The sequence below is a fragment of the Equus przewalskii genome, chromosome 2 (assembly GCF_037783145.1).
Source record: "Equus przewalskii isolate Varuska chromosome 2, EquPr2, whole genome shotgun sequence".
Taxonomy (NCBI): Eukaryota; Metazoa; Chordata; class Mammalia; order Perissodactyla; family Equidae; genus Equus; species Equus przewalskii.
Window position 1 is genome coordinate 25,550,244 of NC_091832.1, and position 139,503 is coordinate 25,689,746.

At 56.0% G+C, this 139,503-nt stretch overlaps 2 protein-coding genes and 2 long non-coding RNA genes across 10 annotated transcripts; 2 read left to right on the top strand and 2 right to left on the bottom strand.

The window, feature by feature from the left end:
* Window positions 1-9,535: 9,535 nt before the first annotated feature.
* LOC139079726 (uncharacterized) lies at window positions 9,536-10,894 on the bottom strand. Its single transcript, XR_011533615.1, has 2 exons — window positions 10,757-10,894; window positions 9,536-9,769 (listed from the first exon to the last, which is right to left on the bottom strand). It is a non-coding gene; the product is annotated as an uncharacterized lncRNA (long non-coding RNA).
* Window positions 10,895-21,208: 10,314 nt separating this feature from the next.
* Window positions 21,209-45,636, top strand: LAPTM5 (lysosomal protein transmembrane 5). The gene is made up of 8 exons (XM_008534465.2): window positions 21,209-21,818; window positions 36,500-36,593; window positions 37,231-37,307; window positions 38,861-38,992; window positions 39,696-39,818; window positions 40,993-41,088; window positions 42,914-43,006; window positions 44,234-45,636. The coding sequence occupies exons 1-8, from the start codon at window positions 21,738-21,740 to the stop codon at window positions 44,321-44,323; spliced, it is 786 nt and encodes a 261-aa protein (XP_008532687.1). The 5' UTR covers window positions 21,209-21,737; the 3' UTR covers window positions 44,324-45,636.
* Window positions 45,637-50,521: 4,885 nt separating this feature from the next.
* On the bottom strand, window positions 50,522-53,961 carry LOC139079734 (uncharacterized). 7 transcript variants are annotated; one of them, XR_011533622.1, is made up of 6 exons: window positions 53,656-53,961; window positions 52,627-52,791; window positions 52,371-52,521; window positions 51,827-51,977; window positions 51,587-51,644; window positions 50,522-51,053 (listed from the first exon to the last, which is right to left on the bottom strand). It is a non-coding gene; the product is annotated as an uncharacterized lncRNA (long non-coding RNA). The 7 variants fall into 7 exon arrangements; XR_011533624.1 differs by having other exon boundaries at window positions 50,522-50,718; window positions 52,627-52,900; window positions 53,656-53,845; XR_011533618.1 differs by having other exon boundaries at window positions 52,627-52,900; window positions 53,656-53,845.
* Window positions 53,962-56,447: 2,486 nt separating this feature from the next.
* Window positions 56,448-66,182, top strand: MATN1 (matrilin 1). The gene is made up of 8 exons (XM_070596594.1): window positions 56,448-56,760; window positions 58,566-58,912; window positions 61,118-61,340; window positions 62,425-62,550; window positions 63,019-63,435; window positions 64,017-64,169; window positions 64,929-65,009; window positions 65,670-66,182. The coding sequence occupies exons 1-8, from the start codon at window positions 56,670-56,672 to the stop codon at window positions 65,717-65,719; spliced, it is 1,488 nt and encodes a 495-aa protein (XP_070452695.1). The 5' UTR covers window positions 56,448-56,669; the 3' UTR covers window positions 65,720-66,182.
* The last annotated feature ends 73,321 nt before the right edge of the window (window positions 66,183-139,503 follow it).

A 139,503-nucleotide genomic window follows, 5' to 3' on the forward strand; every position in this document is an offset into this window, starting at 1 on the left:
CCATTCTAAGCCCCTTCCAACTCGGACATCTCCACAGCTGTGAGTCCATGACTCGGGGTGTCCCCTGCCCAGGAGCAGCTTTCAACACGACCTCGGGGCCCCCTGCCCAGGAAGGTGCCCAGGACAGTGGTCCTCCCTCCCTCTGTCCGGAGCCGGAGGCGCTTGGTTCGCGGGTGCGGCGCGCCCCCTGGTGGCTGCTCTTTAACACTGCGCCGTCCAGGCCCGGGCCCCCGTTCTCCCTGCTCTGCGGCGCCTGGCAGGTCGGGGTTGGGGGAAGCAGCTTTCTTTCCTTTTCTGGGGGATGAACGGAGGGGTGGGGTTGCTATAGTTCCTGGGAAACTTTTTGTCCCCAAAATGTAATCCTGCCACAAACATCCCAACCTCAGAGAAACCAAGGTGCTGGCTGGGATTTTTATTGTTTCTGGGGAGCTGATGTGGGTACCTTGTCTCTGTAGGGTGAGTGGGTCGTCCCCACGTTTGGGATGAGGAGACTGCGTCTCATCGGCCTGGGTGATCAGGTCCCTGCTGTCCCACCCCATCCTGGGACAAGGCGGGGACTCTGGCCTCCCAGGCTGGCCTCCCAGTGTTCCCTCTGCTGGGATCCTCTTCCCTTCTTTGCAGGAATGCCCATCCTTCGGGTCTCAGCTCGACTGCCCTTTTATTTATTTATTTTTACATAACATACAGTTTACCGTTTTAACCATTTTGAAGTGCACGGTTCAGTGGCGTTAAGTACTTTCACATTGTCGTGCAGCCACAGCCACTATCCGTCTCCAGAACTGCTCCATCTTCCCAAACTCGAACTCTGTGCCCATAAGACAGTAATGCCCCATGCCCTCCTCCTCCCAGCCCCTGGCAACCACTATTTTACTTTCTGTCTCTGTGAATTTGCCTATTCTGGGTGCCTCGGGTAAGCTGAATCCTACAATATTTGTACGTTTGTAACTGGCTTATTTCACTTAGCATGATGTCTTCGAGGTTCGTCCATGGTGTAGCATGTGTCAGGATTTCCTGCCTTTTTAAGGCTGAATAATATTCCGTTGTGTGTCTATACTGCATTTGTTCTTTTTAAAGATTGGCACCTAGGCTAACAACTGTTGCCAATCTTCTTTTTTTTTTTTCTACTTTATCTCCCCAAACGCCCCCTGTACACAGTTGTATATCTTAGTTGCAGGTCCTTCTAGTTGTGGGATGTGGGACGCTGCCTCAACGTGGCCTGACGAGTGGTGCCATGTTCGCGCCCTGGATCCGAACCCTGGGCCGCCGCAGCGGAGCGCGCAAACTTAACCACTCGGCCACGGAGCCGGCTCCTATACTGCATTTTGTTTGTCCATTCATCCGTTGATGGACACTTGGGTTGCCTACACCTGTTGGCTGTTGTGAGTAATACTGCTGTGAACCTGGGTGCACAGATGTCTGTTTGAGTGCGAGCTTTTGGTTCTTTTGGGCATATACTCAGAAGCGGAATTGCTGGATCATGTGGTGATTCTAAGTTTGACTTTCTGAGGAATCGCCACGCCATTTTCTGCAGTGGCCGCACCGTTTTACCTTTCCATCAGCAATGTCCGAGAGTTCTAATTTCTCCATATCCTCGTCATCACTTGTTATTTTCTTTTTTTTTTTTTTTTGACAGTAGCTATCCTAATGGGTGGGAAGTGGAATCTTGGTGTGGTTTTGATTTGCATTTCTCTAATGATTAGTGATGCTGAGCATTTTTTCACGTACTTATTGGTCTTTTATTTTTAAACGCTTATTTTCCCCGACCAGCAGCTGGAGCATCATCTGAGAACTTGTTAGAAATGCAAAGTTTTAGATCCCATCAGGGTCGACTGAATTGGAAACTCAGGGCCTGAGGCTTGGCAATCTGGGTAGCCAATACTCTGGGTAATTCTGATACAAACTCAAGTTTGGGAACCACCGGTCTCTGTGTTGTGCTGGGCACTTTGCAGAATTATTTTATTTATGGCACTATTCTTATCTGCACTTGGCAGATGAGAAAACCAGGGCTCAGAGAGGTGGAGTCCCTAGCCTAAGTCACAAAGAGTGTGAGCTCCTAACCTGCCCATGTGGTCCCTTCTCCGGGATTTACCGGGAGCCTGGGACCGGGTTCTCTGTATGACCAGCAGGGGGGGCCCTTGACCTAGGATCCAGAGTGTAGGCTTGGGGGAGTGGGGAGGGCAGAGCTCGGGAGCCCCTGGAAGCTGGGCGGGACTCTCAGGGCTCACCCCGCAATCAGTCTCACACCACTTACCCGCCCCTAGCTCTCAGCTCCTGCCTGCAAACAACCCTGGGGCAGGGACTCGGGGCAGCCTGGCTGAAGTTTGAGAGGTCCCATTAACAAGCTGTGTGATCTGGGGCGTGTTGCTCAACCACTTTGAGCCTCAGTTTCCCCATCTCTAAAACGGGCTTACCACCCCGCTTTGAGGATCCGTTGAGAACATGGAAGTCCCTTCATGTCCGAGGCATTTTGGCTTCCTGGAAGGTTAAGATGAACCATGCTCTATTTGGGGGAATGGAAAAGTGAGCGTTTACTAAGGTGCTAAGTATGTGCTGGTGCTCTCGATGTGACACTTTATTTTCTGCCAACATAGTGAAATCAGGAATGTTATCCCCATTTTACAGATGAGGCAACTGGACTCAGAGAAGAGAAGTGAGTTGCTCAGAGCTCCCACGGCCAGGAAGCAGCAGAGCTGGAGCTCACACGCTGGTTCTCTCTTCTTCCAGGCAGCCGTCCCAACACAGGGCGAATGTGCCGTCCAGGAGGGACAGGCCAGGCGGGGAGGCCTCCATCCGTCCTCCCTCCCTCCTGCACTCTGCGTCCAGGCTGCTGCCTGCGGCTCCCCACCATGAGCTCTGCCCCTGTGGGCAGATCCCTCCATGCTCCAGGCTAGACTTGTGTCCCCTCAAAATCCCTATGTTGAGACCTAACCTCCAAGTATTGGTGTGAGAAGCTGGGGCCTTTGGAATGGGTTTAGTGTCCTTATAAAAGGGACCCCAGAGAGCTCCCTCGCCATCCTGCCTTGTGATGATGTGCGAGAAGTCGGCTGTCTGTGGACCGGGAAGTGGACCCTCACAGACGCTGAGCCTGCCGATGCCGTGGTCTCGGACTTCTAGCCGCCAGAGCTGTGAGAATTAAATTTCCGTTGCTTTGTAAGCCTCGGTTTTCTTGTTGTGTGATAGAGACAAGCCATGGATGGTTCGGGATTTTCAGCTGCTCCCAGGATGGGAGGTGCAGGGATGCAGCTGGTCATGGGGATGGTCTCAGGGTCTCTTGGTTTCCAGGCTGCCCCTCCGTCTCGTGTGGCTCTGCCTGTCCCTAGGTGGGTGGTGGCCTCACTTTCTCTTCTGCAGACAGGCTTCCTCCATGTGGCCATGAGGACAGTAGGGCGGGGCCACAGGCAGCCTGGGTTATGTCTTCACAGCCTAGCCACCCCAGGTAGAGTGTCTCTACCGGCATCTCAGTATAAAACCCCAGGGTGAGAGTCTGATTGGCTGGTCTATTCCTGGGCCAATCACTGTGGCCAACTGGAGGTGTGACATTCCAATTGGCCAGATCTGGGTCACATATCCACCCTTGTGGTTGGGGAGAGGGTCCTGACCCCTTGGGGTGGGGTCAAGGCAATCAGAAACAGCTAACACACCACACTTAGCATGTGCCAGCGCTGCTCTAAGCCCCTTTAATGCACAGATTCATTTAACTCTCACCACATGACCCCATTTTACAGGCAAAGGAACCAAGGCAGCGAGGCGCACGGCTGGTGCACGGTGGAGCTGGGGTTTGAACTTAGTCTGGTTCCTGAGCTCGTGTGGAAGGGTGACTGTAAAGGCCATAGAGATGTCAGAGGCAGAGGGAAGGGCCATTTGACAGACAAAAGCTGTCTGTGTCCCTTCTGCCACCTTTGACGGCACAGAAGGCACCCAGACCTGGGCTTGGCACACAATGGGCCTTTTGGGATGGCAGTGCCCCTTCCATTTCCTTGGAAAATCAGGGCAGATCAGCTTCATTGCCAAGGAACCAGGTTGGTGAGCCCACTTGAAAGGTCCCTGGCTGTAGCCCCAGCCTGAGCAGCTCGGAGGACCACTGCTCCCCTGCTGGGAAAACTGGAGGAGGCCATTCGGTCCCTCCCCCTGCATCCCCTGCCCCCCTGGACAGAGGTCTCTCTCTCTCAGTGCAGAGGGAGCCCGGGGAGAGGGCCTGGGGTCGGGGGAGAGTCTGGAGTCTGAGGGCACCATGCTCCTCGGGCATCGCCCCCCTCCTGGGCATCGCCCCCCTCCTGGGCATCGCCCTCCTTCCCTCTGTTATCCTTGGAGCCTGTGGGTCACTGGCCCACGAGGGCCAGGGGTGGGTCTCTGCTGAGCACACAAACACCAGCCCACCATCCAGTGGCCGATGAACAAGGGGAGCCCTCAGCAGAGCTCGATAAGCTTTCCAAAAACAAGACTGGGCCCCTGGGATGCTGCGTGCCTCCCTCCTGCTGGAAGCTGCTAATTTATGCTAATGAGATGCATGAAAACCCCAAGTCCCCAGCCGGTCCAGGGCGACAGGGAGGATCCAGCTGACCAAGCAGAGAATGAAGGGGACCTGTGTTCCCCAGGCTCCCGGGTCTGGGTCCTGGCCCTTACCTGGGCCCCTGGAGCGGCCCCAGTTCTCCTGACCCCTGCCCTGCTGGACCAGAGAGGCCAGGCCTTATCCTGGTGCCAGAGGCCCTGGGGAAGGGGAAGGGGATGGGAGCTCTGGGGCACGTAGGCTGCCTGGCTGGGAAAGGGCCAGGTCCCTGACAGGCATTATCTCATTGACTACCCTCCCACCTCCCGACATACACATAGGAGTCACTATGGCCCTGAGGATGTGGAGGCCGGGAGGGGTTTAGTGGCTAGTCCAGAAATGTAAGCAGTTGGTGACAACTCTGGTCTCAGGCAACCTGGGACAGGGTTCCTGGATTGGGCAGCGAATATGGCGTGGCCTGGAGCAAGCTGCTTACCCTCTGCACCTCAGGCCCCTCATCTGTCAAATGTCAAATGGGGAGGATGCTGCTGTGGGGGTGGGAGCTCAGCAGACTCAGCTGTGACCATCAGCAAATCCTGCAGCTGAGTGGGAGCCGCTCCACCTGTCTGACTCAGAAGCCAAGCTCGTCCAGAGGGCCCAGGCTCTTTCCCCCCTGAGGAGTCTGGGGACAAGAAAAATCCCAAGGCCCACACCATTTCCATCGGAGGCCCCACCTCGTGTTATATGCCAAGTGCAGGGGCAGCTGGGGGCCCTGGGGCCAGATCTCGGCTCCTCTGGCCCCTGGGCAGCAGCCTTGGGTCGTGCAAGGGGCACGCGGTTCAGGATCAGGGATGTGGGCTCAAGTCCTGGTCTTGACTTCCTGGAGGTCACAGCTAGGCTGTGAAGACATAACCCAGGCTGCCTGTGGCCCTGGCCTCCTGGTCTCATGGCCACATGGAGGAAGTCTGTCTGCAGAAGAGAAAGTGAGGCCACCACCCACCTAGGGACAGGCAGAGCCACACGAGACGGAGGGGCAGCCTGGAAACCAAGAGACCCTGAGACCATCCCCATGACCAGCTGCATCCCTGCACCTCCCATCCTGGGAGCAAGTGGAAATCATGAACCATCCATGGCTTCTCTCTATAGCACAACAAGAAAACTGAGGCTTATAAAGCAACTGGTCTGCCACGGTGTGACCCGAGGGTGGGCTTCTTGCTGTGAGATGAGGTCTGCAGTCGAGCGCCCCAGGGTCTGTGCTGTTTCTGCTGCCGGAAGTGTTCTGCTCCCTCCTCACCGTTCAGGGCACACGCTGCGTCCACGAGGCCCTGGCTGCTCCCACCAGGCTGAGATGCCATCTCTTGGACCTTAGCTGCTGCCCTCCTCCTGCTCACTTAGCCACCCTCTCCCGCCCCAGTGCTCACCCACTCGCTCCGGTGCCCTCCTCAGTGTTGTCTGCACTGAGCACCGTGCCCAACACCCGCAAGGTCAGGACAAACCTCACTTCTGCCCTTATGGTTTTCTCTGGTCTCAGTTTCCCCATCTGTACAATGCTGGGAGGGGTCATCTGAGGAGCTGTCAGCTGGGTCTTACTTTTCTGGGCATACCATGACCTCTGGCTGGTGAGGGACCCCAGAGGCAGGGGGACGGCTTCCTTGGCCTTCCAGCGATCAGCTGATATTCTGAGTGGCCCATCTGGAGGCCTGGACCTCGCAGCTGTGAAGAATTAATTTAACTTTTCCATGGAGGCCTTGGCTCCCAGCCCCGGCCACGTGAGTTATTTTGGGACACCCTGGTCGGTGCTCTCTGCCCTCGTCCAAATAAACGGGCCCCAACCAGCGAAGCCTGGAAATCCCCACCCACCCTCATTTCTGGCCCTGCTGGGTTGTGTGGCCAGTCAGTGGCCGAAATCTGGCATATTCTCTGGATTCCCTAAGCCTGGGCTTGGTGGAATATGCACAGATCTGAAAACGTCCTGACCTATTCACGGCATTGTGGTCTCTGCACTGGGCAAGGGCATCCTTCAGTGAAGAAAAATAAAAGTAAAAATAAAATAAACATAAACAATCCCAGTGGCAGCCCACAGAGTGTGGCGGGGCGTGCAACACAGCCCGAGACCAGGAAGAGAACCATTTTCCTGTCAGCTGATCACAAACACACAGGCGGCCCATGGGACCGGGCAAAACAACTCTAATTTTTCCACTGAGCGCGTCAGCCCTGACAAAGTTGGCTACGGTTCAGAGTCCAGGTGTCCTGGGGCCCCTCTCCCTGTTTCCCATCCCTTTATCTCCCCAACCAGGGCCTCATGCCCTGCTGCTGGCTCCCTGTGGGGTCCTGCCCAGAGACAGGTGTTCCCAGCTCCCCTGGGAGGGCCAGAGAAAGTCCCACTGTCCTCCTCGGGGCAGCCAGGGGTCCTTGCAAATCTTCTATCTCAGCATCCACAAGACAGGGCTTTTTCAGGGCTTAGGGGGCGTCTCTCACATCAGACAGCTTGGATGCTTCCCAGGGCTAAAAGATGCCCCCAGCCTGGCCCCAGCAGTGAAATGGGGAAGGAACAGGGCTCACGGGGGCCGGACCTCTGCTTTCTTCTGTTAGGGCAGCAGCAGCCTGCACTTATGGAGCAGTTCTGGTGTGCCTGGCATGGTGCCAAGGAGTCTACATTCTGCTTTAATGCCCATAACAACCCTGCGGGGAGATTCTATTCCGGGGTGTGCTGGTAAGCAGGCTCTCTGAAAAAGCAAAACAAAACAAACCACAACAATTCTTGCTGACTAGCAGTATTTGCCAATTACTGTGTGTAAATACTTCCACGTGGCCCACAGGTTGCTGGACAGAGAGTCAGGAATGCGCGTGCGCAGGCGGCCTCGGGCCCACGGGAGTGGCTCCGAGTGTGCGGCTGGTTCTCTGTGTCCCGTTCACTGGGGGCGGGTACCATCCCCACCGGCAAACGGGTGCGTGAGGCGAGCAGCTTTCTCTCTCTGTTCTGCACTGACCTTCATTTCTACTCTATGCTTTCGCCCTGTTAGTGGTGGAATTAGCATCATCTCATCATTCTTGGTCCCTCAGTCCCTACCCCTGGGTTGTCTAATGTCTGAGGATTTAGGCAGCCCTGGGATGCTGGTGGGGAGGGGCACATTAGACCCCAATATTGTCATCTCCCAGCCTCCCCCACCTTGTCCCTGTTCTTGTCTCATCCTTGCAGGGCACTGCCGAGTCCTTCCTCACTCCTGATTACAACGTCCCTTCAGAGCACCAGCACCCTGGGGCCACGTTGGTGCCATGCCTGTGCCACCGTGGGAGCAGGGGAGGCATTCCATTCTACCTGCCCCTCTGAGGGGGGAGCTCTCGGGTTGCCCGCCACAGGGCAGGGCTCTGGCCGCTGCATCTGCCCACAGAAGGGCCATGTCCCCGGCTGCTGTGCCGGGTGGGAACTCTGCTCTCACCGCATCCCGGGGCCCTCCCTCTGTCTTGGGTCTCCAGAGCCATCTGGAGAAGTGTCACTCCAGTGGGGGCTCAGGGAGGCCCAGCCTCACAGCTCTCTCCACGGCTCTTGCATGCCCCCTCCTGCGGCTCTGGAATCTTCCTGGTCTCGAGGGCAGCGAGGACTTCTCTGGTTCGTCACGTGGGCTTCCACATATTCATTCTCTGGCAGAGTCTGGACTTCTGAGACTCAAAAGCCAGTGGATTTGACTCCTCTGATGTCCGCATTCTTCTCTGTCGTTCCTTAGAGAGCAGCATGCCCAGCTTCCCTGAGCCGGGGGCAGGGAGGCGGGAGGGGGAAAGGACATGGGAAATTCTGGGAACGGAGGTATTGGCGAATCTTTCAACCTGTGATCCTACCATGTGCTAAGAAGGAAACAAGTGCGGAGGGGTCAAGTGACCTGACCCCCGGTCGTCTAGCAGGTCAGAGCCCGAACTGGATGAACCCAAGTCCCTAGCCCCATAGAAAGCCACTATCCAGAGGATGGGAGGGTTGTCCCCTTGGACCAGATGGGGGATGGAGGCCTAGAGAGGAGAAAAACTTATCTAAGTGGATGCACAAATCGAGGCAGAGAGAAGACTGGAACTCAGGGCTCCAGTCTCTGTCTGGTGTTGGCCCCACGGGACCAGGTGCCGCCCAGAGTCCCCGGGAGGCCTCAGAAAGCCTGAGGAGGAAGGAGAGAAACAAGAAGGGAGCTGCTAGTGCCTGGCTGCCCCCCTCGCCATGAGACCTCAGGCTGGGCCGTGCCCTCTCTGAAGGTCCATTGCTCATCTCATTTGCTGGAGGTGCTGTGAAAGGAGAAGAGATGAGGAGGCGGAGGAGCGGGCCCCCTTCAAGGCAGCCTGTTTCTCCTCCAGGCCTCTTCTGGGCACCGTGGCTCAGAACTTAGATTCCTGAAGCCCCCTCACCCCCTCTGTTATTTTCTAACGGTCTCAGACGTACACAGCAAAGTCGCAAGAACAGTATGGAAAACTGTTTTGCCCTTGACCATCGGAGAGTAAGTTGCTGCCAGGGTGACCCAGTTTCCTGGATATTTTAGTGTCTGTTTCCTACCACGAGGGACATTCTCTCCCACAAACACAATCCCTGACGTTGACACATCTCTAGGGCAATCCTCAAGCTCCATCGAGGGCCGAGCGTTGGCCCGGGAACGCCCTTGCACTGAGCTGTCCCGTCCCTCTAGTCACCTTCAGCCTGGAACGGTGAGTTCCTCACTTCCTCCTCCCTTCTCAACTTTCACACGCTTGACACTGTTGAAGATTGCAGGCCGGCTGCTTCGTAGCGTGTTCCTCATTTTGGCTTTGTTTCCTCTTGATTAGGTTCAAGTTGGGCATCTTTAGCCGAACTCTCACAGAAGTGATGCTGGGTTCTAGCTGCATCCCACGGGTGTCCCTCGCTCTGGATTTGCTCCAGGGCTGATGAAGTCTCCTGGATCCCTGACGGGGGTCCCGCTGCAGCCTCAAGTGACTCCTCTCCTCTTTGTAATGAAAAAGCATTTTGCCAGGAGATACCCTGAGACGATGGGAATAGCTCGTTCCTCATCAAAGTTTTAATTCATTTGTTCACGCCAGTATGGACTTATGGTTTTCTGTTTTATTTAGTGGGTGATGACGTGTTACTATCATCCTTAACTTGATGCTCAAAACGGGCTGGAGGGTGCCCCTCATGCTGGGCCTTGTGTCCCCGAGGATGCCTCATGATTCTTTGAGAACTTCCTTACTTTCTGGCACAAAAAGACGTTCTGGGCTTATCTTATTCTGTCCCTGGTCCCAAGCGTGGAATCAGCCATTTCTTCAAGAAAGGACCTAATTTTAAGTTTTTCATGTGATTCCCAAAGGAGATAGAGCATACAGTCATTGTCTCGTGTGTGTTAGACGTGTGTTAAAAGAGTTTATTTATGAAACACAACATTAAAAAAAAACCAACCCAGACGTCTTGGAACCGTGTTTGGGAAGTTCTTATTTTTGAAAAGTGCACTAGAAGCTTTAAAAGCCTGGGGGTCATGGGATTGTGCTTGAGCGTCTTGTGGTTTCTGCCTTGCCCCCCCAGCCTGGGGGTGCATGTCCTCCGTCTGGCCCCCCCACTGCTGCCTTGGCCAGCACAGCTGAAGCCCAGAGGGGCGCAGGCGGGGCTGGGGTCCCGCCAGAGCAAACACAGCCCCTGCGCATGCAGGGCCAAAGGAAACAGCCCTGGGTCAATATTAGCCCGCACCAAGGAGGCCCCTGGAATGTGCAGTTTGTCCCCTGTGGCCTCTGGGAGGGAGAGTGGACTTGGAGCTCACAGGATCCCTCCATGACGTTGGTCCAACCTCCTTCTGTGGGATGGGGAAACTGAGGCCCGGAGGGGGCAGGGACTAGTCTTGGGCCACAGTGTGAGTGGCGGGCTGGCCATCAGGACGCTCATTGGTGTTCTCCATTCTTTCCTCGGGGTGTTTCCACTTTTCCCCCTCTGGCTTCTGGTTAGGTCAGCGAGCACTGGACTGGGAGTCAGGAATCCTGGATTCCTGCCGGTTCTGCTGTGACACTCCGGGGATGTTACTGCCTGGCTCTGGCCTCCTTCTCCTTTATCTCTAAGATCCCGTCTCCCTGCCAGCCATGTGCACTGACCTCCAGGGGTTCTGCCCCGGAACTCGGATCCTCAAACTCAAAAGCTGTTTGGGGCCGGGGAGGAGAAGGTAAATGTGCGATGCAAGCTGTTGAGAGGTGACAGGGAGAGGGGAGGACCCCTGAGAGCAGGAAAGCGCGTGCCCTAGGGAAGGCGTTCAAAGCAAAACAACAACAAGATCAACCTACCGTGTGGCCACAGGAAGTCCCGGCGAGCGCGTTTGCAGGCTCTGCTGACTGTTTTCACAGTAGCTAGCAGGAGGCAGAAAGAGAGGCCACCTGCTCGCTCCTGATCGAGCTGTCTCTCACATGTGACCCCGCGGAGAGGAGGCAGGGCTGGGGCTGCAGCATCCAGGCCCAGGGGTTGCCCTGTGGGCTGTAGTCTCAGTGTGCACTGAGATGCGGCCCTGAGAAGCAGGGAGTGGACCCAGCCAGGCCTGGGGCTCATGTGGTCCCCCTTCTGCCTTTGTGCTGGGCGGGGGAGGGTTGATCTCAGCTCCAGCTGCCACGACGTGCATGCCACCCACGCACCTGCCGCCTTATCTGTGGGCCTTCGGCCTCCTATCTCCCAGCTCCACCTGCTTCCCGCACCCACCCTCCTACCATGGAGGAGAGTCACTGACTGCCAACCCCTGTCCACACCCTGACCCAGGCTCCCCAACCCCCTTCAGCCCTCAAGGAAGCCGAGAACCAGCTTCTGCTCATCCCAGGCCAGCATTTGAGTCCCAGCTCTGCCACGTCCTGGCTGTAGGATTCTGGGCAACTTACTCAGCCTCTCAAAGTCTCTGTTTTCTCATCTGTGAAATGGTAACCTGGTCCCACTGGATCACGGGGCTGTCATGGAGATTGAACCAGGTAAGGAAAGAGAGTGTGGAATAAAGCAGGGGCTCAGGACACACCCCTCCTCTCATCCTCAGCTCCCAGACTGCATCAGAGACTCCCGTCTCAGCACATCAGAGCCTGGCTGGAGGCCCGCCTTCTTCTGGAAGTCTTCCTTGATTGCCACAACCCAGGCTGAACTCCGACCTCCAGACTCAAAGAGTAAATAGCTCAGCAGCTTTGCGCTGGGCTGCGGTGGGCAGGAAAGGGCCTCGGTGGGCATCTGGGCGGCTTCTCATTCAGAAGCTTAGGAAAGAGAAGGGACGGGGCCAAGCCCACAGAGTGACCGAGGGACAGAGCCGGATCTTGAAGCCCATACTGGTCCTCCTTCTGCAGTCTCCCTGCTCCTCTTGCTTAACATCCTTCCAAGCTGTAGAATCACTGAGTATCCATGAGGAAAGGCGCTCTTATTTGATGAATGGGTAAACTGAGGCACAGGAGAGTAAGTCGGGACACCAAACAAATTATACAGAAGCAGCTTCCAGTTCTGTGCTCTTTCTAGCACGACCCCTGGCCTTCTGTGGACTGCACTCTTCCTTTTCCAGGAACCCAGGTGGCCAGTGGCAGACATTTACAGACACTGACTCTGTGCCCAGCCCCACCCTGGCCTGATTGAGCCTTCACTCCAGATTAACACACCGACAGGGTGAAGAGACAGCATAGTCAGGACCTGGAAAATGGTAGAACTCAGGATACACAAGTAACTCAGAAGAAGGAATGATATAGAAACAACAGCATAAAAGTTCTGGAAGAAAACATGATGGATTATTTTTATAATCAGACATTTTAACAGATACTATCACTTAAAATATCAAGAAATTCAAGTATCCTCTAAAAATGATGAAAAGAACCCATAAGGAAATAAAAGATAAACTGTGCAAAAATATTTATAACTTACATCACTGGCAAAAGCTTCCTTTATATATAAAGAGCATCTTCAAATCAATAAGATATAGATCACCAAGCAACGGAAAAAATGGGCAGAAGCTCTGGACAGTGTATAGGAAAGGAAACACAAATGGTTTTTAAACACATGAGAATATTCTTAACCTAACTTACAAAATGGATTGAACTGCATGCAATGCAAGCCATTTTTCATCTTTCATATTGGTAAAGATCACAAAGTTTGATAACTCACTGTGTTGGTGAGGATGTGGGAAACAGGCAGTGTTTTACGTTGCAGGTGGGAGTGTATGTTCGTAAAACCTCTGTGAAAGGCAAGTTGTCAATATTGATCAAAATTGGCATGCTTGTACCCTTTAATCTGGTGATCCCACTGTCGGGAATTTATCTTACACATGTACTCAAACACCTGAAAATGATGCATATACCAGGATCTCTATTGCTGTAGTGTTTGTAATTACGAAAGATTGGAGACTGTCTAATCCATTGGTTGGAGTTGATTTTGTTATGAGGTAGCCACTCAAGGAGTACTATGCAGCCATGATAAACAGTGGGAATGCTCTTTATGTACATAAATGGAGCGAGTTCCAAATGGATCGTTCATGGGGGAACACATGGCACAGGATGTGTGTAACGTATGTTACCATTTTTTAATAAGGATACGAATATGGACGTGCTTGTGTACATGTAGAAACCTCTGGAAGGAAACACCAGAAAACAGGTACTCGTGTTTCCCCTGGGGAGGGTGATGGGGTAGCTGTTGGACAGGCGTGGGATGGATACTTACTTTTCACTTTGTATCCTTTTGTATATTTGTGCTTCGTCATCTATTCAAAAATCAGCTTTAGGGGCCGGTCCCGTGGCCGAGAGGTTAAGTCCTCGCGCTCCGCTTCGGTGGCCCAGGGTTTCGCCAGTTCGGATCCTGGGTGCGGACATGGCACCGCTCATCAGGCCATGCTGAGGCGGCGTCCCGCATGCCACAACCAGAGGTGCTCACAGCTAGAATAGACAACTATGTACTGGGGGGCTTTGGGGAGAAGAAGAAGAGAAAAAAAAAAAGATTGGCAACAGATGTTAGCTCAGGTGCTGATCTTGAAAAGAAAACAGTCAGCTTTAGAATGTGGATGGCGAGGGCGCTTACCCAGAAGGAGAGGAGCTGTGGGGTCGTCTCAGACGTCGCTAAGGGGGAAGTGAGGAGGTGGAGGAGGCAGCAAGATTTGCCCCCTGGACACGCCCCAACCTTTCTTCTCCGTCCCGAGCAGCATCGGGAGGTCCCATGCCGTGGTGGAAAGTCAAGAGGCTCTCAAGCCTGAACCCCAGTTCTAAACAGACTCCCAGCAAACCAATTCACTGCTGGGATCCTCAGCTTCTTAGTCTGTGAAATGGGGACAAGAACAGGCTCCTTCAGAGTTAAAATGAGACGACACATGTGAAAGGCCAACCCTGTCTGTGCTCTATAATGCTGCCCCTTCAGCATCACCATCCCCTCTGGTCCCTGGGAACCCCCTGGGGGCAGGGCCCAGCCCCCTCCCTGCCCTCCCCTCCCCAGGCAGGAGCTCACGGCTGGTGGCTTAGCAAAGCAGTGAGGGGTGGGGTGGAAAATGTCAACATCAGATTAGCCCCGGTGGGAAGTCGCACACTTCTCCAACCACAAACGCCCCCACATTTCCCTCCAGCATAGGGGGGTTTTGGGGACATGGTGGGGGCTGAGGCTGGTGACACCAGGCACAGCTTCGGGCCTTACACTCCCAAGGCCTCTTGGCCAAGGTGTTCTTGGGGGGTGGAGAGTACCCCTGCAGGGGCTCTGGGCCTCCTGGCTGCCCCCCTGGGCGGGACCCGGAAGGGCTCTGCCTCCGGGAAGGTCTTGGCTTCAGCGGGGCGCCGCGGACCTAGTGGCAGCCCCAGCTTAGCGGCTGTCGAGGAGTGGGTCCTGCAGGCCATAGGGAGCCACCGAAAGTTCTGGAGCCAGACAGGGCTTGTTCGGAATCAGCCGTTAGGAGTATAGTTGGCAGGGAGAAAGGTGACGGATCGAGGCCTCAGAGGCCACCTGTCCGGTCCAACATCCTCATCTCTATCTCAATCCTCATAGTAATTCTGCAAGAAAGGCCAACCTATTGTTATCCCCATTTTACAGATGAGAAAACCGAGAGAGTCGGTGACAGTGGCCCTGGGTCACACAGCCGAGCAGGGGCAAAGGGGGGGTGGGAACCCAGGTTTGTCCCCTCTGGGGTCTGCGGACTTCCCCTGCGCCTGATACCTCTCTAGCGAGGGGCCAGCTACTTTTAGATCACCGGCGTCATCTCGATTATGCCTTTTACTAAGAGGTGGTATTGTCACCCGTCCCTGTGACGCTCTTACTAATGTCGTGACTATTATTGGCCTCTGCCCTTCCCAGCTGGGTTTTGGCTGGAATCATCAGGCTGTGCCCTGTGCCCCCAGTCTTGCTCCACCTCGAGGCAGCCCTGACCTGCCGGGGCCTTGGTGTCGTTCACTGCTCCATCCCCAGGCCTAGCACAGGCCGCAGCATGTGGTAGGTATACAATAAATGCTGTTCAATGAACAAACGAACCATAGAGTCACCTGTCAGATGAGCACATCCACAATGTCCCCCTGGGGGCGGACATGGGAACAGACCCAGGTTCCCCTGAACGTGAGGCCGGCGTGGCGGGGCCGCAGGGTCTGAGCTTGTGCGTCTTATTGGGGGCATCCTTGCAAGCACAGCGCTGGACCCGAGGACCCCTGGGCAGAGTCTGTGGGGGGCAGATGGCTTTCGAGTCACACGGGTCCTAGATAATTTCCTCGTTTGTCCAGTGTTTTTAATTGTTGAAGTACATACATATTCATCTCGATTCTGCCTTTTGCTAAAAGGTGGTGATGTTACTTGTGACTGTGATGTTATTACTATCTATCTATCTATCTATCTATATATATGTCCTTATTGATTCTGAATTGGCGCCCAGACCCCCTGCCATTCAGACACTTGTAGGAGGACAGAGGGCCCTGAGGCTCAGTTCTGACAGCAGATCCAGCCCTTCCAGCCTCTGGGCCAAAGAAACACATTCCCTGCTTGGAGGGCATGGGGGCTGGGCCCGGGCAGCCCCCGGAGGCTGCTCAGCCAGGGCTTCCTTCTTCTGCCCCCAGCCTCTCTGCGCAGCGAATCCAGCGGCAGGCGGGGGTGGCTGGGCCCCGGCGGCGGGCATGAGAAAGGCAGAAGGATTTGGGAGGTGAGGGGGACACTGAATCCACAGGGCTTGGTGACCAGGAGGAGAGAGGGATCCTGGGCCATGGGGAGGCTGGGGGGGAGTGGTGGTCCACACCCAGATGGCTCGGTGTGAGGTGCACTGGTCCAAGGTGGATGCAGGCGGGGTGCCTGTGTGTCAGGGGGGTGCTGAGTCTCAGCGGCTGACCTGGGCAGGGGGTTGGCAGCAGCTGGGCTACCCAGAGCAGGGACAGTGGCCCCGGGACGTGGCAGAGGTGGCTGCAGACTACAGCCTGGCCGCCTCATGGCCCTGCTTCCCAACCTGTCCAGGGCCACACCCGGTGCTGGCAAAGGGGAGGCCTCGGCCACAATTGGGCTTCTCAGCCCACGGCCGGCCCCAGACAGATCTTTCGGCAGTGGCTGGAGATTTACTGGCGCCGCTGAAAGGGTTGCAGTCAGCAGCCCTGGGCTGGCTGACTGGGGACCCTCGGCTGTTTACCCCTCGCCAAGGAATTTGAGGGAAACGGCCCAGGCGGGCTGGAGGGTGTCCGGGCGCTGGTGCTGTTGTTAAGAACCTGCCTGGTACAACCTGCCTGGCTGGTCCCAGGGCCATGGTGGGCCAGGCCTCAGAGAGTATGGCTTTTGACCCCTCCCCGGTGTCACAGACAGGGAAACAGAGGTTAGAGGGGGGAAGTGATCATCCCAAAGTCCCACAGCAAGTCTGTTCTCCAGTTAGGACGAGAAGCCAGGCTCGTGGATGCAGTGCAAAGCAACTGAGAATTATCACTTGCCGAAATGACCTTGTTGATGTGTGTCCCTTTTTTACTGTCTCCCCACTAGAATGTTCACCCCATGAGAGCATGGACCTTGTCTGTTTTGCTCACTGCTGCAGCCCAAGCACCTAACACAAGCCTCCTGTTGAATGGATGAATGAAGTCAGAAGACGTGCGTAGAGTTTCTTTTTCTCACATTACAAGACATCTAGAGGAAGGGGGGTTCAGAGCTGGTACAGAGGCTTCATGGTGCCATCAGGGCCCCAGGCTCTTTCTCTCTCTCCCCTCCAGTATTCTTAGGGTATGGTTTTTGTCCTCGTGCTTGCAAAATGGCTGCTGTTCTTCCGGGCATTGTGTCTGCATTCCTGGCAGGAATAGTGGGGTTAGGATAACGGGGAGAAGGCCTGTGCTTATGTGGTCTGGCCCTTTTTAATCAGGATAGCCATCAGTTTCCTAGAAGTCCCTTCATAGTGCACTGGCCGGAACCATAAAGGGCAGTTCTCCACCTTTCCTTTTTTTGAACCTCTTCCAGGGACTTGGCCCTTAGGAGGGTTTCTCGCTTTCGTTGTTTGCTTGTTGTTGTTTTTATTTGATTAAGTAAAAATCCCCTATCTGGGGAAATGCCCCAGTGAGATCATTCTGACTGCGGCGTTAACAGCAGGTGCACTGCCTAGCCGCCAGCTTTCCAGGGACCTGGATCCGCGAGGTTCTTTCCAAGGGCGGCGTGAAGAGCTGGGAGGAGGGAGGTGCAGCGGGAGACTGAGACTTCCCAGGGATGACCCCCTAGTCCTTGCAGCAGCCCTGAACGCAGCATGGCAATGCCCACTCGCTAGCTGCCGAGTGAGGCAGAGGCTGGGTGGAGACCAGAGCTGGGAGGGGAGTGAGGTTCCCAGCTCCGGGTCAGTGCTCTGCTCCCCACAGATGGCACCAGCTGCATCTGCAGTCCGAGACGCTGAACTTTGGGGAACGCCCAGAGCTGATATGCAGTCAGAGGGCACTGGCACAACTCTACCTGCCCACGGGACTGACCGACTGGTCCCTGGAAGGCCTGCTGTCCCCAAGCCCGGGCCTGTGGGCTGTCTTTGCCAGGATGACCCTCTGAGCTCAAGGCCTGGCTCCCCTCTGCAGGACAGGGGAGTAGGGGGGGGTGCCTGAGGTGGCACGTGCAGGTCCCCGTCCCAGGCAAGCACGCTGGGCTGGGGGCAGGAGGAGGAAAGAAGCGCTGTGCTGTCTCCTATATTCGAGACCACTGGCCTTGGCCCTGCAGGTCCCGGCTCCAAATCCCCGAAGTGGGAGGGAGGTGGTGAGGGCACCCAGGGGGAGCTGCAGACCAGTGGTCTGGCAGGAAGCTTGACCCTTGGCCTGGGCGAGCTGCAGAGGGCACTCAGGGGCCCTCCCAGGGAGGAGAGACCCAGAGCCACCCTTGGCTGCCACAACTCTCATGCTTCCCAAGCGGCTGTCCTTACGCAGGACCTGCATTCTGGTTCTGCTGCAGACCTACTGTGTGTCCTGCGGCAGGCCGCTGCCCCCTCGGGCCTGCCAGGCGCGGATCAGCTCCTCTTTGCTGCCTTCCTCTCCGGACTGGGCCTGGGGAGTCTCAGACGAGCTAGGAGCCGGGAAAGGGCCTAGCTAAGGACAGAGATAATCATAGCAACAATCACAATCAAAGTACCTCCCACGATTGAGTTGCTACTCGGAGCCAGACACTCCTAAGAGCTTTTCCCGGGTTAATTGAAAGGACACTGGACTCTCCAACTCTTTGTTTGAATACGAAACCTGGCAGAGTCGCGGGTTTTATTTTTACCTCCAGGCACGTGGGTGAAGAGGGAAGTTCCAATCGCGTCCTCCCAGCTTAACAAAGAAAACTCAGAGAGACTCTGCCTTTGAGGAAACAGAGAGGTCTATCTAAATGTTAATACAACGCAGCAGCGAATTATTAAGTAAGACGAACAGCCAGAATTACAGATTCAAGATGACTTTCCAGGCTGTGGGAATCGCCCCTGAAGTCAGGGAGCAGGGAAGATGACTTTGTCGAAGGAACACTGAGGGGGACAGGTTCATAAGCAGGTCGTCTCCATCTTGCTGTGACCGTGGACGTGTGGACCATTTCCTCCTCTTTGTCTTAAGGAATTCAAAAGATCTGAAGTTTTCAAGGGTTCCACTAAGTGACAAAGTGAGTTTAAAATGTGTTCTGCTCAAAGCTTGCCATTTGTAACAGAAAGGGGCAGAAGAGGAGAAAGGGGCATTAGCATGTGCGTTTTCTTATTTAATCCTCACAAACAATGAGATGGGTGTTGTCAGTATCCTGACCCTAAGCAGGAGGAGCCTGAAGCTCAGAGAGGTCCATGACTTGCCCAAGATCGCACAGCAAGGAAGTCCAGGGTAGCTTCTGTGAAGTATGCTTGGGCTCCAGTGTCAGAGAGACCCAGGTTCCACTGTGGCCTGTGCTGAGGAGCTGGATGAGTTTCCTGTCGCTGCTGTGACAAATGACCATCAACTCAGTAACATACAATGACACAAATTTATGATCTTATAGTGCTGGAGGTCAGAAGTCCAAAATGGGTTTCTCTGGGCTAAAATCAAGGTGTCAGCAGGGCTGCATTCCTTTTGCACGGGGGAAATCTGTCCCCTGCCCCTTCTGGCTTCTAGAAGCCGCCTGCAGTCCTTGGCTTGTGGCCCCTTCCTCCATCCTCAGAGCCAGCAGGTTAGCATCTTCCAGTCTTTGTCTGACTCTGATATTCCTGCCTCCCTCTTTCACGTATGGGGACCCTTTTGATTACATTGGGCCCAGGCGGATAATCCAAATTAATCTCAAGATCCTTAACTTAACCATACCTGCAGAGTCCCTTTGCCATTTTTGGTAACATATATTCTCGGGTTCCAGGGATCAGGATGGGGGTATCTTTGCGGGGGGAACCTTTAGTCTGCCTACCCCAGTGGCTTTGGCCAAGGAGCCTGGCATTTGGGATAACAGCCACCCCTTCCTCAGGAGGTTTGGAGGGGATGAACATAAAGAGGATCAAGCTTCCAGCCCAGAGGGAGTGACGGAGGCCTCAGCAAGGGACCAGCATGTGCTGGAGACTGGCGGCCCAGCGAGGAACACATGATCCATCGTAACGCCCGTGCTTCCCACTGGGAGACAGTACCTGGGAGATGCCACTTGCCCAGGAGGGGGCTGCCCCTGGAGGTCACTGGTCCCTCCTGGGGATGTGGCCCAGGACTCAGCATCAGGCAGACCAGGGTTCACATCCCAGCTCTGCCTCCTCCCAGCAGCCTGAGTGGGACCAAGAAGGGAGGAAACCAACAGACACGTTGACACGTGACCTCGTTTCATGTTTACCAAGGTGGAGCCTCTGCCTCTGTCTTGCACATGTGGAAACAATAGCTCAGAGACATCAAGTGCCTTCTCTGAAATCACACAGCTACTGTGGGATTTCCCACTCACCAGGATTCTCAAACTGGTGGTGCCCACACCACTCTGGCCGTTTGCCACATCTGTCTGCCTCCTGGCCTGTGGCTGCCTTGATATTTTTCTTTAAATCTACTTATTGCTTTTTTATTTAAATGTTTTTAAATGAGACTTTATATAATTCCCACAAATGGAAAATCACAGAATTCATGGGCTAGTTATGTATGTTTTTATAATGCACATTAAAATGAATTTATCATCATAAAAATGGAAAGTGTTCACCCGTGCACCATGGAAAACGATTTCACACGCCAGTGGTGGGTTTCAGCCTCCTCTTTGGAAGCTGTCTCCACTCCGGCTTTGGTTTCACCCATCAGAATGTTATTAATGGCTGTCATTTACTGTGGGATTACATTTCCAAATGGCTTCCTAGCACAGTTAAATCCAGACTCCCCAGCATGGCCTCAGAGCCCTCCTGGCCCCTGCTTTCCTCATCATCAGCCACTCTGGTCCTGCTGCTCTGGGGCAAAGTGGACTTTTCTTGCTGTGGGGCGACCCAGCCAGAAGGTGCCAGGATTTGAACCCAGGCCGTGAGCCTTGGAGCCCAAACACTGAACTACCACACTGTACCACCTTTTCATGACGTCTGGTCTCAGCAAGGCCTGTGATCAAAAATAAACAGGCCTGGAAGTGAAGGAGGAAAGAGATTGGCTGGGTTGCTCAGGAGCCCCAAGCTTGCAGAACCCCCTTGGTTCATTGGCAAACAGAGAAAGTTCTGATTAAGTCCACCAGTCTAGTTTTGTGGGTCCAAGAGAGCAACTCCTGCCACGGGGGAGGAGCGTAGAGCCCTTTTATAACCTTGCCTGGGGCAGAAATGATGGGCAGCTGTAGTGGCCAATCCTAACTCCAAGATCTCACGTGAGGGCAGGACTTCAGCTGTGTTCTCCATTGCAAGTGAGCTCAGCATCTGTACAGAGCAGACTTCCCATGGGGATTTTGCAGGTGTCTCCTGTTCTCTTCTTTGATTACCATATGGATGATTTATCATCTGAGAAGGGAGCATAGATCCCAGTGCACCTTGCTTAATAGTCACGGTTTATTAATTCCAACTTTCCCCAAGAGTGAAAAAAATCAGGGGAAAAAATCCCTGATTGCATGTGAGCATCAGGGGGCCTTGAGGCCCACAAAGGTTGACTGAGAGTTTCCCAGCATGCTGTGAGGCATTAATGACCCGGCCATGGGACGAGCCAAGCCCAGGGCCTGACACATGGTTGATGGATTTGCTTAGTAATTATTCTTCTGTCCTGCTTTGGACAGAGCTCAGGAAGAGCATGCCTCTCTGAGGCTGGCAGTAGAGGGAAGAGAACACTGGCTCTGAGGGGGTGGCTTCTAGAACCAGTCAGCCTTGGTTCAAGTCCTCATTCCTCCACGGGCTAGCTGTGGGACCTTGAACAAATCACTTCCCCTCTCTGTGCCCCAGTTTCTTCAGCTGTAAAATGGGGATAATAATAGTATCTTCTTCAAAGGGTTGAGGTGAGGATTAAAGGATTAATCCAGCAGCATGCTTAGAACATGCAAGAAATATGAGACAAAGCTATTCTTGCAGGGGCAGACCTGAGTTTGAATCCTGCCACCAGCACTAACTGCTGTGTGATCTTGGGTGAATGTCTTGATCTCTCTGGACCTCTGTTTCTCTAACTGGAAATGGGTCTGGTAACAGTTGCTGCTTCCAAGGGTGGCAGCAAGCATCCAGGAAGGACAGCGAATGGACAGTGCTGACGGCGCCAGGGTCTGCACTCCCCAGGGAAGCCCCTCCTGGGCGTGTGCTCGGAGGCAGGCCAGTGGCCCTTCCCAGCTGCCCCGCCCCAGTTGTGACAATCTTGCCTCTGCCTGTGTGAAGGGGCAGGAAGGAAGTGAGGAGAGCAGCCGGCAGCTTCCCCTTTTCTGTCCTGCTCCGGGCGCTGGCTCCTTCCCCCTCAGTGCCTCGGAGGAGGGGACGGCAACACCATGGCCCCCAGCAGCGTCCGCCAGACCTGCTGCTGCTTCAACGTCCGCATTGCCACCACCGCCCTGGCCATCTACCATGTGGTGAGTGCAGGCAGGCGCAGGGAGACGGGGGTGTGTGTGTGAGGGGGTGGAAGAGGGTCCCTGATCCGCTGAACCCCCTCCAACGGGAGCACGCTGCTCACCGCCTCTCCGTGGGACCCTGGACAAATCCTTTCCCCGCTCTGGGCCTCAGTGGCCAATCTGTCAAACGGGGGAAGGGGCCTGCAGCGGCCCGGAGCAGAGCAGCGGCGGGAGCGGGGTCTTCGTCCCGAGTGGATGGGACTCGCGTTCGCTCTGAGGCTCAGTTTCTGCCTCCGGGAAATGGACAGAATAGCAGCCACAAGGGCACCGGGTGCGAACGGAACAGAGCTGGGAAAGCGCATCGGGAGCCGGGATCTCGGGAGAAAGGTGGGCTGCGATCTTGCCAGGATATGGGGTCAGGCCTCAGGCGCAGCTTTCACTCCTCCCGTGGGGCTCGGGCTGCTGCAGGGGACAGAGGCGGGACTGTCCCTTCTGTGCCTCCAGCGGGGAGGGAGAGGGCTGAGTCCTCTGAGCTTCCACTTGGGCCAACCACTGCCTTCTCCCCACCAAAGCAAACTGGAGGCCTTGTGCTCAGAAGTGGGGTGACTCGCCCGCCCGAGCTCCCATGGGGCGGCCTGCGGAGGAGGGAGCCTGCAGCTCCCCTTCGGAGGGTGGTGTGGGTGCACAGCCTTCGTCTCCTGTTACTCACAGGCAACTGTGGGCAAGTCATAGCCCCCAGGGCCAGAGGCTGCTCCCATCTCAGTGGCTGAGGGCTGGGACCTCTGCTCCGTCCTGTCCAGATCCATCCCCCCGCCCCACATCCCCGAGCCACACCCAGCTCCCCTTGACCCAGGCGCCTTCCTCCTGGGTGACTCAGGGCCTGTGGTTAGCAGTTCTCTTATGAGCCTGGAAGGGCTTCCTCAAATTCAGCCTAAACGCGGCCTGCTGCGGTGGGCTACTGTCAACTGCTCAGACCTGGCTGCATCTGTTTCCTGCCACAGGCAGAGCGGGCAGGGCTGCGGCAAGAGTCCAGCTTTCCCTTCGGAGGGGCGGCGCTCTTCAGTGGCCAGTGCGTAGCCTCTGGATCCAGACTCCTGTGTGCAAATTCTGGCCTTGCCACTTCCTAGCTGTGCAGCCTCGGGCCACTTACTTATCCTCTCTGAACCTCAGTTTCCTCATCTGAAAAATGGGCTTGAGAATCATAATACTTCTCTGATGGGGCTGTTGTGAGGACCAAGGGAGTTGATCCCTACGAGGCCGTGCCTGACACGTGGTTGAGGGCTTTGTTATCGGTAGCGCCTCAGACCTGGAGCCTGCTGCCAGCACACCTGGAGTCAAGCTGTCAGACCCCAGGACGCTGATTTGGGGGGTGCACTCAGAGGCTGCACCTGCCAATGCAAGATGGATCCTGAGACGAGCAAATGGCAGCTTGGCTGCCCCACACAAGTCCTCAGGGCGTCTCCAGGCTCTGAGATTGTGCTGTGTTCTCCGAAGGACAGTGTGGTCCCTGTGGGAAGCGGGGGCCCAGCTCTGCCACTAACTGGCTGTGTGGCCTTAGACAAGCTTCTCTCTTGGGCCTCAGTTTCCCCTTTATAAAATGAGGGGTGAGGGGGATACGGACTGGCTCAGAGGCCTCAAACTGCCATGCCTCCAGGGGCCACACAGGTCATGTGAGTGAGTGGGGGGGCCGGTGGACCTGCAGGCACCTGGGGAGCCTGCGCTGGGTCCCCTCTGGCAACTGCTCTCTTTCTGCTGACTGTTGTCATGAAGGAAGGTGGCTGTGGGCGCTGCTCCACTGTTCAGAGAAGCAGGAAACTCAGGTTTTCACGCCACATCTTCTGATATCTTCATGTTGGTGACGGATTCACGGTAGAGAAGAAAGCCTTGTGCAGGCGTGGCTGAGTCGGTCTGCAGGCTGTCTGGGCCCGGGTCTGCCCTGCAAACCTCCGACTTGGTGACTCTTGAGGTTTCTTCTTGATCGCGCCATCTGAGGCCCTCTCTCGTACGTGGTTAAGTGACGTCAGTGCCCGCCCACAGAGCTGGAGAATGTGCGAGCAAGACCAGGGAAGTCTTCTTGGAGGTGGTGCCCCTGGCAGCGTTTAGGCGTGGGGTGTACGGATGGGGAGGAAGAGATGTGCAATGGTGTGGAGGCTGAAGGACAGTGGCTTGTGCAGGGGGCGCTACAGGGACCAGCCTGGCGCCTGCAGGTTGGGGAGCAGGGGGTGGTGGGGCTTGGAGAGGTAACCTCAAGAGTCTGGACCCCCACCATACTGCACTAGTGGCACTTCGGGCTGGAGAATTCTTTGCTGTGGGGACCGAACTACACATTGTAGGATGTGTAGCCACCTCCCTGGCCGCTGCCTACAAGGTGCCAGTAGCACCCAGCCGTTGGGACAAGCAAAAATACCTCCAAACATTGCCAAATGTCCCCTGGGGAGCAAAATCGCTCCTAGTTGAGAACCACTGCCTATAATGGGAGCCATGGCATGTCCTAGAGCAGGAGAAGGTGTGAGAACAGAGGAGAAGCCTGGAAGCTGGAGGCCTGGCCCAGGCAGTCATCTCTGGGCTGGCGTCCTCGCCTGATTCCCGGGGTGGACCATTCTCCTGCCCCCTCTGGGAGAAACCTCTGCTCTTTCCCAGAAAGGGCAGGGGCTGGGGGCTTTCCTGGGGCCCAGCAATCGGGTGGCAGGTGTGCTGTCAGGGCCTCCAACATCTGGATGAAAAAGAGAAGCTGCTGTCCAGATGTGTTGATCACTCAAATTGGCCGTCATCTGGAGCCAGTCATGGGTGACAGCCCTGCACACTGAGAGCTATTTGTGGACTTGGCTCCTCTAGGGAGGGTTAAATCGGGCCCTTGATGTCCCGAGACAGTGCCTACTGAGCCACCAGGGGCGTTATTACGGGAGGAGCCTCCTGCGTCCAATGGGGGAAGCTGGGTTCTCGGCTTCTGGCTGGAGAGCCTGCCTCAGGATGTCACTGGGTTTGGGTAGAAGATTTTCTGGGTTGAGGGTGCTTTCTTACCCAAACTTGCACCCAGACGGGAGTCAGAGAACTTTCTCAAAGTGGCCTCTTTGGTCCTGGCCTGTCTGGCAATGCAAAGCCCATCCTAAGTCAATGGCAGTGGGTGGGGACCCCTAGAAGACCCTTTGGCCCAGAAACCTCTCTGGCCCTGACATCTCCACTCCAAAGTGCCTGGAACCCTATAGAAACGCCTCATCTGATGACAAGCTTACAATTCTGTGATTTCAGCTACGAGCAACAGGATGCAGCGAAACAAGGCCAGGAGGAAGTGAGGCCGATGCCAGCCGTGGCTGTCTCTGGGTTACAGGATTGTGAAAGCTCTGACTTGTCCGACTTTTCTGGATTCTCCGTATTTGGTACAGGGAGCACGTAGTACTTTTTAAAGTAAACTTTTTATTTTAGGACGGTTTTGGATTTACAGAAAAATGGCGAACATAGTCCAGAGTTCCTTTCTCCCCCACACCTGGTGTTCCTGTTGTTAACATCTTACGTTAGCGTGACACAGTTGTCACAACGCATGAGTCGCTGATGATACATGATTATTAACCGCGGTCTGTACTTTATTTGGATTTCCTCAGCTTTCCCTAATGCCCTTTTTCTGTTCCAGGATCCCACGTTACATTTGGTTGTCCTGCCTCCCGTTCCTCATGGCTGGGACGGTAGCTCAGACTTTCCGTGTTTTGGATGACCTTGGTAGTTTTGAGAGTACTGGCGATGCGTTTTGTGGCACATTCTTTTTTTTTTTTTTTTTTTTTTTTTTTTAAAGATTTTATTTTTTCCTTTTTCTCCCCAAAGCCCCCCGGTACATAGTTGTATATTCTTCGATGTGGGTCCTTCTAGTTGTGGCATGTGGGATGCTGCCTCAGCGTGGTTTGATGAGCAGTGTCATGTCCGCGCCCAGGATTCGAACCAACGAAACACTGGGCCGCCTGCAGCGGAGCGCGCGAACTTAACCGCTCGGCCACGGGGCCAGCCCCTGTGGCACATTCTTTAGACAGGGCTCGTCTGCTGGTTTTCTCGTGGTTGGACTCGGGGAACGTGTTTGGGAGGGAGAGTGCAGGGGTGAAGTGCCCCACTCAGGGCATCGTATCAGGCGTATGCACAGCCCACATGTCCTGTCCCTCTTGATGTTGACCTGGAGGCCCCGGCTGAGGTTGTGTGTGCCAGGTTTCTCCTGAAACGTCCCTCTCTTCCTCACGGTCCTTTTGGCAGGAAGTCACTCTGCACAGCCCACCCCTGAGCGGTGGGGAGCTGTGCTCGCCTCCTCGAGGGCAGAGGAGCGATGTAAGCAACATGGGATCCCTCACGGGAGGCTTGTCTGCTCTCCTCCTTTATTACACACAGAAGGGACTGACTGATTGGCAGGGACTCACGGATGTTTATTTCGTACTCTGCCTTCTAAGCCAAAGCTCCTTGATTGGGTTGCTCCAATGCACTACTTTTTAAACTGGAAACAGAAAAGCAGTAAAGCGGCCTCTGTTACGTCAAGGCGTCTCTCGAGAATGCAGATACGTCCTCAGCCTGTCTTTATTTCACACGCCCAGCCCCAGGCTGGGACGCAGGCCCACGCCTTCCTGGCCTCTGCCCTCCCGGGGTTCCAGTCTGCCGAGGAAAAGCTGTGATGACGTCTTTGATGGATGACGGGCTTCATAGCTGAAAGGACAGATCTCTGCTCGGCTCAATGCTCTTATTAATGATGAGAAAAAAGAGGTTCAAGAGGGTCCTCGACTTACTCCACGCCACATAGGGAGGTGGGGTGGGGGCTTGCTCCAGGCCTCCGCTACTGGCACACAGGTGTGTAGACTGAGCCAGTGAGTGAATAAGTGAATTCCTTACCTGGCCCAAGTCTGTCTGGGAGGCCCTTCCTTCACTCAGTCTTCATTTCTTCTTTATCATCCAGCACATAGGAAGCTTCCTCCTCCAGGAAGCCCTCCTGATTTGTCCTCCTCAGATCCCAGGGACTCCCCTCACTGCTCCGCTTTGGGATGGAAAAGATCCCAGGCCTGTCTCCTTCACTCACTGGTGATGTGACCTTGAGCAGGCAGGTACCTTTCCTGGGTGGACCTCAGTTTCCCCATCTGTTGAATGGCGCCAGTGGTCCCTGTCTCAAGGGTGATTGTTTCAAGGTATTGAGGTGACATGGCCGCACTGGAGTTGGGGGTGGCAGGCGAGTGCCTAGAGGGGGAGCAGACCGCAGAGACCACTCCCCGTTTGAAAGCTCATATCTTTGGGGTCTAAAAATAGGCCCCATCTGCCAGTGGGAAAGCCCCGGAGGCGAGTCTGTTAGAGCCTCCACCTTCACGCCTGGTGCCCCCGTGTGGCGCAGAGAGGCCTGCCTGGTGCTCTTCCTGGAGGGGCAGGGAGGCTGCTGGGTAGGGTGGGGGTCGTTGTTGGAACAGAGTTGGGCTCCTCAGCTCTGGGGTGTGTGCCCCACTCACCAGCTGATAAAACGTTGAGGCCCACACAGCACCCCCGGGCTGATGGGGGTGGCATGAGAGCCTTCTAGGGGCGAGGTTGGGCTCTGCTGTCCCAGGCCTGGTGGGCCGAGCGACGGTGGTCAGTCGTCCATGTCAGGTGTGCCAGGACAAGCCGGACCACAGGCTGGACCTCATCCCCTCCCTGCATCTTTGTTCTCAGGCCCAAGAGAAAGGAAGGAAGGGGCTTCTGGCACTGGGAGGTGGGTGGTGGTCCCCGTTGTTGGGGGCCACCTTGATTGGAGGGGCTGGGGCCGTGCTCAGATGGGGCCTCGTGGCTGGAGGGCAGAGGCAGGGTGGGCCTGAGCCCCCCAGGAAGTTAGGTTTTTATTTTGAGCCCAGGGCAGCGGCCTGGAACCAGGACTTTACTCTGAGCTCACTGTGAGGCCTGCATTGTTCTCCCAGGGGACCCCACCCTGCTGCGGGAACGGGGAGGGGATGGCACAGAACCCCCGATGGGGCAGGAAGCTGAGCAAAGAGCTGTGCAGGGCAAGGGCGCTGGCTCCCTGCCCTTCGAGTCCTCGGCCCTGCTCTGGGGCCCAGCACCCCAGGCCAAGGTACCTCCCCTTCTCCCCCAGCCTCAGTTTCCTCCTCTGTCAAATGGGAGTCAATGAGCCTGACCTGCAGGAGACTTGAAGGAAACCAGGTGGGAGATGCACCTGGCAGCTAGTAAGCACCCCACAAATGGCAGCCTCCACTGGAGCCCCTGCTTGACAGAAGAGGAAACTGAGGCTCAGCGAGCCTGAGCAACCTTGCCGCCTGTGCTAAAGAACAATAGCCCAGGTGGCCCGCTGGCCCGGGGCCCCGCAGCTGCAGACCGTGACTGGGGAAGGGCCACGCTGGGGTGGGGGTCAGCTGTAATATCCGGGAAGCCCTGTTCTTAGAAACACGGAGCCCGCATGTACAGACGCAGTCTCGATTTCACCTGAGAAATGGGGAGAAAATGAGAATGTTAACAGCCTGCCTCACGAGGCAGGGGTGCGGGTGAAGGGATGGGCGTGTTGGCTGGGGGCCCGGCCTCTCCTGAAGCCTCAGGAGGAACAGCGCTGCTTACTCTCACGTGGGGGCCTCTGCTCCAAAGGTTAATAGGGAAGTGATGGTTGATGGGGGCAGTTTGCGGGATGCACAGTGCTTCCCCAGATACTCAGGAAGTGGAGGATGGTGGGGGGGCTTGGGCCGAGCCCAGAGGCTGACTCTGAGACCCCAGATTCGGCCCCTAAAGGGAGACTTGATGACCCCCCCTACTCCGCAAGAATGGCAGAGGCCGCTGGGATTTGCTGGGCCAGGAATTTCCCCTTTGGCGCCTGCCCCCGCGGGGGAAGCCTCGCCATTCTGCCTTCTTCCATAGGGGCTGGTCTGGAAGGGCAGAGGGCAGAGGGTGGCAGGGAGGGCCTGGCCAGGCTGCCACACGCAGGCAAAGGCAGAGGAGGCCCAAGCTGGCTGCTCCCCACGCAGTGCTCCCCTTCCTACGCTGCAGGGTGGTAACTTTGAGGAGCTCTCTGCGCTCTCTGTGGGCTCCTGGCCTGTACGCCATCTGTCCCTTCTGCCTGGAGCATTCCTTGTCCCGTCTCTGCCAGCCCCCCAGGCACCACCCCTGTAAAACCATGTCTTTCCTGATTTCTCCTCCATCCCTCCACCAGCCCAGCTGCATGGTGGCTACCATTTCCTCGGGGCTCATTGTGTGCCCAGCACAGATGACCCGAGGTCACAATTCACAAGAGAAACCTCTTGCAGTTCCCTGAATGCGTCTCCTCCACTTTTGCTTTTTCTCATGCTGTTCCCTCGGCCTGGAACACCTTTCCCACTGCCCTTTGGGAGAAATCTTCTTTAAGACTTCCCGCCTCTCAGAAGACTTTCTGGAGCCCCGTGCTCCTGGACCCTGAGTTCCCAGTGGCCCCGTTCCAGGACGGTTCCCCACCCCAACTGCTGGGACCCTGTGGATTGTGTCCTCTGGCCCGGACGCTCACCCAGGGCTTGGCCCGGCCTCACTCATCTTTGTAGTCCCCAGGGTCTGACACATAGCGGGTGCCGGCCAATCTCTTTTATCTGAGTTTTGTGAACGTTTATTGCTGTATAACTCACATATCATAAGTGCACATCTTGAATGGTTATGGAGTGAACACAGCCGTGTAATCTCCACGCAGATTAAGACATAGGGCAGGACCAGCACCCGAGGCCCCTGGATCCTGCCCCACTGGCCTTGTCCAGCACAGGTGGTTCTGGAACAACAGAGGGGTGAGGTCACGCCCAGCATGCCCTTTTGCATCTGGCTTCTTTCTCTCAACGTTACGTTTGTGAGCTTCATCCGTGTTGCTCTGTGTGGCCAGCTCACTGTCCCCTTGCTGCGTCGTGTTTGGCTGCATGTCACACCGTATTTGCCTGTCCTGCTGCGAGAGGACATTAGGGTTGTTTCGGCTTGGAGGCTGTCACAAATCGAGGGGCCGTGGCCAGGGCACCTGCAGTTTGGGGTCCCCACACAAGCACTTCTGGTTGGTTCATCTTTCTGCATCTTCATCTTCAGGAGCTACCCCGTCCCTTCAGCTCCTCCTCGAAGCTGCCCTCCTGGTGGGTGGGTCCTTCTCTCTGTTCTACGGACAAGGAAACTGAGGCACAGAGGAGTAAAGTGGCCAGGCGGAGGGGACAGTTAGGAGCCCGAGGGCATGGGGAAGGGAGAAGGGACAGCAGAGCAGCAGCCTGGGGAGAAGCAGGCTCTCGGGGAGGGGAGGGAGCATGGCTGGGGCTCGGGGACGGGGCCTGGCAGTGGGATCGGGGCTGGCTGGGGAGGTGGTTGGGCAGATAGCTCTGTGGGGATAAGGGCCCCCACCCGGTGGCCCCCTGATAAGTCAGACAGGAAGCAGGAGGTGGGGGTGGGGGAGGGCGCTTCCTCTTGATGCTGACGCATCTGGTTCTCCGGCCCGTCCTCATCCCAGACAGCCGCAGGGGCCCAAGGAGCACAGGCGGGCCGGAGGGGTTTCCGGGACTGAGCTCCAGGGAGACAGTGATAATAATAACAATAATAATAATGGCCTAAGTGTGCAGGAGCCCCTGGGTGGCAGGACACGGGGTGAGGGCGAGCAGCCCTGAGAGGGGAGGGGGACAGGAAGGCTGTGCACTTGGGACCCATTCTGCAAACTGCGTTATCTGTTAGGGACAAGCCCGGGCCTGGCTCCTTGTGCAACCTCAGCCAAGTCACGCCCAGGCCCCTGCTCTCCTCATATCTAAGTGGGGGAACAGTCCTGACCTCGCCAACCTGTCAGGAGGAGCAGACCAAGTTAACGGGTGGGAAAGTGCGCGCCAGTCAGCTGGTGCAGTGCAGGTGCTTGCTGAGGGTTGGGTCTCTTCGCAGATTTTACCCCCTGAAGTCTTGGTGGGGGGGATCTCTGCCTGCCTGCTTCTGAGAGGGTGGGTCTTGAGCTCCTAGGAGCCCCCAGGAGTTCTGAGAGAGTGGTCCCAGCTTCCTGGGTGGGGAACTGGTGTTTGAACCCCAGAATGGGGGGGTCTGGTGTCACCATCAGCATCTCCCCGATCTTCATCACCATCTTCATACGGTGATGTCACCACCATCACCAACATCAGCAGCAGCATCGTGGCCATATGATCATTGCAGTTAATTACCACTTCCCAGCATGCCTGCTGGTGTCACCTCCCTCACCACCCGCCTGCCGCATCCACATCCTCTGTTATCACTGCACGCATGATCGTAACTGTCACCACCACGCCAGACCCAGTGATGTGAAAGCCAGTCCCGCTTCCCACCACAGTCACTGCTGTCAGCACATGTCCTCCACTCCAGCCAGCTGTGGCATCACCGCCGTGCTGGCCTGGGCCGTATGCAGTGGTGCCCCCAGGACCCCCGTCCTCCCAGGTTTTCCCTCTCCAGGACAGCCACTGCCCCCTGTATTTCAGCTTGAGCCATTGGCTGCTCCTCGGAGCCACCAGGAAAACAGGTAGAAACTCCCCTGGCCTCCTGGCCACTTCCCCGTCTGCTCAGCTTAGGGAAGTCGTATTCGTTATTGTGAAAGAAGGGGCAGGATGGGGATGGGAATGGGAACTGAGACCAGGGGGGAGCGGAGAGAAGAGGCACAAAAGGAGAATGGAAAGCTGGGGAGGCAGTGGGCAGGCTGACCATGGCCAGGACTGATGGGGTCACATGGCCTGAGACCTTGGTGTCAGGAGGACTGAGGCTGATTCTGGCTCTGCAGCAGCCTTGCTGTGTGACCTTGAGCTGGTCCCTGCCTCTCTCTGGGCCTCAGTTCCCCATTGGTAACATGCCCTCTCTCAGAGAAGAGGTATTCCTGTCCCCGAGTTTCCCTGGATCTGCACTGCCAGCCTCCGGGCCTTTGCACGTGACGTCCCCTCTTCCTGGAAGAGTTTTCTCTTTTCTCTGTTGGAAAACTCCTGCTTATCCTTCAAAGCTGCACGCAAGCATTTCCCACTTGTGAAACCCTCCCTGAGTCTCCTAGACATTGGGGATTCCTCTAAGCTCCCTGCGTGTCCCCCATCACGGCACTGAACACATTGTCACCCATCAGGTTCCCTGGGGGACTGTGACACCTGCAGGCCAGGGGCCTATCCAGACAGGGCATAGGGGCGGTTTGTGCTTAGAGAGTGTTTGCCGGATGAACAATCCAGGCAGCGAATGAATCTCCACACAGATTCACGAACGCTGCCACAGCGCTATTTATGGAGCGCTTGCTGTTAGCCTGGCTCCCTGCTCTCGTGCCACTTGACCTCACAGCAGCCCACGAGGCGGGTCTGGTTATTATCCTCATTTCCCGCACGAGGAGACCGAGGCTCAGAGAGATGACTGCCTGGCTCGAGGGCACAGAGCTCTGTGGGGCCAGGACCATCTGACCCCAGCTCCCTGGCTCTTAACAGCCTGGTCTCCCCAGCGCGGGATTAAGGACAGAACGTGCGAAGATGCTCTGTGGGAGATGCAGGTGGTGAGTGAACGCCGTCCAGCCGGGCGTCTGGGGGGAGCGGCCCCGTTCCTGTCCAGCCCCGCCAGGCCCCCAGATCGTGGGGAGGGGTCGCGCCGTGTCTAGGTGAATACCAGGGTCACGAGGGGGAGGTGAGGGCCAGGCGTCCTGGGTATCTGGACTCTGGGGTTTCTGGGTCTCCCTGGCATACATTGTAGGTAAGAGGGACTTTCCAGGAGCTACAGAGGGCTCTTGGCTGAGGACAGGGAGGGCCTCCGGGTGAGCAGCATGGACTCTGGGGTAGGAGACGCGGGCAGCCCGGGTGACACGCCACAGTTGGCAGGAGTCCTGTTCCCTGCTTCTCCCGTGTCTAATCATCCCCGTGGGACTGAGTATAGATGGGGTGACTCTGTGCATTGACTGGAGGGGGAAACTGAGGCCAGGGAAAAGCCAGGACCAGGCCAGGGTCAGCCAGCGGCGAGGCAGTGGGGGAGGCCCCCCAGGCCCCAGCTGCCGTCCCCAGAGCTCCTGGTGTCCAGGGCTGAGGATTGGAGAGACCGGGGCTGGGCCCCAGGGCAGCCCCTCAGCCCTGGAGTCCGGGAGAACAGGCCTCAGGGTTCGGATCCAGCCAGGCCACGTGCCGCAGGGCACAGGAGTTCTCTCTGAGCCTCGCTCGGCTTCCTCTCCTGTCACGTGGGGAGAAGGTTGCCTCTCTTGGGGGTTTTGGGAAGCTGTGGTGCGGGCCTGTCTGTGCAGATCTGAGCGCACAGCAGGCGCTCGGTAACGGTCAGTTCCTCTCCATCTCATCTCTAGGGAGCCCAGCCGCCTCTCCTTCTCCTGGATCCGGGACGGGGGTCTTCTGTGGAAGGTTAGGGTCCAGCGGAGGGTCCGAGTCAGGCCCTGGGGTTGCCTCAGACTGTGACCTGGGGCTGCTCCCTGCCTTCTCTGAGCCTCCGGGTTCTCATCCGGCAAATGGGGCAGAATCATCTCCTGCCCCACTGCAGGACCGTGTAGAAGGCGAAATGGGGTGAAGGCGGGGGGGGGGGGGGGGGGCCTGTTCTTAAACACAGGTGGTTTTTACAAAAGTTGAGCTGCTTCTGATGTCACCGCTGCTGCCGGCACAGGGGAGGGAGGGAGAGAGGGAGGCTGCAGAGCGAAGAGGAGACGGCGCCCACGTGCGTGCGAGTGGGGAAGGAGAGTGGGCCTCAGGCCAAGCCAGGAGGCTGGGAGACCCTGGGAGGACAGTGTCGGGGAAGAGAATCAGATCGAGGGCCCATTGGCCTGGGTTTGAATCCCAGGCCTACAAATGACCAGCTGGGAGGCCTTGGGCCTCTCTGTGCCTCGCTTTCCTCATCTGTGAGATGAGGGAGGGGGTAGTGAGAGCAGACCCTTAGCTGGGTTGCAGGAGGATCATTGGGACGGTGCGGGGGCGCCCCTGGCATGGACTCGGGCTGTACGGACGTCCCTTCCCTTCCTTCTCCTTCCTGGGGCCACAGCACGTTTAGGAGCAGTTCCTGGAGAGCTGTGGTTGGGATGCTAATGGTGAGATTGCAGGCGTGATGGCAGGGCCGTGAGAGACGGTTAGTGCCAGAATGGAGGAGCTGGGGGCTGTGGGTGACAGTGGTCTCTACAGTGGGGTGACGCCCAAGGGACCGCTGGGGGCTCAGGATGGCAATAAATATTAGAATTTCTAAACTTTTCGATCATATTCTTGATTAATGTCCGGATGTGTGTGTGTATGTTTCGTGGGATGTTCATGGTAAACCAAGACTGTAGCACATGCATGTGATTTGGAAATAAAGAAATACGGAAGAGCGTATTCAGAAGGTTTCGCTGACACAGGGGCGTGACCAAGACATCCGAGCCCCCTGGGGTTGGGGCCTGCAGGGGTTCTGAGTTGTCTCGGGGGCGGGGTGCATGGGAAGGAATCAGGACAGCACCGGGAGGCATAGACTCCAATCTCCACTCTGTCCCCGACTTTCTGTGTGTCCCTGGGCAAGCCACCTAACCTCTCTGAGCTCATAAAACAAGCAGAAGGAGCTTGCAAAATAAGTAGATGGAGGCTCTTTCTAGCAATCGGAGGTTGGGATTGTCTGATTCTGAGCTTTCTTCCAGATCTCAGACAATCCTGGATTCTTAGGACTTTAAAAGTCTTCTTGTGCCACCCTGGCAGGTGCTCGTGTGCCTTTCTAAGCTCAGCTGTGACCCATCTGTGGTGTGCTTGCACACCCCCAGGGACGGGGAGCTCACCATCTCACAGGGTGTCCTGTTCTGGCCTGGATTGAATGTCACCTGCATCCTTTCTCTTTCGCTCATTCGGGGTGAAGCTGGGAGGGGAAGGGCCCGGCAAAGTTTCTTCTCTCCCTCAGGGCTGCTTCCTGTGGGCGCCAGCCGCAGCGCCAGCCCCCCACCCGCCTTCCGCTCTCGCCTCCTCTTGATCTTTCTGGAGAAGTGAAGCCCTTTGTGTTCACCCTGCACCTGGGGTGGGGGCAGCTAGAGCAAGCTCTCAGTCAGCCCCTGGCCCCTGCTCCTAGTCCTGCTTGGCCCCCTTGTGAGCTCACACCAGCCAACAGCAGACTGTGTCTGTGAGCACCCACTGCCGGGCACACGCTTGGTGCTCTGCAAATACCATGCAGTGTCTTCCTTATGAAATCCAGAGAGTGCCATTTTCCAGATGAGTCTATTGAGAAGTGAAGTGACTTGTCCAAGGTCACATAGTGACCTGGATTCAAGTCCCTCTCTGTCTGGTTCTGGAGCCCAGCTCCTCATCACTCTTCCGTACTGTCCCTTTCTGCACACCCTGCACAGGATATAACATGGCAGGAAGACAGACTGAGACCTGAGTCTAAGTTAAAAAAACCCACGCAGTCAGCAAGGGGGAAACAGATGGTGGATGTCTGGTTGCCTGTCACCTGGGCATGAGTTACCAGAGCAGGGCTGCCTAGAAAGCCAGTGTAAACTTAGGCCATATTAATAGAGGTAGGGCACATGCTATGAGGAAGGAGATAGTCTTGTTGTTCTCAGTGTGGGCGAATGGTACCTGGAGAATTGTGTGTGTGTGTGGTGGGTGAAGAGAAGAAGGTGTGCCGCAAGGACATGGGCACGTGAAGACTGTGAGTTCCCCATGGCTGGGAGCATTGAGGTGGAGGTTGCATAGCACAGAATTCCTGCATTGGAAGGTGGAGGGCATGGCAAGGGGACCTCCAAGGTCCTTTCCAACTGCAGATTTGTGGCTGGCCTTCAGCTGTTGCCAAGGCCACCCCAATACTCAGGCCTGTCAGATTTGCCCTTCTCCATCATTCCTAGCAAGGGTCCCCTGAGGGGATGGGGTTCATTCATCCATCCATCCATCCACCTATCCATCATCCATCCATCCATCCGCCCATCCATCCATCTGTCCATCCATCATCTATCCATACATCTGTCTATCCATCCATACATCCATCTGCCCACCCATCCGTCTATCCATCCATCCATCCATCCATCCATCATCCATCCATCCATCCACCAAATACAATAGCTAGGGCAGTGAACAAGAGACACACAGGCCTTTCCTGCCTGGACCCTACAGTCCAGTGGGGTAACAGTGATAATAACAGTGAGCATGGATTGAGTGCTTACTATCTGCCAGGTGCTTTAGGTGGATTATGTCCCATCTGCCCCTCTACGACCCTATGAGGCAGGTGTTATTACCATCCTTGCTTTGCAGATGGGGAAATTGAGGGGGCTGGAGGATGGGGTTGACAGGGCACCCCAGGGAGTCCTGGGTCAGATGCTCCCAGGCCTGTGCTGATGATTCCAAGAACTTGAAGCCCTATGATGCTCAGATGCTGCAACTGAGGTCCCACGATGCCCTGAGCCTGTCGTTATGAAAGGGGGTGCAGTCCCGCCCCGTCTTCTCCTCGAGCCTGATCTCGGTAGTCACATTTACTGCTTTACTGAGATGTGGACATAGTCCTAATGCCCTTCCGGGAAGTTGTCCTTTACTCTTTATGATAGCCTCCTAAAGTAGCTTCTAGATTATCTTCACTTTACAGAGGGGGAAACTGAGGCACCGAGAGGTCAAGTAACTTGCCCAAGCTCACACAGCTGGGAAGAGGAAGAACCAGGCTGAGCTGTCTATCCGTACAGGCCACACTTATCCAGTATGCTCCACTCCTGCATCTCCTCCAGGACCGCCCCCCCCGCCCCGTGCCCAAACAGGCCCCTGATGCATACCAGCGGGGTGGGAGGGCCGGTGGTGGAGCTGTGCAGGCCCTGGCTGACGGACGCTCCATTCTGCCCCCAGATCATGAGCGTGTTGCTGTTCATCGAGCACTCGGTGGAGGTGGCCCACGGCAAGGCCTCCTGCAAGCTCTCGCAGACGGGCTACCTCAGGATCGGTGGGTGAGGGGGTGCCTCGGCAGGGCTGGCGGGGGGCGGGGCTGGATTAGACGCCTCAGATCCTTCAGCTGCAAATGGGACCTTCCACTTGGCCCCACGTGGGGCTCCAGGAGAGAGAGCAGGTAGGATGAGGAGCTTTGCCAACCTCACCAGGTTAGAAAGGTGAGAGCGGACCCCCCGCCCACCCCGGTCCCAGCTTCTGCCCACGCCAGGACGAGATAGAAACTCCTCACGGCGGGATCAGCCACATTCGGCTCTCTCTCCAGGCCCCCTGTCCCCCACGATCTGGCTGCGCTGACCGCACCACGATCGGCCCTGGCTCGGGTCCCCTGCTTGGCCTCCTGGTCACTCAGCTCACAGGCCACTCCTCAGAGGCCTTCCTGGACCTCAGCCTGGCTAACGCAGACCCCGGCCCGCCTGCCCCCTGGCACCCTCTGTTGCACAATCCTGTGTTACCCAAGATCTTGTCTGCTGCCTTTGTGGCCCATCAAGGCTGAGAACTGCAGGGAGTGGGGCCCAGGCCTTCTTGTTTGCTGTCCTGGCCCCCGCACGGGTGGTTCCCAAAGTGTGGTCCCCGGAGCCCGGGTGGGGGTACCGGGGCACCTCTGGTCCTCACTGCTCTCCTTTGCCTTTCAGCCGACCTGACCTCCAGCTTCCTGCTCATCATCATGCTCTTTGTCATCAGCTTGAGCCTGCTGATCGGTGTGGTCAAGGTAAGGGCCTGGCTGGGGGAGGGAGAAGGGGGCCAGGACGTGGGGGGGGCGGGGAAGGAGGCCCAGCTGCCCTCATGCCCCAAATTCCCTCCTGCTCGGTGGGCAGTGCTGGCTGCTGAGGGGGCAGGAGGCGGGTATTTTGGGAAGCCTCACCTGCACCCTAGAGATCTCCATGCTCACCTTTTGCAGTGCCTCGTGGCCACACCTGACTCCTTGGGCCAGAGGCCTCGGTTCCCTGTTAAAATGTCCCTCCCAGGGGTGGGGAGAGGGGGCTGCACGGTGGGCCGTCGCGGATCACGGACACTTTGGAGAGAACTAGCTGGGGACCCACATCCTTTGAAACTGCAAATGGAGGCAGGGGATTTTGCTAGAAGAAAGAGGAAGAATCGTTTTGTGGTACGGGGAGAGGGAGAAAGCAGTGGGTTTGACCATCCGTGGGAGGAGCCACAGCAGAGGGAGCGCGGATGGTGCAGCTCAGTCCACTGGGGAGCGGCTGAGCAGCTTGAGACAGTCTGTGCCTGGCCTCCTGCGAAAGAGGAGCCCGCCCATCCCTCGGCCCCCTGGGAAGTCAGGGCCTTTGCCACACGGCCTCGGGAGCAGGACCCAGAAAGAGGGCCGCCTGGGCAGACAGGGGCCTGGTCCTCACAGGATGTCTCCAGGCAGGGATGTCTCCACCTTGCCTGAAATGCCACCAGCACCCCAGCTAACGCCGCCCTCTGGGAAGCCCTGCACCCCAGGGAATGACTTCACCTTGTGTGGGTGGCTCCCGGGTCCTTATGCAGAAACACAAATGGTCCAGCAAGGAAAGGGGACACGGGCGTCCCTGCCGGCTCTGAGAGTCAGGCTGGGCTGTTTTGGCCGCCTCCTGAGTGATTTTAGACAACCACATGAGAAACCACAAAACCACTCCTGTGACTGGGCCCCTCTGTGGGTTCATACGCATCGATACCGGTCACAGTGGTCACTCGTTCTCCGTTGAAGGAGGGGCACTACGGCCTTGGCCTCGTGGGGCCTCTTACTGCAACTGACCACCCCCGGGGATGCCCGCATGGAGGAAGGTCCGGCTGTTCAAGCGGCGCAGGCTTCTTCCCGCCTCCAGGCCTTTGCTCAGGCTGCCCTCTGCCTCCATTCCCCTCCCCCTTTCCCTCCTGCTTCTTTCCAGATCTGCCCCGTGTCCCCGCCTCCAGGAAGTCCTCTCTGATCCGTTCTCATCTGTAAAATGGCCCTTCCTAGTTAGGTTCTTGAAAGCGAATCAAGTCACACCCTGTTCCTGGAGCCCCTGGAGCACTTGTCTCTATAAATGGGGACCGTCCCTGTGTCTCCTGCGACAGCAGGACTCCTCGCGCTCAGGGCCTGGATCTTACCTTCTCCCCATCCTCAGAGGCTCCCTCAGAGGAAGGCGTGTGGATCCGCAAGGGGTGACCTCAGCGGAGCCCAGCGGGGATGACTTGGGAGGGAAGGGGGCTTCCAGCGAGGGGGCACACAGGGACATCAGGCTGCGTGGGGGGTTGTTGTGCAAGGGACCCCCTAACGGGGCCGGGCCTGCCTTTCAGAACCGGGAGAAGTACCTGCTGCCCTTCCTGTCCCTCCAAATCATGGACTTCCTCCTGTGCCTGCTCACCCTGCTGGGCTCCTACATTGAGCTGCCTGCCTACCTCAAGTTCGCCTCCCGCAGCAGCCGGGCCGTGAGTACCCAGCCTGGGGAGGCGGGAGGGGCTCAGGCCAGCGGAGAGGGGGCCTCCCAAGGCCCACCCTACTTGGTGACCTTCAGCAAGTCCCTGAGTCCCTCCACATCACGCCACGTTTCTTCCTCTGTGAGATGTGTCTATGATCGCATCTCAGGAGCATTAAAGATGAGATGCACGTAGGGTGCCCAGCTCGTGGGACACCCTCGACAGATGCCAACCCCATGTGAATTTACCCCAGAGGAAAGGACACAGGCCCTGGTCAGTCCCCAGCCCCTGCTTTGCCCCTCCTTTGTAACCAAGCTGAGGGAAGGGAGATAAAGATGATTAAAGCAGTGACGAGCGTCTGCAGTGGGAATGTGGGCGATGGCTGGCGCCCATCACTGATGCAGCTCCCCAAAAGTTACTGTTCACACTTCCCCTGACAATGGTCCTCCAAGAGGCTGAGGTGCTGTGTTGCAGAAGGATCCAGGGCTGGGAGCCAGGGGACCCTGGTTCTAGTCCTTGGTCTGCCACCAGCCCTTGGTGTGAACGTCCAGGAGTCTGTTTCTCTCTGGATACGGTGGGCTAGAGAGTTGCCGACGTCTCTGGCTGAGACAGTCTCTCAAGTTGAGAGCCCACCGTGTGCCCCAGGTACCAGGGCCTCTGGGTTGGGGCTTCATTGCTGATCTGTCTCCTTCGTCCTCGTTTCTGCCCTCTAAAGGGCCCCTCCAAGGTCCCACTGATGACCCTGAAGCTGCTGGACTTCTGCCTGAGCATCCTGACCCTCTGCAGCTCCTACATGGAAGTGCCCACCTATCTCAACTTCAAGTCCATGAACCACATGGTGAGTCTGGGCCGGCGGTCCGCTCCCATCCCTGGCTGTGTGGCCTCGAGCAAGTTGCTTCCGCTCTCTGTGCCTCCGTGCCTAGGCTGGGTTCCCTAGAAGTGGAGCCTGGGAGGAGGATTCTTGTGTGAGTTGTTTATGGAGAGACAGCTCTCAGGAAGAAACTTGAGAGGAGGGAGGGAGGCAGGTTAGACAAAGGGAAGAAGCCAGGTGGACATGTGGCTTCAGGAGCAGCCCCGCCTGAGCACAGACAGAGCCCTGCAGTGTGAATGGCACCGCGGAAATAGTGTTCGTTGTTTATTTCAGTCTAATGAATAAATGATTGTCCTCTCGCACAGTTTTTGAGGATTGGGGGTTTGACAGGGGCTTAGCTGGCTTGTTCAGACTCAGGGTCTCTCCCGAGATCTGGATGGAGCTGCGGACGCCGAGGGCTTGACTAGGTCTGCGGGATCCACTCCCAAGGGAGCTCGCTGGCATGGTGCTGCCTCAGTTCCTCACCATGCGAACCTTTAAAAAGGCAGCTTGAGCGTCCTCGTGTCGCGGCTGCTGGCTTCCCTGAGGGAGTAGCCGAGAGAGCACGGAGCAAACGGCCGGTCTTTCCAGGCTCATCTGGGAGGTCGCACTCACCTCTGCCATGTTCTGTCATTTGGGAGAAGTGAGGCGTTGAGTCTGCTCACGCTCAAGAGTGGGCAATGAGCTCTACTCTCTGAAGGGAGGAGGGTGGAAGGATGTGTGCACAGATTTGCAGACATCGCCGAGGTCGACCCCCAGGGCAGCAGCCTGCATCCCTCAGTCTCTGTGGTGAGCTCCCCCCGGGGGAGGGGTGCAGCCTCCCAGGTGCTTCAGGACTAGGTGGTTCTAGCCCCCAAGAGGAGCCTCTCTGGAAGGGTGCAGGCGTGCTCACCGCCAACTGGGGGATGGGTGCACCAGCCAGGTGAGGCTGTCTGGGCGGGCTTCCACTGCATCTGCTTCCCTGATTTGCTCACCTGTCAGATGGGGCTGATGGTAGGTGGCACCTGCCTCCCGGGGCTGTTGCAGGGGTTCAGGTGCGATTATGGCCATGCCACCCACGTTCCCGCGTACGTGGTGAGCGGCTTGTTATTCCTCAACGTGAGGGCGCTGTTCAAGCTCCTTGTGGCCAGAGGCACTGACGTGGCCCCCAAATCTGTTGCAGAATTATCTCCCCAGCCAGGAGGGCATGGCTCATAGCCAGTTTGTCAAGATGATGGTCATCTTCTCCGTCGCCTTCATCACCGTCCTCATTCTGAAGGTGAGCGGTCCCCGCCCCACGGCTCCGAGAGGGGCGGAGAGGCTGTGCTGCCCCAGGCCCACCCATGCCAGATGGTGAGGAGGCAGAGAAGTGTTATCTTCTGCTGCTCCCCTCCCTGCTCTTGGCTCCTTACTCCACCCTCCCCACGTGGGGCCCTCAGGGACACCCCATTTAGAGGAAGTGGATCTGTGAAGACCAGCTGTGTTCCGGTGTCAGGGACTTAGTGTGTAACCCAGAGAGGGCCTGATCCAGGGGAAGGAGGAGCTGTTCTGTCTGGAATCAGATTCAGAAAGACCCAGGTTTGAATCCTAGCTCTCCCCTCACTAGCTGTGTGGTTGGTTTTCAAGTCACTTCTCCCTGGGCCTCGGGTCTCCTCTGCGAAAGGGATGTAGTAAGTCTTGCTTTGTTCATGTCACAATTTTATGTGATTCAGGCACCAAAATGTAGATGGGTCCTGAGGTCATATTACTAGAGGTTGGGTGATAAGAAGGAGGGAGGAGAATGGTTTTTTCTCTGGGGTGGTAGGCCCAGAGGGTAGAGTCCAGTTTCAGGTCCCAGTTCCTAGAGAGATGGTGACACACTGGAGTGTGTTAATAGCAGCACAGCACAACCTGGAGGATGAAGAGGCCAGAAAACTCGGCCGTCTGAGGGAGTTAAGGAAACCAGAACAATTCAGCTTGGAAAAGAGATGACTCGGGGGGACAGGATCGCCGTCTCCAGATACCCACCCGAAGGGCTCTCATGGGGACTCTAGACGCCACAGCCGTGACCTGCAGCCTGAAGCCACGGGGAGGCTGATGTCGCCTCAACAGAATGAAGGGCTTTTAAAAAGTGTTCTTTTCTGACTGTGAAATTGACAAACGACCCTGTAGAAATTTGGAAACTACCGACGGGCAGAAAGAAGACAAGAAGCCCACCGTCCCCTCACTCTGAGCCCAGCTCCGCGACCTCCGGGTGCGCGTCCTCTGCCTTTCTGCATGGGCGGCTGCCACCAGGCATCACCCGCTTCTTTCTGGGAGCGGTCGCGGCCCTCGCCTGATGCCAACCTGGAAACAGCTTCACGCCTCTCACGCTGCCCTCCAAGAACCGACCCGTCCCAAGTGCGTGGTGTGCCATCAGAACCTTCCTGAAGGCCGGCGGGGGCAACGTGGGGAACCTGGGGAAAACCAGGGATTTTCCAGATGACAGGACCTGCTCTCCTTCCTCAGGAGGTAGTTCGGGGGCAGAGCGAGAACTGTTGGTTGCTGCGCCCCTGGGGACTTCACTCCCACCTTGGGAGTCCTCGCCCAGCTCCTACACCACCTGCTAGGAGAGAGCAGCTGCCTCCGCCATCTGACACGCACAGACATCTGTACGTGCAATTTTTCTGGGTTTCTGAAGATGGGACACTGCTCCATGCACTGCATACGTGATCTGCTTTAAGAAACAACATTTCCTGAGCAATTTTGAAGAAAGCCTCTCCCGCCGTCAGCTCTGTCTCAGGATGGGTGGGGCCATTTCGGCGGGTAGTGAGCTTCCAGTCCCCGGGGGGTGGAGAGGCAGAATCTGCAGGACTATTGCCAGAGGGGGCTGCAGGGTGGCCCAGAAGCCTCCAGAAAGTCCCTCCCTGCAGTGTGTGGGGCAGTGAGAAGGGAGACACTGGCTGGACCTGGGACCGGCAGGTGGGGCGCCCCCCAACCAGAATAGGAGGCTGAGTAGCAGCAGCTGGCCGCTGCCTTCTTGGGTGAGCTGGGGCCCCCAGGAGGCGCCTGGCATTGGTCCCAGGCCCCCTGGGGCGGTGAGGACGGGGGGCACAGAGCATAGCCTGACCCGGGCCTCCTTCCAGGTGTACATGTTCAAGTGTGTGTGGCGATGCTACAGATTCATCAAGTGCACGAATTCGACCGAGGAGAGGAGCAGCTCCAAGACGCCCCAGAAGGTGAGCCTGGCTGGGGGGCGGGTCCCACTCACTGTGTCCTTTGGGGCAAGTCTCTTTCTCTTGCTGGGCCTCAGTTTCCCCACTTGTGAGAGGAGGGGTGGATCGGAAGAAATGAGAAGATCTCTTCCAGCTCGGATAGTCTAGGATTCTAGTCACACATTCAACATTTTCTGCCTCTCTCTTGGTTGGCCTCATACCCACCCCTGGGCGTGCAGAGAAAACTGAGATGCTGCCCCTCCTACAGGAGCGTATAGTCCAGAGAGAATCCAGACACAGAGCCCCACTTACAACTCAGGGTGAAGCACGGGGACCATGGAAGCACAGGGAGGCACCTGGCCTCATCTGGGGTGTCAGGGAAGGCTTCCTGGAGGAGGTGACACTTGAGCAAGTCTTAGACTTTCAATTGGTACAGGTTATCTGGGAAAGGGGAAGGGGCCTTCCAGACAGGGATGAGGGGCTCCGAGGAGCAGCTGATTGGAGAAGTGAGGGGAAAGTGCAGCCTGTTTAAATGACTACTGGCTCACTTTCCTCATCTGTAAAATGGGGATTGTATTAGTCAAGACCTTTTTGGTTGCAAGTAGCAGAAACCCAACTCAATCTGACTTAAGTAAAAAAAGGGAACTTATGAGCTCACAGAACTTGAAAGTCCGAGTGGGTCTGGCTTGGGCCTGGCTGAGTCCTGACATCTGGACGTGATCTCATCCTCTCCATCTCTTGACTCTGCTTTCCTCAGTGTTGGCTCTATTTTCAGGTATCCCTTTCCTCATGGTGGCAAAATGGCTGCCAAAATCCCTAGGCTGACGTCCCACCCTCTCAGCAACTCCAGTAGAAAGAAAGTTCCAGGAGTATGTCTCATTGGACCAGCTTGGGTCACAAGCTTATCCCCAAACCAATGATGATAGCCAGGGGGATGAAATTCTACTTTGAGTGGCCACGCCCAGGGTTGCCTGTACACTCCCTGCATGTGATGGATGGGACCGATTCTCCTGAAAGCACATGAACTAAGAATGTTGTTATCAAAATAAGGGGTTTGATGCTGAACAGGCAGAGGCAAGTCCGTCTGCTTCAGGAAGAGAAACTGCACCTGCCTCATGTGTGTGTTATGCGTGCTGGTCGTCCTCGTTGTCATCATTGTGGCAGATGTGGGGGTTGGAGCCCCTTGGCTCCAGGATGGGACCGTGGTTCCTTCTGGCCAATCCTCATCCCTCATCTCTCTGTCCCTCCCAGGTGGTCCTGCCATCTTACGAGGAAGCTGTGGCCCTGCCATGCAAGACTCCGGAGGGGGACCCAGCGCCACCGCCATACTCAGAAGTGTGACGCCCGCCAGGTCCCAGCCCTGGCGCTGTGAGGGGCGGAGCTGCCTTGCAATCCGCTTCTTTGCTTTGGGGCCCCTGCGGCCTGGGTGCACCGCCCGGCTGACTTCAGGACCATCTGCTTGTGTCCCCCTCGCTGGCCTGCTTTTCCTGCGGGACCTGGGAGATGCTCGCCATTGGGTCAACCCTTTCGGCTGAATGACTCCTTGGGTCTCAAAAATTCAGTCCCACACTCAGCTTATTTTGAGCAGCTCTGACATTTGTTTAAAGAATTGGTCATCCTAAACTCAGGGAATTTGGTTAAACAACCCCCACTTGACCAGTTTAACCAAGTGGCTGACAAACCAGACACACTTGTCAGTTCAGTAAAGTAATCCGGTCCAACAGCAACAGTCTGTTGCGCTGGTTTATAAATAGTTGCCTGTTCACAGAGCAGTTTAGCCAAGTAATCAGCAGTGAGTTCTCCTACCGGAAACATATATCCGATTTCTTGAAATGGCTTGCTTTAAACACTGATCGAGTCAGCACCCATCAGTCAATATAGAATAGTGATAAAGTTCAATAATAAAAAAAAAAATCAAATTAATCCCCAAACCATACAATTCAATCTAATCCGAAAACCAGCTGCCCACTCTGGTCAATCCATCCCTTCTAAGGGGCTGAATCATTGTTAATTCAAATGAGGATTCAGTCACACTGTTGCCAAACTGGCATTCAATGTCTAGTTCCGGGAAATAATAATTGTTTCAATCATCAAACAGTCCCTTCGAATACACAACTGCTTTGCTAACGAGTGGTCATGATCAACCATCACTCGCACGTGGTCAGTGTGGGCACACGGCAGTGGGCTCTCCTCGCCACGCTCACCCCTGGTAAGGAGCAGTCAGGCCATCCCTCAGGCCAGCCGGTCTGCCGCCGACTCGGTGGAGGGGCCTCAGTTCTGCCCGATGCCTGTGGTCAAGCAGAAATTCAGCCCTGAAATCAGGCAAATTCGTTTGTTGGACTAAATCCACAGGTCAGTTCAGTCAAAACAGGCAAACCCTGAGTGGGCGCAGATGCCGCCCGGGGGCCGTGCTGGTGGTGGGGGAGGGGAAGCTTTGAGCCCCAACACCCACTGCTCTGCCTGCTCCCTGTGGCCAGGGTTCCCCAGGGGGCTGACCCACAGGCGGAGACGGGGCCACGGAGGCAGGTTCTCCGGGGTCTGTGGGGGGTACGGAGGGAGAGGGCTGTGCTAGGGGCTCCCCACCGGCACCCCCTTGTGTAATTGCTTTGTGTGCGACGGGGAAGAATTTTCAATAAAGCAGCAACATGCTTCTCTCTGGCTGATGTGGTCCCTACAAGGTGGTGCAGGCGGGGCTGGGGCCCCAACCATCACCCCGACACACACAAACACACACACATACACACACCCCTGTCCGTCCAGTCCAGAAACTCAAAGGGGCCATGTCTGGCTAGAGAGTGTCATGACCTGGCACTATTTCTGACCACGAATCACGGGCCACGTAAGCACCCCGATGTCTCCCAGGGCACAGGGGACAGGTGAACTCTGCTCACTTGGTCCCACACTGGGCACTGGGGGGGATGGCAATGGGCCAGACTTGCCTCCAGTTACCCACCAGTCTGGGGGAGGGGAAGACAGATCTGTGAATGACGACAACAGCCCATGGCCAACACCGCGACGGGGAAAGTCTGAGGGACCTCAGACAACCAGAGGAGGCTTCCTGGAGGAGGTCACACCCAGTTGAACCTGAAAGATGAGTGGGCAGCAGTCAGCAAGTGGGGAAGGATGTTCTGGGTGAAAGTAGCAGGATGTGGAGGGTGGGGGAAAGGAGCTGGGACGGGCGGCTCCAGCGGCTGGCGCTGGGGAGGGGCGGAGGCCGGCGGGGCCTTGGGGTCTGGATCGAGAAAGGCCTTCGCAGCGTTAGGTTCTTTGCTGCAAGCCCACACTGGTACTTCAGCCACGAAGGGCATTTCCAGGAGGGAGACAGTGGCAAGCAACAGAAACCTTAGTGGACCAAGTTTATTTAAAGAAAAAAATGGGGTTGTGATGTTTCTTGGCTGACGTTAAGTGAAAAGTCCAGGGGTTTCTGGCTTCTTGGTTGGACCTGGGAATCAAATTCTTCAGCGATCTCTTTCTCTCTTTCTCCCGCCTTCCTCCTCCCTGGTTAGGTCAGCAGTGAGCCGGAGGCCGGTGGAGCTGGGCCTGTGGCCAGCACCAAAAGAGGCCTAACTGAGCTGGATGGCGCACCCCACAGCACGGACTTATCCTGGCACAGGGGCGTCTTTGAGGGGCTTTGGGCACCGGAGTTAGAGGGCCGGGTTTGGGTTTTGGGAAGGAAGAGACCAAACCCTGGGACCCCTAGGAAGGCTGGTGAGGTCGTCCCGGAGAAGTGGACAAGCGGATTCCAGAGGTGGTGTTGACCTTCAGGGCTGGTTGGCTTTTCTCCGGGATCCAGATTTCTCCATGGATTTTGTCTGCTCTTTGTCACATCCCCAAGCCACTGGAAAAGTGAGGAGCGGACAGGGATGGACAGCGAGCTCCCATCCACACCCGGGGAAACTGAAGCCCAGAGATATCAAATGACCTTCCTGAGGCACAGAGTGGTCAGGGATTAGACCAAGTGCCATTTTTTTTCCTACTCTAAGTGGAGGCTGTTGAGAGGGGCTTGGGCCCCAGTGTGGGTGAGCTGTTGCTTCTCGTGAAGATCCATGTGACGAGGTCCCCAGGAAACAGCAGCGAATGGGGATTGGGGCAGAAGTCACGAGAGGAGGGGGTTGGCCATGTCTCCAGTCTTGAATCCTCGTCAAGAGGACACCAAGGGGCCACGGCTGTGTGTCCTGAGGACCAGCCAGGGGGACACTGCCACCCTCCCCCGCCCCCAGCCCTGGCACCGAGCCAAGGAGCGGGCTTCGATGTATGGCAGGTTTGTGCTCTGTGGCTGGGCGCCCGGAGGGGCTGGCCCGAGGAACGGAAATAGCTGGGTTTGGGGAAGTCGCGTGGCTTGGCCAAGCCAAGCCAGCCCGCAATGTGCTGGGCAGCCCTTGCTGCGGCCCTATCAATGCCCCATTTGAGGCTCACACAGGAGTCCTTTGACAGGGCTGGCTTTGCACCCACTGAGAGGGCCTATTTGAGCTGGATGCTCGGAAAGGGTTGGGCTGGGCAGGTGAGGGCTGCCGGGACCGTCTCGCCCTTCGAGGGAAGGAGAGTTGGCCAAATCGAGCCCAGGTCACCAAGCCAGAGCACCTCAGTTCCCCAGGACTGTGATGGTAGCAGGAACGGTCCCCCATAATTGAGTGGACCCTGCATGCATCCTCTCTGTGCCCCACGCTGTAGGCGCTGTGTGATGATTATTCCTGAGGCTCAGTGTGGGCAAGCCTCTTGCCTATAGTCACGATCCATTGAGGGGCAGAGCTGGGGTTGACTCTAACAGGCCTGACTGGAGCCTGAGCTTGTCCCTCTGGTCCTCTCTGGCCCACCTTGTGCACCTCACAAGGCGAACAGAGTGAGGGCATCATTCGAGAACCTTGGAAAGCCCTTAAGATAGGGCCTGAGTTGTAACCGTTGCTGTGTGCCTGGTGGGAGGACAGGCCCGGCTCAGAGCCTGGAACTGCTTGTGATGGAGGACGGCATCCACTGTGGGTCCTAGACCAAGGCTGACTGGGAAGTGGTGCAGGCGAGGCATGCTGGGGGCGTGAACTCAGCAGAGGCCATGCGGCAGGGACTCAGGAGGCATTTGGGAAGAAGGACCTGCAGGGCCTGGACATCAAAGTGAGGGAAAGGGAAGGTCCAGGCTGGCGCCCAGGTTTGGAGAGCATTTGGGATGGTGGTGCCCAGGTTTGGAGAGCATTTGGGATGGTGGTGCCCAGCTCTGAGCCGAGGACACAGGACACGGGATGGAAGAGGGTGTGCTGAGTTTTGGGGGTGTTGCATTTGAGCTAGCTCGGGGGGACACAGGACGGGAAGGGCTGTGGAGCTCAGGACGCAGCTGTGTCTATAGGTCTGGAGGTCAGGAGAGAGAGGAGGAAGGTGGTTGGGATATGAGTGTCATCTGTGGATGTGTGGGTGAGATGTCCTGTGGGTGGGACGTCAGCCAGGTTCCTGGAGGTGCTAACCCGTCCGCTGGTCACGAGGCTGGCCCGTGGCCTCCTGTACACGGCCCCAGATGAAGACGCCTCCTTGCCCTGTCCAGCCTCTGGCTTCCAGCCTGCTTAACCCCTTGTAGGGCCTGAGAGCAAGACAGCACGGTGAGGCGTGCCAGCCCCAAGAGACACCTCATACACAGAGGCTGCGGCCGGAAGGGGCCGAGGACAGGATGGGCGACCCAGTCATACAGCAACATCTGGGGGCGGGCGGGTGAGTCCACCCACTGTGCAGGTGAGGAAAAGTTGCCCCGAGCTGGTGGGCATGCTGTCCCACTTTGCAGAACCTCTGCCTGACTTCTGGGGAGACCAGAGATTCATGTCCAATCAAGCATCCTGGGAACGCCTCCAATTTGCCATGAAATAGTTGTAAGTGTCAAGAAAAGCAGTTTCCAGGTTAAGGGAAGTCGAGGGGAAGACCCATCCTTGGGTTTCTGGGTGGCATCAGGCTATAAGAAGCAGCTACCGTGGGTCTCTGCGGCCACAGGCCCCTGCCCGCTACCCGCCCGGACGGGCTCCCCTGGGGCCAGTGCTCAGTGCCAGCCTCTCTCCTGGGCCTCCAGGAGGACGCCTCCCTAATTAGCTGCCAAGAGTGTTGCGATGGGCAGCAGGCTGGCAGGGCCGGCCGGCCACAGGGAGCCACAGCCCGAAATAAATAGTCTCTCTGGGAAAGTTCTGCTGTCACCTCAGAGGCCCAGGTGGTCCAGGAGGACCCTGGCCTTGCAGCTTCCTCTGCTCCATACGCCGGGGGACCGTCCAGGCAGGGGGACAGCACGGGCAAAGGTCTGGAGATGCGACCACATGGCAGAGGGACACTCCAGCCTGGGTGCCGCCGTCTTACCTCTGACAGCTCACAACGTGCAACGCTGTAAGTACGTCCAGCCTTGACCTTGACAGGGCCACGCTGCTGAACCTTTGTATGTCGGTGGAGCTGAAGTCCTTTCAGAGGGCTGGGGAGGAGCGGCGGTGTTCTAATGCACTTCAGCTGGGGCGATGGAGGAACGAGGGACACGCCAGGGACGTCCCTGGGCACCTGCCCAGCTCCTCTGCCCTGGGGAGATGATGTCAGGGACCTCAGGGCTCGTGTGGGAAGGGAGGTGTAAACGTCTCTGCGGTTGGCCATCCTTCTGAAGGCTGTGGGTAGAAGGGCCTGGACACTGACGGTCCTTGGTTGCCCGTAGTCACTCCGTGAGTCAGACGGGGCCAGGCCTTGCTTCCAGGTCGCCGACTTCCACAGGGTGCTTTCCCACCAGCCTTCATCGCTGACGGCACCACAAAGGGAGGGGCCTGGAGACTAAATTAGGAGAGTGACCACCGGGCTGTAGTTTTGATATGTTAATTAGCACCTGGTCCTTCCCTTACGGACCCTGAAGCCACTTTCTTCAAATTGAGAAATGCTGTGTTTCCTTGTCAATCCACTCCCCTCCCCCACCCTCCCTGGTTCTACCCCGTGTATACCACCTGCGGGGGCAGAATTCCAGATGGCCCTCAGTGACCCGTGACCCTGATCAGTCTCTCCCCTTGAATATGGGCAGAGCCTGTGAATCTGATGGGACAGTCCTTCCTGTGATTAGGTTATGTCACAGGGTACCGTTGGCTTTAAGCAAGGGAAATCATCATGGGTGAGCCTGACCTGATCAGGTGACCCCTTACAGGGGCTGGGCTCTTCCTGAAGAGAGGGACTCAGTATGGCAGCGATTTGAAGCCTGAGAGGGCCTTGGAGGGGGCCAGATGACAAGGAACTGTGGTGGCGTCTAGGAGCTGAGGGTGGCCCCTGGTCAATCAAAAGGACTGGGGCAAGGGGGAGCCTCAGTGTGACAACCTCTGGGCACTGAATTCTGCCAACCATCACGTGAGCCTGAAAGAGGATCCAGGCTCCAGAAAGGGATGCAGCCCGGCTGACGTGGTGGTTGCAGCCTTGTGAGGCCCTGAGCAGAGAGCCCAGCTTAGTTGTGCTCAGACTTCTGATCGACAGAAACTGAGGTCAGACGTCTATGCTGTTTTAGGTCACTAAATTTGTGGTCATTTGTTACACAGCAATCAGAAACAAATACACCACTCCTTCCCAATTTGGCGGAATTTTATTTTTCTCTCCTAAGCTTTTAAGCGGCAGCAGCAGCAAGAATCCTGAAAATCTGCAGACCTGGTCTGTGTGGCTCCAGAGTTTTGAAGCTGAAGGATGAAACGGGTGAGCTGACCACTGTTGACACATCTTCATCTGCTCTTCTCAGCTCTCCAGAGGCTCAGTTCGGAGGCTGGCTGGAGGATTATATTAAATTCAGGGCTCAGATCTTTGAGAGGGAAGGAGACAAATCGAAATGCCACTGGGGGCTGGAACCGGGCTGGTAAGGGGCTGAAACCCGTGTGTCATAAAGGATGGTTGTAGGAAGCGAGGATGTTTTCATAAGGGAAGAGTGGACTCAGTGGGGGCGTGACCACGATCTTCCGGTCGCTGAGCACGGATCACCAGGAGACCTGCTCGCTCTCAGAGCCAGATGGAACCCTCGGGGGGTCAGAGGGCTCCCCGTCCGAGAGGCGCTCTGCCATAGGCTGGACAGCAGCTTTCCCGAGACAGGAGAGAACTTGTGCTGCTTCTGGAAGGTTGGATGTGACCGGTGGTTGAGTTACATCAGAGCCACCTAGAGAGCTTAGAAACACGGATCCACCAGCTCTGGGGTGGAGCCTGGGAATCTGCATTTTTCTTTGGAAAAACCTAAAACCAAACTTTGTCGACAATTTAGAGATAACTGAAGGAAGTACAAAATAAGGAATAACTTGCAAACACATCAAGGTGAGGCGTCTGCTCAGAGCCCGCAGCTCCCAGTTGGCTCCGGGGTCCTGTTCGGACCCTCCCTTCCTCGCCCTCACCTGCCCTGCCTGTCAGGGGCCTGCTCTCCCCGACCCCCGGGAGGGCCCCAAACACGTCCTGGTCTTGGACCCCCACCCTTGTGAAAGCTTTGCCTTAGCTTCGCCTAAGTTGCCCCCAAAATAGACCCTGAGACAGAGACTTGCACAGGAAGTTTCTCTGGGGAGGTGGTCTCAGGAAACACAGAGGTCCCGGGAAAGAGGGGAAGTGAGACAGGGAAGGGATAAAAGCCAGTAAAAAATGCATAAATAAAAGGGTCACCTCTGTGGGGCTCACTGCTGCTTGATCCCCCGCTGCCCTCCTCACTGTCAGTGTGCAGCTGTAGGGAAAGCCACAGGTGGGCTGCAGGGCCATGGGGCGGGTCCGCTAGGGTTCCCAGCGCTAAACCCAGGCCTGCCCCCTGCCGCCCCCCAGTGCCCACTCCCTCTTCCAGCGTGATTGACACTGGGAGCCACTCCCCAGGGAAAGCTCCACCAGCTGCCCCTGGGGGCGTGGGCTCACCCTCTGGCCCCAAGGACGCATCCAACGCGGTGGCCTCTGTATTTTTAACACCCTCTCCAGGTGAGCACAAGGGGTGGCCACGCTGGATTTCCTGGTCTAGATGACCTTTGAGTTTCCTGCAGAGCCTGACATTCAAGGTTTCATGTTTCCCCTAAAACAAGGTGAGTCACTGTTTATCGAGCACAAACTCAGATAAGGTGCCTGTGCCAAGGGCAGCATCGGAGGCGCTCATGGTCTCGTAGGGGAGAGTCACCCAAACCAGTAAGGAAAATCCGAAACAGAATCTGCTGCAATTAAGGGGAAAAATGTGCTATGAGGAGGGAGTGACTCATTCTGTGGCAGAGAAGAGAGAGGGATGGGGGGGGGTAGAGGGGGAGGCAGAGAGACAGGCAATGGCCTGGGGAAGGTGGCGAGAAAGAGCCTGAGGAGTCTGAAATGCCCAGCTGAGTTTGACTTTTCATCTAGAGGTGATGTAGGGCCAATGGGAGCTTTCTTTTTCTCTTGGGAAGAGTGACAGAGAGTGTCACTGCTCCTGAATACCCACCTCCTCCCCCTGGGCTGCTAGGCAGAGTCGGCCGTGTGCTCCTCGTCTGAGGCTGTTCGGAGAGACACATGCTGTCTCTCTCTTGACTGTGTGGCTGACCCAGGACTTGGAAATGGCAGGACAGCAGCGTGCAGGCAGCCTTGGGGAGGGCCTGTGCAGGGAGGCACCTGTCTAGCCCGGGTCTGCATCACCAGAGAGAAACAATCCCCGTGTTAAGCCATTGTGATCTGAGGGCTTGTTTGTTACTGCAACTCACCTATCCTGTCCTGACCGATACAAGAAGGTGCTGGAGAAACAATAAACACGGATGCAGCATTCAATACACCTCATCCTCCTCCATCCTGTGATATTGGCGTTGAGATCCCGACTTTACAGACACGGGACAGGACAGCAGCCAAGTGAAGGATTCACCTGAAGTCAGCTGGCAGGTGACAGAAGAGGGACTCAAACTCCGCTCTGTCTGGTTCCGGGGGTTTTTCATTTCACGAGTTTCCTCCCTGTCTGCATGCAAGCCCCTGGTGGAATGCGAGCTAATTTTGGGGGGGGGGGGTATGTGGATGAAAAAGTTAAATTTAATTAACTTTGAATTTATTTGAAGGCACATTGTAATAAATATATAAACTGTACATCAAACCAGTGATTTCACGGCTACTATTTTGTAGGAGGAGGAGAAATTTTTTCAAAAAGTGCGTTGATTTAGAGTGAATTGAAGAGAAGGATTAACTTGATAACAGTAAAGCTGTAGGTGGATCCAGCAAAACCGTGATGACGGTGGGCGAAGGATGAAGGGGGCACCCGGCCCTAGACCAGGTGGCACCTCTCGTCCCAGGAGCGCGAGCTCACCAGGTCTGCTGTTGAGGAAAAGACTGGGCGGGGGGCGCAGGGGCGGGCGCTGTGCGCCTTCCGCTGAACCACGCTCTGCTCACGGCCCCTCACTTTATCACAAACGCTCTCTCTTGGATAAAACACTAAAGGCTTTAAGTTTCTGGAAACCTGAGGTGTGTGAAAACAAGGCCGGGGAACAGCGGGAACCCTTCACGGCGGCCGGTCCCAATCGAAGAAGGCCCCTCCACGCATTTTTTTCTCGGGCCCATACCGGACGCACTGTTCCCGATTTTGATTCCCGGGGAAAAATGTTTCACATCTTACAAACACAAATATTTATTTTCTTTCCTCAAGGTATAGGCTGAACCTCCAGCTCCGCTCCCCCCGCAGCCCGCGCTCCCGCTGTGGAATGTTCTTTAACCCCCTTTTTGGGTCCCCATCTCTGTTCCTGAAAGCTTACCTGTGGCATATTTCTGGAGCTCCGCTGGTGAGGGGGAAGTGACACAGAAAAGGCGCCTGTGTTCCTCCAACGAGGCCACAGAACCGCCATTCAGAGCCGGAGCTGAAAGGGCTGTTTCACGGGCCCAGCTGCAGCCCCTGCCAAGAGGGCTTTGTCCCTGAGCTCCGGACGCAGCCCTGTCCATCGGGGAGAGAGCGGCGGGGGCGTGGGGGGGGTGGGGGGGGCGGGGAGGGGACTCCAGCTCACGTCCTCCTCGTCCACCACCAGCGGGACCCGGGGGCGAGCTCTCTGCCCAGGGGTCACTGCGGCTGACCCCAGGCTGACCCCTGTCGGTTAACATGGAAATGGAAGTGGATCATCATTACTTCCTTCTTTTAATTCATTTCTTCATTTGCTCACCAGATGCCGTGTGCCAGGAAGCATGTGTGGTCCTAGGGATACAGTGATGATTGAGATGGGCAATGCCCCCGCTTGGAGGGAGCTGGCATCCTCTGGGGGGTCGGTGGCGGGGGGGTAACACTTTTTTTTTTTTGAGGAAGATTAGCCCTGAGCTAACATCTGCCACCAATCCTCCTCTTTTTGCTGAGGAAGACTGGCCCTGAGCTAACATCCGTGCCCATCTTCCTCTACTTTACATGTGGGACGCCTACCACAGCATGGCGTGCCAAGCAGTGCCATGTCCGCACCCGGGATTGAAACCTGCGAACTCTGGCCGCCGAAGCGGAACGTGCGAACTTAACCGCTGCGCCACTGGGCCAGCCCCCGGGGTAGCACATTTATAACACAATTTTGGGAAATGGTAAGCACCACGGTGCCCATGCCCTACAGCAGCTCTGGAGAAGAAACTTTGACTTACAGGTCATAGAGAGAAAAGAAAGCAGCAGCTTCAGCTGGTTTGGGAATTATACACATAAATGAAACTGAAATGGGAGAAGTCAGAGAGAAAGGCTTTTTGCCTCCTTGTTCTCTAAAACTGGGGCAAAGGGGAAGAGGCCTGAGTTCCAGGCTTGGCTCTGCCCCTAAACCGGCTGGACAGCTTTAGGCAAGTCATGTACCTCTCTGGGCCTCAGTGTCCTCTCTGACAAATGGGCTAAGGTCCTTGGATCTGCTGGCCTCACCGGTTTGTTGGGAGAAGGAAGGTGACACGGTGATGGAGTGAGGGACTGCCACGTCACGAGTGGAGGGACTGTTACCTTTATTGTTGAAGATTGTGAGAATGCTGGTTGGGTCTGCTGTGTCCGGCAATCACTTTTTAAAAACTGTCCATGTGACGGGCCCGGTGGTGTAGTGGTTAAGTTTGCGTGCTCTGCTTTGGCAGCCCAGAGTTTGCGGACCTACACGCTGCTCATCAAACTACATTGTGGAGGCGTCCCACACACAAAATAGAGGAAGATGGGCACAGACATTAGCTCAGGGCCAATCTTCCTCACCACAAAAGAAAAACAAAAAATGCTGCATGTACATTTCTCTTTATTGAGGAATAATCTACACAGAGAGAAGTGTTAGTGATTACACCCCCTGGAAGGATGATTGTCCTTCAACCCCTACAGCTACCTCTGTCCTCTCGTAGCCTCCTCCCAGTGAGGCAGGCAAGCTGAGAGCCACCATTTCCTTGTCATTCTGCGTGATGTCAAGCTGAGGCTCAGAGATGTTAAGTCACCGGCTCCAGGTCACACAGCCAGTGAGCAGCAGAAGTACATTTGAACCTGGGTCTTTCAGGCGGCCAAGCCCATGCTCTTTCTGCTCCCATCAACAACTAGACCTGGATGCAGTGGCAGGGACCAGTCCTGGTGATGGTCCTTTATTCACAAGCCTTTATTGTTGCCTTCTCTGTGCAGAGCCTGGGCTGGCCTGGGTACAGAGATGAATCAATCAGAGCTCCCCGCTTGTGGGTGAGACAGACAATGCCCAGAAGCACAGGGAGGGGGCCTATCCCAGGGGGCTGGGGGAGAGGTGGGCATGCAGAAGGTGCCTCAACCATGGCCACATCCAAGCAAGCAGGGTGGCTGAGAGCACTGGCCTGGGGCCTTGTCCTGGCAATGACACTTCTCAGCTGTGTGATGTTAGACAAGTTACTTCACAGCTCTGTTTTCAGTTCCTCATCTGGGAAATGAGGGTAATAATAGTAGCTGCCTTGCAGGGTTGTCAAGAAAATTAAATGAGACAGTTCATAGAAGTCTGCTCCTGCAGTCAACCCTGGGAGGTAGGCACTGTCAGCGTCCCCAGTTTCCAGATGAGGAATCCAAGGCACAGAGAGGGGAAGTAACTTACCCATGGTCACACAGGCAGTATATAGCATACCCAGGTCATTTGCCTCCCGAGTCTGCGCTCTCAACCATCTTCTCCACTGCCTTGTGCATACTAACTGCTAACATACACGATTCTGATTCTGATCTTGAAAGATTCTGTCAGGCAGAGAGCTAGCGGGAGGAAAGGGCATTCTGGGCAGATGGCTCTGCCTGTGCAAAGGCCTGGAGGAGAACTCGAGAATCCAGGAGCAGCTGGAGAGCGGGCTGTGTGTGCAGAGGCAGGGGACAGCCAGGGCTGCAGAAGGGGAATTGTGTTCAGGGAGGAAACTGGGGTTGAACTGCAGGTGGAGGAGGATCTGGGTGTGGGACGAGGGTGCCGGGCTGGGGCACGAGGCCACCAGACTCTGGTTTCCCGGGCTTGGCGTGGCGGCTTCGTGACGGCGCAGGCTCCAGGCCTGGAGGAGCCGCCCTCCGCCCACCTGAGATTTCCTGAATTCCAGCGCAGCTCTGGTTGCTTCTGCAGGCAAAGGAGCCCTTGTGGTTGCAGGGGCCTCTCGGACCCAGGCCAGGCTGCTCCCTTCCTCTCCAGGCACACACACCTCCATTCAGCGGGGGCCCCGCCCCTCCAGGGGGCTGGGGGCCAGGGCAGCCACCCCCACGTCAGTGGGGGGCCGCCTGGCTGGGAGGCTGGGCAGCGAGGTTGATAAGACCCGGCCCCCACGGACCCCCGCAACTGTGCCGGCTGCTGTCCACGCTGCCAGAAACATGAAGGTCATCTCTGGCACCAGCCTCGTGCTGTGCGGCCTGCTGCTGCTCCATGCCCCACGCACACTTGGCCTCGCACCCCCGTCCAGAGGTGAGGGGGCCTGTGGGAGGTGGGGGACACTGGGCGAGCGGCCCCTGACCAGCAGTCTGGGGGGTCGGTCACTGAGATGGGCAGAGGCTAAATGGGATGCAGGATGGGGAGAGGGGCAGGGAGGCAGGGGTGCCAGCAGGCTGGTACAGGAGCAGGCAGAGATGGTGACATCCCTAAGGCCCAGGGCAGGGGTGACCCTCGGTCTGTTCTGCTGAGGGACATGAGGGGTCGCTCGAGGCCTTTCTCTGGAGACCCTGAGCCTTCCCTGGGGCTTCTGAGCCCCCAGGCTGCCCTCAGGGACCATGTACACTGCAGGGCCCGCGGTCCTCTGGATCATGGAGGGCAGAAGCTGCCCAGAGCGTCTGCTGACGTCTGCAGCTGCACCGAGCCCAGGGCCAAGCTCACGGCTCGTTCAGGAGGGCAGCTGGGGGGGGCCAGGACTCCATCCCCTCTTTGAGTAGCCCTCCAAGCACATCCTGGACTGGGCTCCCTACGAGGCTGCAGCACTCTCAAAGTTTCAGCCTTGGGCACAGAATCCTAGAACGCCCAACTCTTCCTGTACAGATGGGGAAACTGAGGCTGGAGAGGGGCGGACCTGCCTAAGACGACACAGTGAGATAGCCCCAGAGCCTCCTGCCTCTTGACCCACTGCTCTGTGTGTGGCCAATTCCTTCTCTCTCTTTGGGCCTCAGTTTACTCATTTGTAGCCTCAGCTAGTGGGAACCCGGGAAGGGCTGTGAGGTCATTTCTAAGGTCCCATGAGGAACTCTGATACCCAGGTCGAGGGCACAGTGGCTGGGGGCTGGGACAGCCAGCACACCTTCTCTTTTTGGATTCTTCCTGAATCCCCACTCAGGAGTGGCTGGGATCCAGTGTGGGGTGGAGAGGGGACTACATCCCACCCGCTGCGGGCCCAGGCCAGTGAAAGCCTCAAGCAGGCAGCTCCGTTCTCCCCCCCGGATGGATGAGAAAACTGAGGCTCCCCTAGGGCCACAGCGGGGCTGAGCCGGGATTCGAACCCTGTCTGCCTCCTTCCGTTCCATGCACTTCGAGCACCCGGTGCCGCCTCCCAGGGCGTCTGGAAAGACATGCTCCCCGGGCTGTGTCCGGGGCCACCTGGTCAGGCTGCCACGGTGGCCACTAGGAACTCCTGCCCCTTGCCCTGCCCTTGGACACCAGCCGGCCAGCTCCGCCGGGCGGAGGGAGACTCGGTCCACTTTGGTGATTCGCTCTGATGCTCAGATGAAAGAGGCCGTGTTGACGGGCACTGCGTGGCTCTCAAGGCTGTGCCCACCCCGGACGGCCCACCCTCAGTGCCTTCCTGCCCGGCTAGGAGAAAGAGCCGCCCTTGGTTTGTGGCAGCCCTTCTGGGCTGAAACCTGAAAAGTGGGTTTTAAAAGCTGTCCCCCTGAATGCCCACTGTGTGCCCAGCCCTGTGCCGGCACATCTGTGCCCTTGCCTCATCCTCAAAGGATCCTGTAAGGATGGGGTCATCAGCTCATGGTACAGACGAGGAAACGGAGGCTCAGAGAGGTGAAGTGAGTTACCAAGGGCCAAGGCTCAAGCCTCGTCCTTCCCTCGGGGCTGAGCTGTGTGGCCTTTGGCAAGTCGTTCATCTGTGTGTCTGCTCACGCGCTGACGAAAGGACCCAGCCAGCCGGGCCCAAGTCGTCTGCTCTGCCTGAGGCCTTGAGTCCAGATCGCAGCAGCCCCTGATGCTCGGCTCCTCTGCCTCCGAGCGTCTTCGGTCCAGCCTCCTGACCTCTGCCCCTTGCTCATCGCCCTCTCTCTCCTGCCCCCTCCCAGGGCACCTCTGTCGGACGCGGCCCACGGACCTGGTGTTTGTTGTGGACAGCTCGCGCAGCGTGCGGCCAGTGGAGTTTGAGAAGGTGAAGGTGTTCCTGTCCCAGGTCATCGAGTCCCTGGACGTGGGGCCCAATGCCACCCGCGTGGGCCTGGTCAACTACGCCAGCGCCGTGAAGCAGGAGTTCCCGCTGCGGGCCCACGGCTCCAAGGCCGCGCTGCTGCAGGCCGTGCGCCGCATCCAGCCACTGTCCACGGGGACCATGACGGGCCTGGCCATCCAGTTTGCCATCACCAGGGCCTTCAGTGAAGCCGAGGGTGGTCGCGCCAGGTCCCCCGACATCAGCAAGGTGCGTGCCCGCCCTGCTGGGTTCCCGCTGTTTGTCGGCTCCCACTTGTGCTAAGAACTTTGCCGGCACGCTCTTTGGTTCTCCCGACACCCCCGCGATGGCCGTTTTATTGGGGACCAGACCCAACTAAGAGAAGAGGCTGAGCTGGGATCGAACCCCTCTTTACCCACCTTCCGACCCCAGGAGTCACAATGGGGTGACGATGATTTCAGGGTGGTTGACCTTGGCTCCCCAGCCCGTCTGAGCTCCTCGAAGGCACAGCGAGAGGGTGCAGATGCTTATGTGATGGTCAGGGGCGTGGACACTGCCGCCGGCCTGTCCACGTTCAAGCCCCGGCTCCACCACACCAGCTGTGCCTCCCTGAGCAGGAGCTTCAGCCCGTGCGCCTCAGTTTCCTCACCTACAAAATGGGAGCAACACAGCGCCTTCTCAGAGGGCCGAGGCAGGACTAAACGAGTTCATCTGCTGAAGGCGCTCAGCACAGCGCCTCGGACCCAACAGGCCCCATGGAGGCGTTAGCTGAGTTTGTATTTAGTACGCCTTTGAGGGGAGGGGCTCAGAAACGCAAAGCAATGCCCCCAAGTCACACTGGCTGGGGCTCCAGGCCGAGCGTGAGCGTTTGCACAGAACTTGCACCCGTGGGGCAACGTTTCAGGACTCAGCCCGGGGCCTGTGAGGCCGGTCAGTGTCCTCTCCCCGCAGGGCCTCCCACCGGCCTGCGCCTCCCTCTCGCAGCCCTCGTGGGCCTGAGGAGTCGCTATTCATCTGCCCAGCGCCCCAGCCCAGGGGAGGTATTCTTTCTTATCGCCCTCCGCGCCCCACTCTCTGGCAGGCAGACGTGCCTAACGTGACTGCCACGCGGATAAAACCCTGCTCAGAGGTGGTATCCCCATTTTACAGATGAGGAAACAGGCACAGGGAGCTTAAGCAAGTTGCCCAGCTAATAAGTGGTAGAAGTGTTCCCACAGATGCTGGCGTATAATCCCAGGCATTACAGCCCTCCAAGAAACGACCTGTTGGGTAGCCTGCTGGTCTTATTCTGTGGGGACCGTTCACAGGTTCTGACGTGAGGGTGATGGTTGTGGTGGGCGAGAGAGGAGAGACCCTCCAGCAGGTGACACTGAGGGTCTGGGGGCGCTGGCTCAGGACATCAGGCGTTTAACCTGGAATTCAGCTGTGGGGGCTCCTACCAGGTGGAGTGAAAGTCCCAAAGCTGGATTGAAGGGGGACAGCAGCGACACATGGGGACTGTGGCAGCATCTGGCAGTGATGGTCACCAGCCAGGTTTTTAGTGCCAGGAGCCCAGGCCTTTGGAGGCGTCCAGGGCAATGATTCTAAACTAGTAGCTGCCCTTCCAGGCTCCCGACCCTGAGTCCTCTTAGGAGGACCTGGCCACCCGCCCTGATCCAGAGGAGGGAACGGAGGCTCAGGAAGGGGGTTGTCACCAGGGAGCTGCATTGCTAACCCAGGCCCGTCTCAATTGCAGTCACCAAGACAAGGGCAGGGACCCAGGAGTCCAAGTTGACCCAGGTCAGACGCAGAGAGGCAACCAAGGGGGCTGATCCGAGCCCCAGATTGGGGCCGAGCTGTGGGGACCCCAACTTCAGGGCACTCCCAGGGAGGGGGAGGAGGGCCAGGCTCGGCCCCCGCGGTCTTCTTTCTAGGGTTCAGAACAGAGGAGCCTGTGGGAGGGAGAAGACAGTCTTTCCTCTACGGAAAGGGCATGTAGCATCCCGCGGAGGGAGGGGGGAAGGCGGCCTCTTCCCCCCAGTGCTTGGGCATCTATGTGGGAACCGCCCCCTTCCCAGGCCGAGACGGAAGGACGTCCAGACTGGAGGCCCAGCCGCTGTTCCTTAGCCTCCGCCGCCCTCTGGTGGCCACAGGCAGAACTGCACGGCGCTGGGGACACGGGCTCGGCTCCGTCCTCGGTGGCCACGGTCTAAGCGGGGAGACATCCAGAGGCCCCGGTCGGATGTGTCTTTCTGCCACAGGAAACCTGTCTCCGCTTCCGCTGGCCAGGTTCTCTTCCCCGGGGCAGAACACCTGCCACAGACTAGCCGCGTGACTGGGCAAGCTGCTCTGCCCTTCGGGGGCCTCAGTGTCCCCTTCTGTCCGGGGCCCCGGGCAGGGGCTCCCCGGAGGGCCAAGCGTCCCAGCCCATTCGGGCAGGATGGCCGGGCCTCACACGCTCCCCGCGTGTCGCAGGTGGTCATCGTGGTGACAGACGGGAGGCCCCAGGACAGCGTGCGCGACGTGTCTGCGCGGGCCCGGGCCAGCGGCATCGAGCTGTTCGCCATCGGCGTGGGCCGCGTGGACAAGGCCACGCTGCGGGAGATCGCCAGCGAGCCGCAGGACGAGCACGTCGACTACGTGGAGAGCTACAGCGTCATCGAGAAGCTGTCCAAGAAGTTCCAGGAGGCCTTCTGCGGTGCTCGGGGAGGCGGGATGGACAGGGCAGGGGCGGGGGCGGGGCTTAGAGAACGGGGCGGGGCCAGGAAGGGGGCGGGACCACAGCGTGGGGCGGGGCCAGTACGTGGGCGGGGCCGAGAGTGTCGGTGTCGGGGCGGGGCCAGGGCTGAGACACTAAAGGTAAGGGCGGGGCTAGAGCTAGTGGGAGGGGACAGCGCTGGAGCCCGGACGGAGTCAATGTTTGGGGCGGGTCCAGGGCTGGGGCGAGGCCTGGGAGGGGCAGTGGCCTATATAGGGCGGGAACTGAGAGAGAGCCAACATCAGGGGCCCGTCTAGGGCTGGGGGCAGGGCCTAAGTGGGTTTGGGCAAAGTGAAATTTGGGTCGGATTGGGGTAAGACTAGCGCCGAGGTCGGGACCTGATCCAGGGGCGGGTCCCCAGCCTGGAGGCTTAAAGAAGCTGGGGAGGGACGAGCCAAGAGCCGTTTCTATGTGGTAGGGTCCTGGCAGGGACGAAGGAGGGTCCCGAACCCGGTAAGAGGAGGCGTTTGGTCAGGCGTTTGGGCGCCAGGCTTCTGTGATGAGGGAGAGGCCGAGAGGCCTGGGCACTGGGCAGGAGCAGTTTCAGAGTCCAGCGCAGAGGGGAGGTGGGCCTGTGAGGGGTCTTTGGGGTGGGACCAGTCAGATGGGGCGGGGTCCCGAGTAGAGTGGGAGGGGGGACAGGGCAAGAACTTTTCCCCATTTGTAAAACGGATCTAAGAAGAGCATGCCTTTTATTGTGAGGGTTCGATGAAATAATGCGCGGTACAACACTCAACGTGTGGACTGAACAAATCCTTGCTGAGCGTCTTTTGCGTGCTGTTCATTGCAGCGTGTGCTGCTCTAGCCTCTTGGGGTCCAACAGGGAACAAGACAGATTAAAGGTCCTGCTCCTGTGGGCTGTACCTTTGTAGCGGGAAGTTTCAATTTATCATCAGCATTGTCACCTTCTTCAGGGACATAAGCTCTGGTGCAGTGATTTTGGCCTGGGCTGAGGGTCTGGGCCACCTGGCTGAGACCTCCAAGGCCCTGTGACTGTGAGATTCTGAGTCTCCTGTCCCTGCAGTGGTGTCAGACCTGTGTGCCACGGGAGACCACGACTGTGAGCAAGTGTGCGTCAGCTCCCCCGCCTCCTACACCTGTGCCTGCCACGAGGGCTTCACCTTGAACAGTGATGGCAAGACCTGCAATGGTCAGTGGGCTGGACACAGGCAAGCCCGGGGTAGGGTGGAGGGGCCGGGTTGGGGCCTCGGTCACACCCCTGGAAGCCCATGGGAGCCTCCTTACACTTTGCCTCTGGACCAATCGGCAAAAACGATAGACACCTTGTGGAGTTTGGGGTCTGCAGTAAGTTCTCTTGCAACTTCTGTGCCTCTTTTTGTCACAATGGGTGGTAGGTTTAGTGTGGTGGAAGGAGTCACACAGTCTTGAGTTCAAATCTTGATGCCGCCACTTCTGGGCTGCGTGACTTAGCCTTTAGGGCTTCAGTTTCCGATGCTGTAAAATGGGGCCAGGAACTTTGGCTTTATAGGGGGAGTTTTGAGGACAAAATGGGATGATCCCCGGCACAGAGCTTCGTGTGTGGTGGGTCCCCAGCCTGTGATCTGGACGGATGGCTCTGTCCTTAAGCTTCATCCTCTCACCTCCCCACCCTCCCTAGTCTGCAGCGGTGGTGGTGGCAGTTCAGCCACTGATCTGGTCTTCCTTATCGATGGATCCAAGAGTGTGCGGCCGGAGAACTTTGAGCTGGTGAAGAAGTTCATCAACCAGATCGTGGATACGCTGGATGTGTCGGACAAGCTGGCCCAGGTGGGGCTGGTGCAGTACTCGAGCTCCGTGCGCCAGGAGTTCCCGCTGGGCCGCTTCCACACCAAGAAGGACATCAAGGCAGCTGTGCGGAACATGTCCTACATGGAGAAGGGCACCATGACTGGGGCTGCCCTTAAGTACCTCATCGACAATTCCTTCACTGTGTCCAGTGGGGCTCGGCCCGGGGCCCAGAAGGTGGGCATCGTCTTCACGGATGGCCGGAGCCAGGACTACATTAATGATGCTGCTAAGAAAGCCAAGGACCTTGGTAGGTGCTGCCTGCCTGGACCCCGGACACCACTGATGGCCAGGGGTACACAGGGTACAGCCCAACTATAGCTTGTCTTAGTGTCTTTTCTAATTGGCGCCCTAAACCCAGGTTCAATGTGAAGCAGACAGGATGGGTTCATGCATCTCTTTCTTATACTGATGACAAAACCAGGCCCCAGAAGAGTAAGTGGCTTGTTTTGATGGTCCTTTTAGGTGGGGCTTGGAACTTTTCCGGTTGAATCTTCCCAAGAACACACCAACTATTGGAAGGCAACCCCACTTTGGGACAAGCCCGAGCCTCAGTTTTATCACCTATCAAGTGGGAATAATAATAACCACCAGATGGACAGTTAGGAGAGTTGAATGACATGACGAAGCTTCCAGTACAGGAAGTTAGCACAGGTCTGACGTACAGTAGAATCTCAGTAAATGTTGATTTCCTCAATGTCTTTCTCCCAGGCACTGTGCCTGCAATTCCAGCACCTGCCACCGGGAGGCATGCCTGGGCATTCTCCTGGACGCTCCCCTGGGGCTGCTGGTCCCCATGGCCACCCTTGTGCATCTTGTTCCTCTTGGCAGGCTTTAAGATGTTTGCCGTGGGCGTGGGCAATGCGGTGGAGGACGAGCTGAGGGAAATTGCCTCCGAGCCTGTGGCCGAGCACTACTTCTACACTGCTGACTTCAAGACCATCAACCAGATTGGCAAGAAGTTGCAGAAGAAGATCTGTGTGGGTGAGTGAGGGCAGAGCTGGCACGATGGAGCAGCAGGTGGGGCTCTGTGTGTGTGGGGGGGGTGGAGCCATCCTGGAACTGGGCGTGGGTGGGGAAAAGCAGGAGCTGGGGTGGCACCAAGAGCTGGCAGCACCAGGAGGCGGGCTGACCGGTGCAACTCTCACTGCCAGCGGGCATATGTTGATTGCTCGTTGCACGAATGGCACTGTTCTCAGTGCTCTCCTAATATTCAATTCCTACCAAATCTTAACCCTGCTACCTCCCCCGATCCTCCCTGGGGACCTCGCCAGCTGGTTCCCGGTGGTAAAGGGTGTGAACTCCAGGGCCAGGCAGGCCTGGCTTACATTTGCTCTGACACTAACTAGCTGTTGGTCATGAACCAGTTCCACTTCTCGAGTTCTTCGTTTATAAAATGGGATTAATGACTTCAAACCCAAAGAGTTGGGGTGAGGCGTCACCAGATGACACAGAGGCCCCTGCCATCGTAGTCCTGCACACAGTAGGTGCTCAGCGTGGAGATGCTGTCACTGGAGCTCTTTTTGGGGCTCGGAGGGAGCGGACGACATTCAGGGGTCGCCCCCTCCATCACTCCTGGGAGCACTGTCTCAAGAACTCTACATGTCTCTGCCTTCTCAGATCTCCTGGGCCCCACACTCCCCCGAGACCCCCTAGTCCTGGCCCTGGGCAGTGCCCACCCTGGCCCCCGCTGGGCAGCCACTCACCATCCCCTGTTCTTTCCTTACTTCCTGCCCGCTCCAGAGGAAGACCCGTGTGCCTGTGAGTCCATTGAGAGATTCCAGGCCAAAGTGGAGGGGCTGCTGCAGGCGCTGACCAGGAAGCATATCCTTTCGTCAGGCCACTGGGGACAAGGGGCGCGCAGGGGGCAGGGCCTTGGGGGGAGAGGGGAGGGAGCCACGCCCCCTCTGCGGTGGGTCAGGGCAGGCTCCTCCTTGCCTGCTTCCTCCTGAATTCTGGCTGGCTTCTGGCCAGATAGGTTGGCTCCGGTTTTGGTGCTGACTCTGTCAAAAGCAGAGGCTCCCAGAGGGTAAACAGAGAAACTGAGGCAGGAGCCAAGATCTAGAGACTGGACACACACACAGAGTCCTGGACATGCTCAGGTGCCCCGTGGACTCCCCATTTCTCAGGCTCTCGGTGACGTGACTAACACCAGCCCCCACTGAAATGGGGCTGGGCCTCGATCGGGTCCCCTGGCTCAGGCAGGACTAGGTGGGGGACCAGCAGCCTGAACCTGCAGCTGGGCGGGGCTGGCATTCAGGGCTCACTGTGACCGGCTCAGTGTTTTGGAATGCACCATTCCGAGGACAGGGGCAGGGCGAGTTTTGACATTGGGAAGAACGCATGCTGGGGGGTGGGGATGAGAGAAAGCCCTGGAAGAGGGGCACTCTGAAGAAACAGGAAGTGGGGGTCCCCAGTGCAGGGGCCACCCACATCGCTGCCCTGCTCTGGGCAGCCTGCACCTCTCCTTAACTCGGGGTCCACTGGAAGCTGTGAGTAAGCGGCTGGCCATCCTGGAGAACAGAATCGTCTAAGGCCACCTGTCCTGCTATGGCCTCTCCATCTCCCGGCCCCAAGAGCAGCTCAGAGTCCCGCGTGTGTCCCCTAGAGCCCCAGTTTAGTCAAGCTTTGCCATTTCAGTGAGGGGGCTGGGGAGGGGCAGGGCCCCCGGAAGGCACGAGGCCCCCCCACCCCTGCCATCCTGCGAGCCCTGGCGGGGAGTGTGTGTCTGAGTGTGTGCTGGGAGCATGTGTGCGTTTGGGAGCACGTGTGTGCCTGAGGGCAGGCGTGTGTCTGGGAGCAGGGACGCGTGTGCGTGAGTGAGAACACGGGCGAGTGTAAGAGTGAGTGCGTTTGCATTTTTTTCAATCAAAAGCTTAATATATTCCTATTTTTTTAGTGCACCTTTCTTGACTGCGAGACGCTGTGAATCTCTTTTCTGATTTCTCTATTCCCTTTTAAAAAACAATTAAATGTGATTTAACTTAAGCACTGAAAGGGGCCAGAGGCGGTGTGGTTATTTGCAGAGCAGGAGGAAGGACTGATGAGGGTGGCGGGTGATGGGGGCCATTGCAGGATGGTGGCGGTGGTGGTAACAGCGATGACAGCAATGACTCCAAAACCAGTTCGCGTTTGTCCTGCCTTTTCCATTACAAATGCATTTATGGGATCTCACTTCATCCCCCCAGTAACCCTGCCCAGAAGAGACTTGCGTCGTCCTCATTTTACAGATGGGAAAGCTGAGCCTCCGAGGGATGGGGTGACTTGCTCAGCAGTGGGCCAGTTGGAGAGAGGGAACTTGAATCCAGGACTGCAAGACAGCGAAAGAAAAAGGCATTGGAGAAAGACGGCCGAGGCACCAGAGGGACTCATTCATTCATTCACGCATGCACGCGTGCAGACAACACTTACAGAGTGCATGGCTGCTGTCGGGCAGTGGGGAGATGGTGGCCTCTGGGACAGACTCAGGCCCTGACCTTGAGGGACTTACAGTTGAGCAGGGTGCCCTGTCACCCGCACCCCAACTGAGGAAAAGACAGTGGGTTTAGGTTGTACCCGGAGCCCCCGGGGTGAGTGTGTGTTGGTGGGTGTGAGTGTGCGTGCGAGGGAGGTGATGGGAAGGGTCCCAGGCTGAGCCCGGGCTGGCCCTAGGTGCCCCTCTGCCCTCTCCCCAGGCCCCTCTCAGAGTCCTCTCTGTGGCTTCCTTGGGCTTCAGCAGCTCCACCCCCACCCCCAACACGGACAGCTGCAGCCCTCACCTCAGGGACCGCACAACGGGAGACTCCTGACCCCCTGTGCCCTCAGCCCTGCGCGGGGTCTGCCAGCCTCTCCCTGGCCCCCTGGAGCAGTGCGCCTCCGGAATCTCAGTCCCTCACCTCCCAGAGGGCGAGCTTGGGCGATTTTCTGAACCCATTCTTGTTTAATGGAGCATTTTTAATGTTGCTACTAGATTCACACTTGAGAGCGTGTAAAAGGCTTTTTACAAGGAGCTCAGATCATCCTGAAGGATCTTCCTGTGAGGTAGTTGAGGGAGGCAGAATAACACCACCAACAGCACGCCGGAGCCACACCAGCACAACAGCACACCCTCACCAGAGTAACCTAGCACTCACACAACCGCCGGGACAGGGACCTGGGCACCAGCACACACACCTTTCACCGAGCCCTTTCTCTGTGCCAGGCCCTGCGCTGGGAGTTTTTCTGCCGTCCCAGGAGGCTCCTTGTCACAGCACTCCACCTGTGGCGATTGCTGAGCCCACACTGCCTTTCTTCTAGATTGTCTCACTCCCCACACACAGAGGGAGGGCAGGACAGCAGCACCGATGCCCTGTGACTGCTGCACTCAGCTGATTGGTCAATGGGAGGACACCTGACCCCCATTGAGCCAATCAACATCTCTCTTCTGGGAATTTGGATGGGAGGACCAGAGTGACCTGGCTGCTGGTGCCGGAGCTGGGAGGTCCCTATCTTCTTCCAGGTGTGCCGAAAGGCAGAGATTGGAGGCTGCATTTGCTGGGTCTCTGATGGCTTTCCAGTCCAAGGGGGTTTCAGTTATTTATTGCTGTGTAACAAACTACCCCGGAACTTAAAACCACCACCTCTTATTGTCGTGATTCTGTGGGCTGACTGGGCTCATTTGGGTGGTTCTTCTGCTCCCTGTGGTGCTGGCTGGGGCTGCGGGTCTCAGCCAGGCTGGACCATCCAGAGTGGCCCATGCACGTGTCTGCTCCCATGGTAGACAGGGCTGCCAGCCTGGACATCTCTCTCTCTCTCCTTCTCTCTCTGTGTGGTCTCAGGGCCCGACCTTCTCCACGTGGCCTTTCTGGGGGAGGAAACTGGACTTCTTACATGGCAACTCAGGACTTCCAAAAGCTTCTTAAGTCTGAGGCCCAAAATTGGCCCTGAATTAATTTCACTGCATTTTGTTGGCCAAAGCAGTCCTAGGCCAGTCCAAATTCAAGGGGTGGGGAGACAAATTCCACTTTTCCAGGAGGGTGCGTGTCAAAGAATTGTGGCCATTTTTAATCCACCATGTGGGGTTATTCACTGGTCCCCCTCAGTGGGCCTGGCTACGCTCCCTGCCTTGGCCATTCATAAGACACTAGGAAACCTTAGCAAAGTTTAACGCGGTGGAGTCATGCAATGTGAGAGCCCTGACTTAGCTGTCCTCTCACCTCCATTTCCTTCCACCCCGTGGTGGCCTTGGAGTCTGGGTTCTCATCCTTCAATTCCAGGAGGTGACTGATCATCCCAGGTTCCAGCACCTCTCCTCAGTTGCATGGTGATTCAGTGGGGCCTTTCTCCTCTCTGAGTCCCGCAGTCTATATCCATGGAAAAGAGATACTGGCATGGCCTCACAGGGGGTTGCAGGGTGCAAGCGAGATGCGTGGGGAGCCCTCAGCCCAGTGCCACCCACATGTCACATCCAAAGTGGAGTTGGCATCGTCGACACCATCTGGGGGGTGGTTTCCTGGCCACAGGGACAGGCCACACCTGTCAGTTCCTCAACACCTCCCTTGCTCCCATCTGGTGCCGGTGTCCCTTGAGCTGCTGTGGCCACCTGACCTCCAGTGGCCATGCCACCTGGGCCACCTGTAACCCACTGGGAGACCACCCCAGAGTACACACTGTGACTCTCTGCAGTCTTCTGTTCCTCAGTGGGGAGCTTGGCTCACCTGCATTGTGTTAGTGGATCCTGAGCCCCCAGCTCCACCAGGAGAAAAAGACGAGGACAGCCTTGCCTCTGCTTTGAGCAGCACCGCCTGAGTGCGCCAGGGCTCCGGGAGGCGAGGTGTAGAGGGTGGTACGAGCCTGCAAGCTTCTGGGGACAGCAGCCTCCTCTGTCACTCAGTCACGCAGCAAACGACTACTGCACCCCGGCCAGGCCCTCTTCTAGGCCCCAGGGGGAGAATGGAGAACAGAAACAGACAGAAGTCCCTGTGTTCATGGGCTGATGTTCCCGCCTCACTTTACTTCTTGCTGTGTGAGCCTGGACCTGTCATCCCCTCTCCCTGTGGGCCTCAGTTCCTCATCTGTTAGATGGAGAGATGATCCAGAAACGGAGGAAAAGAGAAAAATCCCCAAAGGGGTGTATGGTGTGTCCTCAAAATCCGAAAGCTGCCAGTGCTTCTTCTGTGAAGTCAAACAGGATGGAGATGTGCCGGGGCCACCCTTCCGGCCTGGCAGAGACCAAGCCCAAGGCTGAGTTTCCAGGAAGCATCTTGTCGGGAGGTGATGGTAGCGGAGGGGTTCGCAGCCCCTTCTGTGGAGTCATATGGCCCTGAGTGTGGCTCCGCACGGCCCCCTCACCTTGGACAAACTCCTTCACCCTCTGGCCTCAGCTTCCTCAACAGTAAACTGAGCAACAGCATTCTCCTCACAGAGTGGTCGCGCTGAGGGCACCCAGACAGACAGAGGGCTTGGTGTGTGGGCAGTCAGCCCCGGAGGGCTCCCTGGAGGAGGTGACAGAGGTGGATTTGCAGGGAACTTGAGGGCTGGAGGGGGCCCAGTGGTTGAGCAAAGACCTGCAGGGGAAACCTGGAAAGTGAGGTGTGTTGGGAGGGAGAGGAGAGCCGAAAAGGGGCAGAGAGGGAGCGGGAAGGAAGCAGTGCAATTAGGCTGTGGGCTCTAGGGCCAGTTCCAGTCTGATTTCCGTCTTCTTCCCTCCCCACCCCTTCCACAGTTATTAAGCATTGCCAAAAAGCCACAGCGTACACCAGGCACTGGGAATAGAATAGAAAATGCCCAGATGGTCTCTGGCCCCATGGCCCTCACAGCCTGGTGGGGAAGACAGCATTAGACGGGAAGTTGCACGGGAATCTGGCTGTGACAGCAGGATGGAGGGATCAGGGTGTGTTGCAGGGGCATGTAACAGAGGGTCCAATCAAGCCCTGGGGAGGTGGGGAGACGTCCTGGAAGAGGCGGACCTAAGTGTGGATCTAAAGGCTCTTCAGGAGTTAGGAAGGTAAAGGCGGTGGTGGGGAAGAGCATGTCAAGTGGAGGGAGCAGCATGTGCAATGGCCCTGAGGCAGGAAGGCTCCATGTGGCAGGAGAGCAGGCATGAGCAGGGAGGAGGCCCAAGATCAGCCTGGGCAGGGGCTCCATTGGGAGGGTGGTGTGAAGCCATTGAAGCGTTTTAAGTAAGATGATGGGACCAGATTCTCCAATGACAAATGGGACTTGTGCTTCTCCCACAAACACCTGGATGGGGTGTGAGGTGGGCTGTGAAGAGGCCTCAGCTGGGACGGGCAGGGGCCAGAACTCCCTATCACATGCCGGGGGAGGTGCAGGGACCCCGAGGCTGGCTCTGCTGGGTCACAGGCAGGGCGCCTGACCCACCTGTTGGGACGAGGCAGTGAGAGCTCGGGCTGGGTTCAAATCCTTACTTGTGGGAGACTGGGGAAACTGCTCATGATGGTGGCTCCGAGGGCCCCAGTGAATCCTTCCAGGGACACTGTGTGGCAGCATTAGCGTCACCCAGGTTACAAGCAATGGGACTTGTCCGAGTATGTGGAGGAGCCAGATTCCTCGGTTTGCCTGACGCAGAGGCCTTTCCTAATTACACAGCTTAGCTTTGCTGCCTGTGGTCGTGAACGTCAAGCCCCAGGTGCGTGGCAGGTGCTCCGCAGCTCCCAGGGGCCTCTCTCTCCCGCATCGTCCTTCCAGGCAGTCAGCAGGCTCACAGCTCGGCAGAGGGTGGACCTGCTCCCAGAGGAGCTGGGCCCAGGGGGCTGAGGGCAGAGTGGGCAGGGTCGGACCCCAGAGGAGGGGGCTGGTGGGGCCAGGCAGGGAGCGAGCGCCCCGCCAAGCAGACTGGGAGTTGGAGAAGGTGCTGGACGGGGAGACTGATCCGAGTCCAGAGCCAGGGAGGAGCCCACAGAGTGAGGCTGGGGGGGGCCACAGCTCAGAGGCTGAGAACTGGTGGGCCTGAGGCTGAGCTCGGGCCTCCTGCCGGCTCAGGCCCCAGTGCAGGCTGAGCCGAGGTGGGTTGGGGATCTGGGGCCTGTGGGCTGAGCCTCAGGATTTTTCATGAAAGTCACAAATGGAGGGGGGTGTTGCCTAGGACACAGCCATTGGGGGGGTGGGCTGTTTCCTGTTTCCAGCATTCCTGCTGGAGGAATTCCATGGCAGGAAGGAGTGTGCAAGACGCAGCTGGCAGGAGAAACGGTAAGTCAATCACCCGGACACTGGACCACAGGAGCCATGGGTCAGAATGGGTGAGCTGGGGCTCTTGGCTGCAAGGGAGAGGAACTCCACACCACCCAGCTTCAGTGCAGGAAGGGGCTTGATGGGATCCCGTGGCTGAAGGTGCTGGGGGAGGTGCTGTGCTCAGCCTCGTCTTCAGGCCTCTGGCTCTCTCCCTGCTTGACTCTGGTCTCCACCACAACAGCCTCACACCCAGGCAGGCCCTCTCCTGGAGACCACCCCACAGCCTTCTGCTTGCACCTTCCTGGCTCCACGTACGCAGAATTCAGCCTCACTGGCTCATATTGGGTTCTGCGCCCACCCTTGAGCCAGGGGGTTTTCCTATCCCTCGGTGATGGGTGGATCAGCCGCACGGGACCCCCGAGGCTTGAGAAGGCTGAGCAGTGGTTCCTCAAGGAGGAGGGCTGGTCATCTGATACCAGGTGTGGGGTGGGCAGAACTGACAGGTGTCCCCAGTGGTGGGGTCAGAGACGGGTGGAAGCCCTGTCTGGAATCGATCCTGTGGATCATTCTTCTCTGCAGGGGGCTGGGGCTGGGGGACCGAGCTCTTAAAGGGCCATGTTGCCAGGCTCCGAGGAAGGCGGGCCCGGCATCTTGGGGTCTGTCAAACCCAAACTCCCGCTGCTAACGCATCCCAATTCTTCCCACGTTTGCCGCGGGTCCTGTGAAATCCACCCTCTCCGTGTAATTGCCTCGTCTCTCTGCTCTCCCTTTGATTAACAGACGGTTATAAACAAGTCCCAGAAAGAAGGAAAACCGGCATCTCCCCCGGGCAGCCATGGTCTATGGGCAGAGGCGAGTTACTTTGTAATGGATATTTTTGTTTTTTTGATTTTTGTCTAGATAAACAGGACTAAACTAATTAGGATTTTTTTTTCTCCTTTCTTTCCTCAGGTCTTGGACTACAATGGGAGTCTCTTGGCCCCACAGTGAATTGCTTACCAGGTTTCAATAAGGGGTTTGTCTTCGCAATTACAGTTCATTACTGGATTTACAAGGGAGGGAAGATGGCAAAGTCTGCTAAGGGGATTGTTCTGCATCTCTCCTTTTTAATTACATGATTTTCTCCTAGACCAATACGCTGTGAAAAATGCGGGGGTGGGGAGTTCCCAAGACCCCATCTGTTCCAGATGCGAATGCAATTAATACTGGAGGAGGGGGGAGCTGCTCCCCGGCTTCCTGCTGCCTGAGGATGGGCCGGGCCTCCTCTCCGAGCCGCTGTGGGGCTGGGAGGCTTGGGCATGGAGCTCGGTTGGCATCAGGGTATGATGACATGGGGAGGGGACAGCTCTGCTCATGGGGGCACGGCAACCTTTGAGCGTTTGGGGTCAGAATCAGATTTAGGCCACCCGCTGAGTTACCATGTTTTTATCCTCCACTAGATGCTGGGTGACAGGTGAACAATCTTTCATTCAAATGTCTCAGGGATACTTTTCATAAATTTGTTTCTCAAATGGGGAAACCAAGGCTGCCAGTTGTAAAGTGTCACACAGCCGGCAAGTGAGACAGCTGGGATTTGAACCCTGGAATCTCTGGCTCGAAAGTCAGGGCTCTGTCCAGACCATTGCCTCTCTGAGGTTCAGACTCACTATAATTTGGAAGGGGGTTCTAGTCCTTTCTCCGCAGGTTGGGACCATAGCAGGTTGACTCCCCTTCCTGTCTGCTTCTTTAGTTCATTCTATACACTGATACCAGAGTGATGATCCTACTGTACATATCTGATCAGGTCACACCCCTGCTCAAGAACCTTCTCTGGCTCCCTATTGTCTGCAATATAAAATTCAAATTTGGCTGGACACCATGGGCAGTGTATGATCTGGCTGATGCCCAGGCCTGTTGGACTCCAAATTTCCCACTATCCCCACTTGCCCTTTGCTGCTACCTGGTGGCCCAGTTCCCCATCTGTGAAATGGACCCCTGACACTGGGCAAGACGATCTCTAGGACTGCCTTGGACCTTGGATGTAGCAATCTTAGTGGGGCTGGAATCGCAGGCCTGAGGCTGCCATGGAGGAATCTGGCCACGGGATGGCACCATTGGCCCAGGAATGGGGTGGCCAGGCCCTGCTGGGGGACCGGGATCAGCCACTATCTCTACAAGCTGGGCTAGTTTCCCTCACTTGTGGCTCTCGGTGCACCTAATCGAATCCCCATAAACTGCCCCCTCTCTCTTGCACACACAGGCTCCCAAGGGGGCAGTGGCCTCTCTCCTGGGGCAGACCATGGATATGGGTCTCCTTGGGGATGGTCGTTATCTCCCCTCCCCAGCCGGGCCGCCCTCTCCTATTCCTTGCTCTGAGATGCTCTGGGAGGAGCCTGGGCTGGATGCATCTATTGCCTCCCAGGGCCTGTGTAGGGGCTTTGCTGGACCAGGGTGGCAGCTCTGACCCAAATGTTGGGGCTGGCTGGGGAGCTGGGTAGGAGCACCCCAATGAAATATTTTACTGTCCCCTGCTTTCGCTTGTTTCTATGGGGAAACGGCTCAGGCCCATGTCCCCAAATCCAGACATAAGTGTTTCTGAGCCAAGATAACTGCAGCCTGGAGGCGGGAGGGGGATATCAGAGACCCCGAAGTAGAGATGACTGAGGGTCCCCAAGAAGCCCACTCCAGCATCCTGGAGAGAACAGGGACTCTGCAAGGCAAACAGCTGCGGCGAGTCCGGGCGCTGACCCTGACGTGCTGCGTGGCTTCGGGCACATGCCCGCCCCTCTGGGTCTCAGTCTGCTCACCTGGCAAATGGGAAGAACAGTCCCCACCTTGCTGGGGCAAGGGGCTATGACATGAGACAGTGTGTCAGTGCCGGGCGCAGGGGGGCGGCCCACGATGCTCAGGACGGGAGCCGCGTCCTCGCCGGGTCTGGGTCCAGGCGCCACCTCAGGTCACAGGCCTCCCAGCAGGGCTTCCAGGAGGAGACGGCACCCCCGCCCGATCAAGCCCTGTCCTTTCCTCTCTCCTCGAAGACCTGCTGACAGGCCAGGGCTGTCCCTCCGTTGCCCCTCAGTTCACAGGACCCGAAGGGGGTCCTTTTGTCTGTCCCCCTCCTCGTGAAGTGCGAGTGGCTGCCCTACTCGGTGGTGGGGCCAGGAATCTGGGGTCTGAAGGGTGATGGTCTAGAGAGCAGCCTCTCTGCCCGCGCCCAGGCCTGGGAGCCAGGCGTGGCCGCGCCCTCGGCCCTCTGTGACCCCGGCGACTCCTTCACCTTTCTGAGCCTCATTTCACTGATGGTGCCTTGGTCTGTGCCGGGCACGCAGTGGGCACCTCATCCGTATGAGCCGACCCTGAAGCGCCAGCACCCGGACAGGCACGGCCACTCCATCCTTTCTACGGTCTCCACCCGAGGGGGCCGGCCTGCACTCAGTTACGCCCCAGAAGGAGCTCAGCTCTGCCTCCAGGGCCTGGATCAATAGGTGCATTGAAGGAACGTGTGAAAGGATGAAGGACGTCCCACACACAACGTATCTGCTCCCTCTGCTTTCTGTGGCCCTTCAGCGGCCATAATAATAAATAATTGATAAATAGTGATTTATAGTATATGACAGTATAGATAGCATATTCTATATACTTATATATTACATAGCATATATAAATAAAAATATATTCATAATATAACCATACAACTAATCAATGTAAATAGAAAATATAAATAAATACATTATTATATAATATACCTACAGCATATTACATAACTATAAGTAGTAACTTGTGAATGTAAATCTCTGAGTTGCTAACATTTCAGTGCCTACCACAAGCTCGGCGTTGTCCCGACAGCGGTGACCTCCTTTGGGAGATGGGGCTCTCCCCATTTTACTGGTGGGGTAGAGTGAGGCTCAGAGAGCAGAAGGGACTTGCAGAGGCGAGTGGAGGCTCTGGGACTTGACCGCTGTCTGCCCTGCACAGCCCCTGAGCCTTCCTTCCTCCAGGGGGAAACCCCTTTGTTGCCCCAAGTGCTCTTTGGGGTTCATAGGTTGGGGTCCAGGCCCCGCTGGCCCTGCCCCTGGACCCCTCCAGCTTGCCCACATCCTTTCTGCAGAGCTGGCTGGTAGAGACTCCTTGCCCGGCCCCTGCAGCCTCTGCTGGCCCGTGAAGGGCTCTCTGCTGGCCACCCCCATCCTCGCCGGCTTGGCCACACTGTTGCTTGGGCATGTGGCCACCACATGGGCAGGAGTTTTCCCTTTTCTTGGTGTCAGATTTTCCCTCGCTGCTTCCTGCCTTTATTCCTGGAGGAGCCCTTGGCCTGTGGACGGCACGCGCCTCCAGCCTCTCTCCTGTGGGTGGTGCAGAGCTGGGAATCCGGTCCCGAGCCTGGGGCCTCCTCCAGGAGCCAGGACGGGCGGGGAGTCCATGTGGTGAGCACCCCCACCATGCACCCCGTTCTCAGGGGCTCTGGGGCCCGCCACAGCCTTTTGATCCCCTCCCCTCGGGGCCTTCCCTCACGGGGCCTGGGGTCAGCCGGGCCCCCTCCAGCTGCCGAGGTGTTTCCATGGCTGAGGCCCAGCCTGGGGGCAGCAGGCGAGGGTGGGGCCTCCCCTGGAGAAAGAGAAACCGCTGCTGCCTGGGGCTGGGCCAGGCTGGGAGAGGCCAGGCCATGGCCACCCGCCCAGATGCCACCTCCTCCCGCCTCCTCCTGGCCTCTCCAACAACAGCCAGGAACCTCCCAGGGCGTGGGACGTGCTCGCTGGGGGTCCGAGAGGTGACTGTGAGTGGTGCATGGACAAACATTAATATTTTATATTTTGCCAGTCGTGTATTTATTTTAGCGAGTATCAGAAAAAACCCACAAGCAATTACTGCTTTGAACCCTTGATTTCATGGATATTATTGCTCAGAGTGAGGCAAGCGGAAAAATGGAGCCTGTTTGGAGTCAATCTAAAAGGAAGGACTAAGTCAATGTCGTGCGGGTGGAGGCTGCAGACGGCACAAAGCAGGAAGGGCCAGAGAAACTGCCGGAACTTGGGAGCCGCTGACGAGGCCCATGAGCCCGGAGTGAGACCCCTGGGCGTGCAGCCTGGCTCTGCCTGTGGCTGAGGGGCCTCGGGCAGTTCCCGCACCTCCGTGAGCCTCAGTTTCCTCATCTGTAACGTGGGGGGAGCAGGAGCAGCTCGCAGGGCTGTGGTGAGGGTGAGATGAGATGAGGAGGGTGGAGGGCGGCGCCCAGTGTGGCAGCGGCGGTCGGTGGCTTATTATTATTAGCAGTAGTGCCACTGTTGTCATCAGGAGCTTACTCTGCGTGAGGGGACCAATGGCTTTCATCGGGGGAGAGAGCTGGTCACCCAGATCCTCAGCAGAGCCCCACGTGAACAGCCCCCAGCAGGGCATCTTGCTCCTACCTCACAGCCCTGGGCCATTCAGGCCTGGGTGGGTGTCCAGCTGGGCCACCCACTAGGTGGTGACAGCTTCTTGGAGCCACCACATCTTTGATTGTAGACTGAGACCAAGAGACCCATCTTGTGGGGGAGTGGCTGTGAGGAGCAACAAGAAAAGGCAGGTCAGGTCCCCAGAATAGTAGGGCTTCATCCTGTGTGAGGTTTTGTCTTTCTGTGGGGTAAAGCTCTGCTGGTCAGGCAGGGACTGTTTGGTGCAATCTCTGGGGGTGGAGGCGTCTCTGGACCACTTCTGAGTGTTAGGTGTGTTGTCCCTGACAACATCATCCATCCATCATCCATCCTCCATCCATCCATCATCCATCCTCCATCCATCCCCCATCCATCCATCCATCCATCATCCATCCTCCATCCATCCATCCATCATCCATCCTCCATCTATCCATCCATCCATCTGTCCACCATTCATCCATCCATCCATCCATCCATCCCCCATCCATCCATCCATCCTCCATCTATCCATCCATCCATCCGTCTAACATCCATCCATCCATCCATCTGTCCACCATTCATCCATCCATCCCCCATCCATCCATCCATCCATCCTCCATCTATCCATCCATCCATCCAACATCCATCCATCCATCCATCTGTCCACCATTCATCCATCCATCCCCCATCCATCCATCCATCCATCCATCCATCTACCATCCATCCATCCATCATCCATCCATCCATCATCCATCATCCATCCTCCATCCATCTACCATCCATCCATCATTCATCATCCGTCCATCTATCCATCCATCCATCCATCCAATAAATGGTGTTTGAGTGCCTGCTGAGTGCCAGGTGCCATGGAGCAGACAGCACTGAATAGACAGCTGAGGTCCTGCCTTCACATTGCTTCAGTTCAGCAGAGAAACCATCATGAAGCACTTATAACCCAAAGTGTGAGGATGGCTGTGGAGGGGGAGACAATCTGCTGTGGGTGCCCCTTGCAATAGTCAGGGAAGCCTGCCCGGAGGAAGGGGCATCTGGGCAGAGACCTGCAGGATCAGGAGGAGTTCGCCAGTGAAGGGGTGGTGGGTGGGTAGGGACTGTCCTGGTGGAGGCTCAGCCTCCCATGGGAGGTGCAGATGGGGTGGTGGGGCAGGTCCAAGAAGAGAATTGTGGTTGCTGTGGTTGGGATGAGGGCAGTGGCCGTGGGAGCCCTGTGGGGGGTTGGGATGTTATCCTGAGGACAGAGGGTGCTCAGGGGAGGGACCCGAGCAGACTTGGGTCTGAAGGTTCCTCTGGGCACTGCTCGGGTGTGGACAGGGCCGAGGGGGAAGAAGCCAGTCAGGAGGGGGGGCACTGCACTGCCGGCTGGAGGAGCTGGGGGCTGCAGTCTCAGTCTGTTATGAAGGGAGTGAGCTCAGCAAGGGACACAAAGGTCAGGCGAGGGGGGCCCAGGTTTCTGGCCCAAGTGACTGATGGGGTGACCTTCACGGAGGTCCCTGGGAAGAGAGGTAGGTTTGGGTGGGGGGAGATGCTGGGTGTGGCTGTGTCCAGGGACTTGAGGCAGCTGTGGGTGTCCAGGGGGCAGGTGGGAGGAAGGTCCTGAGCTTCCGGTAGAGGTTTGGGGTCATCGGTAAATACGCAGGTGACTGAGGCCTCAGGGGGCGATGGAAGGGAAGCAGGAGGGAAGGGCAGGGAGGCAGTGAGGGACAGAGCCCCAGGACCCTGCGCTTAGGGGACGGGAATAAGGACCAGCAAGGGAGGCTGAGGAGGGGCCGAGGGGCCAGAGGGAAATGAGGAGGGTCCCAGGGCCGAGAGGAGAAGGAGGGAAGGAGCACAGCCTGGGTGTCGCCCAGAGGCCACATCTGGGCTGCAGGACGGCCACTGCTGAACCAGCGGAGGGCGGAGTGGCCTGGACAGGGACAGTGTCACGAGGACTGCAGTGGGCACAAGAGTGTGTGTGGAGGAGGCAGCCAGTGTGGACGACTGGTTTAGGAATTCAGCTGCGAGGGGAAGGGGAGGGTGGCGGCCGGCGGGGGCATCAGGTTCAGGTCTGTTTGTTGTAAAGTGAGAGAGACTTGAATACCATCGTAGGTTCATCAGGTGCTGAAGCATGGGGGGATGGAGCTAGAGATAAATAAACTTAGGTAGACAGAGAGATCCAGCCCGGCCCCTGCCCGCCCCCTGGACAGGTTGCGGTGGTGGCCGGGAGGGGCAGGTCTCCAGGCCCCAGGCAGCAGGAGGGGACTCTGGCTCCATCTTCTGGGGAGGAAGCGGAGTGCCCTGTGTGAGCTGGGAGGTTTGGATATTTGGTGCCAGGGCGTCTGGGGGTTCCTCTTAGGAGGTTTGGATTCTCTCTGGGTAGAGGAAGTGATGTTACCCACTGAGAAGGACAGGAAGGGGCAGGGGAGCATGGGGAGGGGCAGAGGCTGAAACGTCCCCTTGGGATGAGGCCCTTGGGGCAGGCAGGGTCCGGGCACTGACCCCAGAACGCTTTGGGCTTTCTGGGGGTGTGTGGGTTGTGTATCTGTGCATTGGGTCGCAAGCTGGGCTCTGGGTTAGACTGACCCAAGCCTGTCCCCCACCCAATACTTGAACCCATGTTACCAACTTGGGGTGTCCCGTGTGCCAGGGAACTTGCTGGGAGAGGAGGGCCCTCAAGCCCTGGGCCTAGGAGATACCCCAACCTGCCAGCTGGTCCCCTCGACTCTTCCTGCTCGCTGCTGCCAGGGCGTTCTCTAACATGTGAGCTTTATCCTGCCATGCCCCAGCTCAAGAGGCTTCACTGTCTCCCAGCTGCCTGTGGGATCATGTTCCCCCTTCTCAGTCTGGGATGCAGGGCTTCTCAGAGTCTGGCCCTGCCTCCTTTCAGGCTGTGTCTTCTCCCCGCTCCCTCTCTCCCTCCTGACACTCCCACCTGTGTGCCGTACCTGGGGTCCAGCCACGCTGAGCTCTTTCTCCAGTAAGCCAGGCTCTTCTGCTCCTCCTTTCTTTTGCACATGCTGTGCCCCTGCCTGGAATGCTCTTCCCCCTCTGCTGAGGCTGGTGACAACCTCGCCCCTCCTTCCTGCTGTCTTCCCTGATTTCCCCAGGAGAGTCTGCTCCCTCCCCAGTGCTCCCTCAGGACTCCACCAGATCTCCATCCTGGCCCCAGTCACCAGTCATTCCTCTGCCTGCGACCACTCTCACTGGACTGCAAGGGCCTTAGGATGCTAGTGATGGTGTCTTGTTCTTCACAGTGTTACCCTCTGGTGCCAGCACAGAGCATCTAAGTTCATGCCTGATCCATCAGCTAGAGAGTGAGTGGAAGCATGGGTGGACGGAGAGATGGAGGGACAGATGGATGCATGGATGGACGGATGGACAGATGGACAGATAGACAGATGGATGGATGGATGGATGGATGGATGGATGGATGGAGAGATGGATGGTTGGGTGGACAGATGGATGGACGGATGGACGGATGGATGGATGGACAGTGTCAGGAGCCAGGAGATCTCCAGGAAAAGCAGGAGCACGCAGAGAGCTCAGAGGCCACCTTAGATCCTGCCTCAGCTCAAGTTCACAGATGGCCCCCGGGCTGCCAGGTCCACAGGTGGGGGCATTGCTCCTATTTTACAAACGAGGAAACTGCGGCTGAGAGAGGCCCACAGTCGTGCATCTAGAAGTGAGAGCACCACGGTTTGAGCCTCAGTTTCCCCACCCGCAGTCCAGGGCTCTTCCCTGGGCTGACGCCTGTGGGCCTGCATCCTGCGCCCCGTGCCTGGTGGAGCCCATCCTCTTGCTTATTCCGCGCCTCTGTCGATCGGGGCACAAGGGAAATCATGTGCGTTGGAGCCGGACAGGTCTGGGTGGGAATGCTGTCACTGAGCAGCGGGGGACTTGGGTGTGCTATGCCACCTCAGACACTCAGGTTTCTCATCTGAAAAATGGGGACATTAACAGAGGTTCTCAGGGTTGTTGTGAGGATGACATGAGGCAAAGCCTGTGAGCACCCATCGTGGGCCTGGGGAGGGGCGGGGCCTCCACACACAAGCTCCCTCATCTCCCCCGACCCCCCGGCCCAGGCCAGCCCCTCCCTTAGGCTACTGAGGCCCTGGTTCCCCCCCTCGGTCACGTGGGTCATGTCCTGGAACTGCCTGTGTCACCTCGTTGGGCTGTGCGGTTACTATAGCTGCCACCACCGCCCGGGCTCCAAGTGGGAACAAGCCGGAGCAGCCACAAGGCTGCAGGTTCTGCTCTGTCCCCCGACGGCGGCTCCAGCTTCGCGAGGCATCTTCCCACCTCGAGGCGGCCCTGCGTCTGGGCCTTGAGCCAAAGGCCCGTCCTGCCTCGGCCGGGGTGGGTGCGGGGCTCCCCTCTGTTCATATCTGGCCAGAGGGGTGGGGCAGCAACTGCCAGATGCTCCTGCTGACCAAGCTGAGGCCACAGGGAGCAGGCTGGTGGGTGCCCTGGGCTGCCCGGCCCGAGCGACTCCCCTCCCCTCACATGCAGGATTCTGCACTGGCTGTGAAATGTTTCACCTCCATCACCCCTGTTCCTCTCCTCCACGGCCAAATCTGCAGGCTCTGGGCTTGGGGTCCCTCTCTGCTGCAGGCGTCCAGGACCCCCACCGTCCTGCCGCAGTCGGGCAGGTGGGGAGGGCCGCCCTGGGATGTCCTGGGGGACCGACTGCAGATCTGGCCTCCTCCAGAATTCCAGCCCCTCCTGCCTGGTATCCATTTCTCTCCTCCCAGGGGTCCAGTTTCTTTCCAGAGAAACCAGCCTGAGCCCACCCGGAGACCCCCAGGTTAAACAGCAACTGTAGAGAAGACCTCCATGGCGGCGGGGCGCGTAGATCGGGAGAAACAGACAACTGAGACGGAAGTGGGCTCCTGGCTTCTTGCTCCCTAAGCTGCTTATTTTGAGTGAAACACACCAGAAGGATCCCCTTGGCCTCCGATGGCTGCATCTGCCATTGTCATAATTAACCCTAAAGGAGCAATTCCCAAAGTGACCCGCTGCCACCATGGCTGCCCAGGGCTGTTTCTAATGGTTTTTAACCTGGGGCTTCAAGACCCGTTTAGCCCACTCTAGACCTGGGAGCCGGTGCAGGGTCCCTGTGGTGACCTTACTTGGGTTATAACGGGTGACAGCTCCCACGGTGAGGGTCCCAAGGGCAGGACAGCAGCCCACACTCGCCACCCTGGGGCTGGGGGCTGGGGAGGGCAGGAGGAGAGAAGCCGGGGTGTGTGTGCGTGCATGTGTGTGTGTGTCCAGCCCTGTATCTCCAAGCTTGGGGGGTGGTCCCCAGGGGAAGCGTGTGTGGGAGAACCCAAAAAGCAGACTGTAGACTAATATCAGGTTCTAAGCGCAGGGTCCATCTGTGGGCAGGTTAGCCAAGCCCAGGTGGAGGTGGGGAGGGGGCTGAGGGGGTGCTTCTGGAATATTTCATTCAACTCTGAGGCTCTGGGTCCTTGAAGGGAGAGATGGGGGTGAGCCAGCAGAGGACGAGAGGGAGGGGAGGATGGAGTGGGAACTCCCAGGGGCTCCGCTTTTTAAAGCTGGGAGGTCCCTGGAGATAAACCGCTGAAGCGCCTCCTTGTGAGGACACTGAAATGTAAGAGGGCCAGGCTCTTGGAACCTTCCCTTCCCTTCCTTCAACAGCAGGGGCCCTTTGGAATATGCCAGTACCAGTCATAGCATCTGAGATGCACAGAATCTTGGAATCAGAACATCTTTCACAGACTCACAGATGCGTTTTCTAGAGTCTTTGAATTGTAGGATCTGAGCATCTTGCCTTTAGCCAGGTTCCTGGAATTATGGGATCACAGATGCATCCTGGACTCGTGGGCCCACAGAATCCTAGGATTTAGGAATCTCTATAAAAGACTTGGAACAACATCGAAGCATTCCGAGAAACTGAGAGTTGAAGTAGAAATCTTGGAATCAGAAGGTTAGCACAGGAAATGGCCTTAGTCCAATGCCTTCCTGTAATACAGGAAGCCCTCCCTTCATTGCCCTGTAGTGACTTGATCACTTTTAGGGACGGGGAGCTCATCACCCAAAAGGGCAGCTTGTCTCACTGTTGAGCAGATTTGGCTGCTCATGCTGAGCCTGAATCTGTCCCCGTGTAAGTCATCCACCTCTCTTTCTCTGGCCCGACTCCCTGCCTTCCCCTGTCCACCTCGGAGAGCTGAACGGGCAGAACAAGTGACACAGACACAAGACGGAAACCATTTCCTGGCTAAAAACAATGCCTTTCCAGGGCAATGGGGCTGCGGAAGGCGTAGGCCACGACAGCTCCTGGCAATGACACTCACCCCTTCCTTTGGTGCCCTGCCTGGGTGAGAACAGGCCATCTGCAGCCTGCCGGCCCTCATGGTGCCCCTGAAGCTCTGTAGAGGCAAAAGTTGAGCAAGCGAAAACCACTGGAAACGATCATGGAAAAGGCAAGATCTGCTCCCAGCCAATCCCAGCCATCAAGAAGCAGCACGATTTGATGGTGACGCCGAACACCCTTCCGACTGTGGAGCTGGATTTCATTAGGTTGTTTTGAATGTCAACTAGGGGTGAGGTGGCACGAGATACGATGGGAAGGCCCAGTTCTTCTGACTAGCCTAGGCCATGATACAGAGCTGAAGTGTTGGCTCTATGGCCAGAGTACCTGGTTGGAGTCTCAGCTCTGCCTCACACTAGCTGTGTGACCTTAGGCAAGTTGCTAACCTCTTGTGCCTCAGTTTTCCCTCCTCTGAGGAAAGGATCTGAGAATACATCCAGGATGCTCTCTGGTTCACTCAGGCAGCCTTGCTTCCCTCCATCTGGTAATCCACACGGTCATCGGCTCAGTGCATTCACTTATTCTTGATCTCACCCATCCTCCTCATTCATTCATTCATTCATTCAGGCAACAAGTTCACTGGTTCCTCCACTCCTGAGTGCGTTAATTCATTTGTGCATCCTGGAATACCCAAGCGGGCTGTCCAGCCTTTCTCCAGCTTGTGGGCAGACAGCCTGGGGTGTGGAAATGACTCTGGCCTTGGGGCTGGTAGAAAACCTGTGATTGCTTCTAGGTCACTTAAAGGTGCTGGGAATTGTCAGGGTCTGGGGTGTAACTTCATCTGGGTCTCATGGCCCCAGATCCCCGGCTCGTCTCCTCCACCCTGGTCATTCAGGGACAGAGTGACCCGTGAATGGGTGGACCTGGAGGTCTGGTCAGAACAGCCTCTCTGCAGGGGAACGTGCTGCCTCTGAGTGGTTTCTGTGTGACCTGGGCCAGACCACCTGCCCTCGCTCTGCCCGGGAAGTCCCTTCACCCCTGGGGAGGGTGTCTGAGCACCAAGATGCCTGGGCTGGGAGAAGGTTCTGTGTTGTGCAGAGAACTGAGGCCCCTCATCCACCCTGTCACAGCCCGCGTTTTATTGATATGTATTATAGCGTAAGAACACAAAATGGCAGATTCTTTCTTTATTCCAGAAAATTAAAGGGTCATTTTCCCTTGAGTGTCTCACTTCTGACCAGGAGGGGCTGATGATGGGGCCTGGGCCCAGTTCAGAGTCACCTCGGCTGACCCAGGAGGTCAGCAGATGGATCATGTTCAAAATGCATTCTGTGTGATACAGAGGACTAAGGGCATCCTGCTGCTAAGTGCCCACTGGTGGTTGCGCTAATTAATTGATTGTCGCTTATACTTGCGGCCCCTGGAGGGATGCATGCAAATATATGCAAATTAAAGAGGAGTGGGTTGAACCCAAAGCCTGGCGGGCATCCGCCTGGATCGGGCTGATTTCTCTGCCCACCTTTCCCTCTTTCCTCCCAAGTTCCCAGGGAGCAGGAGGTGGGGAGGGGGAAGGGGCCTGAGAGCCACAGACCCAGGTTCGAACCCCTGCCCTCCCCACGGCTGTGCCATCAGCGCGCTTGGCCACCACCGCACAGCAGGCAGGTGAGGATGCTCTCGACGTAAGGGCCCCCGCGGCCCAAGGAAGCGGGCGCTCGAGCTCCCGAATCCCGCGTTTCCGAGGCTGCGGGGAGAAAGGCGTCCGCCCCGCCTGGAGAGGCGCGGGCTCCCGGAAGGGTGAGCAATGCCATTGCCCCTGAAGAGCGGCACCTGCTCCCCAGCCGCGTCCCCGCCTCCTCTTCCTGTCCCGGGTGCGTGACTTTTGCTGAACAGCTATCCCGGGGCGGGGGGTGGGGGATTAAAAAAAGACAGGAATTTAAACATCCTGGAAGATTAATTCTATGAAATGGGTGGAGCCTCCCCACAAACCCACACAAATGACGTGAGGAGCAGTGGGTGGGGCTGGGGTTTGGAGGGGTGGGGCTGGGGCCTGGAGGATTCGTTCAAAACCTTCTCTGCCTCCTTAGCTCCGAATTGGACGCGGCTCACAGTCCGCAGCCTTTGCAGGAGAGTCGTGGTGGTGATGGGGGGTTGACGTTTACTGAGCGCCTGCTGTGTGCAGGGCCGGGTATCTGCGGGACCCCAGCAACCCCGCTCTGCCCCCCGCAGGGCACTGCTGCCCCCACTTTCCTGGAGGGGAGTTGGGGCTCTCAAGGGTGACTTGACGTGTCCCAGGTCACTCAGCTTGTCAGGGGCAGGAGGGGACTGAGCCCCGGCCTGGCTGACCCCAGCGTCCCTGCTCTCTCCCTGGCCCCTGCAGAGGCACACGGGGATCTGCAGTCAGGGGAGCTGGCCCTCCGGACAGCAGTGGTGGGACCTGTCACTGACCCAGAGGGCGCTGTGTCCACGTCTGACTCAGCTGACAGTGAGCATTTTCCTGTGAAGCGCGGGCTGGGCTCCTGCAGGAGGGTCCTGGGCCCCGGGAATGTGTGTGTGACGGGGGCCCTAACTCCGAATGAGCAGGTGGGGAAAGAGGCCCAAAGGCGTTCTGGGGAAGCCCAAGGCCGCCCTGAAGAGACGGGCTGTGGAGACTGCAGAGGACCCTGCTGGCAGATGGACCAGGAAGGGCATCCAGGCGGGGGACCCGCTGGGGCAAAGGCTGGGAGGGGAGGGTTGACTGGCAGATGCATTCTCTGAGCACACCTTCCATGACACTGCTAGGCCTGCCTTTGTAGGTTCTGGGGGTGCAGGGGAGACTCAGGAGTGACTCCTGCTTGAGTTGTTCGCCATGTAGTTGGGGAGACAACCTGGGACCCAGAGAATCGCAAAAACTGAAGAGGTGGGGGCTTCACTGCTTCTTGGCTGTGTGGCCTCAGGCAAGTTACATCACCTCTCTGAGCCTAGTTTCCTCACTGGTGCAGCAGAGATAATAATGATCTGTGCCTCACAGGGTGGTGGTGAGGATTATGTGAGAAGAGGCATCTAACAGGTGAGGACAAGAGCCTGGCACATGTTACGGGCTCAGAATATGTTCTGTACCAGCTGCTCTGGGGCAGAGTAGAAGGAGCGATTAGTTCTGCCTGGAAAGGGCTTCACCAAAGAGATGAATTCTGGGCTTTGAAGGATGCATAGGAGCTCCTCAGAGGGAGGAGGGTCAGAAGGGTCAGGTGGAGTTAAGGTGTTGGGAGCACAGTGAAGACCCCTCTGCCTGGAGTTTCCTGGAGGAGGGATGGGAGAGGAGGTGGGTGGTAAAGCTGCCAAGTAGGGAGGCACAATGGCTTGAGGCAGCCGACAGAGGGAGCGACAGCAGGTCCTAGAGCAGTGATGCATGTGATGTGGAGGATGGCTGTTCTGCCCAGTGACCGCCGATGTCATGCAAGGGAAAGGGAGGAGCAGGAGGCTGTGCTTCAGGCCTCATGAGGGAGCACCTAGCTCTGGGAGGGTGGGAGGTCAGGGCCCAGCACACAGTAGGGCTCATGGAGTGTGAGCTCTCATCCTTTGTCCAAGCCCCTCACTTCACAGATGGGGAAACTGAGGCTCAGAGAGGGCAAGTGACTTTCCCAGGGACACACAGCAGGCCTTCCTCTGGGACCCCAGAGGCTGCCTTTGCCTTGGGGAGGGGGAGGGGCAGTCTAGGGAGGGGAGACATGGATCTGGAGGCCTTTGGGGCATCGGTGTCAGTGTGACAATCAGTTAAAGGCCCTTTCTCCCCAGGGAGGGAATGAAAGTGGCTCAGTGGGGGAAGGAGGGGGGAGTCACCCTGAATCCTAACCCTGGGTAGGGGTGAGGAGGGAGCAGGGAGGGGGCTCCATCACCCTCTGTGAGCCCAGGCCTCTGTCTCTGGGAGAGGCGGTGGGGGGCTGCTGGGGTCTGTTCTCCTGAGGGCGAGTCCAGCACGGGCCAGAGTCAGCCATGAAGGCTCACGCTCAGACGGCCCTGCTGGGCCCGCACTGTCCTCAGCTCCTTTGTCCTCAAACTGCCCTGGGAGGACATGGGCTGATATCACGTCCCCACTCAATGACAGAACAGCCCAGAGAGGGTCAGTGACTTGTCCAGGGCCTCCCAGCTGGGGAGCACCGGGGCCCAGGCTGGCTCCAGAGTCCGGGCTCTCAGCCCCCAGCTCTGCTCCTCCTGAGGGGCCATGGTCTCCTCGCCTGCCCCCTCTGACCACCCTCCACCTTCCACCAACAAGGAGGTGCTGTCCCCTAGCTGGAGCGGCCTGGCTGCAGTTCCCTGACCAGCCGTCGCCCTCCTGCCCTGGCAGGGCTGTTGAACTGATTGTTCCCTCACCAGAACTGGCTCCTCCCCACCCCCCCCCCCCCACTCTTTCTCCTGCCCCCACACCTCCTCTCCCCACTCCTGCCCCTCCTTCTCCCAGGCAGGATTTAGCATGCTCGGCCTCAGACCCCAGAGCAGACAGCCCCTCCTTGGGGAGCCCCCTGACACCCCAGGCTGGGTTAGGGTCCCCCTCTGGCTCCCACACGGCCTGCACTTCCCCATCAGATCCCACTGCATCCCCGTCATCTGTCCCCCTCGGGGCTGGGGGCCTGGAGGGCAGCAAATGTGTCTCTGTCCCTGTGGTCAGGCTCTTGTGGAGAGAGGGCTCTGTGCCCGACTCTGCCCTCACCAGCTGTGGGGCCTCAGACAAGGCTCCTGACCACTCCGAGCCTCAGTGTGGCCCTCTGTATAGGGGATGTCAGTCATTCTCTCAGGCTCGCTGTGCTGCGAGGTGAGACATGTGGAAAGGGCCAGGCACAGTGACGGCCACACAAGTCAGGGGCTCCTCGACACCAGCCCTCCCCTTCTTTCCATCCTCCCCTCCCTCTGAGGGGCCCAGGGCTCCCCTCTCCTCAGGGCTCGCCGCCACCCACCTCCTGCCTCCCTTCGGAGGAAACTTAATGAAAACTTCCTCGAGGACGCACAGTTCCCGAAGTCTGCTTCGCCAGCGGCCCTGTGTGGGGAGGAGTTAGGGAGGCCGGCTTTCCTCCTGGCAGAGGGTGGCGCGCTGCCACACCAGGCCTCTCTCTGACGGTGTTTCCCTCTTTCTGCCCTCCTCGCTCTTCGTCTCCCTGCCTCTGAGCCGGCTCCACCGCACGTTATAGCTGGAACTCAGGGAGTGAGTGGCTCTGCTTTATAGACAGTCACAGACCAGGGGAACGGGGCGCGAGGGCGGCCCCCGGCGGGAGGTCCCACGGCTAAGGACGGTCAGAGCCCAGATTCAACCCCTTTAGTCAACTAATTCATGTAACAAACATTTATCCAAGTCCAACTATGTCCCATGACTTGGAACGCCCCTAATTTAATAAAATCCAGTGTGAGCCAAGGGCGTCAAATGACGGACACCTGTGTGTGGGGCCGCCCCTCCCGGGCTCTGGGCGGCTTCCTTCGTGCATTGATTACGTTCATTCTCACAGCAGCCTGGGCGAGGACATCCTGCCCTCCCCACGTTACTGAGGACCCTGAGCTCTGAGAGGCGAAGGAAATTAAGGCGACCCGGAAAGTGTGGCGGTGGGCCCGACCCGGGGCCCTGGACTCCAAGTCCAGTGTGCTTCCCGAGGCTGGAGACAGGGTCGGCTGTTGGGACCGGGGTGAGCCCCTTGGCTGTGAGGATGAGTTTGGATAAGGAGGCCCCAAAGCTGGCTTTACAGGTGATGGTAGGGACATCTCCGCTTCCTGCTCTCACCTCACTCCTGGACGGTCCCCGGAGTCTGGGGATTCTGCCTCAGAAACGTCCCTTGAACCATTTTGGATTTGGACGTGGGCCCTGCTGCTGAGGATGCTGATGGTGGATCCATCCTCAAGCTCACTCAGCCCCAGATCCTTACTGGAGATGCCCAATATTACCCCACGGGGCTGGCACGTTCCCATGAGAAGCGTGTGGTGCCCAGCACAGAGCCTGGTACACGGTGGGGGCTCAGCGACAGCTAAGCCGTGAGTCAACTCTCTCATCCACTGGGGAGGCCTCTGGGGCTGCCTCAAGGCGCCCCTGTTGTCATGCCCCAGTGGGGATAGGGCTGCCAGTGTCTGAGCCAAGAGGGCTGGGTCCTCAAGATCCCAGAGTTGCCCCTAGGCAGCCAGTGGGGCTCAGAGATGAACAAGACGTGGTTTTAGTCCCTGCATCTCCAAGGCCTGGCTGATCCCTGGCCCCTCAACTTCCCAGGAACAGAAAGTGCTGTGTCCCAGTGTGTGCTGGTGATTCGAGCCCTGAGAGACACCTGTTGGCCTCCCACGGATGTTTAAGTCCTGCCATCCCATTAGATGGGGGAAACACATAAAGACATAAATAAATCACAATGTACTTGAAAAGGACCTGTGTGGAGGAAGCTACAACCTTCAGAAGCAGAAGAGAGAAGATGATTTACCCTTCAGGGATAGGGAGAAACCAGGGAGCCTTTCCAGAAGAGGAGAGCTCTAACCTGGGTTTTGCTGGATCAATAGGAGTTTGCCAGGTGGACAAGGAGGAATAAGGTACCTTGAGAAGAACGGAATGCACAGTGGAAACAGGAACTGAGTGTGCTTCAGGGTAGTAGGCTTATCAGGGGAGAGGGTGGACCAGGTGAAGGAGGGTCTTGAATGCCAGGCTAAGGGGTCTCTGGTCACCCCTGTGCTTGGGCCTATGTGTCTGCTGCAGATGGATGCCAGCAGTGGGCTTTCTGCCTGGCTAGGGCCAACCCCATCTCCATGGATACTCTTTTCCAGATCCCCTAGCCACAAGCTCTGTTGCCTGCAGGTCAGTCCTGACCCAGCTACATGGCAGAGGGTCCCAGCTGTGGAGGGCTGAGGGGGGGCAGGCAGGCAGTGTCAACAGCCTGGGCTCTGGAGTCACAAAGACCTTTGTTCCAGTCGCAGTTCCATCACTAACTCATTTCTCTGAGTCTCTCCTGTGACTTGGGGGTCACAGGGCTGCTCCCAGGAGGTTGTCAAGAGGAGGAAAAGATGATCAGATTATAACAATGGCTACCTTTCCCCAAGCATTGCTAGGTACCAACAGCCCCGTACCCACTTCACACACTTTCCTCATCTAGTGCTCTTCACACCCCACGGAGCCACGCTTAGCACTGGCACAGTGCCTGGCACGTACCTGTTTCTGCAGCTGTGATTTGGCAGCTCTGAAATCCCTCCCTTCTGCCTCACCTGCCCCCTCCATGCTGTCTGAATGGCCACTCCCACCTGGTCGGCCAGAGATGCCTGTTCCCTGTGAACTTGCAAAGGGCACCGTCCTCAGGAACCTGGGGTGCACAGGTCCCCGAGGACCAGGGTCAGGCCATGGAGCCATCAGGTGGTGGCTGGCTGGCTGAGAGCGAGCTCCCTATGTGTGACAAAGACACCCCACCCCCCCGTAGATCGGCAGGTGGGCTGGTTCGGTGAGATGGACCTCTCGCCTCCTCACTCCCTCAGGTGTAGACACACGTGTTCCCACGCAGACGTCCCCACACCTGCACAAATGTCCCCGTGCAGGCACACACTGTCCCCTCGTCTACTCAGGTGGCTCAGTCAGACTCCTGCTCTCTCTCTCTCCCTCGTAGTCACTCAGTTCTGCCTCCAGCGCCCCAGATGGAGGGGAGGGGGGGCGAGAGGGGGATGGGGCACTGAGGACCTCCTCATGTGAGGACTCTCCAGCTGACCCTGAGTGCACTGGTGGGTTTGAGCAGAGGAGTGACAGGCTCTGATGTTCCAGCGTGACTGGCTGCTGGGCTGGGGTTGAGCAGGGTCCCTGGGGGGGCGGGGCGGGAGGAGCAGGGAGAGCCTGTGGGCAGCTGAGAGAGCTGTGGGTGGCTGGACTGGGGTAGTAGTGGGGTAGAAGTGGTCCGTTTGGAAATGCTGCAGGTCAAGCCGTTGGGACTGGCTGGAGGATTGGGGGTGGGGCGGGAGAGAAACTGAGGAGTCAGGATGCTCCAGGCTTTAGCTCGAGGAGGGGAAGGATGAAGTTTCTCTTCACAGAGATGGGAGGCTGTGGAGGAGGAGGCCGGGGCCTTCTGGGCACAGGGGCAGGCGGGGGTTCTGTTTTGGATGATAAGTTGGAGACGCCCGTTAGATGGCCAGGAGGAGATGTCAAGAAGGCGGTTGGATAAAACAAGCCAGGATTCCAGGCTAGAGAAACGCACCGGTGTTGCCAAGGACGGGACCTTATTCCAGCCTGGAAACTGTCTGGAGCCATCTAGGGAAGGAGAGTAAACAGAGGGGAGAGGCCTGAGGACCCAGCCGGGGCATTTCCACATGTGGAGGGCGGGGTGATGAGCAGGAACAGGCGAAGGAGGCCTCCCCCTACCCAGGAAGCCCCAGACCCAGCCTGTGGGCCTGCCCAGGAGCCAGCCGGGGCCTGCAAGCCAGGCCCTTAGATCAGAGGCCAGGGGACAGGTACACCATGTGGGGGTTGAATCTACATACTGGACAAGGCCAGGATTAGACACGTAGGATTTTAAAAAATTATAGGAAAAAAATCTCCTCTCAAGGTGAACTGCTGGAAATTTTGAAAAATCCCCACAAAATTAAAGGGCTGTGCTCCCTCTCTGCATCTAGAAAGCCCTGACCGTCTCTCTCGGCCCTACTTTCCACCTCCACCTCTCCTCTTCCGCTGCCTCCTCTCTCTCAGATTCCCTTTTTCTCTTCCCCCCACCCCAGAGCCAACGTGGTTCCAGTGCAGGCGCAGAGCTGGGGGGCCCCTGTCCTGGTGGGTGTGAGCCCCTCCTCCCAGGCCTCACTCTCCCCACCTGTCAAGGGGCCACTGGCTGAGCTGACCTCTCAGGGCCTCCTGAGGGGGATGCTGACAGATGCCCCCTCCCCCTCCTCTGCCACCTGACGTGGAGCGCGGGCAGGCGCCGGGCTGGGACGCCCCTCCTACCCTGAGTAACGGGCCCACATTAATGGCCAACCAAGATTCTCTTCATGTGTGCGCCTCTTACTGGCCCCTTGCCTCCTCCCTGGGCAGTAAGGAGAGGAGATGAGGAGGATTCTGAGGCACTGGCTGGATTCTCAGGAGGGGAGGGCCAGACATACCCTGGAGAATATTTAAATAAACAACTAGGCACCGCCTACACCGATGGGGGTCGGGGCATGAGAACCCAGAGGAGGGAGCCCATCGGAGCCCCAGTCCTCTCTCATCCCAGCTCCGTCCCCACCTCCCCCTGCAGTCCAGCCTTTTCCTTCCCCCGCCACCCAGCCAACCGGCCCCAAGATCCCAGCCTGATTTTCTGGCTTGGGTCAAGTGTCCACTCCTGGTCCGACCAACTCCGGTCAGAGGGTGTGGTCACGTGTTACAAACTTGGTGGAACCCAGAGGACGGGATCGTGCCCCTGAGAGGAGAGCGTTGTCGTGAGCTGCGCGGGCATCTGGGAAGGGTCACGACCGCCCCGAGGTGGCGCCGCGAGCTGGGAGTGGGGACATCAGCGGGAGCTTGTTCGGGGGGGCGGGGCGCGGGGCGGAGGGGCGGCCGCGGCCCCCGGAGGGAGAGCGAAGGCGGCCCGCCCGAGCTGTGGGTGTTCCGTTTTGTTTCCTTCTCAGACGAAGAAGAAAGATCGTTTTCAGAAAAATCGTTTCATAATGTACGGTCATTCAGTTTATTTGTTTATTTGATGATCCCTGCTCCTCCCCACAGAACGTCAGTCCCAGGAGGGTGGGGCCCGTCTGTCCGCTTTAGGGCTGTAGTCCCAGGAGAGCACTGCTGGGACGTGGAAGACGCCCAATTCATGGATGTGGAATGAATGAATGAATGAATGAACGAATGAGTGCTCGCAAGGAGCAGAAGTCTCAAAAGAGAAGAAAGTAACTCTCCCGGTTTTATATTTTATTTAAGCGGCTGTTATAAGCATCATCGTCATTAATAACAACGAGTATCCCGCGCATGAGGACGTTCCGGGCTCTGCGCTGAGCGCTTTGCACCTGTTTTCTTATTCGAGCTCCAAGCGCAGCCTTCCAGGAGGTGAAGGTGCTCTCGCGCCTCCCAGAGGAGGAAGGGGACTCTCAGAGGCTGAGTGCCAGGGGCGTGGCTGGTAAAGGGCACAGCCGGGCCCGTCTGTCCCACTCCAGTTGGTGCTCAGAAGCACACGCAGTCTGCCCTACTGTGTGCAGGCCCTGCGCTGGGCCTGGAGATGAAGGACACAGCGTCCCACTCCGGGAGGATCCCACTGTGCGTGAGGGAGAGGAGAGCCACAGGAGTAATGAAGAGTGTGTGTGCGGGGCTGGTTCTCCTGTCTGGACCTTACTCCACAGATAGGGAAACTGAGGCCCAGATTGGAGCAGGGCCTTGCCTGTTGTGACAGAGGCTTGGAGTCCTCCAGGAGGAAGGAGGGAGGTGAAGGGGAGAGGGGAAGCTCAGCAGCTCTGGGCTGGTCGTGTTTGTTCACCGAGGATGCTGTGGAGATGGGCTTGGACCCCAGAGCCCAGCGTGGGCTGGGACAGGCGGCCAGGTCGTCTGTGGGGCTCCAGGGGCATTACCGGGGCAGCCAGATGGGGCAGATGGAGGGGAGAGATGGCAGGGAGAGAGCTCCTGCCTTGAATTTAGGTGGTGTTGACCTGATGTGGAGGCAGGTGGTAGAAAAGAAGAGAAATCACAGAGAACCACAGAACCTCAGCCCCAACTTGGCACAGTATCAGTCAACGTGATATTTGGTCTGTCTGGGAGCTCTAGAACTTTCCAAAGGGGAAGCGTTGTCAAGTTGTCCCTTTGTAGGGACAGAAGGTGGGGGGTCCAGTGCTGGGCAAACAGTCACTGGCAGGGATGGAGGCAGCTCTGTCCCTGGTCTCCCTGGGAATTGTCCCCCCCCCGAAGGATGCTGACAAAGGTCTGTGCAGCCGGTCACCGGCCCGGGCTCCGAGGGGCTGGGCGGCCGCATCGGCCTCTTGGGGTTGTCTGGTTGTCTGGGGGTAATGGCCTGATTGCTCAAAAGTCCCTGCATCCTCCAGAACGTGACCCCTGAGAGCAGGGCCTCCGCTCCCTGCTCCCCCCAGACTCTGCACGGTGCCAGGCTCATGGTAGAGGAACGAGAAAATGTAAGACCTTAACCCTTCCCCCTGCTCACTCAAGTGTGGACCCAGGCAGGCGTGACCCAGCAATTGTACGGGGTTTCGTGACACACCAGGGCCACACGGTGCTCCACCGGGACTGGCACTCAGGTCCCCGGGCTCCCAGAGCAGTTCCAGAGAATGAGAGATGCCACCCCCCACAGTGCGTTGGGGTGCGGGTTCTGGAGACAGAGGAGGTCTGGGTTCAGACCCTAAACCTGCCTTTTACTCAGCATGTCATAGCGGGCGATGTCTTAACTTCTCTGAGCCTCGGTTTCCTTTTCTGTAAAATCTTACTTCCGAGGTGTTTGCGAGGATGGAATGAAAACAATGCATGTGGAGCACTTAGCGCAGAGCTGGGCATGCAGTAGGCAGCCAAGGAAGGAGGACATTATTATTAGTTTAGTAGTAGTTATTGTTTATTGTAATGGTTGTCTGTGGGACAGAGGCCTCGCCTGTCCTGATGCTGCTGCATCCCGGGGGCCTGTGCTGCCCTGGCGCACAGCAGGTGCTCAGAGTCCACTGCCAGTGGCCGGGGGTCTCCTCTGCGCAGCTGGATGGGACCTCCCTGACGCCCCTTCTGCCAAAGAGACGGCGGCAGCACCACGTGACTCTCAGAGGAGCAATTTCACGGACTCTCCATCTCCCTTTTCCCTTCAGCCCCATCCATCTCCGCATTGACTTCAGCGGCTTCTCGTGCCAGCTTCTCTCCGGCAGAATGACAAGCAGCCAAGGTCTCATCGCCTTTGCTCCGGCTTTTATCTGCCTGACTTCACGAAGCTGGAGCCCTGACCGCCGATCAGCTGGATAAATGTCGAAACTATATTAAATCACAGGACGCAGGCGGGTGACAAGAGAGCACTTGTCACCCCCCTCTTGCCCCTGCTCCTGGCCCTGAGCTGGCCGCAGGGAGGCATCCTCATGCTCTGAGACCTGGCTTATTTTACCTGCACTTCTTCGTAATCACAGTCTTGGAATTGGAAGCAATTTTCTCAAGGTGAGAGCTGGCGGCGGGCAGGTGCATGCACTCGCAGGCTGTGGCCAGCGGTGCTGACGCGCCGGGCCCGGGACCTTCATGACAGGCAAGTACCTGGTTTAACAGTCCAATACATCACAGGAACTGCCAGGCTGGGTTGTTTTCTCCTTTTACTTTTTACTAGTTTTTTAAAATAGGAAAGTCATGCAAGCTCACTGAAAATCCAAGCAATGTAGAAGTGTGTAAGTTAGGCTTTCGGTGTCCTGTTGCCCCACCTGAAACCCGCTTCCCTGATGAAACACCACAGATATTGATCACAAAGAGCCCTTTGGATTCACGCCTCCTGCAATCCAGTCATCAACCCCACAGGGTAGACTTTGCCATTCGCTCTTTTGAAGGACAAGTAAAGGGTGTCAGAGCAGCAGAGGGACCCCAAGGCCACGCAGCTGGTTTCTAAGTGGGGATTGAACCCACACCTGTGCGAAGCCTAGGGCACACCCTTCCCACTTGCCCTTCACTGCTTGTATATATATATATATATATATATATATATATATAGTTTTTTCTCTAAGTGTGTAAAACTTGTCTTTCTTTTACAAACATGGGATCATACTATAAGCATCATTCTGCAGCTTGCTTCTTCCTTTGAGGATACTTTCCTAGGCGGCTCTGTCTCATTTTTGGCAGCAGCTGCCCAGTGTCCTTCTGTCAGAGGCACACACATTGGTTTATCTGGTTCTTTTCAAGTGAATGTTTAGGTTGTTTTTGGGGTTTCTGCTGTCATTGGCAGTGCTGCAAGGCACATAAGTCCCTGACTTTTCCCCAGATATTTTGATTATACAGTGCTATATGCATAAATTTTCTTCGTTAGATATTTGAATAATTTAGATAAAAAACACTTCCTTGGGCTACCCTCCCCCACTGCTCACCTCCACATGTCAATCCCCTCTCCATAGTAACGGCTCCTATCAGGGTGGCACATAATCCTTATAGATCTATTTCTATGCATTTCTCTACATACATATGCATGTGTTTTTGCTATGGGTGTTTTAAAAAACCTAAAAGGTATCATGCAATATGCATCTTTGTGCATCTGGCTTTTTTTCCCGTTAGTAACGTCCCAGACATCTTTCTATGTCGGTACATATACAGCTACCTCTTTTTTTAACGAGGCCATGTGTCATGTTCCATGGCACAATGCGTCAGCTTTTTAAAAAACCATTTCCCTATGGATAGATATTTAGGTTTCTTCCCCTTTTCTTCTCTCTATAAAAAGTACTGCAATAAACATCCTTGCGTGTGCGTCACTGTGTGCACGCAGGAGCGTTTTTCTGGTATCTCTACGTAGAAGTGGATTTGCCGGCTTCCTGACTTCAGCACTTCTTCCTATGCTCCGTCCACTCTGTCTTCTAAAACCCACATCAAACATGACGTTCTCTTTCTTAAAACTCTTCAATGGCTTCCCATTTCCCTTAGGATCAAGCCCAAACACCTTAGCCTGCGGTGCTGGGCCCTGCGTGGATTGGCCCTTGTCTGTCACTCCTTGCTCACCACAAGGTAGTTTCCAGCCATACCAGACTTCTTTCTGCTCCACGCACAGGCCATTCTCTCTCTCCTCCAAGCCTTTGCACATGCTGTTCCCTCATCCTGGAATACCTTTCCTTCCTTTTTCTACCTTACCCTCTCTCCTATTCTTTACCAGGATGACTCATACTCCTCTTCTGGTTTGAAAGGAACTACCCCTTCCTCCAGGAAGCCCTCCTGCTCTCGTGCTCTGAGCCTCCACAGCACAGCATTATCCAGCTCTGCGGTAATTGTTAATGATCTGTGAATGCAAGATCTATGTGAATGATCTGTGAAAGCAAGTTCATGTCCATCTTGTTCATTACAGCATTCATTAACACCACCTTCCAGCACACTGTTAGTAAATATGTGGGGAATTAATTAACAAATGAGTTCAAGAGGCACAGGGTGGAAACAGCACGACTTTGGAACAAGACAGACCTGGGTCCTGAGACCGCTTGCACACTTTACTCCCCCTTGGCAAATAGCATCCCTTTTCTGAGCCTCAGTTTCCTAAATGCAGATGGCAATATTATTATGCACCAGCTGGCTGATGTGAGAAAGACAGTGAAGGCAATCGTGTTTGGAGAACTCAAAAGTGTTATGCAAACGGTAAGCTTGATTTTTACAGCAACAGGTCAATGAGAATGAATAAACAGACATTGTTCTGATAAAGTTGTTGGGTTTTTTTCCCTCTCAGGTTGAAAATAACAAATACCTGAACTAGAAGGTGGGGGAGGAAGAAAGGCTTACAGGCCACGGGCCACAGCATGCCAAGCTCTGTATTAAACAGGTTGAGTATATTAATTTTCTCCAGAAAGGGCTTGGACGACGTTCATTAGATTTATTGTTTGGTATTTTGTACTTTTTTTTCTGTTGTAAATAGTATCTTTTTTCTTTTTTTTTTGCTGCTGCATGGAAGTGTAACTCAGCATCATATATTGATTTTGTATCCAGTAAACGTCTTTATTTTTAGTTTTTATTGAGGAATAATTGACAAATAAAGTGGGAAGATATTTAAAGTGATCTAAGATATTTAAAATATATTAAAATAAAATGAGATATTTAAAGTACAACGTGAGGATTTGATATATGAATAAACTTCTTTAAAATTCTGTTTATTTATCTGTAGATTCTTTTAGATTTTCCACATGGACAATCACATCGTCTGCAAATAATGTCAATTTTGTTTCTTTATTTCAGCCTTCATTTCTTTTCTTTCTAATCTTCCTAGAAGTGGTGGTGGCAGGTGCTCTTGTGTTGGTCCTGATTTCAAAGGGAGGGCTTTTTCCACTGCACCATGACGTCTGGCGTTAGTGCTAGATTTTTCACAGATGCTCTTTATCCTGCTAAGAAAGGATAGTCTTCGTTTGCTAGAAGTTTACTCTTGAAAGGATGCTGAATTTTATTTGCATATATTGAGTTATTCATATGGTTTTTCTCTTTTAACCTTTTAAGGTGATGATTTACATTAGTTAATTTTCTCACATTAAACCAACCTTGCCTTCCTGGAATAACCTTAACTTGGTCGCGATATGTTTATTATTTATACTTTGCTGGATTTCATATGCTAATAATGTGTTTAAGAATTTTGCATTTTCGTTCTTGAGCGAATTTGGTCTGTCATTTTCCATTCTCATGTTGTTCTTGTCTGGTTTTAGAGTTGAGGATTGACTAGCTTCATAAGCTGGAAGTGTATATATATATTTTTGTTATTGAGTTAATGATAGGTTACAATCTTGTGTGATTTCAGTTGTACATTAATGTTTGTCATTCATGTTGTAGGTGCACCACTTCACCCTTTGTGCCCACCCCCCACCCCACCTTTCCCCTGGTATCCACTAATCTGTTCTGTTTGTCCACATTTTTAAATTCCTCATATGAGTGGAGTCATACAGAGATTATCCTTCTCTAACTGGCTTATTTCACTTAACATAATTCCCTCAAGGTCCATCCATGTTGTTGCAAATGGGATGATTTTGTTCTGTTTTGCAGCTGAGTAGTATTCCATTGTATATATATACCACATCTTCTTTATCCATTCATCTATTGATGGGCACTTAGGTTGCTTCCACGTCTTGGCTATTGTAAACAGTGCTGCAATGAACATTGGGGTGCACAGGACTTTTGGGATTGCTGACTTCAAGCTCTTTGGATAGATACCCAGTAGTGGGATGGCTGGATCATATGGTAGTTCTATTTTTAATTTTTTGAGGAATCTCCATACTGTTTTCCATAGTGGCTGCACTAGTTTGCATTCCCACCAGCAGTGTATGAGGGTTCCATTCTCTCCACAACCTCTCCAACATTTGTTACTAGTAGATTTAGATATTTTTGTCATTCTAATGGGTGTAAGGTGATATCTTAGTGTAGTTTTGATTTGCATTTCCCTGATGATCAGCGATGATGAGCATCTTTTCATGTGCCTATTGGCCATCCATATATCTTCTTTGGAGAAATGTCTGTTCATGTCTCCAGCCCATTTTTTGATTGGGTGGTTTGATTTTTTGTTGTTGAGTTGTGAGAGTTCTTTATATATTATGGATATTAAGCCTTTGTCAGATATATGATTTGCAAATATTTTTTCCCAGTTAGTGGGTTGTTTTTTTGTTTCAATCCTGTTTTCATTTGCCTTGAAGAAGCTCTTTAGTCTGATGAAGTCCCATTTGTTTATTCTTTCTATTGTTTCCCTTCTCTGAGAAGACATGGTGTCCGAAAAGGTCCTTTTAATACTGATGTCAAAGAGTGTACTGCCTACGTTTTCTTCCTGAAGCCTTATGGTTTCAGGTCTCACCTTTAGGTCTTTGATCCATTTTGAGTTTATTTTGGTGAATGGTGAAAAAGAATGGTCAATTTTCGTTCTTTTACATATGGCTTTCCAGTTTTCCCAGCACCATTTGTTAAAAAGACTTTCTTTTCTCCATTGTATGCACTCTGCTCCTTTGTCGAAGATAAGCTGTCCATAGATGTGTGGTTTTATTTCTGGGCTTTCAATCATAAGCTGGAAGTATATTTGAAAGATTAGATTGATCTCTAGCTGGAATGTTTGAGAAAGCATATTACAAAACCATGTGATTTTTGTTTCTTTGTGGGGAGGTTTCTACTTTGAATCTACCTTCTTTAATTCTTCCATGTATAAGATTATGCAGTTTTTAAAATGTCTTTTGGAGTCAGTTCTCGTAAGTCATAGTTTTATAGGAAAGCGTCAGTGTCATCTGTTTTCAAATTTATTGTCATCAAGTTGTTCCTGATATCCTGTTTCATCTGTTTAATCCCTGTAGCTTCTATGGGATGTTCTCTTTCTCGTTGTTAATGCTGTTTATTTGTATCTTTGTTTACTTTTTTCTTTTCTTGTTTCAATCATTCCAGGGGCTGCTCTTTTCTTAGTCTTTTCAAAGAACCAACTTTTGGCATTTTCAGTCCTCTCTATATTATGTTGGCTTTACTTGTTCTGTGCCTCAGTTTCCCATCTATAAAAACAGGGACAGTAACAGTGTGCATCTCATATGCTTGTTGTGAAGATTAATTGAGCTAATACATGTTAGAATTGTGCTTGACACATAACAGGTGTTCAATAAATAGTTGCTCTTGTTTCTGTTTTTGTTAATAATTTTTGCTCTCTCCTATTTCCTTCCTTACATGTCTTTAGGTTTATTCTGCTGTTCTTTTTCTAACTTCTTAGTTTGAAAACATATCTTGTTAATTTTGGGCTCTTTTCTATTCTAATGTAAGCATTTAAGGCTGTGATCCTCTAAGTGCCCCTTTTAGTGCACCCAACAAATTTTAATGTATTGTAGTGTCATTATTATTTTTCTGTATATTTAAACATTTCCATTATTATCTCTATTTTAGTTTTGAATTTTTTAGAAATATGTTTTAACTTCTAAAAGCAAGGATATTTTTTCCTGTTATCTCTTTTATTATTTGTTTCTAACCTAATTGCTTTGTGCCCTGGGGCTGTGCACCAATCCTGTGAGATTCCTGGGGCCTCCGTTAGGTCCTGGCACACGGTCCAGACTTGGTTCTCTTTGGTGTATTCTCCTAGCAGTTACTCCAGCAGCTGTCTTAAGATGCCTGCTTCATTTAACCAGGCTTAAAGTTAGTCCGTAGTTTCACTCTGCTCCTGAACAATACAGGAATGCCAGAATGCTCTGATCACCTTCTCCCAGCTTACCTGGGGCTCCTGTCTGGTGTTTTTGTTCTCTCTTGTTTCTATGTAACCTCTGACATGAGATCTTATTGTTAATGTTGTTATACTCTTGTCATTGAACTTAGGTATTATTGTTATGGTTTCATGCATTTAGTGTTAGCTCAGGGTTCTCATGTGATAATCAGCACATCACATTCCATTTTGTCCTCAGTCATTACATTGGGATTCATTTTCTTCTACCTAAATCACATCCTCTAGAGCGGAATAATTTCCCTCTTGCCTGAAAAAGGCATGCTTTAGAATTTACCTTCTGCTGGTGGTAGCCTCTTTGTTTTCATTTGTCTGAATATGTCTTTTTTTGGTCCTCCTTAAAAGATAGCTTTGCTAACCTTCTATGCTGACAGTTAATCTTTCTCAACACAAGGAAAATAGTATTTCACTGTCTTCTTCTAGCTTCTAGCATTGCTGTTGAGAAGTCAGCCATCCTTACTTTGTAAGTATCTATCTTTTTTTCCTCTGGCTGTTTTTTTTTTTTTTTTAATTTTAGTTTTTGTAATACAGTGTTACTGTCTGTAATCACTGTACTGTGAATTAGATCTCCAGGACCTATTTATCTACTAGTTGCAAGGATGTCCCCTTAAATGACATCTCTCCCTAGGGGGTCGGGGAACGGGAGAGATGCTGTCTCTGGCTGTTTTTAGTGTTCTCTTTGTCTTTTGGTGTTCTGCAGTTTTATTATATGCATTTCAGTGTGGCTATCTTTTTTTTCTTTTTTCTCCTCAAAGCCCCAGTGCATGGTTGTACATCTTAGCTGGAAGTCCTTCTGGTTCTTCTGTGAGAGCCACCACCGCAGCATGGCAACTGACAGATGAGCGGTGTGGTTCCATGATTGGGAAGCACCAGGGCCGCTGAAGTGGAGCACCTGGAACTTTAACCACAGGCCATCAGGGCTGGCTCACAGTGTGTCTGTCTTTTAATTTACCTCATTTAATATTTTTGGGATGAAAATTGTTGTCTTCCAATAATTATGGATATTATCTTCAAATAGTATTTCATTCCCCTTGCCTTCTAACTTCGCTTTCGTATTTTCCATCTTGTCTTCTTTCTGTGCTGCATTCCTCAGCATTATCTTTCAGATCACTAATATTCTCTTCAGCTGTTTCCGAACTGCTCTTTTCTGTAGTTCATTCTAAAATCTGCTTTGTCAGTTTTTTATAGTGTCTTGTTCTTTGCTCATATTTTCAAGCTTCTCTTTGACTGCATCACACATATTAGACTTCATTCTTTTCTAGCTTGTGTGGTGAATAGCACCAATATCTGGAGTCCCTGTAGGTCTGATTCTGTGAGCTGTAGTTTCTGTAGGCTCTTGCTCACCGTGCTTGGTCTTCTTGTGTGTTCTGTGAACTCATCTTCCTTACAGGTTGTGTTCTTTCAATTTGCATTTGCTGCTGCCCATCAACCTGGCACAGCTACCAACCTAGAACCACTTTTTTTTTTTTTGGTGAGGAAGATTGGCCCTGAGCTAACATCTGTGCCCATCTTCCTCCGTTTTGCGTGTGGGATGTCACCACAGCATGGCTTGATGAGCGGTGCTAGGTCCATGCTGGGGATACGAACCTGCGAACCCCAGGCTGCCGAAGGGGAGCATGCTAACTTAACCACCATGCCACGGGGCCAGCCCCCGGAACCACTTCTTATTAAATGTTCTGTTTGAACGATACATATCATAAATTTGACTCCAAATCCACATGAGAATGGGCTGGCATTTACTATCCTTTACTCAGCATTTCCCCCTTTCTCTGGCACTGACTTTGAGTCAGCTCTGCTTTCTTGCCGCTCTTCTCTTTGCAGTGTGTTTGCTAATGATTCAGCCATTTGCTAAGGGTGTAGCTCTTTGGGGAGGAGTCTCATCTTTATGCAGGAATTTCCCGTTAGCCCCACCACCTTGGACGGCTCTGGATCTGTCTCCTTCCAGGTCTCCAGAGTTTTGTAAAATCTTTGGGGAAGAAGCTGGTTTGGGTGCTCTTGCCTGCTAGGCACCCTGCTATCTCTTTGTTTTTAGCCTCTTGGGATTTCATGCTTTTGTGCCAGTTCATTGATGCCTTTAAGATGAAAAAGAATCCAGGTCATCTGCAGGGGGAGAGTTGTTTATGGAATCTGGTCGACCACACTGCCCAGAACAGAATTTCAGGTGGGATGTCTGGGCTGGGCTTTGAGGGATGGACAGGAGTTTAACAAGTGAAGGAGTGGTGGAGAGAGTGGACTCCGGGAGAAGGAACAACATGGGGAAGAGGGTGTGCGGGGGCTAGAAACAATGAAACATCTTCTGGAAAAGGCAAATGGGTCAGGGCCCAGCACATAGTAGGCGCTCAATAAGCATCTACTGATTATCTGCTGAGCGAGTGGGCGTATTTGGCTTCTGGTTAAGTGCTTAGGGGAATGCTGAGTGGTGAGACTGGAGAAGTGTATGAGGACGGGATCACAATGAGCCTTGAACGCCTGACAAATGGACTCAAAGTTGATGGATACAATTTTGAGAAGCTCAAACCTTAAAGGCTGGGCAGGGAAAGAAGGTCCTGCTGAGAAGACAGAGGAGGACTGCCCTGAGAGGCAGGAGAAGAATGTGGAAGAGCTTGAGGAGGGCGGGGGTAAGGGAGGCTGTGCTGGATGGTTGCAGAGAGGACCTTGTCCCAAATTAGCCTTTTCCTGGATTGGGGAAATTGGGGGGACGAGTTAAGTAATTTATATATATATACAAGTCTAAAGTCTGCAGGGTAGGATGGCAGGCTGGAGACTCAGGGACGAGCTGCAGTGCGAGGCCAAGGGCCATCTGCTGGCAGAATTGTTTCTTGCTTGAGGGAAGTCAGTCCGTTTTATTAAGGCCTTCAACTGATTGGATGAGGCCCACCCACATTATGAAGGACATTCTGCTTTCCTCAGAGTCCACTGATTTCAATGTTCATCTCATTCAAAAAAACAGCATCACAGAAGCATCCAGAATAATGTTTGGCCAAATATGTGGGCACCGTGGCCTAGACAAGAGGACATAAAATTAACTGTCACATGTGCCAGCTTTGGATTACACCCCCTGAGCCCTGTGTGCTCTCTTTCTCTTTTTCCTTTAAGGTCCTTGGGAGGAAAAGTGTGAAAGGCATTGCTCACACCCCTGAGAAGGGACCCCGAGGCCTGCCCCCTGTACTGAGGTTGCGCCCTGGAGGGGACGGGAGAAGTCCGTATGGAGCAGCTCACAAATTCAGAAGGACAAGGGCTATGAGCCATTTTTTCCCCACGACTCATCCTGACGTATGGGGAGCCCCATTCTGCAGGGTGGCGGAGATATGATCTCAGTCAGTTCTAGGTCACCTTCTGCCTTTCCCCAGGGTGTGTCTCATTCCAGGTTCTCCACTTTGGTATCTGTGGACGCATCTCCCGCCCTCCCGTCTGCCGTGGAGACATGCGGGGAGCTGAGCCTCGTCTACCTGCAGGGCTGCTCTGAGTCAGCCCTCTTCGGGCCTCTCCTGGCCTGGCTGGGAAGCAGGGAGTCCTGTGAGGCCATCTGCGGCCCTGGCCCCGGGATACTCCCATCATCCCTTTCTTCTGGGGTCTTCCCTCCCTTCCTGGGCTCTGTAGGGAAGGATGCTCAGGACCCCTCTGCTCTCAGCTCCTGCACACTGTCTGGGGGGTGTGTGCTCTCCTTCCTGGGGTACAACTCCAGGGGGTGGATAGGAAGGGGCCTTCTGCTTAGGAATCCAGTCTGTATTCAGCAAGTGCTTACTGAGCACCTATCTCATGGAAAATAAAGCAGAACAAAAAATCCCTACCCCCACACAGTTCACAGACTACTTAGAGGGGAGACAGACAGACATATAATAAAAGGTGGAAATGCACAGTATCTTGGAAGACAATGAGTGCATGAAACTTTAGTGTGGGATAAAGAGGGCAGGAATTACTGGATTGCAGGGGACAGAAGTGTAATTTTAAATGGGCTTGGCTGGGGAAGGCCTCATTGGGAAGGGGACATTTGAGCAAAGGCCGGAAGTAGGTAGAGGAGTGAGCCACGCAGAAGTCCAGGAAAAGAGTGTTTCAGGAGGCGGGAGGAGACAGTGCGAAGGGCCTGGGGTGGGAGCACATCTAAGGTGTCCAAGGCAGGGTGAACGGCTGTGAGGCTCGAGGGTAATGAGAGGTGGCTGCTGGAATGGGGGGCTGAGAGGTACAGGTGGCCAGGGTGGGACAGGGCTCCTAGGCCCCTGGAAGGACTCAGCTTGGAGTGTGAGTGACAGATGAGTCTCTGGAGGGTTGAGTAGGGCTGACATGGTCTGACTCAGGTTTTCAGGGTCACTCAGGCTGCTGTGTCTACCGGAGATTGAGGGCGGCAGGGGTGGGAGCAGGGGGACCAGCGAGGGGGCTACAGCAGTAACCTAGGGGAGAGACGGCAGAGGCTTAGCGGACCAGGGTGGCAGCAGTAGGGCTGGCATCTGATGAAGATTTTAGGCTGGTTAATTTTAAAACTGCAGATGAGAAGCAGGCTCCGAGGAGTGGAATTTGCTTGCCCTTGATCAGAGACAGTTGCATTTGTGAAGGAAATCTCCATGCCTCCCTCTCTGCGCCAGGAGAAAGGGGGGATGGCCTTATCTCTGGAAACTCTTAATGGGGAAGGCAAGAACTTAAGTTTTTTACTATCTGGCAACCTCGTGTAACTGACCACTCCCCCCCAACATCCTCCTTTGTCTTTAGCTGAGGATAATATTTAAGAGGTGACTTCCGCCATTTACTCAATCCGGTTTGATTCTTGTCTAAAAGTTGTGGGACCGCCCAATGGCCAGACCCTACCGGCACTGGTACCATTTTAACTTTTTTTTTTTGTCTTGTAAAGAGATAACTCACATACCTATGCCTTAAATTTAACCTTACTCTCCACCCAACTTTGCAGCAGAAGCGGCAGCAGCAACTTGCCGGCAGCAGCTCTGCCTGCCCATGTGTTCTGTCTCCATGCCAGCGGCGGCAGCAGCAGCTCTCCATGCCAGCAGCATCTCTGACTGCCCATGGGTCCTCTCCCCATGCTATTCTATTCTCTAAATAAAAGAGCACTACTGCCAGATCTTAAGAGTCTAAGAAATCTTTCTTTCGACTCCTTGGCTCACTGACCCCGCATCAATCTGAGCTCTCGTCAGGGCTCCTGCCACCTCCTCACTCCCCTGACCAACCCAGCGTGTCTTTCCCTTGTCCCCATGGAGAGCCCCGCTCAGAATCCCTGTGTGTCTTTTCACATGTGTGGTTGACACCCTGGGGGCCTAGGTCTTGCTACTCAAAAGTCAGAAGAGGTGCAACCGATACTCAGTTTTCTGGTGAAAGTCCTTTCTTTGAGTCAACGAGGCCAGAAGGACCTCACCATGGCTGAAGCAGGGTCAAGTGGGGACCAGAAATAAAGGAAAAATGTTGATTATATGCCAAAGGTATTGTTCCTGCACAAATAAAGGCTCGTGATAAAGATTTCAGCGGGCAGAGAAATAGCGTCCGAGACTGATTCTTAGACTTCTCCAGGGCAATTTTCAGAGGCTCGGGCCTATAGCCAGCGTGCAGCAGCAGGTGGAGCCTGCCCTGTAAAGGCGGAAAGCATGACAGTGGTGTCCAAGGGTTACCTCTTTCCAGCCGTGAGTGGCGATGAGAGTCGCTCCATTCTCTGTTCCTCCCCACCTTCTACCCTGCCATCCAGTGACGCGCGGTGGCCGTGAACACGGACTCTGAAACCTGACAGCCTGCAGTCATGTCCTGGGCTGCACGATCCTGGGGGGGCTGGAAGCAGAGAGGGCAGGAGGGAAGAAGAGGGCGTGAGCAGACCCCGTGGTCCCCTTGCTGCCCTCTTCCCAGCTGGGGTCCCTGAACGCTGGTCAGGCCTGAGCGGGAGCAGGAACAGGTCTGTGGCTAGACCAGACTGGACCTTTCCCTGCTGGCCAGTGGACGGGACTAAGCTGTGGCATCCACCTGGGATGTCCTGGAGGGGTGAGGGGGCCTTAGAGCACGTTTGAAGGCAGAGTTGGGGGAGAATTAGACCTTTTCTGTTTGTGCCTCCATCAAGTTCAGCCCATTCAGTAGACTGGTTACTATATATTTTATGTTTCTTAATGAGGCAGAGGGACTCCCATACCGCCTCTCCCCAATTTTGGGCATCAATATGTTTACCACAGGGCTACTTATAACAGCAAAAAAAAAAAAAAAAAAAAAGAGAATAACCTAAACAACTCAACAAGAGGAGTTTGGTTAACTAACTGTGGACCATCCAGAATATTCCACAGGCGATGAAAACATTGTTTACGCTCATACTGGATGGGAAATGCTTTATACTATACTATTAAGTTTTTATTATTTTTTATTTTTATTATTATTATTATTTTTTTTAAAGATTGGCACCTGAGCTAACAACCGTTGCCAATCTTTTTTTTTCCTGCTTTTTTTCTCCCCGAACCACCCCCCAGTATATAGTTGTATATTTTAGTTGTGGGTCCTTCTAGTTGTGGCATGTGGGATGCTGTCTCAACATGGCCTGACGAGCGGTGGCATGTCCGCGCCCAGGATTCAAACCAGTGAAACCCTGGGCCACTGAAGCGGAGTGTGCGAACTTAACCACTAGGCCACAGGACCAGCCCCCAATTATTTTTACTTTTTTGAGGAAGATTAGCCCTGAGCTAACTACTGCCAGTCCTCCTCTTTTTGCTGAGGAAGACTGGCCCTGAGCTAACATCCGTGCCCATCTTCCTCTACTTTATATGTGGGACGCCTACCACACACAGCATGGCTTGCCAAGCGGTGCCACGTCCGCACCCGGGATCCAAACTGGCGAACCCTGGGCCACTGAGAAGCGGAACGTGCGAACTTAACTGCTGCGCCACTGGGCCGGCCCCTATACTACTAAGTTTTTAAAGAACCCTAGGATGCTAAGTTATACATACAGATCAATAATAACTGTGCCTGAAAAACTAATTTAAAAAGTGCTGAAAGAAATAGAACCAAACGTAAAAATAGACCTTTGGGTGTTGAGAATATACATTAAAAAGAAAAACCAAAATACCTATTTTTTTATGACCAGTGTACACTGATTTAATTTAATTTGAAAATGAGTATTGTTATTGTTATTGTTTTTCTGACTCCATAGTTCGTAAAGCTTTCAAACATTTCCTTCCACCCAGTGTAGGTCGTGAAATCCCTTCGCTCCTCCCCCCTCCCCCACTTCAAGAGTTGGCCCCCCTCTGGAGTCCTTTCCTTTTTATTACACACTGTTTCTCAACTTTCTTTTCCCCCCTCTGATTTGTCTTGGAAATGTCTCTCTTGATGGCATTACAGATGGACCTCATTTAAAAAAAAAAATCTGCATTTCCTTCCATGGTGTGGACCACCCGTGCTGTATGAGCCACTCCCCCCGGAGGGACATTTGGGGGTTTCCAGTTTCTCCCTGTACAAACAGTGCTGCTGGGAACACCCTGGCAGGTACATTTTCCGGTATTTTTGGGTAGATTTCTGTAGGATAAATTCCTGGATGTGGGTTTGGGGGTCAAAGGGTACAAGCATTTAAATTTTGATCAGCCTTGCCTAGTCGCCTTCCAAAATACTGTACTTATTTACACTCCCGCCAGCTCTGTCTGATGGGTTCCAGGTATTGTTTTTACCGTGGAGATAAGAATAACAAAATAAACTTTAGTATTATTTTTGGTGAGGAAGATTGGCCCTGAGCTAACATCTGATGCCAATCTTCCTTTTTTTTTCCTCCCCAAAGTCCCAGTACATAGTTGTATATCCTAGTTGTAGGTCATTCCAGTTCTTCTATGTGGGATGCTGCCACGGCATGGCCTGATGAGCAGTGTGTAGGTCCACGCCCAGGATCCAAACCTATGAACCCCGGGCTGCCGAAGCAGAGCACATGAACTTAACCACTCGGCCCCGGGGCGGCCCCTAAGCCTCCCCACTCCCATTTTGCTGGGCTCTGCATCCCTGAGCTGCAGGGACGCCCCAGGCCATCAGATCTCAGGTCTGATGCTGAGCGGAGGGCTCAATCATCCACCCTAAGACATCTTCTTGCAAGGAGGTGGGGCACACTTTAATGCGTCTTTTTAACATGGGCCAAAATAACTGAATCGATCATTTCCTTTTTGGTTATCATGTGCCCACATGTTCTGAAAAAATCTCCTTTTTTCTTTTTTTAAAATAACTTTTGGCCTTTCACAGATTTATACTATGAACATCAGGGTAATAAATTTTATTTTTTTGTTGCTATATGACAGCTAAGTGGCAAATGAGTCAAGTATATTTTAAATTGGGACCCCCCCCCGCCCCCGCCCCATTCCTCAAGGTTCTGCTTAGAATAAGTGACTGGACGTGGGTCAGGAGGCTAAGGTTCTAGGTCAGCCTCTGTCACTTTCTCATTGTGTGACCCATGGCCAGCATGCCTCAGTTTCCCCATCTGTGCAATGGCTGCTCAGGGCCTGGCTTCTTGCTCATCCCCTTTGCTGGCTCAGCCTCCCTGCCCTGGGGCTTGTATCCAGGGTCTGAAGGTCCGGATGGTTCCAGAAGACGCCTTCCTCCTCACCCTCCGGAGGACAGCAGTGCTGATGGGGTCCTGGGGTTCTGGCCTCCTGTCAGGGCTCTGGCTGCTGTCTCTGCACTTGTCAGTTCTGGAGGACATATGTGTCCCTGTCTCCTGTGCTGAAGGACAGGCTGGGGGAGGCAGCATGAGTCTCTTTGTCATCTTTAGGGGCCCTGGGGTGGAGCTGGAAGTATCCCTCACTGTCTGGCCTGGTCTGTGGGGAACGTGCAGTACCTACAGTGGCTCAAATCCTCCTGCTCGTGTCTGCTGCTTGAAGGATCGTGATGGTCAGAGCTTAGAGACCATCTCCTCCAACTTCCCTGTGGATGGGAGGTCCGAGGCTCAGAGAGATCAATGACTTGCCTAGGGTCGCCCAGCAAATGAGTGGCAGGGCTGAGATTTGAAGCCAGCCCCATGAGACGCCCAGGGCCCGCCCTGCTCTGCTGCCTGTCTGCGGAGCCTCCTCATTCCACCTAGGCTCCTGCCCTGCCTCCCGCCCATCTGCCGTGATTCATTTGGTTCCATCTGGGGCTGAAGCTCCCTGTGGCCCCATCCTTGTGGCTCGGACTGCAGACGTGGGGGCTGCTGGGCCCCAGCTCCGCGCTGTTTATCCATCAGCTTGATCTGGGCGGGCTGGGAGGCAGGCCTGGGACCACACGGAGCTGGATGCCGCCTCTGCACTTCTGACCCCTTTCCCGGGTCATAGGGAAGGAGGAGAGGGTGCTCATGTGTGCCTTTCTCCCAGAACCCCACTTCCTCCCTGTCCCTGGGCCTCCACCAGTCCTAGGACCCCGTCAGGGCTCAGCTGGAACACAGCAACAGCCTCCTGACTTCCCATCCCGTCTGCCTAACCCCTTGGCCCCCCAGTTTTCCAGCCTCCATATTGGCCCAGAGAGAACATCCTGAAACTCAGCTCTGGTCCTGTGCTGCTTCTGCCACACCACCCTCTGCTGCCAAGGGGCAAATGTCCCGCCCCCAGGTTTGTGGGTTTGGGGTCTGGTACTCTGGTCTCCCTCTGGAGAACTCCCCCAGTGCCTATTCTGGCTGGTGGTTTGGGCGGGGTGGGTTCCTCCCCGGCTCCCTGGCCTTGCCCGCTGCTCTTTGGGCCACCAGGGCAGATGATAAACGTGAAGCAGGACTGGTGTCTGCCTTTGGGTTCTGTGTCCCTGGGATGTCAGCTCCACAAGGGCGGGGACTTATGCCTGTCTTGTTGACTGTCCTATGCCCGGAGCCCAGAACGGGGCCGGAGTAGGGCAGGCACTCAATAAACAGCCAATGAATGAATGAATGACTGTCTGCCCTGAGTGTCACCCATTGTCGTGCCCTCCTCTCTCCAGATGGCCTTGACCTGTCCCTAACCAGGTGCGCCAGGAACCAGCCTGACCTGCATCCCAGGAGACCTGGGCTCCAGGCCCATCTCTCCCTCTAGGCTGCTATGTGTCCTTGGGAATTTCCTCCACCCTCCCTGTGCCTCAGTTTCCCCATCTGTACACTGAGGTTTCCAAGGTCACTCTCCCTCCCTCCCAGTCTCTTCGCTGATTCTCCAGCTTTCAGCCGCTCCACCCCACAACACAGCCCCGCAGCCTCATGTCACCCCGCGGCGGGGAGGGTCCTGTGGAGGTGGCTTGGCGGTGTTGAGAAGCCTGGCATGTCCGCCGTTCATGTCTAATTACTCTGGTAACCGTTTGCTGCCTCTTTAATTCCCTCGGCAAACATCCCATTACTGGGAGTAATTGCCAGCCCGGCTAGGGCTGTGAGGCGTGGAGGATTCGTGACGGCTCTGCCTCGGCCCCCACGCCCTGGACGTGCTCACACAGCCCGGCCTCGGAGAGGGGCTGAGGGGGCCGAGGATGGACCTGGGTTCAGGCCCCAGCGCTGCCACTTGCTCGGACAGAGTGACCTCAGGGAGGTTCCCCTGCTCTGGGAGCCTCAGTGTCCTCATCTGTAAGATGGGCATGGCTGTCTGCCCAGTTGCCCTCCATCTTCCTGGCATCTGTCCCCTTCCTTCTCCCCGTGACAACAGCAGGGGCTCCCACGGTCCTACTTGATCCTGTGGCCACCCCTGGCCGTGACTCATTGGTCGACGGCAATAGGCACCCAGCCAGAGCTGGGCCAGTCTGGGCCCCTGTGCCCTTGGCTGCAGGGATGGGCGTCTGAACCATCCCTGCAGCTGCACTGAGAAGGGGTCCCTCTCTGGTGGCTGAAGGTGTGACTTCCGACTACTGCTGGGCCCGAGTTTTCAGCCTGTGGAAGGAGCCAACGCAGAGGTGAACGGCAGGGCCCTGGGGCCTCTGACCCCTGCTCCAGCTCCTCATGGGCCCCGCGGCATCTCGATGTTCCAGTCTCCCTGCAAATGCCCACTTTGGTCTCAGCCGGGGCGAACTGGGTTTCTGTCACTTCACCCAAATCAATCCTAAAAATCCAGGTCTCATAGCTGCCCCCTACTGGCTGTGTGAGGAGATGAGATAACATGGTGCCGGCCGTGGGACCCTACTGTGGGCTGGGGAGGGTGAGGCTGGCTCCCGTTAGCCCACAGTGTGATCCTTGTTACATGACCCCGTTAGTCTGGGTCCCTCTTAAGCCCAGAGCAAACAGCATCCCCTGGATCTGATCAGGAGCTTCACCTCCTTCAATCCGGATGCTAAAGCTTTATTAATAAAGTCCTCCAGAGAGTAAGGCTCAGAGGGAACGGCCTCAATTTCCGGGGAGTGGGAGGTGCTAACTCCAGCTGGGGACCTGGGGAGGCAGGAGCCACGGAAAGGGCAAGGATTCAGATGAGCAGAGGTGGGTTTGAGATCTGGTCCCGAGATGCTACGTTGACTCAGTCCTCCTCGGCCTCTGTATTCCCATCTCCCAAATGGGCCTGACAGCAGCACCGACCTTGCCGTGTTGTGCAGATCAAATGAGGAAAGGAGGGGAAATTTCCTTAACTCTGGTCTGGGCACTCGGGGCTGTGCGGGGCACTGTTGTTGGCATCATGAGGGCAGTGGCTGGGGGCCAAGTTTCTTCACAGGAAGTGCCCTGGGGCAGGTGACCTCTGCACTCACTTGATCGTTCCATCCCTCCCTCCTTCACCTGCTCAGAAATGTGCCTTGAGCACCTGCCAGGTGGGCATAGCACCGGCTCTGGGCAAACCTGGTGGCAGGTTCCCGCTGTCCCAGAGCTCAGGGATGGGCAGGACGAGGGAGCGGAGGGACGTGCTCCAGGACCAGCTGCAGTTTCCTGAGGTTGGAGCAGGCCTCCTGGGAAGGTCTGTAGGAGGACGGGGCGCAACTGGGGAAGGAGGGAGAGGCAAGTTGGATGGATGAGCGGGTGTGTCCGGCGAGAACCTGCTGCTCCTGTAGGGGCCCTGGTGATAGGGGCTTGGACGTGCCCCCCACACACAGAGCCCCTCATCCTCAGCCCTGACCGCCCACAGCTCTCCAGACGCCGCAGGAACTGGAGCTGGAAATGAGCTCCACTTCCGGCCTCCCCACCTGGAGGAGGGGCTGCCTTGGGCCTTCCTGCTACGGGAGGCGATGGGACTTGGAGGCAAATTCCTGGGCAATTTCAGGGCTGGGTGTTCTTTGGAGCAGGCGCTTGAGCAGGGCTTGTTTCTGAGCAAAGAGACCCGCGTGAGGGTGAAGCTCTGGGACTGGGGCGGCTTCTCTCCCTCCCGCAGGCTCATCTGGAATTTTCCTCTGTAGGCTGGGACGGCAACTACTCACCTGGTTTGGATTTTCCCCCTGCCATCCCTCTCTGGGCCTGGCCCACGTGGGTCCCGCTGCTCCTGGACCCAGATAGAACCCGGGTCTGGGGAGACGGAGCCTTGGGCAGCCCAGCACGAGCCCGGAAGAGGCCTCTGATCCATGAGCCTCTGGATTTAGGCGGATTTAGCAACTGGGTTTCCAATCGATTTCCAGGGGGAGGGAGGATGGAGCAGAAGCTCCTGAAAAGATTCGCAGCCTTGCGCGGATCTGCACAGGCAGTGGGCAGGGAGTTATCGATGTGACCTGGGGAGAGGGAAACTAATGAGGTTAAGAGAAACCCATCTGTGTGGGGTTCCTCCGGGGGCCCTTGAAGATGTAAACGTCTACTTCCCACGCCCAGCTCTGCAGACACCAGGGGAGAGGATGCGAGACTCCGGGCTCCTCCTCCCTCCCGGCCCTGGAGGAGCCTCTGGCTTTGCAAAGGATTGAGGTCTGCAGAGTTTCCGCAACTTCAGAGCTCAGATGTCTCTGGAGACCCGGGCTGGCTGCCCCGCCTGCCCTCCCGACAGGCCCCAGCTCGGCCCCGTCCCTGCAGCCCCCTCCCCTCAGCTGCAGCCTGTGGGTCCCCCCGCAGCCTCAAGACAGGGAAGGGAGGACACCACCTTCACAGGGCTGGGGAACAGACAGACCTGGGTTGGAATTCTGTGGGATTCTTCCACCTGCTGCTGTGGGACCTTGGGCCAGTTCCACACGCACTCTGGGCCTCAGTTTCCTCACCTGTGAAATGGGAGACAAGACTTCCCTCCGAGGAGGCTGTGGGAGGAGAGGCGGAGTAAAGCGAGCAGCACAGCCCCTGGCATGTGGTGGGGGGGACACGGGCTGGATGTGACGGGTCCCAGTTAAGGAGCTGACCCGGACAGCCGTTGTCTGTGTGATCCTGGACACGTGCCTTGGCCTCTCTGAGCCTCAGTTGGCCCCTCTGTGAAGTGGGAATAGAGCGGTGGGTGTGATTAAAAGGGACAATGCCAGTCACTGCTCAGCATGGTGTGGAGCCTGTGGTTGGTCGTCCTGGATGCCTTCACTGGCCCCCTCCTCGTGGGTGGCTGGTGTTGCCTGGGCGGAAGCTGCGGCCGTGGCCCTGGACCGGCTCAGATAGGAGCAAGGGGCTCCAGACCCCTCCCCTCGCGTCCACCCTGACGAGGCCGGGAGCTGAAGCAGCAGCTGTGCCTGGAGACGAGTCACAGCATGGGGTTTGAGCCCTGCCAGGCCGTCCCCGCCGTGAGGACACAGGAGGCCATGCCCCCTCTCCGTGCCTCGGTTTCCCCATCTGCAGAGCGGGGAGGATGATAAAGATCGCAGGTGTTGCTGAATAACTATTCTGCGCCAGGCACGTTGTACGTGCTTTCCGTGCGGCAAGTCATTTAACCCTCACAGCCGTCCTATGAGGTGTGTATTATTACCATCTTCCCATTTTACAGGTGAGGAAACTGAGGCTCAGACGGGCAGAGCGGCTTGGCCAAGGTCACACACAGCGGGGATTTGAACCCCCGGCTCCGACTCTGAGGTCCAGGCTGTAAGCTGCGGCACTTGCTGCCCACGTTGTTAATAAACCTGCCATGGTTAGGACCTGATGTCTGGTTTCCCGGGACGGACGGGCTGAGCTTGGAGCTGGGGTGATGGCGGGGACCTGGGGGCTCCAGGGGCTCCTCAAGGTGGTGCACTATGCTCGGGGCTAAAAACACTGCTGGGTTTGGGGTGCAGGTGGCAGAGACAGTGCTGGGGACACAGAGCTCCGTGCTGCTGTGCAGAGGCTGGGAGGGGCTGGACCATGAGTCCAGGCGCAGGTTTGACTCCCGGGGACACTGGCAGGGCCCTTGGGAGTCACTTACGTGGCTAGAAAATGCTCAGACCCTCGCAGGCTCAGCTGTTTCCGGGATGTCCTTCGTTGTCACATTGGCTGGTTTCCATGGCTTTTGTTAGGAAGCTGCCTGTTGCCTCGTATCTCAACATTATTGTTTGTCGTTTGATGTCCCAGACACTGTAACCTGGGAAAAGTTGAGACTTTTCTCCTCTGCCATCGCTCAGTTCTGTGGATTGTCCTACCTCGTCATTTAGCAGTCATCTTTTTTCATGAACTTTCACTGATTTCCTGGTAGAAATATTTCTTGATGCTAAGAATCCTGTTTCAGATGTCCTAACATTAGGTTAGAACATTTGCACCTGTTTTTTCTTTTCTTTCTTTCTTTTTTTTTTTTGTGTGAGGAAGATTGGCCCTGAGCTAACATCTGTGCCAATCTTCCTCTATTTTGTATGTGGGATAGAGTCACAGAGGGCTTGACGAGCCGTGTGTAGGTCTGCCCCTGGGATTTGAACCCATGAGCCCCTGGCTGCCCAAGCAGAAAGCGTGAACTTACCACTAGGCAACTGGGCTGGCCATGGCACCTGTTTTATTGTAAAACAAAATCAACACCTCACTGGGGACGCCTGTGTCCCTCCTGGGTCCTCACTGGGGACACATGAGGTGACATGTGAGATGACACCAAGAGGCCCGGGGCTCCAGCCTGTGGCAGCTGCTCTGCAAACACCAGCCCCTCCTTGTCCTCGAGTGGACGCCCCTCGCTGGGTGTAGAGAGCACGTAGACCACCCAGGCGAGTCAATATTACCCTAAAGAGGGTCTCTTCACTTCCCTATGACGCCATTGTCAGCAAGCCTTCATTGAGCACCAGTATGCCAGACCCTGTGCTAAGCCCGGGGCCCAGAGAAAGTTCTTCTTAATGTGTACTGGTCACATCCCTCCCCTTCTGACCCCTCAGTGGCTGCTCCTGGACCCCAGGATGAAAGGCAGGCTTCTCCCACGGCCAGTGGCCCCTGCCCCATCTCCCTCCTCTGCTCTGGCTGTGTCTCCCCAAGCTCTTTCCTCCGAAGGGCCTTTGCACATGCAGCTCCCTCCACCTGGGAGGCCTCTTCCTGTCCTCCCTTCACTTGGCAGGTCCCTCTGACCTTTGGGTCCCACCCACCTGCAGACTGTTCCCCTCCCCCGGCGTCCTCTGCTGACCCCCTGCTTGTCCCTTGGTCCCACCCAGCATCATCTGTAATCCTTCTCCTGGGTGCTCACTGGTACCAACTGTGGCCCACACTGGTCTGTGAGCTCCGGGAGGCCAGGCGCTGCGTGGGCCCCGCTGCCAGGGGTGTTCCCAGCGCCCAGCTGAGCCCGCACAGACTCCGTGTCCAGGGGCTCTTTGTTGACGGGCGAGTCAGCAGAGAGGACTGGGGGCCCAGAGGCTCTGGGGCGTCGGCACGTTGTTACGGAATGTGCCAGGTCTGCATAAGTCAGAGCCAAGGGGGTGGAATCCCAGGTACTGGCAGGACCCTCCCAGACCTGTGACTGGGGTGGCGTTGGGTGACCCGCCCCCCAGAGACCAGCATCCGTGTGGCCTGGGGCTGGTGAGCGCCGGCCTCCCCTCCATCCTCAGTCGTGCGCACCGTCTCCACCTGCTCAGGGACCTGGTCCAGCGGTGGCGTCAGTCGGAGGCCTGGGCTGGGCTGCAGTGACCGGTGGCCGCAGCTTCCCTGACACGAGTGAAGGCGCCTCTCTCTGTGCTGATGTGCTGGGGGCAGGTCATCAGGCTCTGATTGCCGAGGTCGTGCTGGGCTGGCGTGGCTTCCCTGGTCACAGCAGCAAACCACGGGCCGGCCTTCAATGCTCCCTCCTGCAACTGACAGACACGGCGGCCTTTCACGTCTCCTTGGCCAGAGCAGGTCACAGGCTATGTCTGCCTTCAAAGGGGCAGGAAGGGCAGCCCCATGGCGAGTCAGGAACGAGGAGGGGTTTGTGTCATCCCTCCGTGGCTCCCCGGCGCCTGCCCAGGGCCGAGTGTGGAGCCGGTGAAAGCAGGTGCCTTTCGGTTCAGTTCAGTCCTGCAAATGCCGTGTACCTGCCCTGGGGGAGCCCTGAGATGACAATGACACGGCCCAGGGGGTGGGTCAGACGTGCAGAAGCGTCACCAATCCAGCGATCTGTGGGCAAACCTTTGTGCTTTGTCCTCCCGCCCAGGGCAGTGACTCTGGGGGTCCACACGCCCTGACTCCGCAGCTGGCCCTCCACGAGCCAGCCCTCCGTCCTCACCTCCTCTCTCACCCCCGCTCCCCACGCTGGCCTTCCAGGCAGGACCCAGCTGCTTCCGGGCCCTGAGTCCTCCACGCCCCTCACTCTGGCCTCTGAGCCTTTGCAACTGCTGTTCCCTCTGCCTGGACACAGCTTTAAGAGGGAGGCCTTGGGGGCCAGGCCTGAAACCCGGCCCTGTCAGTGACCAGATGGTGAACCCGTTCCTATACCTCTCCTGCCTCGGTTTCCTCATCTGTAAGATGGTATAGTGGCGGCATCTACGTCACACTCACGGGGTGGCTGAGAGGATGTGATGAGTTAATACGAGTAGAGCCCGCGGGACAGGCCCAGCACGTGGTCGACGGACAGTTGGCTCTGCTGCTCAGCAGCCCCTCCCCCATCTGGCGAAGACCTTACCCTGCTCTGGTCTCAGTGGAGATGCCCCACGCCCCCTGGGATGGCGCCCGGCATCTCTGTGCCCTTAGTGTGCATCACAGGGCCCAGCACAGAGACCCAGCTGCCCCCTAGGCCGCCTGAGCCCGAAGCCCCTTCCCGGGGCGTTTGCCTCCCAGCAGCATCAAGAGGAACCAGCGTCCGACAGAACAAGACGCCTGAGGTGAGCGGGTGCCCAGCCCGAGCCCTGCACAACCCGGGGGCCAAGGACAAAGCCTCTCTCGCCCCCAGAGCAGCTGAGGAAGCCTCGCCTGGTGCCAGGGTTTAAAAGGTGTGGCCGAGCCGCCTCCTGCTGTACGCGGTTACTGGAGCCCTGGCCCCTCTCTGTCTGTCTGTCTGTCTGTCTGTCTCTCTCTCTCACACACATGCACAGAGCAGTGGCTCCTCCGCAGCTTCTCTGTGTGGCGCGCCCTCTCCTGGTTTTCCGAACTCTAAGGTGGGCGGGATCCGGGGCCAGGCATCTGGATGATCCCCTAGGCCCTTCCCCCACGTCTTCTCTCTGAGAATGGAGGGTGCTGCCCTGGGGACCAGGCTGCCAGTCATGCTGCTGCAATGGGAGGGATTTCCAGGGTCTTCTCTGAGAGGGGGTGGGTGGTGGAGGGGCAGAGAGCACAGGGCCGGGCTCCCAGGGCCGAGGGAAGGTGCTGGAAGGGAGAGGGGGAGGTGCTACGATGTGCTTGTGCCCCCTTGTGGCTGCCCTGATTTATTAGGTGCCTGTGGTGTAGATTTGTCACCCAGCTCTTTGGGGTCATGAACCCCCAGGGACCGGCTCTGGGGTCTCCTTGGCCCTGGGCTGGGTCCAGTGTGACCCTTCTTGCCCGCCCTCTCCCGCAGGAACTCAGAAGGCATCTGGTTCAGGTTTCTCAGCCAGGGGCGATTTTGCTCCCCGGGGGACATTTGGCAAAGTCTGGAGACATTTTTAACGGTCACAACTGGAGTGGTGGTGGTGGGTACCCCTCTAATGGGTAGAGGCTGGGGATGCTGCTGAGCGCAAAGGACAGTCCCCACCACAAAGAAGTATCTAGCCTCCAACGTCGATAGTGCTGCTGTTGAGAAGCCCCACAGGATTTATGGAGAATGAGGCTCAGAGAGGGGCAGTGACCTGCCGAAAGTCACACAGCACATCAGTGGCAGGTCCAAGATGACAGCCTGGATCTCCTGACTCTGGCTGATCTGGCCGGCGGACCAGGCACCAGTGCCAACAGCCTTGGTGCCAAGCGGCCTCTTTTGTCTCAAGGCCAGCTTTTATTTCTCTCTAAATAATTCCAATTTCAGGAACATTTTTGTCAGTAATTTTATGCTTCCTTGTCTTCAATTGTGCTTTCTCTCTGGGTAATCTGAGGCTCACAGGCAGCTGAGTATGACATGTACATTCCAATGAAATGCAATACACAAAATAATTGAGCGTATTTCTCTCCTGTCTGAGCGGCGGATTCATCTCCCTGACACACCTCTGTCTCCTCTTCCCACCCGCCATTTTTTGTCTGAGTTTTTCCTCCCTTAGAGTCTCCGGGATTCTAATGGCTTCGTGGCACCTGCTCATGAGAGATACACAAAAGATCCTGCCTTTATAGCTGTGTCCCTGGGACTGATAAGCAATGTTCCTGAGGAGGCGGGACTGCCGGCCTCTGCATGGGCCCGGAGGGGTCTCCACTGATGCCGGGGAAGGGTAGGGGTCCGTGAGCGGGACGGGAAGGGTTTCCCGTGGGTGCAGGGACCCTCCTGGGCAGACACCGTCTGGGTGCAGGGTGAGCACGGGTGCCCTGGGCATGACAGTGAACCATGGGCTCAGCTCCAGAGGCAGCGAGAGGCCTCAGGTGGAGCTGGGTCCTGTGCCTGGGGGGAGAGGGGAGGGGGATGGCTGAGCCCCGCGAGGCAGGGGACGTGCCAGGTCCGGTCCTGCAGGTTCTTGTCTGCTGTGGGGAGCGGTTTTGTCTCCAGCCTGAGACACGGGGAGCCCTGAGTGTTCTAAGTGAAGGAGGCACAAGAGGATTTCTACGGGGAACTGTTCTCTCCGGTGCTAGTCAGGAAAGGATGGTGGGATGGGAGCCTCAGTAGGAGGCTGGGAGGAGGCTGCGGAAAGATCCAGAAGGGAGCTGATGGGGTGTGAAGAGGCCGTCGAGTGGGAGAGAGAGAGCAATCATGTTGCCTCCATGGACATTTATTTTGTTCATCTCTGTATGTCCCACAATAATTGCTGAGTGAAAAAATGCACGGTCACTCTTTAGTCCTTGTGTAGGGTGGTAGGTGGGGGGTAGGGCAGTAGGAGGGGTGAGGGAGCTGGGAGGAGGGCAGGGCAGTAGGAGGGGGTCAGGGTGGTAGGAGGGGGTCAGGGCGGTAGGAGGGGGTGAGGGCGGTAGTGGGGGTGAGGGCGCTAGGAGGGGGTCAGGGCAGTAGGAGGGGTGAGGGAGCTAGGAGGAGGGCAGGGCAGTAGGAGGGGGTCAGGGTGGTAGGAGGGGGTCAGGGTGGTAGGAGGGGTTGAGGGCAGTAGGAGGGGTGAGGGCGGTAGGAGGAGGGCAGGGTGGTAGGAGGGGGTGAGGGCAGTAGGAGGGGTGAGGGTGGTAGGAGGAGGGCAGGGTAGTAGGAGGAGGGCAGGGTGGTAGGAGGGGGATCAGTAGGAGGGGGTCAGGGCGGTAGGAGGGGGTCAGGGTGGTGGGAGTGGGCCGGCTGTCCAGAGGGTCCTGGCCCTCGTGGCCACCCAAGGATTTGCACCTCAGGGGGTTGGCTTGGGCTCGCCCAAGGGGCGAGCCGCCTCAGGCCACTGGGGGGACTGGGGAGTGCTTGTGTGTTCTGGGAGCGGCCGTGTCTGTTCAGCCCCATCTCAGGCTCCTTGTCGCTCCATGGGGAGCAGCCGTGTGACCTTGGGGTGCTGCTGGGCTTGGCCCCAGGTGTTTTCTCCGCTGCAGTGTCACGTGTCTGACGCCGGGAAGGAGACCCGGGGACCCGTCAGTGCCGTGGGCTCCAGAAGCGGGTGGCGGCGGATGCTTGGGTTGGCATGGGCAGAAGCGCAGCTTCATGGTGCTCACGTTCCTGTGGTGGCCGCATCTTTGTAGCCCCAGCGTCCAGCCTGGTGCCGCACACATAAAAGTCATCCAGAACCCATCAATGGTGCAGCAGGAAGATTTTAGAATTTGAGTCAGGAGGACCAGGGCTGTTGAGTCCTGGCTTGGTGGCTCAGCTTGTGACCTTGGATGAGCACTTTACTTCCTGGAGCCTCTGTTCTCACAACTGGGAAATGGGCACCAGCGCCCCCCTTCCCAGAGCTGCCCTGCTTGGTCGCCTGGGGTGCTGTGGGTGATGGTGACGGCCACGTCCTCCCCCTGAGAGTGCCGTGATGAGAGCTCTTGGCATCAGAAACGTCAGTTCGTCTCTGCCCAGGAGGGACGATGAGAAAGCCCCTCACTCTGAGTGCACGTCCCTTCTGCCCTCGAAGCCCGCTCAGGTTTCCAGAGGCCCCTGAGAAGTGCAGCCATGCTGGGGCCTCGCCCAAGGCCTCTGCGAGCCCCGCCCCAGGGGGACTGCAGCAGGCATCCAGGGGAGGGAGTGAGGTGTGGGGCCCGAGGTGGGGTGCGGGGAGGGCAGGGGAGCGGGTGGGGGAGGAGGGAAGAGGTGTTGCTAACAACAACAATAGCTACACACTTCCATTTTCAGATGAGGAGAGTGCGCACAGGGGGGTTGAACACTTTGCCCGCGGTCACGCAGCTGGGGTTTGGACCCAGGAGTTCTGGCTCCACAGTCTGGCTCTCACCCGTGAACCTGAGGAAGGAGAAGGTGGGCGAGGGGCATCAAGGGAGCCCTTGGCCGGCCTGGCACAGCCCGCAGTCCTGCGTCCTGCTTCCCCCAGGCCCCAGGAGGGAGGTGACAGGCGGCCTGGGGCACTGGCTGACATGGCCTCTGGGTCCTTCGGGTGGGCTGCCTGGGTCTGGGTTTGCCCAGATGGTTCCGGGTTCCTCCTGGGACCTGCTGAATCTTCCTCAGCGCCCCTGAGAGTGTTTCCCCAGGCCCGTCATTAGCGATGTGACGGTTTATGCAACAGCTAATGAGTCCTAATGAGGAGGATCCGTAATTGATCGGGAGCAGAGTCTGTCAACCCAGGTCGCTTCCCTCCTCTCGGCTCTCCCCTGGGGCCAGCAGTGCCTGGAACAGAAGGGACCAGGGCTCCCAGCCCCTCCTACACCCCTCCAGACCCCTCCCCAAAGCCTGTTCTGTCCTCCGCTCCGCTCCTGTTGAGTCCCCTGGGCCCTCAGCCTGATGACCCCCTCCACGCCCCACCTCTTCCCCTCCGTCCCCCAGCCCCGCCCGGTTGGCTCTTGCTCACGTCTCTTGGACACCTAGCAGCCCCTGGGGACGCCCTGTCTCCAGGCTCACCCCTTCTGGTCCCCTCCCTCACATGGTCACCTCGGGGAGCAGGGGCCTTGGGGACAGGAGCCCCGGTGCCTTTCCTGACCTCGCCTCTCGCCAGTGTAAGAAGGAAAGAAAGGGAAGAAGGAGACCAAAACTTTTGGCTCTGGATGAGACACGATTGCGTCAAACGGCTAACGGAGCTCATGGTGGAGTGTTTTGTTTAATGCCTTGATCTCTTGTCTGCTGAGAAACGAATTCTGTCAAACCCCTGAAGCCAACTGTCAAAGGAAAGCTCTCTGGGGAGACGAATCTCTTACTCTGATGGCAAAAGTCATTCGAAGTGATCCATTAATCCATCCCCTTTGGAACCCGGAGCTGGGTTTTGAAGCCTGTTCTCCCTGAATGTTTTCCCGCCTGAGCCTGGCCTCGGTCTCATGAAACACCGCAGTGAAGACGGGCCGTGGGCATCAGGAGAACCATTTGGTTTCTCAGGGCAAATTTTAGGGGGAAATGGCCGAGGAAAAAGCCTTGTCTCTGTGTCTGCTTTGGGGGAGAGGTGCCCGCTGTCAGGGCTCCGGCAGCCTGGGGGGGACAACTGCGGGAGCAGGAAAGGGAGCCCGCGGGAGGCGCCTTTACAGAGCTGAGGCTGTGCGAGCACGATGAGGGGGGCGTCCAGGAGTGGGGCAGGGCCTCCTCGTTCCTGCTGGGGTGAGGGCGGCCGCTTCTCTGCTCCCTGCCCTCCACCCTGCACCATCGCCTGCCTGTGCCTTCTTACCAGAAGCCAACCTGCATTTGGGGTCAGCACTTTCTGGTTTACAAAGTACTTCATTTGTTCATGCATTCATTCATTCACATTATTCACACCCTGCTGATTGGGGCTCACGGTGAGTCATGATCTGTATGAAGCCCTGGGGTTACAGAGACCCACAAGATCCAACCTCCACATCCCAGATTCCAAGGTTTGATGGTGGAGATGGGGAGTACTCAAATGCCTGGCACATAGTAGGCGCTTTCATCAGTTAGAATGTGTTGGGCAGCATGTAACAGAAAACTCGACAACAGTGGCTCTCACAGTTAAGACATGAAACGCCCTCGTATAACCAGATGTTTTGAGCAGAGCTTGGTGAACTGTGGCCCTGGGCCAGTTTGGCCTGTTGTCTGCTTTTGTATGGCCCGTAAGTGAATGGTGGTTTCTACAAGTGAACATTTGCAATCAATCTGATCACAAGGAAAACTAACTTTGAACCCCAAGTAAGTAAGATGTTATCTCCCCACTCAGTAAAAAAGAATGCCATTATTCTCATTAGATCTGTGTTACAAAAATTATACTTGATTATTATATTTTGAATTTCATCAACCATAGATTTGTGGAAATCTATTTTCTCTCTTGTTAAATAAATACATAAGATTCTTGATTTTGCCTCTTGGTTCACAAAGCCTAAAATATTTACTATCTTTCCCTCTACAGAAAATATTTGCTGACTCCTGTTCTCAAGGGAGGTGGTCTCAGCTTGGTGAGATGCTCAGGGATGTTAACAAAGATGTTTTTCCTCTTTACCATCCTTGGCTGTGTTGGTTTTCTGTCCTTAGCTTTTCACTTCGTGGTTACAAGGTGGCTGCCACAGCTCCAGACATCATGTGCTGTCATGACAGCATTCAAATCAGGAAGAAGGGGGTGAAGCCGGAGCACAAAAGAGTACTTCTTGGAAGCAGCTCTCTTCCACGAGCAGATTTTCCCTCACATCTCAATGGCCAGATCCAGGTCACATGCCCACCCCTGAAACAATCTCTGGAGAAGGGGACGGGGTGCCAGGCTTGGCTTCCCCAGGGCTGGGTAGGCCACGAGACCTGAGCCTGTTGCTGCAGAACAAGCCCAGGGTCCTGCAAGTGAACGGAGGAGGGGTGGCTGCTGGGCGGGCACCTTCTCGTCAGTGCTTGTGACTGAGAGTCCGGTTATGAGGGGTCTGGGGTGGTGGCTGAGCCCGGGCCCTGGGGAGGAAGCTCTGCCCTGAGCCTCTGCTGCACAGGCCGTGTGATCTGGGAGGTGCTTGACCGCCCGCAGCACAGCCTCCTCCCCGTGGGGTGCGGACCGTCACAGCACCTGCCGTGAAGGTGACATGGGGTCGAGCGTGTGGGCACGGGGTGTGAGGAGGGCGCGTGGACAGCTGCTGGCTGTTGCAGCGATGAGCCCGTGTGTCAAGGGCCCACGGCGCCTGCTCTGAGCAGTTCTGGGGTGACAGCTGCAGGAAGACCAGCTCCCACGTGAGGACACTCCCTGCATGTGGGTGCCTTCCTTGCGCTCGCTCACTGCACCCACAACCACCCGGGATGGGGGGCTGTGTTCACCCCATTTACAGCTGAGGACACCGAGGCTCAGGGAGGCAACCCCGAGCCGGTGAGGGCGGACAGGACTCCAGGACGTCAGGTTCCGGCCACCGTCCTCTGACCCACCGCAGGGCTGGGTGCAGTCAGCATGGGCAGGTGATCAGGTGACCCCTCCCCTCTGCTGACTGTCAGCCAGGTGCAGGCTGGCGGCTGAGGCTGACCCTTCTCCTGACCCTGCTCTCTGTCCCTCCCAGGGCTCCAGGGCCCCGGAACCTGCCTGTGACGTGTGGAGATTTGCCATCCTCTGGGCTGCCCCTCCTCCCCAGGGCGACGCATGGACACAATGTGTCATCAGGGGTGGGGACACATGATCGTCAGACTGGTGTCACTGAGTCTTGGCTGTGAACTGGCAACTTGCATTCTTGGGGAAACAATATACATTTATGCAGGACATATGCCTATGCTAATGATGGGTAATTACATTCCATATTTATAGATTTATCAAATATGCAAACCCACTTCTGACAGTTACACACCTCCAGGCACGTCACATTAATAACTGGCCAGCACTGCAGTGTAGCTGGGCGCCAAATGTGAGACAAAACTTGCAGCCCAGCCCTGCTGGGGGGGCCTCGGCTGTCACCCTGCTGGCCCCCACCAGACCTGTGCCCATCGCTGCTCTTCCAGCCTTCCTGGTCCTCCTGGCTTCCCAGAGAGACCACCTGCTTTGTGGGGGTGTCTGGAGGGAGGGAGCAGCACTCCTGAGGGCCGTGAGGCAGGAGGGACTCAGTGACTTGGAAGACTCGAGACAAGCTGTGAGTGAGCCGTGGGAGGGGCTCAGGGAAGGGAGGCTAGAGGGGGTTGTGGCGGGGAGTAGACTGCCGGGCCTCAGGGACAAGGCCGGGAGGGATGAGCTGCATTAGGGAGGAAGGAGGAGCAGCCTCTCTCTGTCCCCACTCCCGTCCCCCAGTGCAGCCGAGGAAACACAGCCCCGACTCCCAGGCTCTGGGCAGGGACCGAGACCCGGGTGCTGGGGACAAGGAGGAGGGAGGCAAGGATTGGGGGTGCAGGCGCCACAGGCTCGGGCCTTTTAGGAGATTTCCTGTCATCAGATGGGGCTCCCTCAGGACTCATTTCCTGGGGCCCGGCTACTTCTGATTTCCTCAGTCAATGCAAATTTAATAGCAGCAGGAATGGACACATTTGGTTGAACCACCACGTGCAATTTCTGGCAGTTAACGATTCTGACATGAAGAACAGCAGTTTCAATCCATCCAAAGTGTATTACATTTTTTGCCACCAGCAGAGTCCACATTGCTTTTCCTTTATGAGGCCCCCACCCCCAGGGAGCCGGCCGCCCCGTCCTCCCCGCCAGCCCTGCCCTCTACCCCACCCTCCTGAGATGAGAGAATCCCCAACAGAACTTAGAAAAGGCCTCCAGAGCAAAGTTTCCCAAATCTTGACCTGAGATTTGGCTTCATTGACATCCTCCTGGGAGCTTGAAAAGATCTCGACTTCCAGATTCTGCCCCCTGAGACCTCAAACCAGCGGGTGCGGGGTGGGCCGCTGGCTGCCTCTCTAACAAGCACCCATCAGAGGTTCTGCTGCTGCGGAGCCCCTGGGAAGCTTGGGTTTTCTGGACCTGCCCGGCTCAGAGACACTCAACAGCTCACCAGCTCCTATTACCTGCTGGGAAAACCTAGAGTTCTTATCCTGGCACGGAGGGCCCAGAATGGGGGCTCGCCTCACTCCACCCCCACCAGCTCCACTTCCCCGTGGGTGCTCCCGGCAGGGGGGCTGCTGGAAGATGATTTGATTAAATAGGAAGTTTGCCTGCAGAGCTGCTGTGTGTAAGTTGCTGCAACTCTGAGGCCGGTGCTGCTGCTCCATTTCACAGCTGGTGACACAGGGGTGCAGGGGTCACAGGGCAAGGAGTTCAAGTCCATCTCGTCATCTGAGGCCACAGTGGCCACTGCTTCTGCCTCTTAAGCTTTATTCCTTCATTCGTTTGTTCATCTACCCAACAAATATTTATGAAGCACTTACTACATGCTCAGCCCTGTTCCGGGTGCTAAAGATACAACAGGGGACAGAACAGGTACAGCCTGTCAAGGAAGGTTGATAGATTCGGTTGATAAAGAAATGACAACTGAGTTGCCTATTTTTTTTTTTTTTTTTTAAGGAAGATTAGCTCTGAGCTAACATCTGCTGCCAATCCTCCCCTTGTTGCTGAGGAAGACTGGCCCTGAGCTAACATCTGTGCCCATCTTCCTCTACTTTATATGTGGGACGCCTACCACAGCATGGCATGCCAAGAGGTGCCATGTCCGCACCCAGGATCTGAACTGGCGAACCCCAGGCCGCCGAAGCGGAACATGCGCACTTAATCGCTGCGCCACTGGGCCGGCCCCTGAGCTCTCTTTAGATTCAGGTGACTTATTACTTAGATAGGCAACAAAAGCAAGATTAACCAAAATGCCAGATCCCCATGGCCTGTGGCCCATAGGATGACACCAAAACAAAAGGGCCAGTGGGGCGATCTGGTGATGGAGCCACCCCAGTCTAAGGCTGTGCAATTTTATTGCCTACAACTGTACCCTAAGGAAGACGGTCTCATGTTCCGAGTGGACCACAGTGCACTCTGCCAAGACTACCTGTGGTTAAGTCTTATCTTCATGGTCTATGTGGAGAGTACAAGTTGGCTGGGCACCAAGGCAGAGGCATCCTCCTACGCAGCCCTGCTCCCTGGGGGTCTGGGCATCAGGGTTGTTTGAAAGCTCCCAGGCAATTGCAGTGGGCAGCTCGAGGTGAGAACTCTGGTCTAGGTTTTGTGTGATCTCTGAGGATTCCTTCCAGCCCTGCCTGATACACACACATCCATCACAGACTATGTGTGAAATACAGCGTATACAGGTACATATCTCTCTATCTCCATCTCTGTCTCTATCATCGCTCTGTCCATCTCCATCCCATCATCTGTCACCTCTAAGCACCATTCACCCGCCAAGCCATGCCATTTGGGACTCACCTCCTCCATGGGAGGCCTTTAGTTCCTCCACTTCCTACACAGGGTAAGTGAGTAGTCCCAGAGCTGATAAGTGGCAGAACCAAGACCTGAGTCCAGGCTCCCCCCGGCCCCCGCATGGCTCCTCACGGCTCTTGGGGCTCTCTGGAGCCAACATGCTGGATCCTTGTTTCAAGGTTCTGTGATGGTCTAAGCATCTAATAATGTCCCATTCTAATACCCACTATTTCACTGTCTCATGACCCTTGCTTCATGATTTTGATAATTCTACTATTTTAATATTATGCATTTTTATGTCCAACGACTATAACATTATTATTTCACTTTAATAACCTTGGTTCTCCTCTATCGCATTCTAATATTTGGTGAGTGTAGCTTCTGGGACTGTGAAGTGCCCTCCCTCCCTGAACTGGCAGCCAGTGCCCCAACCGGAGCCTCCCCGAGGCTTTGAGCTACCCCCTTCTGCCCTTTTAAATCCCGTCCGAACCACCCAAGGCCTCTCCCTTCTCTGGGGCCCACTTCAGACTTGTGAAGTTTATGGCCGTCACAAAATGTTATTAGCCATGACGATGACAGTGAGAACAATTATGGTGGCTGAGAGACTCCCACTAGATGTAGGACCCACAGTGAATCACGTTTCTGGAGCTGAGGCGGCCACCATGGCTGTGCCTGACAGGCCTCTGCCTGGTGGACAGCATTGGCCACAGTCACAAAGTGAGGCTGCCCGCTGTGGCAGTGCTCCCCTGTGTCACCCAGGCCCCTGCAGGGAGCCCACCCAGGCCCAGGGCTCCTTTCCTGTTTGGGTTCCAGGCTCCTCCCTCCCCTCCCTGCTCAGAGCCTCCTGCTCCCTCCTCTCCCTGCTCTCAGGGCAGCATCTGAATGCAGATCCCTGGGGGCCTCTCCCAGAGGGTGGTGTTATATTCTGATTCCAAACCCTGATGGAGGAGGCTCAGTCCTGAGCCCCAGGCTTGGTGGAGGGAGGCAGTGTGGTCCCGTGGTTAGACCACAGGCTTTGGCCAACCCTGGTTTCCAGGCTGGATTCTGCCATCTCCTTACTGTGAGACTTTGGGAAAGTTACTTAACCATTCTGAGCTAGGTGTCCTCACGTGTGAGTTAATGGCATCTGTCTTATGGGGTGGGGGCCAGACTTACACTTGATAATATAGTCACATGCTCTGCAATCACCAGTAAACACTCCATGGATGAGGGCTGTTATTATTATTACTATTGCTATTGTTTTTTCGGGCCTGGTGGTCTCTTTGGCCCCAAGCCCACCCAGGTGGCTCATCGTCCTGTGCCTGGAGGGCGCAGGGCCGCCTGGGCCTCTCCCACAGGCGAGGTGAGCAGAGAACGGCCTCGGATCCCACAGACCGGGTTTGGACTCAGCCTCCAGCGCTCACTCGCTCACTCGCTGTGCACCTTGGCGAGCGGCCTGCCCTCCATGCGCTCTCGGTTCTCCGCTCTGTGCAATGGGCACAGCCGCGGTGCCGGCACCGGGCTGGGCCAGGATGCGATGCGGAGGGTGTGTCTGCTGGAGGCAGTTTCCTGGACTCACATCGTTGAGGTTACGACTTTGGGCAAATTTCTCCACCTCTCAGTGCCGCGGACCCTCGTCTGTAAAGCAGCACCTGCTCCCAGGATGCTCTTCTTGCTCCAGGCCCCGAGGGGGTGCTGGCGCAGAGGGGCCTCAAAAAATCTCCCTTTCTGCCTCCGCCGCACTTAGAGATGAAGAAACCGAGTCCAAGGGACTCAATTAAACGTTGAGAACAAGACGTTGTATGATGTGCTAAATTCTGCAGGGCGCACAATTAGGGGAAAAAACGATCCGCAATACAGGGCTAATGGCGCAGGACAGACGCCGAGCGCCCCGGGGAGCTGGAGCCGAGGGAGGAGCCTCCAGGGCCGGGTTCCTGTTAAGGACGCAGCTCTTTCCCCTGAACGTAAGTAACGCGTCCTTCCTGTGCAGCGTTTGGAAAGCGCGAGGACGTGAATAGGAGCAAACGTGAGTCCTCTGACGCCCGCCTCCCAGAGAACGTGGTATTTACGTGTTCACATCCTTCTTCGTTCCTTTCTCTATTCACCCACGAGCACGTATTTTCAGGATTGATCTCACGTGATGTGACTGTCAGATGGGCTGGGGTACGATGCAGTAACAAACAGCCCCCAAAGCAGCGAAGGTCATTCTCGCCCGTGTGAGTGTCCCCGGTGGTCAGCAGGATGGCTTTGCTCGTCACTGACCCAGGGACTCAGTCTGGGGAGGCGCCACCGTCTTAGGGCGTCAGCATCTCACCGAGCTTCTCAGTCACTGTGACGGGAGACCCGCCGGCAGGGTTGAACTCTGACCCTTCAGTGCTCCACCCAGAAGGGACACTCGCACCTCGACTCACGCTCCCTCGGCCAGAGCGGGTCTCACGGCCACCCCGACGTCAAGGTGATGGGGACGTGGGGTTCGCCTGGGGGCACCCAGAGGGGAGCTGGATCCAGGTGACCGTGGCCGTGTCCTCTGCGGGCTGCACGAGCAGACTGGGGTTTTCCTACCCGGAGCTCCAGTATGACCAGTTTTCTGTCTCATTATATATTCTTGGAAATAGTCCACTAGATTAATGTTTCGTAATTTAACTAATCTGATTATGTAATTTGGATGGTTTCATTTTGTACTATTATGAATAACACTGCAATGAATATCTTCACTCTTTAATCTTCCTCTAAATTCCTGCTTTGTTAGAATAGCCTCCTGTAAGGAGGTGTTGGGTGAAATAGTATGAAGTTTTAAGAACTGATATTGCCTAATATTTAGGGAGTGAACACTTCCTGTTTGCTGCCCTTCATGTGACCCCAGATCTGGGACCTTCTCCTGCTCTCCAGGCTCCCACCCTGGTCCCACCACCGTCATGCCTGGACTGGTGCAGTAGCCGCCTGCCTGGCCCCTGCCTCTGCCCTGGCCCTGCTCCCGTCACTCTCCCCGCAGCAGCCAGTTGACCCTGTGACACTCAGGGTGGGGCCGTCCCTGCTCTGTCCACGCCCTGTGGCTGCTTCCTCATGTGGGCACAGTCCATGCTGATAGACAGTGGCCCCAGGGGCCCTGCAGTCTCGCCCCGCATCCCCCATCCCCCCTCCCTCACTCCCCTCCAGCCCCAGGGCTCCTTCCTGGACCTGGAGCCCTGGACACGTTCCTGCCTCAAGGCCTCGCCCTTGCCCTTCCCTCTGATGGAGCCCCCTCCGCGTGTCTGCTCTGCTCTGTCCCTCCCCTCCTTCAGGTCTTTGCCCCAGTGTCGCTTGCTGGCCTTGAAGCCCAGGGCAGTCAGGCTCCACCCACCTCTGCAGCCTCAGCACCTGCCGCGTCCCCCATTCAAGATGGTCCAGTCACACAGGCCTTTCTTCAGCCACTTGGACCTCTGAGCCTTTGCGGGTGTTTCCTCTGCCTGGAGCATCTCCCCTGGCCCCCTGGCTGCCTCGTATTCATCCATCTGGTCTCCGCGTAGAAGTGTCACTTCCTCTGGGAAGCCCACCTGATCTCCCCCCACAGGGTGGGTCCCCTCTGACCCTCATCATGTTATAGCTGATTCTTTATGTAGTTATTGCTTTCATGTCAGCCCGTGCTCTATGGCTGGACACCCCGAGGGGCACAGACTATGTCTGTCTTAGTCACCCCACAGCCTTGCTCCTAGCTCTGTACTTGGTACACAGCAGGTGCTTAAATATATTGGGGACCCTGCCTGTCCAGGGGCCTGTCCAGAGTACTGGGAGGCAAGAGGCCCATGTTGGGCAAGGGAGAGAGTGAGGGGAATAGGGGATGTGGGCCAGCATGGGACAAACTCAGCCTTTGCTGAAGGATGTGAGTGGGTTTACTTGCTCTGAACCATCAGGAAGGACCCAGAAGCCACAGCCCTCTGTAGACGGGGCCCAATGTGTGCTGGTTAGTGGGTGGGGGTGAGCAATCAGGTCGTGTGCCCTCCTCACCAGGCACGTATCACAGGAGGTGGCGAGGCGGGGGCATTAGGAAGTGAACGCCATTCATCCTTAGTTAGAATGTAATTTGGCTAAATGACTTCTCACGTCATTTCCCTGTAATCACCCTCCGGCCCGTGGCTGCCTTTCCTCCCTCTGTCTTTCCTCCCCTCCTTGAGGCTGTATCACTTTTCTTCTTTTTCTCTTTGCTGAGCTACAAGACAACAGAATAAGAAAGAGGAGCAGATCCGACTATACAAACCCTTTCTGCGAGAACCAAAGAAACCATTTTGCAAATTGCAGGAAATAATTAGAAATTAGAACAGCATTTATGTCAATTACGGCTGGAGATGGAGAGGAAGGTGGTGGAGCGGCGTGGGGCGGGCAGGGCCTCTCCTCCATAGTGGGGGCAGCGGGGCCGGGGAGAGAGCACTGGATGGGGGCCCCTCTGGGCCTGGGCCTTAGTGAGCCCCTGCGACCTCCACCTGGAACCTCTGTGTGCAGACAGCTGTGCAGACATGTGCTTGTACACACAGCCACACAAACACGCAGACACACACACATACACCCCCCGTGCATACACATGCACACAGGTGCACACTCATCTCACATGCACACACACAGCCACACAAACACACAGACACACACACATACAGCCCCCGTGCATACACATGCACACAGGTGCACACTCATCTCACATGCACACACACAGCCACACAAACACGCAGACACACACACATACACCCCCCATGTACACACAGGTACACACTCATCTCATGTGCACACAAACATGCACACCCCCTGACTCAATCCAGTTCATTCCTCCCCTGAGATTCCTCTCAACTCACCTGCTTTGTGTGTGCCCACTGCCCTGACCTTGTGTGACCTCCATCAGCTCCCACGGGGACCCCTGCCACACCCTCCTTGTCCTCCCCATCACCCTCCCCCGATCCATCATTCATCGAGTGTCTGTCGAGCCTCTCCTATGCACCAGGTGTCGTCTGCACTTGGGAGACGGCTGCACCTCACGGCTCATGTTCCAGGTACGTCTCTCACACTGTGGTCCAGGCACCTTCGTGAGTGCCAGTCCTATCCTGCCCCTCCCTGCTCCAGATCCTTCTCTGGCCCCTGCTGCCCTCAGGAGGACGCTCTCACCCCACCACAGCCTGCTGCCCTCGAGCACCTCGTCACTCCGCAGCCCGCACCTGACACGCAGGCCCGTCTCCTACCACCTCCCTTCCACCATCGGGGCACTGAGCCACCACACTGTGCGCTCGCATTCCTCTGGGCCTTTGCACATGCTGTTCCTCCTGCTTGGAACACTCTATGTTCCCGCTCTACGTCAGCTTGCCTGCCTGCTCTGGTGTCCCTGCCTTGGGAGAGCGTCTCTGACTGCCCCTCTTCCTCAGGCTGGTCACGTCCTCTCCTCTGTGCCCTTCCATTGTTCAACTCTTATGCCATCAGAGCACCTGGGCCCCTGTTCTCAGGGTCTGAACACACAGCTGCCTCCCCACCACAGGCTGTGAGCTCCGGGAGGCAGGGCTGGGTCTCGCTCATCTTCACGGCTTAAGTCAGAAAGAAGGTGGTTGCCAAATGTGTCCCCTCCCCTCCCTGTCCCTTGGCTCCTGCTTCACTCTCCCCTCCCGGGAGCTTTCGCCCAGAGACGTGCCCCCAGGCCCCTGCGCAGCTTCCCCGACCCCACCTGGAAGCTCCGCATGCAGAAGGCAGCTTGCTGGGCTGCTCAGAGTGTCCCAGCGCTCAGAGATGCAGCTCAGAAACGTCACTTGGACCCAAAGAAAGGAAATGGAGGCTGGAATTTCAGGAATAAGAGGCGATCAGAAGAACATGTCCCTCCTGGGCATTGGGAAGGCAGGTCTGCTCAGTTCCTCTCCGACGACCGCCTCGCTGCACACCTGCCTTGCCTTCCCGCCAGCTTGTTGGGTGCCATGGGAGCCCCTCCTGTGCCAGTCCCCTGCCCGCACCCAGTGCCTTCCGCTGCGTTTGGTGGGGGTCTTGGGGGTGAAGCCCGTGAAGGTTTGGGCCCCTAAGACCGGGGGGCCCAAGGCGTTCCTCACCCCATACCAGTCCACCCCGAGCCTCCAGCCATTTGTCAAAATTGCCTCTAAGTGTCCTGCCAGAGTGTGGGGACAAAGGTCTGCTCAGGCCCCTCTGAAACTCTCTTCGAACGGGCCCTGACTTCAGCCTTCCACTTTCGTCTCTGTCTTGTCCATGGTTAGCAAGAACCCTGCTTAGTCAGTTTAGCCCGAATCCTCCACTCTCAGCAGGACACTGACCTCCCTCCACGTGGGGTTAGCTTCCTCAGCCTCCACCGCCCCCGTGGGATGTCTCATCACCCGGCCTGCCTTCAGCAAGAGTCCAGCTGGGCCCCGTTAGCCAGAACCTCTCACCGCTGATGTTTCCTCTCAGTAATTTTCCATTCTCTGGCCCCGACCCTGCTCCTTGACCATGAATTCCCACTTTTTCTTGTTGGATTCAGAGTTGAGCCTAACATCTCTCCCCTACTATAAAACCCCATTGTAGTGCCCCCAAGGAATAAAGTCTGCCTTACTGGGTTTTTTCTTCTTTTTTTTTTTGCTGAGGGAGATTTGCCCTGAGCTAACATCCGTGCCAGTCTTCCTCTATTTTGTATGTGGGTCGCCACAGCATGGCCGCCAACAAGTGGTGTAGGTCTGTACCTGGGATCTGAACCCGTGAACCTGGGCCTCCGAAGTGCAGCACGCGGGACTTAACCGCTAGGCCACTGGGCCGGCCCTGCCTTACTGTTTTTAACAAGCATCACCGATGATTCTTTTCTCTAACAACGGCTCTAGTGGCCTCTGCTCTGGGCAGGTAGGTCTCGGCTGTGACTCTGTATGCCCCCGTCTCTCCAGATTTTGGGCTGGCAATTTGCTCTGCAACCTCAGCTCTCTGATGAGTCTGAGAAAAGTCACTGGTTTGCGGTTTGTTCGGCTTTTCCTGGCTGTAGGCACAGGAGCGGCGGCTTTCATGCTGAAACCGGAAGACTGTCCAGTTGCACTTGGAATAAAATTCAGCCTCTTTCCTGAGACCTGACCTAGCCCCCGTGAGGATGAGTTGTTAGCACTCCACTGAATTGAACGTGTTCCCCCTAAACCTCAGACTTCCCCCCAGGGCTGGGCTGCACGCTAAGCTGACCACGTGGCTGAAGTGGGGTGGGAGGGCCTGTCTGAGTGAGGAGCTAAGGGAGGCCACAGTGAGTTCCCAGGAAGCCATGGGAAAGCCTGTTCCCATCCTTCCCTAGTTGGGTGGTACAGGGCAGTGGTTAAGGACGTGGGCTCTGGCATCGAAAACCTGAGTTCAAATCCAGCCTCTGACACTTACTAGCTCTTTGGTCTTAAATTCATTAATAAACCTGCCTAGGCCTCAGAATCAACATCTGTAAAATGGGGATTACAATACAAATCCCATGGGCTTGTTCAGAAGATTGCCAGTTAACATAAGCAAAGTGCTTAGAATGGTGACTGGCCCTGAGCAAGCAGCCCCCAAATTTTGCTGAGTCTGACCTGAGTCAGTCCCCCATCTCATGTTTTCCTGAATGTAAGCAACTTGTTCCCACCTCAGGGCCTTTGCACTTACTGTTCTTCTTTTCAGGATTGCTCTGTCCCAGTTCTCAGCATGGCTGCTCCTCCTCCTCCTCATTCAGATCTTGGCCCAAATGCCACCTGCTCCCAGAGGCCCTCCCTGGCCACCCAAGACAAAGCAGCATTAGTCCCCCAGTCCCTGAGTCACTCTCTGTCACATCGCCCTCTTTTATTTTCTTCAAGCACTCAGCCCCTCTGAAATTGTCTTGTTTATCTGCTGATTTCTTTCTTCCTTATTTCTTTTCCTTTTCTCCATCTCATTTCCTGGAGGTTAACCCCGCACGGTGCCTGGGGCCTGGGACGTAGCGGGTGGACCTGTTCTGGTTGAATGACTGAACAGATGAATGGATTCTCCACTGATTCTGGATGCTACTCACTGAGCTTCATTTTTGAAGGTTTCTTGTCCAGGGGCATTTACTGACTCCTGGGATCCCGATGTCATTTCATCCCCATGGAGCCAGCGAACATTTGAGCCTTCAGGGGATAGCTTCTTCCAGTTACAGAAGGATGAGCTGAGGCCCAGTGCAGGTCACAGAAAACCCCACGCACACTGCCTTAAACTATAAAGCTAGTGGTGCATTGGATATCAGGCAAGGATTGATCCAGCATCTCACTTGTGTGACCAAGGCCCCAGTGTTTCTCTATCTCTCTGATCTGCCTCCCAGAGAGTCAACCCCATCTTCAGTCTGGCTCCTCATGTGCTTGCAGCATCAATGTGGCCACGTATTTCCTTTCCCATTTCCTGGAGGATGTTGCCTCCCCCAGGTGGAGCACAGAAGTCCTGGCTTCTCTCTGACTGGCTCATGTTAGGTGACATATCTGCCCCTGAACTGGTCCTGTGCTGACTGGCCCTTCTGGGATATGGCTTAGCTGAATCAAGGACCACCTCCGGAGGAGGGGGTGGGGTTAAGGCTGCCACCTGCAGGGAGAGGCCTGGAGTGGATGCTGGAGGGAGGAGCCTGGTGTCCCCTCTTCCCAGGGAGCAGAAGCCATCTGGCCAGGGTGAGAGGCAGAGGCAGGACCCAGTCTGAGGGGGAGGATGGGCCTGTGAGCCCACGTGAGGTGGAAGGGAGTGGGGGCCATGTGAATCGGTCCCTGGGATGCCCCTGCCTCAACCAACGCTCCTTCTTCCCAGGGAGATGGTCACAGCGGAGCTGACCGGACTGAAGACGGTGAGACATGCTAATCCGGGCTGGTGCTGCCGCCCTCCCCCTTCAGGAGCTGAGAATGGATCCTGCTCCCAGCAGATGAGCCCCCGTCCTGAGCCCCTGCCCCTCCCATCCCTGATGGCCCTTGTGTCACATCCTCTTGGCCGAGGTGCGTTGCTCCAGGGCCCCGCAGCTCCGTGCTCTGGCTGGAAACGCACTCGGGCTGCTGCACTCATTGGAGACTCAGGGGGCACCAGAGCTGAGGGGCTGCAGAAACTGTGCACTCGGGGAAACCGAGGCCTGAGCACAGCTTCCTAGTTTCTCCTCACAGAGCTGGGCTCTGGATCCTTGTTCTCAGCCCTGGTCCTTCAGTCGCACCACACAGAGTTGTTCCCTCCTCTCAACTCCCCGAAAGTGGAGGCCCCCCCCCGCTGTGTTCCCCAAGCCTCCTCCGGGTGTCCCTTACCCCCAGTCAGGGCGGCCGGCCAACCTCTCCAGCCTCGTCCCCATCCTTGGCCCCCTCCCCTCTCCCCCACCTCAGGCTTCAGCCACAATGAACTTCAGAAAGTCAACAGTCCTAAGGCATGATGTTTACTGAGAACATGGAATGTTCCAGAAGCCAAGTGGAGTGCTTTACACGCATTGTCTCTGTCATCCGGGCAGCGTCCTTGTGATGTTCTCTCTGTGCCACACACTGGGCCAGAGGCTTGGGGTAGAGTCAGGAGCTGAAAGGCACTGCTGGCCTCCTGCAGCTTCCAGTTTAGCTGGAGAAAACCGACATCAGCCAAAGAACAAAGAAATAAAATCACAGAAGATTCCAGCTCCTGGGGCCGGGCCTTCAGAGAGGATTCTAAGCCAAGCTGTGCTGCGATCTGCTATCCCATTAAAGACATCATTGATTTATTCTCCGTCCTTCTTCTGTTCGTTGGGCACTCACTGTTCCCTCCTGTGGTCGAGGGTCTGGGCCAGAAAGCGAGGAGGGTTAATGGAGCGCCTGCCACCCTCCAGACACAGTTAACTCGTCCTGTCCCCACAACCGTGCCACCAGGTAGACATAACTGTCCCCACTTTGCAGGCAAGGAGGCCGGGGCTCAAGGCCGTCCAGTGAGGCTCTGACAGACAGCGACACCTTTTTTCCATCTCTGTCTCCCCAGGACGGGGCTCCCACTCGGCCCAGGAGACTCTGTTGCTATCATTACAATGACAATAATGACCATGGCGGCAGCAGAAGCAGCCACAGCTCCCCTTCCCTGTAGAATCCACCATGTGGCTGTCAACGTGCAAGCTCTTTGCTTATACGAGGACGCTTAATCCAGACGACAAACGGGCAGGGCAGGTACTGGCCCCATTCCACCCGCAAAGTAACAGCCATGTGGGGATAAGACACTGGCCCAAAGGCAGGGGCAGGACTCGAACCCAGGTCTGCCAGGTCCTTGACCAAAAGGAGTGTGTCATTCATTCAAAGAGAGGAGGGACGGCCATTCCTGCAACAGGAAGAGAGAAACCGAGAAGCAGCAGGGAGAAAGAAACAGATACACAAAGAGAAAGCGGATGAGAGACCCCGAGAGAAGGCAGGCAGGGCGGTTGCCTGGGGTCCCACTGGGGCGGTCCAGCTCCTGCTTCCAGGCCTGCGTCAGGCCCAGGTGCCCCTAAGTTCCAGAGTCACCTTTGGAGGCCCATTTCTCTTAGCTTAAATTACACTGTTGTTTGCAAAGAGCCCTGACTCAGATGCGAGGAAACCTGCTTATTAAAAAAAACAACAGCTGCTTAAAAAAAAGCAACAATTACAACAACGAATGTCTCTTGCTCAGAGAGGCCTCATCAAATAAGAGGAACGAGGCTTTTGCAAACCTATATGGAAATTAAACGCGCAATCTGGGCACACACTTGTTTGACAAGTGATAATTAACCGCTGACAATATAATTTCAGTTTGGATGCAAACGTGTTTTTCATTAGAAAGTAATCAAAGACGTGCTTGCATCTGGGAGACCAGCCTCCCGCCTCGGGAGCTCCGCTTCTCTGCTCAAAGGTTTTTAGGGCTGGCATTGAGGGCCTACTGTCCCTGGCCCGGTGGGCTTGGACCCCAGAAGTGACACTGGGAACAGGTCTCCAGGGCAGCTTCCGGAAGGCAGCTCAATCAGCCCCTCTCACCAAGGGTCCAACATCCTCCTCCAGGCATCTCTGACCCCAAATGTGCCCAGAGCTGGCTGGCAGGGGCTTGGCACTAACCCCAGCTGCATGGAGGGAGCGGGCACTCTCATCTCTCCAGCCCCTACTGTGTCCTCAGTCCTGCAGGGGTCATATCCCGTCCCCCACTACAGAGGTGGAAAGCCAGGCTCAGAAATGTGGGCGTCACCTGTTCAAGGCCACCCAGCTGGTGAGAGGCCAGATAGAGATCCGAACTCTGACCTGCCTGACTCCCAAGTCTGTGCCATACACCTCGCCCCCTTTCCTCTGATCAGCTCAACTCCTCTGTGCCTCAGTTTGCTCATCTGTAAAATGGGGTTAATAATACCTCGTGAGCTTATCGCGAGGATCAAATAAGTTAGTACACAGAACGGTGACTGTTACATAGAAATCCCTTAATAGACGTTAGCTATGAGACTTACTATTTAATTCAGATAATAAATAATATCATCATGCCACCTTCATCCCTCCTTCCTTGGAGATCAGCTGGCTCTACCCATGCAATCATCTGAGTCGCACTCTGGACTCCGTCCTGCGTCCATTTGAAAGGAAGAGCCACATGGGACCCTCGCTCTCATGAGCATGAGGAACACCAGGCACCCAGTGGGGCTTTCCTTCTTGGCTTCTGAGGTCCAACCCCTCTGAGCACAGACATCTCAGTTTCCTGGTTGCTGTTGTCACAAAGGCTCTACTTGTCTTACCTAGACTCAGCTTGTGGCCCATTGTGACCGGTGGGATCATTTTTATCCACATTATTGTCCCTTAAGATTTCCTAGATGCCCATGGAATTTGCACCCCCTCTCACCTTGATCCTGCCGGCTGCACAGAACCACTCACTGCTCCTGGAACAGTCTACACTCTTTAATACATCCAGCCTTTGCACATGTGTTGTTCCCTGCCTGGAAAGCCTTTCCCTTCGCTTCCCACCTGGTGAAATTTGAAACCCAACTCAAACATCATCTTTTTGTTAAAAAATTTTTTATTGGAGTTCATAATAGTTTACATCAATGTGAGATTTCAGTTGTACATTATTTCTTGATTGTCGCCACATAAGTGCTCCCTTTCACCCCCTGTGCCCACTCCCCAGCCCCCTTCCCCTGGTAACCACCGAACTGTTTTCTTTGTCCATGTGTTTGTTTATATTTTACATATGAGTGAAATCATCTGGTGTTTGTCTTTCTCAGTGGGGCTTATTTTGCTAAGCATAATTCCCTCCAGATCCTTCCATGTTGTTGCAAATGGGATGAATTTGTCTTTTTTCTGGCTGAGTAGTATTCCATTGTGTGTGTGTGTGTGTATATATATATATATATATATACACACATATATATATATATACCACATCTTCTTTATCCAATCATCGGT

Excerpts from the sequence above, each read along its gene's own strand:
- MATN1 (XM_070596594.1), top strand. The coding sequence starts at position 56,670 with ATGAAGGTCATCTCTGGCACCAGCCTCGTGCTGTGCGGCCTGCTGCTG. Across the intron at positions 56,761-58,565 it reads CCTCGCACCCCCGTCCAGAG|GGCACCTCTGTCGGACGCGG; the intron begins GTGAGGGGGCCT and ends GCCCCCTCCCAG. Across the intron at positions 58,913-61,117 it reads GGTCCCCCGACATCAGCAAG|GTGGTCATCGTGGTGACAGA; the intron begins GTGCGTGCCCGC and ends CGCGTGTCGCAG.
- LAPTM5 (XM_008534465.2), top strand. The coding sequence starts at position 21,738 with ATGGCCCCCAGCAGCGTCCGCCAGACCTGCTGCTGCTTCAACGTCCGC. Across the intron at positions 41,089-42,913 it reads TCACCGTCCTCATTCTGAAG|GTGTACATGTTCAAGTGTGT; the intron begins GTGAGCGGTCCC and ends GCCTCCTTCCAG. Across the intron at positions 43,007-44,233 it reads GCTCCAAGACGCCCCAGAAG|GTGGTCCTGCCATCTTACGA; the intron begins GTGAGCCTGGCT and ends TGTCCCTCCCAG.